This window comes from Ptychodera flava, chromosome 18 (assembly GCF_041260155.1).
Source record: "Ptychodera flava strain L36383 chromosome 18, AS_Pfla_20210202, whole genome shotgun sequence".
Taxonomy (NCBI): Eukaryota; Metazoa; Hemichordata; class Enteropneusta; family Ptychoderidae; genus Ptychodera; species Ptychodera flava.
The window spans coordinates 2,763,650-2,907,828 of NC_091945.1; the positions used below are offsets into that span (position 1 = coordinate 2,763,650).

At 37.8% G+C, this 144,179-nt stretch overlaps 3 protein-coding genes and 2 long non-coding RNA genes across 5 annotated transcripts; 2 read left to right on the forward strand and 3 right to left on the reverse strand.

Annotated features, from left to right (window-relative positions):
• Nucleotides 1-35,451: 35,451 nt before the first annotated feature.
• LOC139118006 (uncharacterized) lies at nt 35,452-48,566 on the reverse strand. The gene is made up of 4 exons (XR_011548612.1): nt 48,429-48,566; nt 39,662-39,778; nt 38,398-38,637; nt 35,452-35,918 (listed from the first exon to the last, which is right to left on the reverse strand). It is a non-coding gene; the product is annotated as an uncharacterized lncRNA (long non-coding RNA).
• Nucleotides 48,567-53,256: 4,690 nt separating this feature from the next.
• On the forward strand, nt 53,257-87,244 carry LOC139117881 (short transient receptor potential channel 4-like). The gene is made up of 10 exons (XM_070681115.1): nt 53,257-53,345; nt 53,629-53,809; nt 59,327-59,397; nt 61,009-61,138; nt 64,192-64,330; nt 76,422-76,603; nt 82,613-82,828; nt 83,193-83,956; nt 85,646-85,889; nt 87,197-87,244. The coding sequence occupies exons 1-10, from the start codon at nt 53,257-53,259 to the stop codon at nt 87,242-87,244; spliced, it is 2,064 nt and encodes a 687-aa protein (XP_070537216.1).
• A 7,836-nt stretch (nt 87,245-95,080) lies between these two features.
• On the reverse strand, nt 95,081-101,191 carry LOC139117882 (hepatocyte growth factor receptor-like). Its single transcript, XM_070681116.1, has 8 exons — nt 100,802-101,191; nt 99,659-99,893; nt 98,856-98,984; nt 97,366-97,455; nt 96,942-97,123; nt 96,101-96,210; nt 95,413-95,575; nt 95,081-95,221 (listed from the first exon to the last, which is right to left on the reverse strand). The coding sequence occupies exons 1-8, from the start codon at nt 101,189-101,191 to the stop codon at nt 95,081-95,083; spliced, it is 1,440 nt and encodes a 479-aa protein (XP_070537217.1).
• A 2,754-nt stretch (nt 101,192-103,945) lies between these two features.
• LOC139117767 (uncharacterized) lies at nt 103,946-111,290 on the reverse strand. The gene is made up of 3 exons (XR_011548570.1): nt 111,171-111,290; nt 110,552-110,703; nt 103,946-104,064 (listed from the first exon to the last, which is right to left on the reverse strand). It is a non-coding gene; the product is annotated as an uncharacterized lncRNA (long non-coding RNA).
• An 11,920-nt stretch (nt 111,291-123,210) lies between these two features.
• On the forward strand, nt 123,211-139,823 carry LOC139118007 (homeobox protein MOX-2-like). The gene is made up of 4 exons (XM_070681331.1): nt 123,211-124,354; nt 124,709-125,102; nt 133,810-133,988; nt 138,893-139,823. The coding sequence occupies exons 1-4, from the start codon at nt 124,256-124,258 to the stop codon at nt 139,172-139,174; spliced, it is 954 nt and encodes a 317-aa protein (XP_070537432.1). The 5' UTR covers nt 123,211-124,255; the 3' UTR covers nt 139,175-139,823.
• Nucleotides 139,824-144,179: the final 4,356 nt, after the last annotated feature.

Sequence of the window (144,179 nt, forward strand, 5' to 3'; positions counted from 1 at the left end):
ATCTGGTTCTCATAGGGTTGCCGCTCCCAAAAGCTGGCAACTTATAAGTATTGCCGACACAACGAGGCAAGACGTGAAATTTTGACGATCCATAATTTCAGGTTACGCCAAAAGAAATAAATTGTGCTGTTCCGATAACATGATTTTCAAAACTAGGGTAGGTAGGTCTGCAGGGATTTTTTTTCAAAATATTTTTATTTTTAAGTATGCATTTTTCAGGGGTTTAGGGCGATCAATGACTGGCCACAACATTTAAAAAAACGGTTCATACATACAAAAGAAATAAAAACATAAAAGGCATCCTCGTTCAAGGAAAAATCTAATGCCAGGCAACGAAAGCGTGATGTTACGGGTTTTTTCTTTCTTTTTTTACTTCCGTGTTTACGTAGCTTTAAAAAGTTTAGGGTCGACAGGTAAAAACTAGGGTAGGTCGGGTTATCAAAACAGCACAATTTTTTCTTGGCCTTAGTATGGAACACATATAGCAGCATATATCGAGTGTCACAATCTATAGAGTGAGTAACGACATGACCTGTAGTTATTGTCAAAAGTGACAAAAAGTCACGGTCAAGTTCGCTTGTCAGAGACCGCACGCCCATGTCGTTTGTTCATTTCAATTATCATCGGAGCAGACAATAATTTTGATCAGAATCTCAAGACTACATTTGGCAGCATAATCCGAGTCAGACGAGCCGTATCAGCGTGCCGTGTATTTGTAGTTGCTTTGCCAAATACCGAATGTTTTATTTGAGAAAGTTTTGCGCGTTTGAAAAGGCACCCGAAGCAGTGGATATATCTTTTGATAGGCCGTGGCGGTCCCGTATACATAAATGGTACGTTCCACTAGAGGCCTGAGTGATAGCGAATACCTGAATACTGCGACATACCCGTACATGATCAACATTCAAGGCCGAGACGGAAACAACATCGTGAAAAGGAAGAAAATGAAAAAAGGCTCTTAAAAGTCCCCAACGAACGACAAATGTAAAAGACAGCCTGCGAATGTCAGACAAAGGATCATACTACAACCGAAATGTAACGCCGATGCTCGATGATTTGTCGTCCGATGATGGCATTAGTAAAGATAAGCTTACCGATGAGACGAAATTTTTTGGGACGACCTTCGACGACGACAGCCGCTCAGGTGTCATGACCATCTTGTCTCTATGTTCAAGTTTTCTCTAATTCTCTCCCTTGAATTTGTTGCCGCTGACTGCCAATCGTTTCATGCCAGCCAAAATGACTCCAGAAACGGTTTTCACCACAGAAATGCAAAGTTGGAAAGAGTGAAGGCAAAGTATTCTCTATACAAAACGCTCGTATAGTTGAATGGTGTCAATCTGTTTTCAAGACGCGTGAAGTTCGAAAAAAATAGCAGCTCACTGAATCACATCAAGGAGGTCTTTTTACCACCATGATCAAAGACACTACCAATCTGTATCTACATACAAATGCATGTATTTTTGTTGTGTTGTTAACCAATGTTAACCGAGAATGACATTATTAGTATGCTTGATTTCCTCATTGACAACATATTTGTTGAATTTGGAGGACACATTTTCCAACAGTGTATAGGAATTCCCATGGGCACTAACTGTGCTCCCTTACTTGCCGACTTATTTCTGTTCTCATACGAGGCAGAATTTATCCAGAATCTTATCAAGCAGAAAAAGGTCTCTGTAGCTCGTACTTTCAACCTTACATTTAGATACATAGACGATGTTATTTCCATTGACAACTCTAAAGTCAGTTACTATCTAGCTATGATTTATCCTCCAGAATCGGAGATTAAAGAAACTACAGAAACGGCCTCTTCTGCTTCATATCTGGATATTTTACTTGAATTTGACTCTAATGGTCACCTTTCTACTAGGCTATATGACAAGACAGATGATTTCAACTTTAGTATAATCAATTTTCCACACCTCATCAGTAATATTCCACTCTCACCTGCTTATGGGGTATACATTTCCCAGCTTATTCGATATGCAAGAGCATGCAGTTCATATGGTGATTTTGTAGAGAGACATGGCCATCTCTCTTACAAACTGTTAAATCAAGGTTACACCAGAGCAAGACTTGTCTCTACATTCAAACGCTTTTTTGGCAGGTATCGCAAGCTGGTAGATAAATACAATATCTCTCTTCGACAAATGATCACTGATGGCATCGGTGACATGGGGCCTTAGTTAGTGACCACTACTTATCTGACTTACAGATTGATATATGGCGGGTGTCACATGTGGGGCAGGATGCGCTTACTATTTTCGAAACACCTGACATCACTTCTTGGTCTTTTGGCCAGAGGTCCATATATCTTTCTTTCATGAATTTGACTTTGTTTGTGTACCGTCTATTTACTGTCTGTTCTGTGCTGTTTTGTGTCTATGTTTACAACTATTGTCTTACAAATTTTGACCTAGTGTTATTTGATTATGGATTGGTATGATTGCGATTATTATATTCCCTATGTCACTCATTGATCGGCATCGCTTGATCAGAACCTTCTGCGGCTATGAACCCTTTCCGAGACCGAATTCGGACATAAAATTACATTACATTAATTACGCTTGTGAAGATGGAATCGAGATGTTGTAGCAGTCCCAACAGTTAGGTCAACAGTTAATACTCCGTCTAAATCTTACAGCTAATCTGTAATAATTATGCATACTCCCTTCCTGGGCACTCCTCAAGTTTATTTAGTCATCGGCCACTCTTTACATTATGCTCTGGAAAGAAAAATCACCTCCAAAATTCACCCTTTTTAGCCTTATTTCAACCATTGACACTGATTTCAATGGGTGATAATACTGTTTTCGTTGAATATTATATTGCACTATATTTTCTTTTTTGGTGTTTTATATGTCGAGTAAATTGTTAATGTCCATTCAAAAGGGAAAACCCGAACCAATTTACTAAAAACACGAGAGGAACTAATTTGGGATTATTGGATTTTCATATTTTGTTAATTTCTCAAAAGTGTTAGGTGCCATATAGCTTGATGTTGGTTGATATCGCAAATTACTCATAAAAACAAGTGTGTAATATAAAAAGAAAAGCAGATGAGATAAAATTTGTAGATTAAATCGACATTACTTCACCATCCAATTATCCCAAATTAGTTCCAATCGTTTTTAAATCGCCTTTTCTCAGTACGGCATTTTGTCATATTGGAGCACGCTAAGTGTTTAACTCGAGAACGCATGATCAGAAGTCCACCAGATTTTCACAGATGTTTTTTGAATAGGTTGTCTCTAAAACAATTTTTCAGTTTTTTTAATGTAGGTCTTTCGAGTCGTGTTATCGCTGCTTAATTAGATGGCATTGTGAGACTAAGCGGTTGATAAACTTTGATTCAGCACTGTGAAACAACTCAGGCTTTTTTAAAAATCTGAGACACGGTTTGTACTTCAATTTACCCAATTGCTTTACACTTTCACTAAACTCTTCATAAAAATTCATCGCCCATTAATTTTCTCGATCAAACAAAAAATACATAGCTTTCAGGTGATATATAATACTTGGGTAGAAATACACAACTTGACGGCAAAATTCACGTTTGAAAAGAAGTTGTCGCAAAGATGGAAAGCGACCTTAAATTTCTTTAATTCTGGTTCTAATTCAATTATTACCTAATACATATTTATATATAAGGCTTTGTCGACAAATTGTATATTGTGTGTTTCAGCAGGCAGTAGGGAGACAGCAAGAAACTATAGTTGATATATTGCACAGAATTATTGAAAAAATTATTAACAGTTGCAGCCTCTGCGCAGTAACTAGGCCAACGTTTGGGTTTTTTAATGAAAACTCATACAAGTTTAGATTCTTTTCGAGATAAAAGTCATGAAATGTGACATAATTGTTCTAGATTTTGTTTAATTATCACTAACATCAGAACAATTGGACGACATTTAAAGGAATAGTCCACCCAAAATGTAATCAGCTCTATACAGGTTTATATTTATGTCATAAAAGCATTTATCATTATTTTTGCACAGAAACAGCGATTTGTTGAAGTTATCTATGAAAATAAATATCAAAATCAGGCAATATGGAGACCTTTTTAGCCGACTGTGCGCGGCCATATTGTCTACTTCCTTCGCAAAGCATGCCGGGAGAAATGCCCGGATGATGACGTAAAGTTTTCGTGTTTTGGTGCATTGGCTAGGGGGTCTGATCTAGGGAGTCTCATAAACAGCTTATGCCTGCCTGTAAGTATTACGGATGTACCAATAATCGTGCACGAGATTTCGATAAGGCATTCTGCATGATTCGAAACCTGAAGTGAAAACACCGCCTCTAGAAATTGTTGCCGGTAAAGATTGGCACTGACATAAGTTTTCAAAATTATAAGTACAGTGCATGTTTTTACGTATGCGAATGCCGTTTCCAAGAGAAGGACTTCGTCGGCAGTTTGACGATCCATAATCAAATTGGGATTAGGAAAAGACTTCAAGATGATGCTGTACCACAAAATTACACCGGAAAGCAAATGCACTGGTGAAAAGGAGGGCATCAAGGGCGATTGTTGGAGAGACTCTCCATAAAGAAAAGAGGTTAATGGTTTAAATATTTATGATTTTTCTGAACCGCCGGAGAGTTTGTTGTGATCATCTTTCTTATAAAAAGTTTACTTATTATTCTTGTTATTTTGATGACATCGCATTGGCATTTAAAACATAATAAAGTTTGCGTGATCAGTTGAAATCAGAAAGTTTTATTTTTGCTCGGGCATGTTTAACCGCAACAACGCGTCCACGCGTCACGTCACCGGAAACGATCCGTATGTTGAAATGCGTTATCTGGAACCAAGAATCGGTGCAAAAGAGTTCGAGAAAGAAGTAGATGCGTAGATGACAACTTTGATTGATGTCGGAAAAATTTCAGACATGTCTTTTCTTCCTTTTAGAAAAAATAGGCACGTCAAAGTAAACTTTATTATCGGGCATCCGTGCTGTGAGTTGAATTTTTCTACGATACCACGGCAGCAAGTCATATTTTTGTGGCGTCGAAAAAATAATGAGCAATTTTGCCACTAAATTGTAAATAAAAACAAGAAGCAGTGAGTGAAGTTCGTTACTTCGTTGCTAGTGCGGAATTACAAGGGATTTTCCCGAAATAACTAATCACATGGATTTCAATAAATGGTCCAAAATGAACCAACGTTTTATATAAGCACGCTACACGACCGGTCGTACGACCATGTTGGATTGTAGTGAAAACGAGGCTCTCTGTTGTAGGGTTTCTAGAAATTTCCATGTAATTACGCAAAGATCAGAGTGCATCGTATCGTAATTCAAACACGCCACTCAACCTCAGCAGCACATATAATAACATCATTGAGCTAAAGCCTGAAAACTTTAAGTTCCAGAGTGGAAAAATGGAATCAGATACTCAATATATGTGATCGAAAATATTTAACGTTTCTCAGTCAGGCTATTCAGACACCGTTACTCTTGTAGCGTAGAGTAACCGTGATTCAGATTTATTTTTTTCTCAGAGCTGCTTTCTCTCCGTATTGCTATATAATAGTACATGACTTTTTAATTTTGCCATCTTCCTCTCTCGATCTGTCGAAAGGTAGTTTATATTATTCCTTTTTTTCTGTTATTTTTCTCTACGACCGGTCGTGAGGTCGTGGCTGTAATTTTAGTGTTGAATTTTTGTTGACATTTTTCTCCAAGACGGCCGCGAGGTAATGGCTTTCAGGTTTTAGACTGTTTTCAGTAATTTTTCTCCACGACCGTGAAGAAGTGGCTTTCAAGTTTATGACTGTTTTTTCTGTATTTTCTCTCCACGATCTGTCGCCAGGTTGTGGCTGTAAAATGTCATTGAATTTTTTACATGTTCTCTATGGAAGACTGCTCACGACCTGCGACATGCGACCTGCGTCTTTAAACAGTGATCTGCGGCCTAACCCTAACCCTAACCAAAACCCTACGCTAACAATAACATTAACCCCTAACCCTATCCCCTAACCCTAACCCTAACCCAAACCCTACCCTAACCCTAACCCCTAACCCTAACCCCTAACCCAAACCCTAACCCTAACCCTAACCCTACCTCTAACTCTAACCCTAACCGCAGATCGTAGTTTAAAAAACTCGCATGTCGCATGTCGTGACCGGTCTACCATAGTTCTCCAAGACCGGTTGTGAGGTCGTGATTTTCAGATTTAGACTTTTGTCAGTAATTTTTCTCCACGACGGGTCACCATGTCAAGGCTTTCAGCTTTTTTACTTTTTTTCTTTTTGTCTTTCCACGACCGGTCGACAGGTTGTGGCTGTAAAGTGTTGACTTTTTTCCGACATTTTTCTTCACGACCGGTCGTGAGGATGTGACTTTCAGCATTTTTACTTTGCTCTGTATTTTCTTTTCATGACCGGTCGCCAGGTCATGAATTTAAAGTGTTGAATTTTTCTGACTTTTTTCTCCACGACCGGTGGTGAGGTCGTGACTTTCACGTTTGTGATTTTTTTCGGTATTTTATCTCCACGACCTGTCACCCGGACGTTGCTGTAAAGTGTTGAATTTTTCCCGACATTTTTCCGAATGACTGGTCATGAGGTCGTGGCTTTCAGATTTTGACCATTCTCAATTATTTTTTTTTCCAAGACTGCACCTAGTTGACAGCAGAAAACGGCTACTCGGATTCGCGATCTCTTCCGACTTCCATGGCGGTTTCTAAGTATAGGATAATGCACGAGTGGAGTGTAATCGTTCAGATATTGAACGGCACTCGGGCCTACGGCCCTCGTGCCGTTCAATATCTGAACGATTGTACGACACGAGTGTATTATCCGGCTTACAACACGTCAACAACACCTGGTGCAAATATTAACCAATCGGGAACTACGTAGCGCTTGTGAGTAAACTAATTAATGACCTTAACATGCACACATGTATTCGGCTATTTTTATTGGTTGAGAGTTGTCACGTGCTAGCCATGAAGAGACACCTTGGAGATTTCTATACGCCACGTCATTCACTTCACGGCCTTCGAGGTTTCAACATCATGTCAGATAGCGACGACGTCGAGTTATTTATAACGCAAAAACATTCAAAATAGAACCTGACAAGCGGGAAGATGCAAGCGAGGATGACTGGCTTTTCAAGGACTTCGATGAACTTCTTGACGGGAAGAGCTTGCAAGAGTCTGCATTGGCAGAAACTGCAATTCCACCAGGTTTGCCAAAGTCCGCCCCGCTCGCTCATACCGAGCCGACACTGTCTGATGTATCTAATAGTGTTTCTGATACCTCTCGTTTAAATATAAAAAGTGATGCTGAAATACAATCAATGGCACTCGAAAGAATTCCCAAAAATACCCTGTATAAAAACAAATGGGATGTGAATACCTTTCGATTTTGGCAAAGTGAAAGAAATAAGCTGGCACAGAACCAGTCTTTAAATATAAGTGTAATCCAACCACAGTTAGAAGAAATGACCAAAGATGAGCTAATTTACGCGTTGTCGCGTTTTGTTTGTGAAATGAGAAAGAAGGATGGGAGTGATTATCCTGGCCAAACAATTTATGAATTAATAATGAGTCTGCAAAATCACTTATCTGTTGAAGGTAAATCCTACCGCTTTTTAAATGATTCGGCCTTTAAACAACTCCAGGATAGTTTAGACTCTGTTATGAAAACTAGAAGTAGCATGGGCGTTGGTATACAAAAACGTCAAGCCGAAGTCTTGACACTGGCTGACGAGGAAAATCTCTGGGAGCAGAAGTTGATCGGGGACAGTACACCCCAAACTTTATTGGATGCCCAAGTAGTCTTGTTTGGCATACATTTTGCCTTGCGAGGGGGGCAAGAACACAGAAATTTACGTCCCGGGCAAATAGTAAAAAAGTTTTGCAAATCTGTCGGAAAAATTATCTTGAGTACACAGAGGACGTGTCGAAAACAAACAGTGGCGGCTTGGCATGTAGGAAAGTGCAGCGAAAGATTACCACGGCATTTGAAAATACCGACAACAAAGAAAGATGCATCGTCCGTTTATACGATTTGTACAACAAACTTCGGTAAGTTCTTGTCCAATGTCATTTATATTCTCAAGTTCCTTAATCAAAAAAGTTAAAATGTAAGAAATTGGCGATTTGTTATCAAACATCGTCGGATTTTCTTGAAATTTGGTAAACATAATGAATTTGTCAATACAAAAAAATCAGCTATTTTTTCACATGACCAAAACCGGCATTTTCCCGCCAAATTGACATTTGAACATGAAATAAATATTCCAAACTCAAGCCATGATTTTGTCTTCATTTTTTGTGATTATTTATAATGTACGGTTTTGGCGGGAAAATGGAAGTTGTAGATAGAGTGACAATGCTATTTTCACATGTACCATAAAAGATCATCATTATGAACCAAGATGTACACGGTGGCGAAATTTCAAGCCATTTTACACATAACTCATTGAAAATTACTGCAGTTATTGTGTTAATTCATTTTTAATATCGAACAGATCTGGACCAGTGTATTAACTTTAACATGCGCAACTATTGCTGTTTTCGCCATGTAGTAAATAACTGTTTTGTGTAGTCCTCCAGATCGTCCACAAGACGTATACTACTTGCAGCCAGCCAGGAAGATACAGACAAATTGTTGGTATTCCACTACGCCAATTGGAAAAAATACACTTGCAAAAACAGTGGGGAGATCGTGCGAGAACGCTGGGATATCAGGTTTTTACAGCAACCACAGTTTGAGGGCAGCTGCCGCCACACGTCTTTACAGCGATGGAATAGACGAGCAGCTTATTGCTGAAAAAACTGGTCACCGGAGCGCTGCCATCAGGTCCTATAAGGTAAGCTGGTAGCTAGACAAAATTGAATACGAAATGTCAAAGCCAACATGGAGTCGATAAGCCCGTAAGGCTGATACTGCGCAAGAACCAGTAACATACGACTGCAAAATTAGAGTACAAGACAAACCTATAACTACTGCTAATTCAAATTGTATGCCAAACTATTATAATTTAATGTATTCAGTATCACTCAATAGAATCGAAAGGCTAAGTACTGTAATATTAGTATATTCCATTAAATGTCTATATTCTTTATACCATTACAGCGTACCAGCATTGAGCAGCAGTTTGAAGTTAGCAAGGTGCTTCAAGGAAACTCGAAAATACCGAAGACCTGTGACTTCAAACACAACAAGCAAACTATGAAGAATGAAGCGGTTGAAAGCGAGAGTGGAGAAAATGAAACCATCGACACGAAACACAAGTCTACAAAATACGTACACGTGGAAGCTGTTATCCCAGAAAATGGAAGCTTTTCTTTCAAAATGACTAAAAATGATCGTGTTTAACGAATAAATTACATGTAATAAAGTCGCATGTCATGCACCTGTTACAAAATATTTGTTTACGCGTGCTTTTTAGTGTTTACTCTGGTGCAGGGCAATATCTAGATAATGCCCCCGTCAGGAGCATTATCTAGATATTGCCCTCCCGGGGATAAAATTTGCATAAAATGGATGCTATATTACACAGAATGCCCCTCTTGAACAAAGACAGTTGACGTGTGTAGTGTTGTAATTACAGGTAACTTACGTTTAAAGGTCAATGTGAGTTGTGAGAACAGGAAAATTTTTGTTTTACGACTGTACGTTGAAAGGATAAATTGAAATTTCATTTTAGTGCCACTAGAACATGAATTGTTTGAAGTTTAATTAGTGCCCCGGAGAACATGAAAGTATGTATGTATAACTATTGTAGCTGAGGGACACTCCATTTGGAGTTGGACAGATGAGCGTTTCCGGTCGTCCGCTTTGTCTCTCCTCCTCCCCATGGGGAACGGTGCTTGGAATTATCTCGTCATTCGTTCATTCTTTTTCTATATGTAACTGAAAAACTAGCACTCTGAGTTGGCAATTTTCGATAACCGTTCTTTGTTATAAAAGATTTATCCGTATTTTAAAACCAACGTTGCAATGGCTAAATTGGCGGAGCAATGTCGTCATACAATTGGGCGTTTGAAATCCAACATCGTTTTTTTTTTTCAAGTGATAACAGCTAGCTTGTAATGCTGGTCAAAATGTTTTGCCCAAATATACAATCATTTGGATAATTTAGAGTTTTGTCACCAGGCAATATCGAAGATGTGTTTAGCCACGGTACGGGGACCGTGGTTCTGCTCCAAACACAGCCTCCCGTAACGTTATAATGAAGCTACCAAAAGAGTCATGCTTGTACAGCTTCCTCCGGTAAATGGTGGAGCCACGTGCCCTTTTTTACTTTTGAATTTATCGATATGTCCGTGTATTCGTCGGAAATACCAAGTTCCAAATCCTGGAGTTAGATATCGCTGATTTCCGGTTCAAAGTTACAAGGTTGAAGGCAAAGTGTATCCATGGGCAGTAGCTCAATGCATACGTACGGAAGATCAGACACCTAGCGATACCCCCTTTACTTCCTCAACCAAACACAAAAACTTTACGATAGGAGGCGCTTCCATATCGTTAACATGGCGTCATACACATCAGTTAATAAAACATTAATTTCTAGGAGAATGAACAATACATTTTTCATCTTTTGATCATAAATGTTACAAAAATAATCTTATTCAACTTTTAAAGGTAGGTTGATAATTGGTTTAAATGTTTAAATGTTTAAATGTTATTCACTTTTCATTGAATTACCTACAAAAACTTGGAATCGGAAAATGTTAAAAGTATAAGGAAACCCCCCCAAAAATTCAAGTCCCCAGTAGGTACAGCAAAACTTCCAACACCCCCCTCTTCTACCCCAAAAACTTTCGAATCCCCCCAAATCTCCCGCCCCCGCCCACCAATGTTTGAGAACGTAGCCTCAGCGCAATTGATATACCAAAGCACCGCTGTGTATTTACAGCCACGTTTTTGGGCAGTCAAAGATGGCGCTAACAAATGCAGATACAGATGCTGTGTCTCACCTGGGCTAATCAGTTCTTTACAGAAAACAGCCAAGCATAAATAAGAAAATAACTCTTTCAAAATAGACACTATCAAACACAAAATGTTACTAATACCTGAGATATGAACAATGTGTGGAGTTGCTTTCCTTACATTTCACAATACTTTACGAGTGAGTGAGACTAAAACTAGTGAGTAATGACTTCGTGTATACAATACGTTCATGCATACTACATCACACGTTCATTAGTGTAGCAAGCATGCCAAAACTCTAGATTGAGGATAATAACAATGCTTCAAATCAAAGCAGCAACCTTTTTCTATGAAATATTTACAAAAAAAATAAATTACACTAAGATAATATCATTAGCACGACGGAGTTATCTCTGCATGCGTGAGTACATTGTTTGCCTATGGAGGAGTCGGAGAATCAACAACGCGTGCATATCAGGACCCTGAATTCTGGTGCTGATTTAATTAAAATACCGACATTTAATGTATTGAGGCAGTTTTTATGCTTAATTTTGTCTAAATAAAGTGTCAGGATTGAAAAGTCGAACGTTTCAGGAAACCTCAAAGTGTACATGTGGCCGCATCAAATCAGGAAGTGACTCACCTGATCTAGCCTGGAGCTCTGCGTCGTTTGTGTTTGCAAGGCAGTACAAACTTTTATATTCGACGAGAAGTGTCTTTAACTTTTCAATATCATGCGACTAAAGTATTCTTCTGTTCGATTACTTAAAAATATCGGATATTTCCGAATACCTAATAATTATTGCATGTAAAACATAAATATGAATTCAGCTTTTCTTTTATATTTTTCAAAGGGGAAGACCAATTCTTAAGAGATTTATGTCAGCGGTAAGTTATGTGGTTTGTCAGAGAGACATCAGATAGATGACTCCCACCTATAATACAACATGCAATTTACTACCCAGTTCCTCAAGTGATATCTCCAAGAAGCTTGAGAAACTGCTTTCATGCAGGGGCTTCTCATCGACGTCACCGACGCTGCTACTTCTAACTCTCACCTGGGCAGCGAAAGCACAGTAACCATAAACATAAACAGAAATACTGTTGGATAGTAGACTAGCCCCGCTGTGGCCAGACCTTTACCATGCTGTTGTAGAAATCAATGATATTCTCCTCTCCATCCTCATTTTTCATAAGATATATTCTAGTTCTATTATTTGTGGGGTTTACGCAGCAGCTTCTTAAACTCTACACATTCCGTATGCCTCGTAAATAGGCTCTTTATAATCAGTGCTTTTGCAAAAACACCACACAAAGCCTAACTCTTTGGGTATACTCTTACACTGCGCAGAAAATAAAACCATTTGGATACCGCAATGAAAAATGATTTCACTGAATTGTCTTTTTTTCTGCCTATTGAATATTTTGAGCGCTTCCGTGTTGTCCGATTCCATTCCATGCTCTTTGATTATTCCTCCATATCTTCTTGCTTGGCGTGTAAAATAAAGTTAAAATTCCAGTGTCTTCATTAAAAGGCATGGCACGCTTGTCTACTGCTGCGTCGGATGCAGGCACTCAGACCATCACATCAGGCATTAAAACCCAGTTTTCACAAGCTGATCACTATGTCGTTTAAGGTTCTTTGAACTAGAACAGTCATCTAGTACAATTAACGGCTTGGTGCCTTGGGCAGCGTAGATAAACTTCTTATGGTATGTTCTCTTTTATTGTTTTGAAGGGTTGGACAGATGAAACTGATGTATTTGAACTTCTGAAAGTATGGCCTTGTCCACGGCAATCGCAGGAACTTTGTCTTCCCACAATTAGTTTGACTGGTATTATCATGATGAATGGCGACCTACATACTTATAATAGTCACGCGTAGCCATGTAGATTACACAGTGGTCGTTTGGTGTATTGATGTATTGATGTGGGAACTGGTAACTCGGGGTGAGATTCCTTACGGCTCCGTTGACAATTGGGATTTGTTGAGGTACATTGACACGGGAAAAAGATTAAACCAACCTCACTTTGCCCCCGACAAGGTGTAAGTAGTCTATTAATGCAAATTACAGTAGCTATGTTTATGTAATGCAAATGGTATGGATCGGAAATGCGGCTAAATAAGAAAAAACAGGTGTGAAAATTATGAAGAACTTTTGAAGTTTGGTACAATATTTGACGCCACTTCCGTCGTTTAATGAATGATAGTGGATTGAGGGGATGATGCTCTATGATTCCTTTCGATCAATTGATTTCTCTGTAGCAATTTCATAGCAATGGGTAAATCTTTCAGTTGTGCATGTCAAAAGAGAGCGCTGCCGCAACTTATAGTATGGCCAGTAACAGTCGTTTAGGTATACTTAACACGTATAAATAGTTATTTCCAACCGTTGTTGAAAATTTAATACCTCTAATGATTTACACTTTATACTTTTATAGAAGAAGAATATCATTCCAAAACGAATTAGAGATAATAATAATTTTCAAATCTTAAAGACTCGGTTCCCGTTCACATATCTCCTTCATAACATATCTCATACATATGTTTACATTGTAGGTACGGACTTATGCTTCAATGCTGGCATAGTGATCCAGACAACAGACCTGAATTCAAAACACTCGTTGAGGAACTCAAACAAATTCTGCAAATACCTTACCAAAGTAGTGACGTCAAACCAATGTATCTTGAAATAAGCGATCAACAGTTTTTCTACGAAAACATTCTGTAAGGACATATGTCCCCCTTTCGTTAGTTGTAATATTCTTTTACTTCACCTTGTAATGCACTTGCTAGTACATTATGTCAGTTAAGATTTAATTTTTACATTTATCTTGTGGTAACATACGCACTCAAAAGACAGCAATGCAAGACCATGTTCTGCGCATGTATGCCATGTCTATGTCATACCGATGCTATGGTCACCGCTGAAAATCCTCACGGATCCCAACGTACAAGTGCCCCAAGCGTGTGAGTTTGTTTCCGACTACTTTTCGATTTATTCTTGTCGAGTATAAGAGTATGACATTTATGCGTCCGTTGTCCGGATTTTTATTGTCGTTTGTCTATTAAAATAATGATTCCATGACGACTTTCGAGGCTAAGCCATAGACATGGCACAGTACTTGACCCATGTGGAAACTGTTTACAATTGCAGATCGAAAGTTATGGCTTTCGGGTTCAGGTACACCGAATAAAATTTTAAGCTGGGTATCGTGTTTAAGCAAAACACTGACTGTAGGGATACAGAATGTATAGAGTTTAAGAAGCTGCTTCTTAAACCCTATAAATAATGGAGCTAGAATATATCTGATGAGAAAAGAGGATGGAGAGGAGAATATTCTAGATTTCTACAACAGCATGGTAAACGTCTGGCCACAGAGGAGCTAATTGACTATCCAACAGTGCTCGTGTTTATGTTTACTGCGCTTTCGCTGCCCGGATGAGAGTTAGAAGTAGCATTGTAGGTGAAAGTGGAGTAGTCACCCTTGCACAAAACAGTTTCACAAGCTAAACTGGATAGCAAGTTTGTATTAAAGCCGGAAAACATGCTTTCGAATATGGGGGTGTTGTCAACATGACAAACTAGATACCGTATCGCTTACATAAACATTTTAACTGTGTTCTCCCAATTGAAAAAGGTAAAAACTGAATTCAATGTTTATGTTCAGGATACAATAATTATTAGGTACACGGAATATCCGATAGTTTTAAGCAATGCGCAAGAATAATACTTCAGTCGCGTGATATTGAAAAGTTAAAGATACTTCATACCAAATATTGAAGTTGTACGAACGCAAATGACGCGGTATTTTAGATTAGGCGACTCACTTCCTGATTTCGATATGGCGACATGTGCGCTTTGAGGTATCCCGAAACGCTCGAGTTCGGGCCACTCTCTCTACTCTTGTAATACTATAGAGCCGGCTTCGTCTCGCCATAAGCTTTTCCCACACAAACAAACACTATCGTACACATTACACACATCCTCAACGAAACAAACACTGTTGTAACACAGGACAATTAGATAGTAATGTGGGGATACTATTGCACTCATATCCGAAACGAAACATACACCAATGCAGCGAAAACTTTTGCAAGGTAGGGAGCCTCTTTCCCATTTCTATACAAATGAATTCGTGATGAATAGATTCAAATTCCTTTATATTGTAAGTTTAATGACTATGCACTACATTGATAGTGTCATTTGAAGAGAATTTTAATTTTGATGGTGGAAACGTTTGTCATGGAAAAATATGATCGTAAAATCGATTCAATATTTGCAATCACAAACATCAAATATTTTTATGCTGCAAGTTTTATAAAAATCCAAGTTCGTATTATCAAACATGAAAGAAAATGTAACTTTGAAGGCACAGACCGGTTGTCATGAAAACATACGTAAACAAACGGATAATTAATTTGCAATAAAAAACATTAGATACCTTTATGTTCTTAGTTTATGAACAGTAAGTTCCATTATCATGATTTTAAGAAAATTGCAATTTTGACAGCCAAACGGTTACCGTGGTATTATTTGCCCACAAAATGGATGGCATGTTTGATATGAGCACCCAGAATTATCCTTTTGCTGAAAGTGTCTTGAAATAGGACCCACTATTATTCACATTATTATTCAAACACGCTCAGTTTTGATGGAAATGAATGTCTACACTAACAACTTGATATCTAAGTTTACAGTAGAACTGACCGTGGATGTGGTTTTGTAGCCCTAAGGCTAACCTGTACACACGGAATGTGGTTTCACCACAGGTTACACCATACATGTTTATCCCGAGGATTAGAGGTGTCTTTTGTCACCAGTGGTTTCTTGTTACCATTGTTTATTTTTACTGTGATAGTCATTGTAAAAATTCGCACTAATAACATCGGATGCCTTGGTCCTAGAACTTCTTTTGTGAAGATTTCTTCTATTTATACTTTATTGTGTCATGTATTTGTCCTGTGATAGCTATAAGTAAGATTTTATTGCTATGCTGCTTCTATTATCTGATTGTGCGATGGACTAATGTGTTAACGCAAGCAAGGGTGAATTACTAATCAGTAGACGCTGTCACCGGACTTATACCGAATAACGTTGTCAAAGATAAATGCGAACCAGCAAGTACCAGCAACCACCAGAAAGTATATTACAGAAAAAAATTACGAAACTCAGAATGGTCGTGCCCAGAGGACATCTGTAAACACAGTGGACACTTTATAATCATGTATTCATAAATAACCAGAACAGAACTGAAAGGAAGCCTACCAGGAAATCATAGTTTGCAACTTAGTAACAGTATCGACGGCACGCTCAGTGGCCGGGAAAAATGGGTTTGGTCGACGTATAGAACACCGCACAGAACCAAAAGAGAGAGGACAGCGTGAGTGACTAATGTAACCTGTAAACCCTTTCATGATAATATTAAGTTTGGTAAGTGGCAATTTTTGATTTTGGAAGATTGATCGCCAAACGAACTGTACCCCTTCACACAGTATTGACACCAGACTGTGCTCGACTGAATATACCATAGCAATGACGACGTGAAAGCATCAGATGTAATGCTCTCGTGCCACGTAATGCTTCCTAGGTGAGGTGCCAATTATGTTTCCTATTGATTTAGTATCGGTGTGAAAAGTTGTTTCTGGAGGACCGAAATTTGAATTAAGACAATTAGAATATCCTTTCAACCATTGAAAGGCACTACCAATGATGCGCTTGATTGCCTAATGCGCCAAAGCAACCAAATATAAGTTACTAATTTGTGGACGATGTCGCCTGATTATCAAATCACGGAACTAACTCTGACAGATTAAACAGTGAACGCGCAGGCAAGTGTATAACAAAGGGGAGAAACTCAGAAAGGCCATGTCCAGAGAAATCTAATTTATCAAAAAGTCTTCCCTGAACGCCAGAATCTTGCTAACATGTTGACAGGGGGATAGCTTACTTAATGACCCTATGGCTTTGTAGGTTACTTCTTTGAGCCGCAAAACGCTGTTCAAAACAGAAGAGTCAATGTCCTGAGGACGTCCTCCAGAAGGAAAGCTGGAGCAAGAAGCCTTTGACTTTCAGAATGTTCAATTCAAGTTAACGTGATCTACACGGCTTTCACGAGCGTACAGTTTGTGTCATTCTCATTCCCAGTTTCAAGCGTCGTTTCTAGCTGACGCTGAAAGTGACGCTACTCAGAGTCGGCTTCAGCGTCATATTGAAAGAATGACGATGTGACTCTACCCGATCAGGGATAAATTACGAAATTCACCAAAATCAACGAGATTCTTTCAACTATATTCTTTCAGAAATTTCTTTTGGGTAAAATTGGTTCGCAAGTGTATTTTATCAGAAGAATATTCGATAAAGGCTCATTTTAGGCAGTGTCTATAATTTCCAGTACATGATCATTGCCAGTTTTTGCTGTTGCTTTGGTAACTCTTGCGTTAAAAAGTACGAAATGAGTAAAACTTACCACCAAGAGGATATTTAAGCACTAATTATATAGCGAACATGAGAAAATTTGCACCCGAATAATATAACGTTACGCTCATAAATTACCCCAGACGCTTTTGGTCATGGGTCAATTACAGTGCTCTTTATAAACATGAAAAATTCAGTGCTTTATACGATAGCCACTTAAAACGTTTAGGGAAAACCCAAGAACATCAACAAAGCCATCAGTTTTCCGTATGTTATAGCGTCCTTTCTATTTTATTACGATGCATTTTATGCGTTTCCAGACTTGCCTTTAAGAGATATCGTGTCATGTTATCGACAAAAATGTTTCTTCCGACCAGATTGTCATTAGAGCGGTCCACTTTGTGTACACTATTTGTACACACATTTTTAGATGTTATATTATTTTTATTTTAGGACGAAAATACATCATCTTACCAGACTTATTATAGTATAATAACATTCAAAACACTGTTATCCCTTTTCTGTTCTATGAAGGCACAAACTTGGCTGTATCGCGTTGATGTCAGTTTCGTGACGAAAATATAGCGTCCTACAAGGCTGAGATAAGATTATTAGTGTAATACAGTTGTTATGCTTTCATGTCATGTGTGATATAGAGTAAAATAAACGGACATCGCTTCCCTTTAACCTTTGGTCGAAAAATTAGATAATTCGTTTTCGAAAATTTACCTTCAGTAGAAGTAATAGAACGCCGGTCTATCGAGAATAAGACAAGGTGACATGCAGTCTAAAAGTTTTCGTGGCTGACAGAATACTGCGTAATCAAAACATAACGATGTTGCCAACAGATTGAAACCAGTCAGCTGAGGCAACAAAGCACTGCTTTTATAGATTTTGATCGGGTAAATGTTTACCTATTCCCCATTTTAAAAAAGTAACTTAGGGACTGGTCAGTTTCTCCTGCCTGGGGTGGGAGGCGGTTCGTTATTTTTTGCCGACATCAGTAAGTGGCTGACACCACCCCATGCCAACTTTCGGAAACAGGGTGACCACCTTATTCCAATGTTCAAAACCACAAAACAAGGGTGATCCCAAAATATTGTATGGAATATCGTATATATATATATATATATATAATTGGGTATATATATATATATATATATATATATATATATATATATATATATATATATATATATATATATATATATATATATATATATATGTAACCCCGGTTACGATTGTAAGTCATGTGATTAGATCTGCTGCGTGTTGTTTGAGTGTGATGACACATGTGTGGAATTTCATTGATAGCGTCTTCACCCACAATGCATTGCAATGCTCTACTGATTTTCACTGCTTGAAGACAGTACTTTGGTGTGGACGTACGTTTAGGAATTATTATCCGTTTTACTACCAAGAAAAATTCCAAGACAACGTGGTTGGTCTTTTACATGACTGTGCTTACAGGTATGTGTATTTGAACGCTTTGGTATTGAAAACAATGAACTTTTAAAAGTCTCAAAGTGTGAGACACACCCCTCAAGTTAAAACGTGGAAGGACCATGTGTTTCCCAATTACCGGTATATACCGTGGAAAAGTTTCTAAGTTGTTATTCTGTAGTTAGTTTGATTCTAGTAGTACTTTATGATAGTAGTGAAGTTTTATTTAACATGTTGAAATTTGGTTTCTGATTTTGAAGGAAATTTTCTGTGATTCTTAGTTCTTTGTTTCATGGTATTTTTGTACAGTGTATTTGCTATCATGTTGACTTAGTCTCATCTTGAATGAGATAGTGTAAACAGAAGGAAACGCTTACATAACTGCCATTGGTCTTTTACATGACTGTGATTACAGAGGAGATCCAGTTAATGAATTACTGGTAGACTGCGTGTGTTCCTGTGTGTTCCTATTGTGTGGCCCGAGTGAAGAGCCAAGGAGTGCCTGGAATTTGTTCGAGTCAATCATCAACTCGAGTATTGCTACCAGGGTTGGAATAACAAATCCCCAGGGAGGAGCGGCTGGAAGGACTCTGTGTGTGTAACGTAGTTTCCTATTGGATAGACTGTCATCGTCATAGCAACAGGACGGACATTGACCTACATGAGGCCATATGAACAATAGCTAAGTGAATGAACCCTAGACAACAGCCATTTTAGAATTATCTGGAATTTTATTATGGTGGATGAACTTTAGATTTTGTGCCTGGAAATTATTTTCCAGTAATACTGCTATAGTTTTAATCATTGTAGACCCTGTTTTTATTCTTTATTATTATTATCGTTAGTAGTAGAGATTTAGCTGTAGTGAAATAAACCTTAATATAAACTGCAACGCAAATTGTACGATAATCATTCTTTCCTGGTTTGTTTATTGTGTGATATGAACCTTGGTCGGGTTTAATTATCTGGCTAAATTTAATTGTCAGTTTAATTACCCGGTTACATATATATATATATATATATATATATATATATATATATATATATATATATATATATATATATATATATATATATATATATATAATTGGGTAAATTTAAATTTAAAACATTCAGTCATTCTGTGTTTTTAATAATGACATTGTTGATATGTCAGTTAATATCAAAGAGAGAAAAGCAGTAAATAAAAAACTTTGATTGGTGTTTGGACTTGCCAGCCATACAATAGCATCTCCTGAGAAGCCACAGGGAGCTATTTTTATAAGTTGTAGCCAACTCCGATATGCGCAGTGTCTGAGAGGATCTTTTGTTTTAACATTGAAACCAAAATGCACAGCTTATATAATGACAAAAATTGCCTTTCGTCAACTATTATTTTAGTCATGAAAAAAGCGCCTTGTTACAGAATGCCTGTGACACAAAATAGTTGCATCTATGAGAACGGAAAATAACTTCTAAAATGTCATTGTATCAAATATCAGGTTACCCTGTGTGTCATCGAACGGAATCTTTCGCGCTCGCGAAGGTCGTAAACTTTTGTGATATTTTGAAAAGCCATGGCATCTCTCAGAATGAGAATTACTTTTTCCATAGTGTCGTTGCATTAACTTCATAAATATATTTGTAAATATTCTAAATAACTCTGAATACTATAGCTATCCGTCGCTAGCAGGGTGAAAGCTACGTCCGCCGATGGCCGACTTGCCCTGGCGTCGGTACAGCGCAAGACAATGATTGACACGTTCACGTGACCTAATCCGTACGTCTTTTTGGTGGAGATAAAATTTCAGCTTGATGGGATTTATGAATGAAAGTATCTCCTGGGTAACGGGCCACTTTACTCTTTAAATGAAAGTAATCGGCGTAAGTAAAACACAAATCGCGACGAAATTCATGCAATTTGTTACGATAATTTTGATCCATCTACGTCAAAAGAAAAATAAGAAGACTGTTCATGTGATAAATATATAATCCCATGGTATTTGTCTCAGTTTGGCGTCATCGTATACGTAACTGAATGATGAAATTCATGGTTGGCCCGATGCATTTTAGGTAAGTATGAACTTATGTTGAAATTCAAAAAAGCACATATCTCCCTATTGGGCATTTCAAAAAATATGGGGACCCCCATTACGAAAGTCAAAAACAGGGTGAGACCCTGAATCCACCCCCAGGCCGAAGTAACTGACCAGTCCCTTATATTAACTTTTATATCTTATATAAACAGAGTCGGTTTATTGGGAAACATTCATACAAGTTGTAAGTCATTGTGCATTCACTTCGCCCATACCATTTTCATAGCCCGATGAAAGCAGGCGTGTTTTGCGCTTGATAACGCGATTTACTTTATATTTACACCCGACCATGCAGAACCAATGCTCCTTCATATCTGAATGCAAACAACCCAAAGATTAGTGCATCAATCATTCACTGTATCACTGTGTAAATAGAAGTTTCTTTTGCGAATCTAATGTCAAGTGCTATGCTTTTATTTATGTTTCTTAAACTCTATCACTCTTGCATAAAAATTCCCTTCTGACGATGTCATTGATGTGCATAAATTACATAGTTACGCTTTTGACATTATTAATAGTATACACATTATGTTAGTGTGTAAACATTCCGGAATCGAGCTGCAATAAATTACTAGCAGTCAGTTTCTGAAAGGAAGTTAAAGCATGTAAACTACTACATCAGATTACTAAAAAGAGCACAAAACTCGGCTGCCCGTCTCATCACAAAAACAAGGAAAAGGGATCACATTACGCCAATCCTGAAGGAACTTCACTGGCTCCCCGTGTCTTACAGAATTCAGTTCAAAATCCTACTTCTCACATATAAATCAATACACGGACTCGCTCCTTCATACCTGGCTGAACTCATTGAAGTCAACACCCCTAGCAGATCTCTCCGATCAAGTCTACAAACCACACTTAAAGTTCCACGAACTCGGTTAAAATCATACGGTGACAAATCCTTCTCCTATTCTTCATCAATTCTATGGAACAAACTGCCAGCTCCTATTCGATCAGCCCCGGACATTCGCACCTTCAGATCTATGCTTAAGACACATTTCTTCAAGAGAGCTTACCTGTGACCTAGTGTAAAGCGCCAGTGAACATTGCTGATGGATACTAGGCGCTATATAAATTATTTATCCTTATCCTTATCCTTACTAATATAGTTAGAGTATCACAACAAATGTTATCAGATCTGGAACCATTAGAGTGTCGCCACAGAGCATGCACCATAAACCAACATCGCGTCCTTTTAAAGGGAGGGGGTCGTCAGAACTTTGCTCAAAGGTTGCCAGGGACACCTACGACTAATGTTAACACTGTATCGTGGACACACTGCAAGATCCGAGGTGCAAAACTTTTTATAGACTACCCCATCGCTACGTATTTAAGTGTTGCGAGTGTAGCGAAGGCTAGGAAAAGAAGTCTAATTACAGAGAAATATATCAATGCGCAGCCTGTTTAAGATGGGACTATTTTCACATAGGGTGTCTTGTATGGAACAGTTCGATCTTCCCATCGATTTACATATCGTGAATAATTATTCCTTTCATAAGAGAAAGAAAGTTTAGAGTAGTAAAAGAGAGAGGGTCACCGGAACTTTGTTTAAAGGACCAGAAAACCCTACGAATAATATAAAAACTATACTAGGGTACGTTGGCGATGGATGAAAGCTTAAACATGATAAGTTTCAAGATATGTTGAGGTGATGTATGTAGATATTCAGTATGGAATACAGCAGTAAAGTTGTAAAAGAGCAGTCGCGTCATTACTCGCCAGAAAGATACCAATTTTGTAGCGTAGTTAAGAAAACGTAGCGAGGTGTAACCAAGTCTAGGAGTAAAATTTTGTGAAAATTGGAGAAGGGGGTGTAGCGAGCGTAACGAAGTGTAGCGAGGTGGTCACTTTTTACTCGCCAGAGAGACACCAATCTTGTAGCGTAGTTAAGAACATGTAGCGAGGTGTAACCAAGTCTAGGAGTAAAATTTTGTGAAAATTGGAGAAGGGGGTGTAGCGAGCGTAACGAAGTGTAGCGAGGTGTAAGGGGCTGTAAGATGGTCACTTTTTACTCGCCAGAGAGACACCAATCTTGTAGCGTAGTTAAGAACACGTAGCGAGGTGTAACCAAGTCTAGGAGTAAAATTTTGTGAAAATTGGAGAAGGGGGTGTAGCGAGCGTAACGAAGTGTAGCGAGGTGTAAGGGGCTAGATGTTCACTTTTTACTCGCCAGAGAGACACCAATCTTGTAGCGTAGTTAAGAACATGTAGCGAGGTGTAACCAAGTTTAGGAGTAAAATTTTGTGAAAATTGGAGAAGGGGGTGTAGCGAGCGTAACGAAGTGTAGCGAGGTGGTCACTTTTTACTCGCCAGAGAGACACCAATCTTGTAGCGTAGTTAAGAACACGTAGCGAGGTGTAACCAAGTCTAGGAGTAAAATTTTGTGAAAATTGGAGAAGGGGGTGTAGCGAACGTAACGAAGTGTAGCGAGGTGTAAGGGGCTGTAAGATGGTCACTTTTTATTCGCCAGAGAGACACCAATCTTGTAGCGTAGTTAAGAACATGTAGCGAGGTGTAACCAAGTCTAGGAGTAAATTTTGTGAAAATTGGAGAAGGGGTGTGTAGCGAGCGGTAACGAAGTGTAGCGAGGTGTAAGGGGCTGTAAGATGGTCACTTTTACTCGCCAGAGAGACACCAATCTTGTAGCGTAGTTAAGAACAGTAGCGAGGTGTAACCAAGTCTAGGAGTAAAATTTGTGAAAATTGGAGAAGGGGGTTGTAGCGAACGTAACGAAGTGTAGCGAGGTGTAAGGGGCTGTAAGATGGTCACTTTTTACTCGCCAGAGAGACACCAATCTGTAGCGTAGTTAAGAACATGTAGCGAGGTGTAACCAAGTCTAGGAGTAAAATTTTGTGAAAATTGGAGAAGGGGTGTAGCGAGCGTAACGAAGTGTAGCGAGGTGTAAGGGGCTGTAAGATGGTCACTTTTACTCGCCAGAGAGACACCAATCTTGTAGCGTAGTTAAGAACATGTAGCGAGGTGTAACCAAGTCTAGGAGTAAAATTTGTGAAAATTGGAGAAGGGGGTGTAGCGAGCGTAACGAAGTGTAGCGAGGTGTAAGGGCCTAAGTGGTCACTTTTTACTCGCCAGAGAGACACCAATCTTGTAGCGTAGTTAAGAACATGTAGCGAGGTGTAACCAAGTCTAGGAGTAAAATTTTGTGAAAATTGGAGAAGGGGGTGTAGCGAACGTAACGAAGTGTAGCGAGGTGTAAGGGGCTGTAAGATGGTCACTTTTTAGCAAAGTTTAACCAAGTGTGGAGAATTTAATTTTCTTGAAAATTGGAGGGAGAGGGGGTTTAAGAATGTAGCTGCGTTTGCATGATGTTAATTCAAGTAATACAACAAAAAGTTACAGAGTGTTGTTAAAAATGTTTACAAAATTACTCGAACATATTTAATTTGAAAAATTGTCACTTGTATAGTGCCCTGTAGCCTCTATATAGAACCTTTTTTAGATTATTCAAATAACAGAAAATCCCCAAAACGTCATTCTTTCTTCTTCGATCAAAACCCTCGATCCTAGGTAAATTCTGTAACCTTCGTACGGAGCTATTTAACCTCGCGAAGGCATGGCACTGTGAAGCTCACCGAGCACTCGCACATGCGTAATATTAACAAAAACACTTCATATAGTACGCAAATACAAACACAGCAACTAACTTATACATCGGTAAATTGTGAAACAGATAGCCTTCCGACAGTAAGTGCATAAATTGGTTCTTAAGTATCGATGCCCTTATATTATCAGGAAGAGCATTTTCAATAAGGCATATTTTTGTCAGAAAACACTGATAGTTTCATCAAAATTTGTGACATAGAGCAGCTTTTGAAAAGGATATTATTGTATTATTGCTCTGTGACAGTGATTAACTTGAAGAGGATAAAATCATCAAAGTAAACCGCGTATTTAAAGAAATGGCATCTTTATCAAGAACAACAAGTGGAACTGAATTAAAGCGCAGTGGTCGTCGCACTGCGCATGCTCCTGAGGGGTTCCCCCCCCCCCCCCCCCCCCCCCCCCCCCCCCCCCCCCCCCCCCCCCCCCCCCCCCCCCCCCCCCCCCCCCCCCCCCCCCCCCCCCCCCCCCCCCCCCCCCCCCGTTGACAACATATCCGAGAATGCCGCATGAGGTTACGGGTTGATTGGTATGTTTGCGATATTGTCGATAATATGGCGGCTGATTTGTCACAAGCATACCACCTTTCCAAATCTAACACGCAATAAAAGGTCAATTAATCTAAGTTAAATATCTTCTGAATATTGAACAGTAATTACACGCTGGATTGAGATCACATTTGATCATGATTTCCTTGAATCAGTTGAATGGGCCTCGCTCGAGCCATGGAGCTGAGTAAACGTCAACGCGGTGACCTTCTCCATTATCGAAGCAACAACACACCTCCCTTGTGCTGCTCTGGCTTGCCGATCATGGTCTTGAGTGTAATTTTTGTGTTTAGGCATTGTGCTTGTTCTGGTCTTCATATATATACAGTGTTGATCATTTTAGTGATGTATTTTACCGTGCTGTACATAGCATTGTGTACAACCAGCGTGACCGCGTGATCAAACCCATTTGTTCACTGTGACTGCGTGCAGTAAACTCGGCGACATAATGTGCAGAGTCTCTCAATGTTCGTAGCCTTACATGAGTTTATAGATAGAAATACACCACTGAAGTTCGTTTCCGATCTTAATATTTTACTAGTGCATGATGTTGAGTCTTACAAAGGCGTTAACAAAGTGAGGGACCGCCCCATCTCACTCCAATTGAAGTTGGCAAGACTTATGTTTACAAACATTTATGTTTATCAACAAAAAAATCGCGCACGGGCAGCGCGACGACCACTGCGCTTTAAATTTCCTAAATACCACTCATACGTCATGAATCGGCTCTCCAATATATATTTCATTTGCAATTTACTCAAACAATGACAATGAGAATGCAACATCGACGATGGACAGAGAGACAGACACTGAACAAATTAGGAAAATACATGTACAGCTGTTTTGCAGTAAAACAACGAAAACATCAAGAAGCCTCAGATCAGAGTGCGTGCACCAAAAGATGAAACTTCTCTATAAAATCATAAACATTGCGGAAGGTGGTACACGGATCGGTATTAGCTGTTCAGTGTTTCCTTACCTGCTCAGTGTCTGTTTTCTCTGAAACAACAGCACTCAATAGCTTGAAATTTAATTTAAAGTGTACATGCAGGTTTGGTCTATGACAGTTTTTCTGAGATATTAATGTTATGGCTCAAGAAATATGAAATTGAGTTCGAACAAGAAAAGAATTAATAAAAAAAAGCCACAAGATTTGTTTACATTTTCCCAAAATATAGCCTTACTGGGTGGCAAACCTAAGTTGTTTAAGGAAAAGCCAAGTTGATCAATTGGTATACAAATAAACGTAGGGAGTGATCGCTCTATGACTTTAAAATTTTGTCATTTGTTTTATGTTGTTGTTGTGCTAGTTGCTGAACCAAGTTGATGACATAACTAATAGGCAATTGTACAAACATAATCCTAATAGTAATAAAAAATTCTAAAATAAGAAAGTATTTTCGCTGTAGTCTTAATGTCGTATGAGCAAACTGTCGTTGCAAACAGCATTTTCATCTTTTGGTGTCCAAAAAATTTAGTTTGATCCTGAAAGGGGCTGAAAACATACTCAATTCCGTACAACTTGAAATTATAAAGGTGGGTTGACCATGTCAAATGAGGGAATGGAAGGGATAGGAACAGGAATACCCGTGGTGTGCCGAATATGACTCCGTTCTACGACTAGGGCGATGTTCGGCCTCTGAAATAAACCATTTCATAAACAGATTGAAATATATGTGAGATGACAGCTTTCACACCTCGGGTAGCATTCATTGATTAACCGATCGACCGGTAAGTTATATGGTTGACCAGCTTCTTTGATAATGAGTCATGCTGTCGAGCGTCTGCAATGTCGCATTTGTCGTAGAAAAGGCGATATAATCTATACAAATAGAAATTAGAAATTAGGCTAATCATCAATTTTCAAACGTTTCTTCACGTTGATGAAGCGCGCTTTGGCCCTTTTCGAAATGAACAAGTTTTCAACGCCGGTGAAACTTTGAGAAATTGGTAAAAACTCTTGTGAAGATGGTACTTTGCGGACAGTCAGTATTTTTCAATATGTCATTGTAAATGATAGTTATCTTAGAAAAGTGCCTATTTTCATTGATGTTAGATAACTTTGTGTGATGCCGATCACCTTTCAAAACTGCAGGTGGTCTATGCTAAGCAGAGGCGGAGCACGAGACGAGTTATCATGACAACTAGATTGATGTCTAAGCATTCCCGCGAATATTACGATTAAGCTAATCACAATTTCATGAATGTTTCACTGTACATTCCTGGCTCTTCGACACCTAATTATGAATCAGCCTATTCCCGACAGTGTACATATTTGGAAGTATATCCGATATAAATGAAAGGATTGACATGATTGAATTGTTCATTTTCGCCACCGGTATGCTCATGCAACTTCTCCGGTGCAAAATTAATATATGAAGTTGATCAACGGGCCGCGGTCTATCATTTCGTTAAAATACTAGCGCTCCTTTCGTACCTTATTACTGTGATGAGGGAACTAATAAATTGTACATATTTTAGAAATATATTTTTTCACTATAACCCAAATGGTATTCGAACCCCACACACTCACGGCAACATCGCCTAGCTGCTAGACCTCACACAAAACCAGTCGGCTACCGTTTCCAAGAACATTAATTTAAATAATTTTATTCAGCCACAGGAAGTTTTCCTATCTTGAAATGCCATGACGGTCAAGATATTTAACATCGGGACTGTAAAGATGTTCACCTTGACTGAGTTCCTGCTGCTCCTCCCGGTTTACGTTGAACCGTTGGCTGTCGAAATTGAGATGCCAACACTCCGCTGTTATCATCTACTGAGCGGTAATATCCACCAAAAAATCAAGTCTGCGAAAGTTGAAACATTAATTGACTTGCGGGAGGTCAGACTTGTAGTCAAAACGGATGACACCACACTAGATCCAAGCACACCTGATAGCCACCACACTGGTTGATATTATTAGTGATATATGTCAACGTCACTGTTTGGTTCAATCTGATTGGCTGTTTCGAGGTGTCCATTATTTACGTTCCGGAGGGAATTCCCAATAGACCACGCCTAAACTCTAATAGAAATTAGGATATGGTTGACTTTTGGAAAGTAAGAAAATAATCAGGTGTTAGCTAAGCAGCATTTTGAAAAAGATATGATTTTCAAATATTGAATGAAGTTTCCAAGCAAAATTCTGATTTGCCGCAATGTACCATCCTCCCTATTTCTCACACTTTAACTTGTGGCAAAATTTAATATATTTAGAAAAAGGCTGAAATGCTCTTCATCTGCTCGCCTAAAATATTTTAAATTAAATTTTGATAATTACCCTTCATTTTATTATTTTAATTGAATAGCTACATTAGAAAATGAACTGACTGCAAAGTTCCACGGATTCGATACTCGGCGCGCTTGCCCTTTTTCTTTCTTTCGTTTAACACAATACACAGTAAACCGGCCGTTACAATTTCCATTTGCACTTTTAAATGGTTTTCAAACCTATACACTCAGAGTCTAGTCTTGCGTTTAGCCGAGCGTCGTCAGTGGGTTAGAAAAACGAAGTATGGTCTCCGTTCTTTCGAGTTGACAAGCAACCTTGCTATTTTAGTTGTACAATAAAACGGCTTTTGTTCCGTTTTTTCATGTAAGATTTACACCCTCAGATACGCATCGTGTGTAAGGGATAAGGCGAATATAATATTTCGTTTCTTGCGTTATTCAAGTTGGAGGATATAGCCCCAATGTTTTCGCCCATAAAAGCGTCAATGTTTCTGTAACGTTGGCTCAAGCAACGAGTTTTCATTCATCTGTTCAACTGTCAGGACTCAATGGGTTTATTTATAGAATGAAATGCGTCTATTTCCTTTCATGGAACCTCACTTGAGATTATTCTTGTTACAGAAGAGGAATAGGAGAAAGATGGAATAATGGAACTTTTAATTTCCTACTGTACTTACTTATTGTTGTACTATTACAGTATGGGAAATAAACGACTGTTATACAAACTTGAGAAGAGAGCTGGGAGGGTTATATTGGTAGTACATGTTACGGTTTCTTCTCGCTTCCTTCTTTCACGTCAATGGGCTATGTATGGATTTACTGATTATTTTGTCGCTGTTCAGACATTTAAAATAATGAATGATTTTTCACGTGATTATTTACAGTTTCCACGTTTTTAGATGTATCACTTCAATACTCGGAGTTCTGGCAACGCTGATTTGTACATTCCAACTTTTCAGACAGCAGCTAGATATGTAGTTTGTATAACGTACTTCTACAATCGGATATAGTATTCCTTCATCTATATAGGAATACCGAAAGTTTGCCACAGTTCAAAGCGCAGTTACGTAGTTTTGTAAATGATAAGTTTAAGAAAAAAGGCTTCGATTAGATTTCATTTGTTATTGTTAACTTTCGTATTTTATATTAAATAAAGTCAAATTTTGTATTTTCCTTATCTTTGCACTCGGAAGTCTCTGATGTAAATTATGATTTCAAATGGCAGAAAATGTAAAATATGTAAACTATTTACAACCTTGATACACATAAACATCGATCTCGTCATCCCTGAGAGAGAGAGAGAGAGAGAGAGAGAGAGAGAGAGAGAGAGAGAGAGAGAGAGAATCGAAAAACCTATGGAATATACTTCTTGGAGACCAAACCTGCTAAAATCACCTTCAGCTTTGCTATTTCAATACCAAATACAGTTTTAAATTACCATAGAAAATGCTTACTAAATAACCACATTGTATACTCTATGTTCCTGAAGGTATAAAATAAGAACAAGTTTTTCACAGTATTTATTAATTTTATTCACGTCATCACAATCTGAATATATAATGGTACTGCACTCAATGGAACTTTCATGCCAAATTTCAACCAGCATCGGAAGTGATTGTTGTAGGGATATTTTTACCAAGATCGACAAAGAAAAATAATAAAAATATCAGAATTTTATCTCATTCTAACATGCAATGTAGGGATTTGCAAACCTAATTTCCAATCAATACAACGAACTATTTCTGTATTTTTTCCCGTCAAAAATTCCGAAAAAAAACTTCACAAAAACACAAAATTGAAGATATTTCTCTGAAGCTAGAGCCTCTTATGTTATATAGAGAACTTTTTGTGACATATGTGTTGATGAGGAGGACATCTTTGACAACCATTGCAGGCTAGCCTGACCTAAAATAGCAAAAATAGCTGCAAAAATACTTGATTACATATGTCATCATAATTTTGACATATTAAATTAAGATCATCCATGGGAATATGTCTACTGAATATCAAAGTTATCAGACGAGTACTTTTGAGAAACAATTATTTAAACCAAAAATGACAAAAATTTTCCCCAAAATACAAAATTGTGGATATCATCAGACTTTCAATACATCACATTTCGATTAAGCTTATGAACCATTATACCAAATATCAAAGCTATCATATGAGTAGTTTTTTGACCAAAATTTGGAGAAAATGCCCGAATATTACCAACAAGAGAATTTCACTACAATTTTGATAAACTTGACTATAGTCATCCCATGGAACATGGATACCAACTTTCAAAGCAATCGGACAAGCCGTCTCAGGGAAAATTTTTTGACTAAACACTGAAAAAAAACAAGTCATTGACAATGACATAGTCCCCACTTGTAAAAGGAGTATTAGTCTTGATGGGGCAGGGGAATGGGGTCATTAAGAAGTATCACTGTGGTGTATATGCTGAGATCTAGTGGCACATAGGTCTATGTCGTTGTTCCAATTTGAAACACATGAGGCATGTCTAAGTTGTGGTTCTAAATCGGGAAAAAAGATAAGACCTCTAGCTGTATTGGCCAGCCAAGAAATACATATGTGCATAATAAATGAGGTACAAGATGTGACAGGTCTGACAGGTCTGTGTGAAGGTCTAACATCCTATCAAAATTGGAGGGTATAGAACTTGCAGTTACTGAGTTATGCATATATATATATATATATATATATATATATATATATATATATATATATTTATATGTGTGTGTGTGTGTGTGTATGTATAACCAAGGTCAAAGGTCATCGAGGTCACGTGACATTTTCAAAAAAAATTGTATTGCTAATTAATCCCTACATAACAAAAATCAGACCTCTAGCTCTATTCGCTTGCCCAAAATTAGATATGTGCATAATTAATGAGGTACAGTATGTGCCGTCATAAGGTCTCCCATCATACCAAATATGAAGGGTGTACCACTTGTGGTTACTGAGTTATGGACAAATATGTATATTTGAGGTCAAAGGTCATCCAGGTCACGTGACATTTTGTCAAAAAATTGTTTTGCTAAGTTATCCCTACATACCAAAAATCAGACCTCTAGCTCTATTGGCTCGCTCAAAATTAGATATGTGCATAATTAATGAGGTACAATATGTGGCGTCATAAGCTGTCCCATCATACCATACATGAAGGGTGTAGCACTCGTGGTTACTGAGTTATGGACAAATATGTATATTTGAGGTCAAAGGTCACCCAGGTCACGTGACATTTTGTCAAAAAAATGTATTGCTAAGTTATCCCTATATACCAAAAATCAGACCTCTAGCTCTATTGGCTCGCTCAAAATTAGATATGCACATAATTAATGAGGTACAATATGTGGCGTCATAAGGTGTCCCATCATACCATACATGAAGGCTGTAGCACTTGTGGTTACTGAGTTATGGACAAATATGTATATTTGAGATCAAAGGTCATCAAGGTCACATGACATTTTGTCAAAATATCCGAGATATATGCGTGAACGGATGGACTTACGGATGGACGAACAGACAGACATGACCCAATCTATAAGCTCACTGGACTTCATCTGTGGGGACTAAAAATTGTGTCACTGCATCCTTTTTGCAATATGAATACGATGAGAAACTAAATTTTTATTTTTCGTGGCCTTATACATGGGAGTCTATGGAGATCTGCCTTATACATGGGAGTCTATGGAGTGTAAACTAAAAATATGCAAATTTCACCACGATTTGCCCAATTTGGGAAAGGTCACTCCTATGCACTTCCATACCAAGTTTCAAATCAATCGGACTTGTGGTTTCAGAGCAGGAGATTTTTTGACCAAAAATGGGAGAAAATTACAAAAAAATTCATGAAAATAGCAAGTCCAAGATACTGACCAAAGATGTGCACAATCATTTCATGTCAGCCCAAAGTACTTACATGCTAATTTTTCATGTAATCTGCTCAGTGGTTATTGAGTTTTTTCAATTTTGACTGTTTTTACATTTTTTCACTTAATTTGCATATTTTTGGCAATGACAACTTCATTTGAACAAAATCTCATCTACAGCCCATCATCCATGTACACACCAAATATCAAGGTGAAATGTACAGCGGTTTTGGAGTTTTTGATGTTGACGGACAGACATACAGACATACAGACATACAGACATACAGACATACAGACTACAGACATACAGACATTTCCCTAGCCTATAAGAATAGCTTCCATTGCCATAATACATATGGCTACGGGAGCTAAAAATTGGTTTCTCAAAATCATATTTTTCATCTACACAACAAATATCAAATCAGTAAGTATGGTGGTTCTCAAGATATTTGAGAGGACGGACGCCTCACAATTAGACATACATATACATACATACATACCGTACATACATACATACATACAGACGGACGCCAGACGGATACCCATCCCAATAGCTTCTATAGACTATAGTAGCTAAAAATAAGCTCATTCACACTAACTGCAGAGCTAAAATAGAATTTAACCATTTGATTCCATGTCTGTTCTTTTTAAAGTTATATTCCTTGGAATACAAGTAAACAAGTAATGATAACATATATACTTGTAAATCTCTATTTTTCATAAGCTTGTCAGACTGCTAAAGGTGTGCTTGTGATTTTCTGATAACATGAATTTTAACTTATTACAAGCAATAATTTTGATCTCCAAAGCAAGCTTCAGATGTAGTTTTCAGCTTTTGCTCTTGATAATGGAATGGGACTTCATGTACTGTATTCACGAGTTAGTCCAATTTGCAATAATCTGCAACATAAATCTCTGTACCCTGTCCACAAGTTGACATTGCCTGAAATCCATATCGCACAAGCTTGAAGATATATCTCCTTGGAAGCCATCATTGTTTACAGCTGGGGGGGGGGGGGGGGTCAGAGGAATATGAAGGGGGTCACTCAAAATATTGAAAGCTATAGGGGGGGGTTACTCAAAATGTTGAGAGAAAGAAGGCGGTTACTCAATTTTTGGTGCAAAATGTATTGAAACGTTGGTGCAAAATGTATTGAAACACGTACCTCTCAGATTGCACCACTTCACACATCAATTTCTAAAAATTTTTACACAGTAAAATTACACATTGAAAACACCTCTGAGATTACGCCAAACTGTACCAATGCACACTACAATTTCTCAAATTTTTCCATGCAAGGGAGATGAGCAAGCCCGTCGGACACTTTCCCCATCAGCCTTCCGCATGTTCTTCAATCAGTACTTTCAAAGTCTACCCTATCAGATATCCCAGTGAGGACCCTGTTATGATACCCATCCATATTAAACAATACTGTATGTGGTTGTATACTGGTTATAGTGTGACCTTTGACATCTTATGTTTGTTGTGACTTTGAATTTCATTTTGTTGGTTTCACCTTTTTCAACCGTCATGAGATAACCAATGATTATCTAGCAGGGTACACTAGGATTTGAATGGTCTTTACTATTGCTGTATTTATGTAAATTATATAAAATACATGTATTGAAATTTAAGTTTTCAAAAGTGAGGGGGAGGGGGTCAGTCAAAATTTCCATGTAAGAGAGGGGGGTTACTCAAGTTCATCATGGTTTTTTTTTTTGGGGGGGGGGGGGGTACTTGAAATTTTAGAGTTTCCGACAAAATTCCTCCAACATCCCCCCCCCCACCCCCCTTAGGCTGTAAATAATGACAGCTTCCAATGAAATTTGGGCTGCAGTGTAGCTGTATCTTTTTGATGAATTTTTCACAAATTTTATAATATCAACTCTAGTTTCTTGTTCTTCTTCTGAAAGCTTACTGGGAAACAAAGTACCTATATATATCATACATGTGCACATTGCAATGTTATTGACCAGTATATGTAAATCTGGGTCCTGATTGACATGTACACCTCTGGAGCAGAAAAAGTGATAATGGAATGTTTATAAACAATCATCACAAGTGACAATTACCTACAGGTTTGTTATTATACTACAGAGATCACCATGATACTGAGGGGAGGCATGAAATAATAATTGTGTTTTCTCAGTGCTCTGAAAGTTGAATTTTCCTCTCTTTGAGCTGGACTACCTTAAACAGTTCTGTGTACTAGCTGTAATATGATGATGCTTAGTATTGCGGGTTATATCTGTTAAGTTGCCCACTGTTTGTCTGTGGTAGGTGTAGTGGTTTAGGAGTTTTTGATCCCAACATACATGTACATACAATCTGTGTGCTGAGCAGTGTAAGGGTTCACGTCTGTCCACCATACTGACTAATAGGAAATCCTCTACCAAATGGAGATGCAATCCCACTGTCTTCATCTTGAGACAACTGTCCCTGGTAGTTGGTTCCTTTCTTTGCGTGGTAAATGCTGCCTTGAAGTCGGTTTTGGATTTATCTTGCTTCCTCTTCTGCATGGATATACACACCTGTTCCCTAACATAGAAATAATAATAAACTCATGGAAGACATCATGGACCAATCATGGAAGATAATAATTTCTCTTCACAAAAAGTTAGTTTATTTGTGTGTTACATATCAAAGAATTCTTGTGTACAATGTTATGTAGGTCATTTCCCCCAACTCATCATGACCTGAGTTCAATTAGTCTAGAAACATTCCCAAGGTCACTGCCCTTGATGACCTCACAACCTTGAATTCAATTAGTCATGTTTGGAATGTTCTGGAAAGTTGATTAGCTGTGTAAGGGAGATAATTTTAGAACAGTAATTAGCATGTCAATAAAAGTTCTAGATTGTTCTTACATGCCTTTATAAAAGGGACGTGCACAGCTTCCAGTCAGACTTTTGGGATCGTGTCTCTTGTGTGTTACTAACTCCAGCAGTAGTCATTCTCAAGACTTTTCAAGACCTTCACTGTCAACGCTGGATTTATACTGTGGTCTTTGTGCAGCTTCCAGCCTGCAAGCCGAAGGACTGTTCATTCATCCGACTGACTGTTACAACTCTGAGACTGGAGCTTTGCCGTCCCAGCTGAGATAAGTAATCTGTACACTTTTAAAGCTTGTACTCTATCCCTGACTTAGCAATTAGTTTTATTTTTGTAATAAATTTTGTTTAAACGTTAACTGCTGAGTTCACCCTTTTGTTCGTTTTCTCTGCACGTAACAACAAAGAACAAATAAATTTATTTTTGTCTCCGCTATATGCATGTTTCTCTAACCTAGACATCTCAACACACTTTTTCCTTCTTGCTCATGTCATATGTAATAGATTGGCTATAACCAATGTCCTGCACAGTTTAAGAATGAGGATTGCTATCACATGCATGTTGTGTATAATTCTGGATGGATTAGTGTTAAGCTGATGCACCTGCATAGTTGCTGCTGGCAATGTCAATTAAAATACAGCAATGTATCACTTATGTTTTTGTGAACCTGTGTTTCTAATTAGTATTCTTGTAATTGTAAAGATGCTATACATGTGTAGCTATATAAAGACAACTAACATAAAACACTTTGTGCAAGTTACAAGATACCACTTCCAGCACATCTTTGCAACAGTCACTTGTGTACATATACTTGGGTGCAAGGACTGAAATGGAAGAAATTTACCTGTTGTTTGATCATTTCCATTCATCTTTCGTTATAATGTCATGGTCCAAGTCCAATTCAAAGCCCTCCACTTTGTCTTTAACGCTCTTTGTCAAGGTCAATGATATTTCTCATCCGTGATATTGCAGCATTCACTGCTGATCCTGAATTGTAAACAGATAGACTCATGATTACTTATAACTCTTTATTTGACAATGATAACCGGAATGATTAAAATACATTTGATGATGGGATGTATTGCTGGGATGAATTGTAAACACTCTGTATGTCCTTAACCCTAATGATGATAAGCATTACACACATGTAAACGTTATAAATCACGTGTGCATACCAGATGTATTCTCTCATTGGAATATATTTCATCATAACAGTTTTATGGATCCTACGAATGAAGCTACATGTATTGAATGTCTAGTCATGTGCATTTATCATATCATCTGCATTTCACTAGGCAATTCATAGAGTGCCAAGTCTAAAGAAAATTTTTTAGCAAATTCAGCTAAAAAAGAGAAAATAACTTCACCAAAAATGTGTAAGCCATGATTATCACAACAAAATTACTGATGAAATACTAGTAGAGGTGTAATACATTTGATCTACTCAAGAGGGTATTTTAAAAAGAACTACAACTGTGTATGACAACAGCAGGTTTCCGCTGCCACTCGCAAGAGCGTGAAATGGGAAATGAAATGTCTGCAGATTGGGAAATATTTTTCAACTATCCTTCGCAAAACTGGTTAGTGCTATTTTCAGGGGGCTGATCGAGAGTGTAGTTAAAAGGCAGAGATATTTTTCAACATCCCTGGGTGGTCATTCTTTCCTCGCTTTAGTGTGCAGTCTCAGAAAACTATTATAATCAGTAACAAGTGATATGCCATGCTTTCAGATGGCTGCATGCAATGACCTTGTTATTTTATGATGACAAGTGCTTTGTAAACAATGCTTCTAACATAGTCAGGAAACACTGATTGCAGTGTATTTTCAAAAACTAAGCAGACAGCAGCAGCCAATGACAGCAAGGGTGGTGAACAGAATGAAACCAGTGTTTCAAAAACCGGCACCTTAGAACACTTCTGTGGCAACCTCAGAGGCAGCTATAAATGAGTGCAGCATGGTAAACTGTCAATTGGATGACGTCCTGAGCCTAACTTCATGTAAATGTTATAACCTATGCAAATACAATGACCTAGGCCTATCCACAAAACAATTATTCAGCATCGCAGGTGACCCTGGGCTAGCCAGAATACACATACAGGTACCTGCTATGGAAAATGACCCAGGCCTATCCTGAATACAATAACGGTACATATTTTATTGAAAATGACCCACGCCTATCCTGAATACGATACAGGTACAGACTGTTTGTATTGATGATAGGCCTTGGTCATCTCCCATTTTGTATTCTACATAGGCCTGAGTCATCTTACATGTACATACTGTGTGCATGTAGTGTATTGTGGATTGGCCTAGGTCATCTTCCATTGCATTTTATATATTATGTGTATTGTGGATATGTCTGTGCCATCTTCCATACCATGTGAATGCATTTGGATTGAGGATAGGCCCGGGTTATCTTCCATACCGTGTACATGTATTTGTGGATATAGGCAGGGGTCACTTTCTGCCATGATGTGTAAAAGTACTGAATATAAAACTGTATTGTGGATAGGCATAGGTCATAAATTTGCATGAAGATATAACTAGGATGTTGTCCAGTTGAATGTTTACAATGCTGAACAACAAGCAGCACACTGTGACATGCTAAGTCGTGTTCGAGTACAAGTAAGCAAAAAAGATAATTGCACAGGCTGTCCGCAGAGTTGCAGGGTAGGAGTAGTTACAAAAAAAAGAAAGTGTGCCAGGAATAGTTCGTTGAATTTCCATGGCTAGTGTTTGAATAAGAGAAGAGTCAGCTTTTTTTTCTGTAAGACATGTGGCCAGACAGGACATTTTAACATATACACCCAGTTTGATTTTGAAACTAAAGCATTCACTGTTTGGACTACCAATAGAAAGAGGCGACTGTTTACACCTAGTGTACAAAATGTAATTACCAGTACACCTTCTTAAAGTGAACAGTTGGTGTAAAAATTAGACTCTGTGATTGGAGAACTGAAAGCACTTGATGACTGAGGCAGAAGCTATGGATCTTTCAAAGGAAACATCTTGAAGTTACCCTGTCAATGATGTAATACTTGTGATACATCTTGATACATTTACAAAAGTGCAAGTCACATAAGTGTTTGGCACACAGGAAATAAAATTTGTTGTGAATGTTATTAAGAAAGCAGTTTGTTCCATAAAAAATAGTTATTTATTTACATTGCCACTGATTATCAGTCGTTCAGGATGGTCCTACTTAAATTTTTAAATCACAAATGGACCTGGTAATGTATTACCTTGAATGTAAATGATTATTGGACTAGTTTAATGTCATCTTGCCATTGTAGCAACTGATAGGACCCACCTGAGTATACAACTGTCAGTTGGATAAAAATCATAAATGCAATTACATGTAATTTTGATGGCTATAGTTCTGGCTAATCAATTTTGGTCTCAATTAGCCATAATGGCTTAGGGGAAATTTAGCCAGTGGAAACACTGAACAGTGTAAGTACAAACCTGTGCCACAGCAAGGACCCATTGTCTTAGGAAAGTAAATATATTGATGAAAGACTCCCTCAATTCCACAGGTTTTTGCTCTGCATTGATGTCAACACCACGATCTCTGTTCAGTTTTGGCTGTTTGCATAGCCACACACTGTGTATATGCTTTGCAATGGAGGATGGTATAGTCACTATGTTGCTTTTCACCTGGTTGTCATTGCCCAGTATGCACTGTCTCAGCAAGGGATCTTGAATCTGATTAGGTGAAAAGAAAACATTAACTTGAAGCATGCAATGTAAATATTATCTCCTGCAAGTTGCTGACATTAGTTTACATCAGTTCATTCTAAATATGGCTTTTTATATGCAAGATAAGACAACTTGATTGTTTATGACTTCTGTAATTTTAATTAAACTATAACTTTGCCCCAAACCCATTGTATTCACTGGTGATTGTGGACCTTTTTAAAGGAAACAGGTACATAATGTAGGTCAAGACGTGTATTCAAGCAAGTAGCAATATATTTATTTATATATTTATTTCAAAGGAAGACCAACAGGAACAAGTCACATTAACAGGCTCCATAAAATATACATAAAAATATAAATGCATAAGGTACAATAAAACAATAAACAACACAACAAACTATATGAAACCATTAAAAATATGTACATATTTAAGCATGACATTCTGACCAGGCATCTGAAACTTTGACAAGATAAAGTGATGTCAATGGCAGGGCTGGAAATGCACAATTCATTTAGAGTAGCCATATATCTTTGAAGAGCCAAGTACCTAAATACATTGAGTTTTATACTGCGAGTCTAAAAAACAATGCGGGTTCTAGTACATGTAGTTTACTGAGGAACATCAAAATTAATATGAAACATGACTGGGGACAATCATACACATTATTCTTATATTTCTAAAAAAATATAAATAATTTCCAATGATAAAGAGGCCAAAGGTTCAAACGCTTGCAGAATTCTTCATAATTATTTCGGCTGTAAGGATGCTATGTTTGAAACAAAGGAACTTCATGAATTTCATTTGCACTTGCTTTATTTTGTCCTGTTGTTTTTTTTTGCCAAGGAGACCACACTAAAGACGCATATAAAATACTTACATGTATTACATAAGTTATGTACAAAGCAATTGATGTTGAAGAAAGTATCCGCCAAATAAAACAGAGCATGCGAAAAGCTTAACTGATAATGAATGAGACATGTGCAGGAAATTAAAAAAAAAAAATAATTAAAAATTTAAAACAAATCTTACCTGATGAAGGATTTTATTAAAGATCAGTTATCCATCTTTTGCTTCTTGTTCCTTCTAAGTTTCACATACATGTACCTCTGAGGCTTTACGAGCAGGGTACGTGAGGTATACTTACAGCTGTAGGCAAATATCAATGAATACAATTAGAATCTTGCAGATAATCCTATTCCTCACTGTCTGTACAATGGATACTCAACTTTATAATCATGAATATATGGGTCAAATGATTAGTAAAATCATTCACTCATTCATTATGTATTACCATGCTATATACATCTCATTTAATTGGTCGAGCTGAACCATGTGACTGACCACAAATACACAGCAATGGTTTGTTTTTATGTCCGTGAAAATGAATAATAATGCTAACATTGTAACTTTTCAGCAAACATGTAAATTGTCAATTGTACAAAGATCAAAATAGTGACAACATCACTGTTCGCTCCCATATAAGTTATCAAAACAAGTCAACAATTGTATGAAACATGGACATACATACAGACAGACTGACATACACAGACTGGCACAGAGTGATGACATTGACCCCAAGTGTGCCTTGGCCCATGGAGAGTGATAAAGATATAACAAACAGCTGAATGTAATGATAAAATAGTTAAGTATAGGCCTATACAGGCACTGAGAGTGAATACGTTACAGCATTTGATTAGTTTCTTTTCCTTTTCAACTTCTGTGATAATCTTTAGACAATCAATCTGCAAGGCAGTTTATGTATTGACAAATATGCTATCTTTTACAAGCACACAGCAAACTGTTCTTGATTTTTCATTTACAATATTTGACATAGACTGAAATACATAACATGCAACCAATGTTTACACTTTGCCCATACACCAGATACATGGAGAAATTTCAACATACAATCATCAACTCAGAAACCCTACAGGAAAAGTAAACATTGTTTTCTTCCAGAACAGCTGGTGCATCCACATATGGAACAACTTACAAACTTAACCAATTACACAAGGATGATGACACAAGAGATAAAGTTAAACTGTGGTGAACTTGACTATTCCTTTCAAATCCTTAATTAACTTGACATCTTAAACTAAAATACACTGCATGGTTAATTGTGTGCAAAAATACATCGGGGTGGACCATTTGATAAGGGATGGTGTCTGAAAGATCGATGAGGTACATTATCTTTTTTATCCGATCCATTGTACATTCTGTTTTCCCCACCTTCCCACCTTTTCTTTTTGTCAAACCTTCTCTGGCTGAATTTTTTATTGGCATTTGTTTGGAATTTTTTCAAAATCTGCCAGGATTTTTTTACTGCATTTCAACACCAAATACAGTTTACCATATCAAAAGCTTACTAAATAACCACATTATATTCTCTTAGTTCCAGTAGGTATAAATTACCAAAAAAATCTTAAAAATACAAAATGAAAGATATCCCAGTAAAACTGAGAGTTTCACAAAGTTGCCCCAAAAATTCAAAATTCCGGATTTCAACTTAATTTCAATATATCTTATTAACAAAAACCCTAAGAACCGGTTACTAAATATCAAAGCAATCAGACTGGTAAATTTTGAGAAACAAATTTTTTGACCAAAAATGAGAAAAATTGCCCCCAAAATACAAAATTGCAGATTTCATCCTAATTTTAAATATATCTAATTAACGTAAACCCTAGTAACCTGTACACTAGATATCAAAGCTACCAGATCAGAAGTTTTAGGAGAAAAAATTTTGACCAAAAAAGGCAAAAATTGCCCCCAAAATAAAAAAAAATTGCCAGTTTCAACATACCTTCAATACATTATATTGAGATTAATCTTAGATACCTGTATACCAAATATCAAAGCTATCAAATCAGTAGTTTTTGGATAAAAAAAAAATTATCAAAAATTGGGAAAATTGCCCCAACATTGCAAATATGACAATATCAATACAATTTGTACAAGCGTGACTGAGTTCATCCTGAGGAACATGAATATCAAGTTTCATAGCAATCAGACGAGTGATTTCAGAGAACAAGATTTTTTTACTAAAAACGGAAAAAATACCCTAAAAATACAAACATGCAAATTTCATCCCAATTTTTGCACACATAATTTAAATTACCTAAAGAAATCTGCATACCAAGTTTCAACCAAATCTGACCAATGCTTACTGAGTTTTAGCCATTTGCAGGATTTTCCTTTTTTTCCCCTCATTTGCATATTTTTGGCACTGACATGTTCATTTGAACAAATTCACATCTCCACCCCTAGGTGCACCTGTACACCAAATACTAAGACAGCAGGTGCTACGGTTTTGGAGTTTTTGACGTGGACGGACATACATACATACATACATACATACATACATACATACATACATACATACATACATACATACATACATACGTACATACATACATACATACAGACGAAATTTTTCCACCATACAAGAATACCTCCCATTTGCATATATACATATGCATATATGGGAGCTAATAATCAATTACAAAAACAAAATGAAGCACTTGTGGGCCAAATTATACTTTTTAAAAAAATCTCCAGATTTGCCAATTTTAGGGTGGGCATGACCGTGCATTGCCTATTACATGCCTTGATGTGAGTGCAAATCAGTGAATTGATTTGAAAAGGAATATCTGGGTAGTTAGTGGGTCGGTTAACGATGTACTGACTGGTTTCCATGGTGACCCAGGCCAGTGAAGCACTTCAATGTTTTCTACATCTAAGTAGACGCTTAATGATAGATGTAAAATATACATGCACACACTTTTTTTTACTTTCGTTAAAATCCGTTTGATGTTGGTCGATAATGGTAAAATTGTTTGAAAATGTCCTGCATATAACTACATTGTAAATGTCATATAGCATTTGTAACCATGAAGAGGCATGTAATAAAAATATTGTTGCCTGAATACATGGGTTTATGTGCCCTCGCAGCAGGAGACAATTTGCCCTCCTGGCGTCAGGCATATTGTCACCTGTTCTCGGGCACATAAACCCATATATTTAGGCAATAATATATATTATATCAAACCAGTATATTGATGGTGTAAATACAGCGATCCGATTGGTCGAGACGCGAAAAGAACAGTGGTATATTGGCGATATACCACGGCTGGCACACGCTCGAGCTCTCAGCTTGAGCAAAAATCCATTTTTGACGTTCCACGCCACAATTTCAATATACTGTTATGATATAATAGCAATAAATCACACCTAGCAATGGTATACCACGAGATTTTGACCAGTTCACTCCATATATACACTCGCTATCACTCGTGCATATATGTCGTGAACTGGTCAAAATCTTGTGGTATACCATTGCTAGGTGTGCTTTATTTTCACATGGGAAATTTTTGTAAATCTTGATGGTTTTCTAGGGTTTGTTGATAATATCATGAAAATACAAGACTCTGCCTCGACCATTAACATTTATCTATACGCTTGGGCAAGACTGAAAGCCAAAATAAGCATGCTCGCCAAGCCTTGTTATTCTTGACTTTCCGCTTGCCCTTGGCCATAAATGAATAATAATGGTCAGGGCATCACCCATTATTTCTAAATATTAATTACATTAATCATTAATTAATATGGTTAACATAAGTGTGATAAGGGCATTTATGTACAAGAAATTAAATTTGGAATTTCCCCAAATGCACTCCATGTATACAAGGCTGCCAATAGAACAAGGAACAATTTTTTCCAATACAAAACTGACTACATTTTTGCACTCTGTAGACTTGCTCCAAGTCTGTGGGCATGTAAATATCAAAAATTAATAAATTGAAGGAATAAACTTCTGCAGACTGCAAGGCTAGGTGGTGGGCTGGTGCTCAGATAGTGGGGTGAATGCTTTTCCCCACAGACTTGTAAACCTTGCAGGGTTTCAGTAGCGATAAATAATTCATATGACGTCAGGTAATAAATATGCATGACATATAATCTCAATCTTACTCAAGCATAATTTTCCAACTAATTTAAAAATGGGGATAGAGAGGAATGGTGTTATAAACATGTTTTCAGAATTTTACAACAGTCTGTGAATCTGTCTAAACATGGGGGATATTTTTGCCTTCCCCGGGGAATCACAGCGGTACAATTATCATAATGAATCATGAGAATCTCCAGTCCTGTGTAGCATCAGTAAATTTCAAAATTACAATAGCAGCTTGTCACCTCCCTGATGTTTGTAAACACAGCCTCCAGATCCCACCACAGCACTGCAAAAATTGCATACAAGCTCTGCGTATGTGTGAATAGGTTGTCAAACTTTGAGGCGTCACCGTTCTCCTAAGGCTATGATGATCTGCGGGTACGGGTATTGATGTCATTTGACTAGAAAATTCACTTCCTGAATAGAATCATGAAAAAAAATCTTTCATTGTCTAGATATAAATAAAAATATCCTTCACAAAAAAAATCTTCATTCATGCATGGGCTACCAGACCTTGTCACTGGGCTACCAACTTCAGAAAATGGTAGCCCAATGCAATGGGACTACAAGAGAAAAAAGTTAATTTCGAGCCCTGGGGTGTGTTACCGGCGTTATACGGCCGTAAAAGGCCGGCAACACATACAGCGCCCTGCCACGCAGAGCTATAGATATAGCCATGCTGTGATTATTAAACCTCTGCGTGCAGAACTTTCGTTTCTCGGCGGTTCAGCAATAAAGTGGTCTTCTCTGCAGGCGTCTACTGACAATATAGTATACGTTTGTACGTTTCGTGTGACTGTATGTTGTAACAACACATGATGATTGACAAAACACCGAAACCAGTGCGATCTCACTGCAATATCAATACAGCAACTCTGCGTGGCATGCTGTACGTGTTGAGGCTGACCAGCTGCAGTATCAGTACAGCAGCTCGCGCTTTAGGTTTTGCCTGGGTATTTGGGTCGGACGGCAAAACCTCGAGCCACTGTGCAGTTTTACACACACTGCTACAGCAGTGCCACGCACAGCTGCAGTACAGAAGCTCGAGGTTTTGCCTGGGTATCTGGGTTGGACGAAAACCAGATTTGCCGTCCGACCCAAATACCCAGGCAAAACCTCGAACTTACTGTACTGCAGCTATGCCCCGGGACACAGGCTCTAGAGTCATGCAGGCGAACCGCTAGCCGCCACTGATACAATAAAAATCAAAAGGTGTGTAACAGCGGCAGCCATGCACGGAGCCCGAGTAAATTTCAACAGACGGTTTCGCCCTCTTTTATCTCAAATACAACTTGCTTATTGGGGTCGATCGATGCTCCAGTTCATCAACTTCATGAAAAATCACACCAATATCCAAAATCTCTCTGTTAAGTCCATGAAAAAGCTGTGTTTTCGGAGCAGTGTCAGCTAGGAAACGCTGTTATCATACATGACCCACATTGACTGGGGTCAATGGTCATGACCCACAAGGGGAAGCTTGTGATTGGATGACGGTTTTACGAACGTAATTTCAAAATATCGGTTAACTTTCACTTGTCCGCACCACAAGCTTCGCTATGGCAGCGTATTCATACTGGTAAGTAAGATTTACAGTTTTCCTCATTAATGTTTTCACTTCTTATCTTACTTTGAATGAAATTTTCTTTAATATTCCTGACTTGTTGCCATACCTAACAGGGGGTTTGCACCTAGTGCAAGTCGGAGTGGAAGCATATATTGTACAGGCTACTGCTATAGTATTTTGTTTTCGTTTTGATCATGTGTAGTACAATGTGAAACAAGCGAAATTCGTGCAAGCTCTAAGAAACATTATTTTCTCTACGCGAGGACTACTTTAGTTCGTCGTACCCTCGAATTAAACTTGCCGATTCTCTTATTAGATAAAATTATTTACATGGTTTACAGAAATCTTTGTGACGGCGTCAGATATAATGTGGAATACTACATTTCGTTCGTATCAGGAACTCATAGCAAGAACTTCTTGTACTGTTGCAAATACGAAGTATTCTTAGGTCAAACAAAAAATATTGTGCTGTTCCGATAACCCGACCTACTCTATTTTTTATCTGCCGACCCTAATTTTTTTGGAGCTACGTAAACAAGGAACTAAAAAGAAAACAAAGAAAAATCCGTAAAATCACACGTTCGATACTTGGCATTTGATTTTTGCTTGAAAGAGGGTGTCTTATGTTTTTCCTTTATATACCTATATGGTACATTGTGATCTGGAAATGTTATGGCCAGTGTTTGAGCGCCCTGAACCCCTGAACAATGCATATTTAAAAATAAAAATATTTTGTAAAAAGAAAAAAAAATCCTGCCGACGTACCTACCTTATTTTTGAAAACCATGTTATCTGAACAGAACAGCACAATTTATTTTCTTTTTTTGGCCTCAAAGATAATTGCCAATTTACAGTGATACTCTACGAGGTTGCTTGTCAAAATTCGCGGAAATCATTAGAAAATCTATAAAAAAAATACTATTAGTAATTATGACCACGTGTAAAAGTGTCATTCGACGTTACAAACTACTGCTCCACACGCACGCAACGTCTGGTTATCACATGACAACAGCGTGCGGAATTCACGCTAACCCGATGGTCGGAGACCAGCAGTTTCCATGCCGGACGTACCAGTAACTCTTGAAATATGTCCTGCTGTTCCTAAAGACGGGCCAGTAGCTTTTCCTATTGTACAGAAGTTTACCAGAATGTTTTGCTAAGCTAAATACCTGACAAAATTATTCAAAGATACGGTACTGCATCAAAGCGAAAGACGTTACATGTGTTAGGGTGGAGATCTCGTCGTGATCATAAAAGAATAATTAGCGTATCGATCGAGTTGCATGTGTCGAGGTAAACTGGGTTTCGATGACACTTCAACATTATATGATATCGGATATTTGCAGCTACTGGGCATCACAATATCGAAATTAGAATTGTTTGGTCAGATCATAGACCCTTGACTAAAACTAAGGTCAGATTTATAAGATGGTGAAACCTCCATATATATTGGATATTTACCCACCTTTTAGACAAGTCTAGTATGATCGTATAATTAAAGTCGGACTATCGAAGTCGGGCCTGGCTAGACCGCTGGGCCAAATCTGTAAGGTTTTGATCTCCCAGATATACATCGATTATTTACCCCGATTTGACAAGTATAGTATCGAATCGAGTTGATGCCGCAATGATGAAGTCGGGCTTGGCAAGATCTGTGAGGTGGCAATGCAAATCTCCAACATATATATCGGACGTTTGTCCCGAAATCGCCGATAAACATCGGTGATTTTAAACAGACCACACGTGCCCGAGACACGAGATGAGTCATTCTGGTGACGATATTGGGGTCCCAATCGCCGATAAATATCGAGTAAACATCTTTGATTTCACAGTCATTCCAGAATTGCCTAGCTATAAAGAGTCCTAAAATCGCCGATATGTATCAGCCTGGGGTAAAATATAGGCAATTTCTCAAACCCGTCGTGCAGCGACAAGAGGCAAGTCATTCTTGTATTGTCTAGTATCGATTTTAGACCAGATATATAGATCGTTACGATGACGGATACATGTCGGACGTCAAACGCCGATAGTAAAAAGTAAATGTCCGATATTTAAACATTGTGCATGGTACCGTCTTCATTGACCTTGATGGCCATTTGCCTCAAGTTGGTCACTGTAAAGATTACGCTTACATTTTAAATTTGTGATTTGTCTTTTAACGTGGGTTTGGACATTTCAGTATTATTTCTCTTTATCAGTTGACCTAATTTTTTGTATTCCCTTCATTGACTTTAATGATGAGTCCTCAAAAGGGAGAAGTCAGAATCGTGAGTCAAGTGTTGTATTGACTCCATTTGTGTGTGATCCGGCGTTTGTGCTGCCAAAACTTACCCATCCCTGATCGGAGTTCTGGATGCTTAGCATTTCTGTGTTGGGACGTGTTTCAAGCCCACGCTTGTGTTCTTTTTCTCAATGTTAGAAATATTTGTTGTGAGAGGCTATTTTAGGAAATGAAAACGTTTATGTGTAGTGCTTAACCTTTTACTGATTTCATGTTTTTCAACACTGAGATCAGTTGCCCCAACTTTCGGTTTTGATAGTCATCTTCATTTGAAGAATTAAAAAAGAATAAAAGAATTAAAAGGCATAAAAAAAACAGTTTGATGTTAGGATTTTGAAGTGGTGTCTTTATTTATTTTTCAATCCCATCATATTCTTGGCCCCTAGACTGAGCGCAGGTATATATCTCCACTATATTTGGATTTGACCTGATGATCGGACCAGTTGATTTCCTTCAGGGCCAGTGATTTTTTAAAGTTACTGGCCCGCTGGGCCAGTAGAGATTTTGCATGAGTTTCGCACACTGCATGACAAAGACGTTACGGATACTGATCGAACGTAATTACGTGTAACTAAATCTCTCGAGTGTAGCACCCCTGAAACGGATGACGTATCCCTTAAAAGTAACAACCAATCAGAACATTTCGTGATAGGTCAATGTGGGTCATGTATGATAACAGCGTTTCCTAGCTGACACTGCTCCGAAAACACAGCTTTTTCATGGACTTAACAGAGAGATTTTGGATATTGGTGTGATTTTTCATGAAGTTGATGAACTGGAGCATCGATCGACCCCAATAAGCAAGTTGTATTTGAGATAAAAGAGGGCGAAACCGTCTGTTGAAATTTACTCGGGCTCCGTGCATGGCTGCCGCTGTTACACACCTTTTGATTTTATTGTATCAGTGGCGGCTAGCGGTTCGCCTGCATTGACTCTAGAGCCTGTGCCCCGGGAGCTATGCCAGGCAGAGAGCTATATTAAGCGGCAGCATACTGTTACTTACGTGGAAGAAAGGACTTCGCCAGTCGAGGAAAATACGTGATCATCAGCTGCTACCCTACAATGGTGAGACTTGCAGTACGATGTAACAAAACGCAACTCATACGCGATCGACCGCGGGGCCGCATAATGAAGTGAATTCGGCGAGTTCCGCCTGGGCATTCCTCGTACAGTCTTCGGGTCACGGGGTCACCGAGCGTTTGTGACAGTAGGTCCGCTTTACACAGGCATATCCTTCCATGACAAACAATCAAGTACGCCACTCTTGGCTTTATTTTGACAATACATCAGAGAAACTGAATGTACAAATTTTACAGAATGCTTTATAAAATATAACCAACACTCCTAACACATTAAGTTTTCAAGTATAGTGTTAATTTAGCGTCGCTACCTTCGTTACACTTGTTCTCATTTGCATAGAACTTTACACCTCCGAAATTGCACTAGATGCTGTATCGTGGGCACACTGGCGATTGATGAAAGTTAAAACATGTTTGCTAACAGTGAAAATGGTAAACTTTAAATGTTGCAGGTATGTTGACGTGATGCATCTAGATATCATACATGAAATACATTGTCAGTATAATGTTTCTTTAAGACAAGTAGTCAATGTTTTTCAACGTTTTGAGCTCTCGATCTGTCATGGACGACGAATCTTATCAGAATGACAAAAAAAAAAGAAATATTTATTGTTGACCACTAGATGGCGGTGTGATCAACTGTTTGATATTTCAAGTCTCTCATCTCTGTTGACGTCTAATATCAATGGCTTCTCGGCTCTTCCTTGGTAAGTCAAACTGTGCTAAATCGATGATAGTAGTGGAATTCCAATCGCTATCGTGATGTAATCGCTGCACATATTGGGATAATGTTGATGAAATTGTCTAAACTCTAACGGATTTACCATCCTGCCAGAGGATATGAAAACGCCAATTATATAGAGAACAGGACTAATTATGTACCTGAAAAATAAAACTTTACACTCATAAATAAAATACCGAAGACACTTTTGGTTTCGTTGGTCATGCGTCAATAAAAGCGCTCTTTATAAACATGAAACATGATTGCCGCTTAGGGTTTGGGGAAGCCCAAGAACTTCAACAAAACCATCAGTTTTCCCTATGGTATGGTGTCCTTTCTATTTTATTATGGCGCATTTTATGCTTTACCAGACTTTCCTTTCAGCGGATATCGTTTTGTGTTATTGACAAAAATGTTTTTTCCGACCAGGTTGTCAATAGATTATTATTAGCAGCAGGGAGGTTGAATGGACCAAGGGATTTGGCAAACGGGGGCTCTCAGCCCCATCAAAAATGGTTTTTAGCCCCTTGAGTGCGTTGTAACCGTGTTTTGAAGTCCCCAGCCACGGGAAATCGCCCCTACACATAAGAGTGCCCGAGGGAAGGCACTTTTGCAACTGCACATTGGGAGCCGGGCGAATGAGTTTTAATATAAAGTGACTGCTCATAAACACGGCTTCCAATGACTAACCTGACCTTCTGATCTCACAGTAAAAATAAGGTCAGTCTCCAACTGCCTGGCTCGCCGCCTGAAACACACACACACACACACAGCTGCATTGATGATTAAATTACAAGAATGGGTTTGCGAGTGGCATTTAACGATCAATCATCTGTGACAACCATTGTGTTAAAGGTATACTGTCACCTGTTCCAATTTTGCCACAGTTACCATGGAAAGATAAAATCTAACCAATCAAAGATTTTAAGCGGGTGGCCGCTTTTTTAAAACAGCGCCCTCACATGGGCATTTTGAATACCAAGGAATGCTCTCTTGACCATATATGGGCATATTTAGATTACAGGTGACTGTATACCTTTAATCACTGGGGCATATGACTTTGAACATAATGGTGTTTCACACTGTTCTGACAGCAGACTGTAAACAACCCTTCCGTGTTTGAGTAAATGCCTACACAAACAGCTCAGAAATACTGTCAGAAAACTTGTACAGTGTCAGATAAAACTGGTGTCAGACCGGAAGTTATGTCACGGAAGTAGAATGAAATATAAATGAAATGGCTCCGCACGTTGAAGTCCCCAGGCCCTGGTCATCTGGGATGAGGTCTGTACTGTGTTCCTGCAGATTCTGGAGACCTTCTAGGACTGGCTCAACCACAGGATTGTCCAAGTTATCTGCTGTGGCGACCAGGGGCAGCCGCCGCTGATAGCTGGTGAGATGCCACATAAGTAGCTGCATCGTAAGGCTGACTACTACAAGGAGGTGAAGGTCGACCATCGAGCCAAAGACTTGGCCCTCAGGGCCCTCAAATGGAGTGTCTGCCTCCAGCCTGACAAAGTCCAGTGCCAAGAGATGCAAAAGGCACTGACCTGCTGCCAAGGGTTGGATCGGTCTGTTGAGGCCTGGTGACCTTATCTTGACCTCGAAACAGAAAGTTCACAAACGAGCGCAACAGCTGCTATTCCAGCACCACAAGGACTGCTTTCAAGACTCCCCTAGGCCCCTCCTGTACCATCCGAAGGACAGACTGCAGCAAAACATAATAGTCACCATCCCAGGCACTGACCGCAGTGAAGAGCTGGTTCTGAATAACATCGTGAATGCCAGCGTAGGGGCAGTGGTAGCAGCCATCCAAAATGGCAACTTGCGACTCAGTTACGCTCTTACAGTCCACTTCAGCCAGGGCCTCACCATTCATGAACCCCAAAAATGTCTGGATTGTCGACAATTATCTCAAGTGGTCAAACATTGTCTACCTGGCCATGTCCCGGGTGGAGCACCTGCACCAGTTTGAATGGGTAGTCTGTCCCCCGGAGGAGGATTCCAAGGTCAGACCCCCAACTGAGCAGCAGCTCTGCAAGGCTATCTCAAAGAAGCTCATGGCCTACCTGTGCCAGGACCAAGCCACAGGGAGAAGGTTTTACCTGAAGGTTGATCACGCCCTGCATCGCAAGGAGGCCTGAATTAGCCGTTTTGTTTCCTGCAACATTGAGCTCCTCTGAGTTTACCAGCCCAAGGATACCAAGCAGTTTGGTGTCGACCGGTTAGACATGACCGGGGCACAAGAGTGACAACATACAGTTGACCTGTCTTGACTGTAACAGGAACAGGGAGCAGCAGCCCTCATTGCCTGAGGACCCCATCCAGCGGCAGTTGGGTGTCCGGGTGCACTACCAGGGGTTCCTCGTGGACAAACCCCCTTGGCGGCCCATCATGTTAAAAGTAAAGCACAGGCGAGTCAGGCTTGATCACCGAGCGCCCAAGCCAGTGAATGGTCAAGGACCAGACTGGATCTGTCGCTCGGCGACTACCGCCCTCCAGCTCACCAGGCAGATACAGATAATGGATGCCAACCTCTGAAGGGAGCTTTTGCTTGTGAAGGACAAGGGGATGATGTCAGATATGGCGTCAGAAGGCTTTTCGCTGGTCAACCAAATGGCTTCCGAGTTCAGGGCCACAACAACAGCTGGCAGCTGGGCTACTGGTGTCCGAAGAGCTGCTCAGCCAAGATTCGATTGAATCGTTCTACAATCCCTTGGTTCTGGTCGACGTTCATGTGCCCACGCCTGACTGAAACATCTTGCTTTGAAAGCAGCTGAGAAACTGGGCCCATAAACTCATGCCCTGGATCTACCTGACGCAGTTTGGGCCAATGCAATGGGAAGCCGCATCTACAGATGTGAGAGATGGCCAAGGCGACCTCTTTGGCCTCTTTGGTGGTCAGGGGCTGACCGGAGTTGAAGTGGGAAGCAAAATCAACGGCAGTAACAGCGTACTTGTAGGTGCACTTGCCCACCTTATCGTGTTGCAGAAAGAGGTGGTCAGTCAGCATTGTGGACCTCGTTTGGCGCGCCAACATCGAATTTTGGCCGTGGAATGTGCTGTGGAGTTGACAAATAGGTCTGCCAGATGGCTTGCCAAAGTAAACACGCAGGACCACATCTTCAGGGACCTTAGCAGCTTAAGCCAGTTTCTTGATGGCTGCGAACCCTTTCAAGTAGCCATGGGGGCTGTAGCAACTTTGCTGTCTGCTTACTGTCTGCCATTTTGACACTTACTTGCACGACATTCAAGCAGTTATACTTGCTGTCAAGCGCCCCCCCAAAAATGGCTTGACAGTCTCACACAACTGTCTGCAAGGGTCTTGTGCTTGAGAGACATAGAGAAATATGGCAAGTCCAGCAGCAAGTACTTCGTCTCACATACAACAGACTGCGAGTTTCTTGCTCTTGAGAGACAGAGAAATATGGCAAGTCAAACAGTAAGTCAGCGGCAAGTCCAGCAGCAAGTGGCTTGTCCCAATCAAAGGAGAAATACCACGAGGCTGCCGACAAGGCCTGCCGCGACATAGATCAATTCACATTTTTCTGTCCAGTGCTCAGCCTGTAGTATTCTTGAAACTTGGGTTCATCAGCCATAAGAGGGGCCACACCCCAATCTTTTGCATAAAGAGATGCAAGTCCTCACCCGTCAAAGATAGCTCTCTCTCTTGGCCTCTAGTTCTTGGCTCTGTGTCTGTCTTTTTCAGTTTTCAATCCGCTTCATCCACTGCAATTATTTGCGCTCAAAGAGTGAGATCTTTCAGAATAATCGTTTTCTGCTCAAGCATGTCTTTCGTGCAACAGCCACTGCCACAGCTCCCCACAGTATGAGGACTTTGTTTAAGATGGGTTTACCAGGGTTGCCGATCTCTGTCATCAGTAATTTTTCTGCGCCAATAGAGTAGACAACGGACGACCCTGCCAGCAAAGCCCCTTTGTACAAACTGGTGTCCATTGCGCCATAAATATGTAAATCTAAAATATGAAGGGTCGCATCTATAAATTATTCCACTTTGTAAAGTGAATGCCATGCGACAGGAGCAAGAGGAGAAGAAGGAGGAGGAGGGCCCCTGTGGCCCGCTGCCTGTGTCACGGCCGGCAGATGGGGCAGATGACAGGTGTGCTTACATTTTGATGTAGTACAAGCCTAGGGTTGTCAAAGCAACCCCGGCTATCCCTAAATGAATGTTACAAACATTGTACCAAGTATGAGAGCGTGTGGCCTGTGGTACCTCAGGACCACTCTCCGTTGGAAACACAGCAACCCTGTGGGTCGCTTTCTTTGCTTTCTCTTGCTTTTTCTGCCAACTGATCTAGGCCAACTTCTTCCCCATTCCATTCGACAAGGGCTCTTCTCTTTCTTCAGAAGTGTAAAATTCTTCATTTTTGCTGTGTCTGCAGGCTCCGCTGCTGGTGTTTCTGCACTGCAGAAGGATCAGTGGCCTCCACTGATTCCGTTCTCCCAGGCAAAGCCATCTCCGTCTATGTAGGTACCCCAATTCTTTTGGCCCTCTTTTTTGATGTCGACGTATTTGGCCGTGATCAGCCCTACACTGACCACAGCGAGAACATGCCACCAAGTGTAAGCCAAGCTCCCCCCCTCCCAGCTTATTCATCTCACTTCTGACAAGGAAATCAGTGTTCAGATCTTCGGAAAGCCCCCCTCCATGCTGTCGATCGGCAATAAGCAGCCCAGACCCTTACTAGTCAAAGAAACGAGGTTCTTTATGATGTTCTCACACACACGGGTGTTGATTGCTGTCTGGTAGATGGTGTAGTGTTTTATCGTGCGCCCGAGCTTCACTTTCTAGATGGCCTTTAGAGTGAAAGGCTTGCCAAGCACATCATTGCTCTGGTCGGTATGGGTCCTCCTCCTTTTCTCCTTTCAGAGGGGGAGGCCACTGGGAAGCTTACTTCCCCCAACACGTCCTGCACGTTTTCGACCATCGCTTCTATTCTTTGCACAAATATTATTATTCATTTATATAGCAACCATGACCTAAGGTCTTCAAAATTTGCAAATAAAATTGCGTGCGGTCACATGACTTTGGCCGCAATATTGGATTTTCGAAAAATACCAATTTAATCTTCAAAAATCTTCTCCAGAACCGATACACCGATAAAGCTGAAATTTTACTCATGTCATCCTTAGAGTAATCTCTTTCAAGTTTGCAAAAGACATTAGGATCGGTCACGTGATTTAGCCACCATATTGGATTTTCGAAAAATACAATGTATTCTTTAAAAATCTTATTCTACAGAACTAATACACAAATTGAGCTGAAATTTACTCATGTCATCCTTAGAATGATCGTTTCCAAGTTTGCAAAAGACATTTGGATCGGTCATGTGAGTTGGCAGCCATATTGGATTTTCGAAAAATACCAATCTGCTCCAGAACTAACGCACAGATTCAGCTGAAATTTACTCATGTCATCCTTAGAGAGATCTCTTTCAAGTTTGCAAAAGGTATTTGGATCGGTCACGTGATTTGGCAGCCATATTGAATAATGCAAAAACCTTAATTTTATCTTAAAAAGTCTTCTCCAGAACTAAAACAAATTGAGCTGGAATGTTACTCATGTCATGTCAAGTTTGCAAAATGGATTTGAATTGGTCACGTGATTCGGCTGCAATATTGAATAATCGCAATCATAACAATCCATACTCCAAAGACATTAGGTCAGAATTCGCAAGACAATAGTTGTAAACATAGACACAAAACAGCACAAAACAGACAGTAAATAGACGGTACATAAACAAAGTCATATTCATGAAAGAAAGATATATGGACCTCTGGCCAGAAGACCAAGGAGTGATGTCAGGTGTTTCGAAAATAGTAAGCGCATTCTGCCCCACATGTGGCACCCGCCATATATCAATCTGTAAGTCAGATAGGTAGTGGTCACTAACTAAGGCCCAACGTCAACGATGCCATCAGCAATCATTTGTCGAAGAGAGATATCGTATTTATCTACCAGCTTGCGATACCTGCAAAAAAAGCGTTTGAATGTAGAGACAAGTCTTGCTCTGGTGTAACCTTGATTTAACAGTTTGTAAGAGAGATGGCCACGTCTCTCTACAAAATCACCATATGAACTGCATGCTCGTGCATATCGAATAAGCTGGGAAATGTATACCCCATAAGCTGGTGAGAGTGGAATACTACTTATGAGGTGTGGAAAATTGATTATACTAAAGTTGAAATCATCTCTCTTGTCATATAGCCTAGTAGAAAGGTGACCATTAGAGTCAAATTCAAGTAAAATGTCCAGATATGAAGCAGAAGAGGCCGTTTCTGTAGTTTCTTTAATCTCCAATTCTGGAGGATAAATCATAGCGAGATATTTACTGAATTCAGAGTTATTCATTGAAATAACATCGTCTATGTATCTATATGTTAGGTTGAAAGTTCTAGCTACAGAGACCTTTTTCTGTCTGACAAGGTTCTTGATAAATTCTGCCTCGTATGAGAACAGAAATAAGTCGGCAAGCAAGGGAGCACAGTTAGTGCCCATAGGAATTCCTATACACTGTTGGAAAATGTGTCCTCCAAATTCTACAAATATGTTGTCAATGAGGAAATCAAGCATACTGATAATGTCTTTCTCGGTATAAAACACTTTAGCGTTAGTAACATTTTAAACAAAATATGTAGAATTATACCCTAATACTACATATTTGTAACGGCGTGAGCCGTTTTTGTAGAAAAATGCTTGGTTGATGATGTTTTTCAAGCGTTCTTTCAATTTATCATGTGGTATTGTGGTATACAATGTGGAAAAATCGAAAGTTTTAATAGATGTTATTTTTGAAACAGATCTTGATTTCAAATTTTCCAAGAGTTCCTTCGAATTTTTTAATATCCACATTTGATTTATACCACTCCGAGAAAAGACAACATCAGAGTATGTTTGAAGTCCCCGTTTAACAGTACAAAGAACAGAAGTCAGTATCTTCGATAACTCTGTTGTTGAACATTTTGAAGATCCTGCGATAAACCTAGCTTTGTAAGGTGTTTTGTGGAGCTTTGGTATCCAGTATAAGCTAGGCAACTTATTATGGTCATCCTTTGTTGTAATATTAAAATTATCCATGAATGACTTATGGTTTGCCAAAATTTCAGATTTGTTGATTATTGATTGTCTGTAAGTGGAGTTGGTGGAGGTCTTAGTTACACCAAGTTCGTCTATAAGACATTCAAAATAATACTTCTTACAGACAAATACAATGTTATTGGCAGCTTTATCAGCAGAGACGACAACATATTTGTCATGGATATCATTCAAACACTTAACAGCATCAGGATCTTTAAATACAGAATAGGGTCTTCTGCAAACATGTGATTTTAGTCGACCATTACGGCCACGCACTATTTTCCTCACAGATTTGACCCATTCTGACAGTGTGTCCAACTCTACATCCTCCCTTTTAGCCCATTTCCTGGCATATTCTTCAACAGAGTCCATAATGATCTTAAAATTATGGTTCCAGTTGATCCTGCGAGGTTCTCTGAACTTGGGTCCACAAGATAATATCTTACGAAGGTGGTGATGTTCAATCAAGTTCAGATCACCAGTGATGACATGGCCAACTGGAGTATATTTGAAGGGAGATGTAGAGCAGTCACAAGATGCTGGCGTTTGAAGGAATTCATCAATATTTAAGTTCCGCAATGCCTTATTGTAATTGAATATTTTATTGGAGATTGTCTTGGTGTACTGATATGACAGAATAGGTACAGACTGGTTCTTAAAGTATACAGGTATAGTTGATGTAACCTTTTTGTTGTGAAGTATATTGCTGATATTAATGGCATCAATTCCTTTGTTAGTGAATGGAAGATGTATGAAATGACGATGATCATCAGTCATAGGTTCAGCACGAACACGCTTGTATAGTCTGTATAGTGCACAATCAGCAATAATACTGTAATATTTTACAAATATCGCAATTTAATCTTTAAAAATCTTCTTCTCCAGAACCAACGCACCCATTGAACTGAAATTTTACCCGTATCATCCTTAGTGTTAGTATTTTCAAGTATGCTAAAATCATTTCGATCGGTCACGTGATTTGGCGGCCATATTGGATTTTCGAAAAATATCATTTTAATCTTTAAAACTTCTACACCACAACCGTCGCGCCGATTGAACTGAAATTTTACTAGTATCATCCTTAGTTAGTGTTGGTAGTTTCAAGTTTGCTAAAATCGATTTGATCGGTCACGTGGTTATTCTAAAAAAAATACCAATTTAATGTTTAAAAATCTTCTTCTCCAGAATAAATTCACCGATTGTACTGAAATTTATCTCGTATCATCGTTAGTGTAGGTGTTTTCAAGTTTGCTAATATGATTTGGATCTGTCATGTGGTTTGGCAGCCATATCGGCTTTTGCCAAAAAGTCCATTTTAATCTTTAAAAATTGAAACTTTTAAATCCATTCATTTGCATAAAAATTCATCAATCAAAGTTTTGTTTACAATATTTGTAGACTATATGGCAAGGTTCTTTCATGCCACATTTCAAGGCCAGAAGCATGTTACTTTTTAGAAGAGGATTTTTAAAGCATTATTTTTCACATTTTTCAATAACCTTTGACTTGCCCTATACCTCTTCAGCAAAATATGGCCTTATGAATCTGGCCTATACAAGAGTCCGAGAGGAGTAGTGTAAATTGAACAATGTAAGGTATGCGACCAAGGAATAATTATGGTTGTAATTGTATTTGACAAAATGTCATGTGACCTTGGTGACTTCTGACCTCACATATGCCAGTGTGTCAGTATCTTTGTTGTACGCCAGTTTGTAAGATTACCCATCGTTCCTTTTCTTCTTCAGTCTCGGACTTTAGATCTATTTTGTACTTACGACTATTGCATACGAGCTTTAAACATTTCCCATAATTCATTGTACGTCTAGAATATAACAGCTTTCGGGTCTTTAAAATCACCTAGTTCTTGGTTTTTGCCATCAGTTCCTTCGTTACTCATGAATTTAATGTTTTCTTCACTACTTGAGTATCGTGAAAATACACGAATTTCATAACAAACAGGGCCTCGTCTGACCATATACTGATTCCATCACATCTGGCTTTTCATTTTCCACCTCAGTTCTTACCTTGGTACATTTGGGAAATGAGTGCCCATTAACAACTCAGGGATCCGGCATGTTTGAACACGGCAAGCACGATGCAGTGCCGGTATATGAAAGTCCTTTGACTGTGGGTCACTGGCATGTTTCAACCAATGAGCTTATTGAAAACACTTATCCGTAATACATGTTTTTGTTTGTCTGCATATAAATGGCTTTCACTGAGTGCGGGCTTTTGTAGCCCTTTTGAACAAGATTTTGTTTGTTCGCATATCAAAATCTTTCACTAAGTGCAGACAGTCACTTAGAGGCTAGGCACTGTAATGGGGTTAAAGCTGTAAGTTATCCGCATTTGATCTCAAAATAACGATTTTCTGGACAACTATGCAAATTCTTGCATAAATGATACATTTTTGGCACTGCTTACAGATTAGCATTGCTGCCACGTAAAATACACTTACTATCTGTTCTTAGATCAGCTTTGGTCAGTTTTCATAATCATTCTTCAGCTTGCTGACGTCTTGTTAGTATCGGCCTTTCCGGTGTGCACGCCATCGTTGTGGAATATGTTGCCTGTAGAGATTCGTACTGCAAGAAATATTGAGTCTTTTAAACGCGGTTTGAAAACCTATGCGTTTAACCTGTATTGTCAGTGATTTGTTTATGCTTTGCGGTACATTTTCTTCACCGCAGGACTGCTCGCGTGCTGCTGACCCTTGCATCAAGTATTTTGAAAATTTGCATGTTCTTTTCTGTGTTCTGTACAGCGCACTGTCACGTATGTGTAGTGCGTTGTTTTAAAGATATTTTAACAATAATAGTAATAATAATGTATATTATATTCAAAATCTATCACCTCGACCAAGATGTACAGTTACAGAGTACTATTTTAAATTCCAGAGAAGAAAACACAAATTTGGTGCAGTGAATCAAAGAATAATTCTCTGAGAGAACACAGGTTAATGATTCATGTATGGATATTTAGCAAAATGTATAAATGTACAGTTACGGCAATATTTGTTTTCAACAGATATTCCAAATACTACTTCCATGGAGTTCACAGGAACATCAATGCCGTAAGTATATATTAACAGCAATATGATTCAGAGTACGAAGTTGTCTCCATCATCAATTTAGCTAGTAACAAACCATCTTTCTCACTAGCACTGATGATACAAAGTCGCATGAATCCAACATAGGAAGTAAGTGAACGTGAATAGTAAAACATTGATCAAAGCTTATAACTCTTTACAATTTATGGCAGAGTCACAAAACTCAACAGAAAATTTGTCGCGTCAGATCAAAGCTTTCATCAGATTTCATGTTTTATAGGAAAAAGGTATTTGCAAGGGGAATCATAAGGACAATGGAAACTTCGTTGGGCTTTTATGAATGATGTGTGATTCAGTTGTACAAATTTACACCTTAAATATTTAGATTTAACAGATCTTTACAGTTTAGTTAATGATTAATCTTATTGATCGGCAGCAAGATATTTATCTCTTTTACCTACATACCAAATTTAGTTCATAGATCCCCTGTAATGACTACTTTCTTATTTTGTTTGATTTTTTAAATGGATATTATATTTTTAGTCTCGTAAATTTTAGTGCAGATTTTGTTATTTTAGTGAACACATCAATATAACATATGTTTCAGATATTTTCACGATTAGAGGTATCGATAAGAGATTCCTTACACTGATTATATCCCGGATGGCATCACTGACTCGTATCGTTGCATTCCGTACTCCCTGTCTTGAATCATCACAACAATATCGCGTTAGCTATAAAAGTACATCTGACATCAATATGGTACAGATAAACAAAAACGACTCGTCTTCATATACTTTCTGTATACCACACCAGATTTCGAATGAGGTGACAAATCAAAGGTAGCTGACTTCGTCAAATATCTCTCCCACCATTAGTCTCTAAACCTTTTTAGAAATCAGCTTATATCCACCAATACTTTATAGAATTAAAGCATGGCCTTATGAAAGATCGACCCACTCAATCAATTTTAGTAAGTTATGTTGATTTTATTACAGATTTTATTGATAAGAATTAAATATTTATAGCATATATACAGATTTTAGTAAAGCTGTCGACACTTTGTCACATACTTTACAGTCACATAGACTGAGCGCATATTACCGGCAATGTTATCTCCTGCCTTAAAGGTATACAGTTACCTGTAATCTAAATATGCCCATATATGGTCAAAAGGGCGTTACTCGGTATTCAAAATGCCAATGTGAGTGCGCGTTTTTAAAAAGCGGCCACCCGCTTAAAATCTGTGATTGGTTAGATTTTTTCTTTCCATGGTAACTGTGGCAAAATTAGAAAAGGTGACAGTGTACCTTTAATTGTACCTCCGAAATAGATCACAATTAGTAGTGTTAATGGTCACATGTCATCACCATGTGATGTCATGTCAGGTGTGCTTCAGGGCTTACTAATTTGGCTACTTTTGTTTAACCAATACGTAAATGACTTCTTAGATATTGTAATAAATAACTCCTTTCGTTATATTATTTGATGGGATGCCATTTTTTATGATATGTCCTTTGTCCCTCCCTGTGTATAACATTGAATTAGATAAACAAAGCACAAGTCAGTTTGTCATTGTCAAAAAGATTACAAAATTACAAACATTGTGGTTATTATTGCTCTCAAATATGGCAGTCCATTGGTGCAACTCGGGAAGAAAACAGAAAATTATGAACAAGTTACGCCTGAAGAGGATGAAAGATTTCTGACTCTCGTTCAAAACAGTGACTATGCAGAGGTTGAGAAAATGCTGTCCATGTCATGCGTAAGTAGTGTTATAATGTAGTCATTTCAATCTTCATGGTCAAAATAACACATACATTAGAAACCGATTACATCAAAATCTCATAAATCTCAAGGTAGTTTCTCCAAACAAAATCATGATGAAATAAAATGGCAAATTACAACGTTTTTTGCACCAAAGGTACAGAATTACGGACATTAAATCCTGAATCAGGCAAATAGCGAAGATTAGTCATTGGATGTGGTTTACACAGTACGAAGAATTGAACTAATGTGGCTTGCTACATAAGAAAGATGATTCAAAAGATAGGCGATCCACATTTTGAGAATGAACAATGGTTACAGCTTTTTCTAAATGTTGAACAGCTTATATCAGAGCACTCAACTATTCACTAAAAATATGGGAGGAGATAAACAAGAAAAAAAACTGTTTCTGCTTGATATGTCATGACGTATTTGCCAACTGGATTTTGTTATGCAGTCATAGCTGGGTTACAGCTGAGTTGACCACGCTCAACGGTGCATGTCGAGGTTAACTTCGAGCACACCGAAACTGGTCTTAGGGAGCCGTCATTATTTACGGCCTGGGGGGTCGAAAGAATTTCATCCAAAACTCTGAAATTTCGAGTAACCCCCTTGCCAACCATGATGAATTTGAGTAATCCCTCTCTCTAACTCAGAAATGTTGACTGACCCCCTCCCCAACTTAGAAAACTTAAATACCAATACATGTATTTGTAAATTGACCTTTTAAACCCTGATGTACCCTGCTAGGTTATCGTCGGATATCTCATGATGGTTGAAAAAGGTGAAACCAACAAAATGAAATTCAAAGTAACAACGAAATACAGATAAAAAGCTCACGATATAGTCAGTATCCAACCATATAGTATTGTTTAATTTGGATAGGTATCATGACAGGTTTTTCACTAAGATATCTGACTGCATGGGCAGGATTTGAAAGTACATGGGGAGAAAAAAAGCGGTTGGGGAAAACGACAGAGTCAGAGGGGGCTGTCCTCTTTTGCATGGGAAATTTTGAGAAATTTATGTGTGCCATGGTGCAGTCTGGTGCAAACTGAGAGGTATTTTTAATTTTTTATTGAGTAAAATTGTTAGAACACCCTAGGGGAAGAGCAAGAGAGGGGTTCCCCTCTCGTATCGAAAATTTTGATAAATTGATGTGTGTAAAGGTGCCACCTGAGACGTGTTTCAATTGTTTGAAAGTTACATTGAACACTGATATTTTTACTACAACGTTTGCAGTATCAGTGTTTGAGTCACAATATTGAAAAGCGAGACAATGACTATACATTTTGTTAAAAAACAGTTCTCAGTTTGTCAGAGACTGAAGACCAAAGAATATGCAGGAATGGAAAATCTGTGACCTTCTTGTGTCATATCTCCAGCTGCCAGCTTCTAATGAAAAGCCTAAATACGGTACAGTTAAATGTCAAAATGGTTATTAAACTGAAGTCAATGAAAATATATGTTTCTTTGATAGTAAAGGATAAATTCACAACAGTTAAGTTTTGTCCTAGATCCTGTGAAAAATTTGAGAAATTGATGTAGGCAATGGTGCAGTCTGGTGCAAACGGAGATGTGTTTTTGATTTGTCATTTACTAGTTAAACTGTTAGAATACCTCAAAGGGGACCCCCCTCTCGCATCGAACGTTTTGAGAAATTAATGTGTCGAATGGTGCAATCGGTCATCAGAGAGGTGTTTCAATTTATTTCGCATTAAAAATTGAGTACCCCTTCTTCCTCTCCACATTTTGATTACCACCTTTAATTTTTTCACTTTTTGAGTGACCCCCTCACATTCCTTCGACCCCCAGGGCGTAAATAATGACAGCTCCCTAATGGATAATAGCATTTCTCGTTCGGATGTTTCAGTGCGAATCAAGTGGAAACCAGGGATATTTTAGACAGGGTATTTAGTTGGTACGTATTATAACATCAATTTGAGTGAAAAGCAGTATATCAAATGACTGGACGTGCAAGTGAGACGTCGCGACATATTACACTAAGCCACGGCTACCACGCAGAAAGGGTTGTTATTTTGTCAATACGGTTAGTTTTCAATCGGGTTCGAACCCACAATATACGGCATCAGTCGCCTAATATTCGAACAACATTTTAAAAATTCTGCTCTGCAAATTTTGTTTGAAATTTTCTAAATTATCATTCAATATCTTTTACGAATTTATCAATTGTAGGTTTAACATTTTAAGATTAAAATGATCTTGTTTAACTAATTGAAGAACGGTGTTCGGCACTAGTTATGAAATCGACTATAAGAGCCACGGATATCTTGAAGCTCAGACGAAGGATTTTCAACAACAAGGTACCATTCAGAAAACGTGATGGGTGAAAAAAAAATGCATTTCTCCTGATACGTATGAGTCCGGAGAAGTATCGTCGCTGCTGTCAGAAATAATAAACGTTCGTTGATTCCGCAGCTCAACTTCTTTATTGCCACGGCAGCGTCTATCATGATGTGCTTGCAACCCCCTAATGTTGTTGCTTCAGAAAACATCCCTGCTACTACAGCAGTCACTGAATCTTGTCTTGGGTTATCGTCTATGCTTATCATGTTGCTGGTGTACATCGAAAGAGCCTTTTTGGATGGGATAGACAAAGAATACAATTGTCTAGTTCGACGAGGAAGAAGCACACGTCAACTAAATATGGTAATAGCAAAAAGGTCCGACTCGACACTATTTGTACCAAAAGTTTTTTTACCAAAACCTACCCCGACGCCTACCACAACGCGCTCACTCCATACAAAGATTACTCCTCTCTCTAAAAAATAATTAAACGCACTCACTCCACACGAAAAAGAAGAAATTACCTCCAAAATCTGCCAGAAGCAAGCAGAAATCGTTCATCTTGATTCATCGTGGTCAAATAAGCTTTCATTATAAGGATTAATGCCAAACAGTTCTAGGCATGGGAATCTACACATGCCCTGATGTTTGACAAGATATTTGAAGCATATCTGTACCTATTGTTTGCGCTGATTCATATGAAATAGAATAGTATTTGCTTCTTATTGTGTCCTTTTCTTACAGGTAGACATTAATTTAAAAGGCAGACTTGATGGAATTGAAACCACAGCTCTTGATACTGCCAGTGTAAATAATGACTTTTATATGGTGAAATTGCTTCTGGATCATGGTGCGGAGGCATTGGAAGATAAACCACCAAAAGGTACATTTTGAACTTCCGAAAGTAATAGAAACCGATCACTGATATATATGTGGCTTAGCCTTTCGTGCATCCATGATATCTCATTCTTTGAAATGATACCACAATAGGGCTGAGCCAATGGCCTCTTGAAGCTGCGCAAAGGACCTGTGTCATTTGAATTGAATGTGACAGTTCACTGTTAAGTTTCAAGTAGATAGGTTTTCGCCAAAATAGGTTTAAGCAAGTCAGTCTTCTTCCTTACAGATGTTCTCAACCTCGCTTACCATAAGTCAGGTAGCTGCCTTAGCCCTGCTACCGAATATACTGTGCGCTACGACAGTGACTCTTGACAGAAGTCATGACAGCTGCTATCGGAATTTTGTCTTATTGTATTTAAGCGATGCATGTTTATCCATGAGCAGCTTGCGGCGACATTTGGCGACAACCTGTGTGTGCTATTAAATACAAGTACTTTCCAACACCCACAAAAGTTAGCACACATCAAATGAAACAACCAGCTGCAGCCACTTTGTTTAATAATAGTAAAATGAACATAATCATCTAGATTAAAGTCAGACCTATTCTCTTGTGCTGAATATTTTGGAATTATGATTGAAGCCTACATACAATCATTTGCATTATTATAGATCTACCATCGAGAACAATAGAATTTTTCGAGCGCTAAAAAAGCCGTACGGAACGTCTGTACCGACGCCCCATCCCCTGTAGCTGTATCTGCGCGTTCACTGTTGAACGGTTTCAAGGGACCCATTGGACGAGTGCCAGAACAAGTCTCGTGCGCGTTCTGTACGTACGTGTGTAGTGCTTGATCAGGTTGAAGTTGACTTCAGCACCTTTTTTCGGTTAATTTTGCAAGCTAGGTAAAACTATGTTTTTGGGGGTTTTTTGACAATGCGTTTCAGTTTTTTAGGTCCGCGGTCAGCGACGCGGAGCTTATCAAATTGGCTTATTTTCCGTCGTCGTCCGTCGTCGTCGTCGTCGTCGTCGTCGTCGTCCGTCCGTCCGTCCGTCCGTCCGTCCATCGTCCGTCATCCGTCAACACTTGCCTTCTTCTCTGAAAGCGCAAGTCCGATTGCTCTAAAATTTGATATGCTGTTCACTTGGGGTGACCTAACCTAAGACTAAGTTTGTTCAAATCGTGGTGAAATTTGCATATTTGTATTTTGGGGTATTTTTTGCTGTTTTTGGTAAAAAATCTTCTTATCTGAAACCGCAAGTCTGATTACTTTAAAATTTGATATTCAGTTTACTTAGGGTAACTTCAATCAGATTTGTTCAAATCGTGGTGAAATTTGCATTTTTGTATTTTTAATGCAATTTTTGTCATGTTTGGTCAAAAATCTTTAAAAATCTTCTTCTTCAAAAGTACAGGTCAGATAGCTTAGATATTTGGTACATAGGTCTCTAGGGATGATCTATTTCAGATTTCTTCAAATTGTGCATAAATATGAAAATTTGCATTATTAAGGCATTTTGGTCATTTTTGGTCAAAAATTTGTTTCATCTAAACCGCTTCTCCCATAGCTTTGATATTTGGTATATAGGTTTATAGGTATGAGCAAAATGTGATATATTGTTATTATGATGAAATCTACAAGTTTGTATTTTGGGGGAAATTTTTGCCATTTTTGGTCAAAAAAAACTACTTGTCAGATGTCAGAGACGAACTTAATGTGATATGTTCAAATTATAATGAAATCTTTCATTGTGTATTTTTGCAGCTATTTGTGCCATTTTTTGTCCGGCCACTGAAATGAGCTATCAAAGATTTCCACCTTCTTCATCTACACATGTGTCCAAAATAATTGTTCTTTACATAACACAGCGGAGGCTATATCGGCCGCTAGGTCGCTTGTTTTCAGTACAAATTACTTATTCTGTAAAAGTGGCAAACAGATGTTGAAGTAACTTTTTTTCTTCTCCGTTCTCGTGTACTACTTTTAAAAAGAAACAAGTGTCTTTATCAACACGTAAGAACATTTAAGATGTAAACGAGTTTGACGTTGTTAACATGCTTACAGAAATGCCAATGAAGTCTTCGATAGAAAAAAAACAAAACAAAATAAAACCAAAAAAAACTTACATAACATTTACCGTTATCGGAAATTCAAAATGGCCGCCATCTTTAGTTAACTGTATGGGTAAAGTAAAATGTTAGATTTTTGACAAACTAAAAACAATAAATAAATAATAAGGTAATTACGAAAAAACGGCAAAGGATGCACTCGCCCTCCGCGATACGCTGCGCCAATGTCCTCGTGTATCCTTTGCGGTATTTTCGCAATAACCTCATGTTATTCTCCAGCACAGAATCAAAAGCAAAGATTGCTTCACTTGATATTGGAAGGCAACTGGTCATGACAATATTAATGTTAGATTTGTAAAAGATGCCATGAACGAAATTTCATTGCCGTTATGTCATATCATAAATTTGTCTTTCTCGCGGGGACAGTTTCCTGACGAGTTAAAAATAGCTAAGGTTTTGCCTATTTACAAAAAGGGTCATGTGGAAGATTTGGGAAATTACAGACCTATTTCAATTCTTCCAGTTTTTAGTAAAGTTTTAGAAAAATCGTTAATAAACAGATTCTGTATTTTCTTGATAAACATAACATAATATATGATCACCAGTATGGTTTCCGTACACGTTATAGTACTAAACTTTCACTAATCAGCCTATCCCAGTATCTCCTTGATGAAATTGACAAAGGAAATCCCACCTTAGGTTTATTTATAGACTTCTCAAAAGCCTTGACACTATAAATCACAATATTTTGCTCTCCAAATTAGAGTATTTCGGTGTCAGAGGTTTACCTCGTCAATGGATTCAAAGTTATTTGTCTTCCAGGAGTCAGTTTGTTAGCATCAACGGTGTACAGTCTCATAATATGAATATAAATTGCGGTGTTCCCCAAGGTTCGATTTTAGGGCCAACTCTTTTTCTCATTTACATAAATGATATCCCCAAGTCGTCTGACAATTTTGATTTCAGACTGTATGCAGACGATTCAAATCTCTTCCACACAATTAGACACAAGTCCAATCTCATTAATTTAACCGATGTTAATGGAAATTTAGCAAATGTGACTAACTGGTGTGATGCTAACAAACTGACCATAAACTCCACAAAAACGAACTTCACAATTATAAAAAGTAGAAGAAAAAACCTGTCATGTAATGGGTCCCTCGTTTTGAAGGATCAAATAATCGATAAAGTTGATTGTGCGTCATTTGTAGGGGTAATTGTGGACAGTAATCTCTCTTGGAAACACCATATTACACATGTACGAACGAAAATTAGCAAACTGACAGGTGTGTTTTTGAAACTACGCCATACTGTGCCACAGTCTACCCTTGTACTATTATATAATGCCTTTGTCCTTCCTCACATTATGTATGGTCTAGAGGTATGGGGAAACACATGTCCCACATACTTGAATGACATTTTTTTAATTCAAAAGAAGCTAGTCCGCATCATGACCTTTAGTACTTGGACAGCACACTCTGCACCACTTTTCAAGAAACTAGGTATACTTGACATTTTCAAACAACATAAATTACAACTCGCACTTTTCGTACACGATGCTTTGAATTTTAGGCTACCAGATACCTTTTTAGACTTTTTTACCCCTATCACACATGTGTACAGTACAAGGCAAAATGTTCGGAAAGACTTAGCCATACCAAAAGTCAGACACAAAGCAGGTCAATTTACAGTTAAGTATGCTGCAACGAAGTTGTGGAACAGCATCCCTTGCAGTATAAGAGACATAAAAAATAGACATCAATTTAAACGGCAATATAAAATGTATCTCCAGTCATCAAATTAGCCAGTCATGCATTGTTTTCATGTTCATTCTAAGTTAACTTTATCTTCGGTGATAGTTTTTTCTTTTTCTCTCGAAAATTGTGATGTTATTTCCAGGTTATTTTTCTTTCTCTTCTGTTACCAATTGATATCTTTATTTGTAACGATCATACCTGAAGCAGAAATCTTTTGGTAAGTTTTATATTAATATAATTTGATTTATTTGTAACGATTACGTTTCTGTATTACATTTAATTTAATGTATTGAGTATAGTGAACAGTTTTGCCCAGAATATTATTAAGAATATATTTGTTTTCTTTTGTATAAGGAGATGGACTTGACTAGTTGCTAGACAACTATTTTTCTTTCTCCTTTTCCCCCTTTTCTCAATGTTTTGTCACAAAGTGTTTGTTTGTATTTGTTTTGCTTTTGATTCTGGGAATAAATATAAGCATAGATCTTTGTCAATTTGATAGTCCAAAGAGTACCATTTGCTACAGATAGACCATGTTGGATCCGTCTTGTACACGTCCACAATGGACGACAATTTAAGGGGCTGTACATCATAAAAGCTGAGATGCACTAAAAACAAAATTCCTTGATAAAGGAAGGATGGGCTATACTCCAACTCTTGTAGCTAAATACTTTGTACTGCACGATAACGCATTGGCGTTCTTGGATGTTGAGACGATCAGGCGCGCAGATGGCCAGATAAATAACCAAGGTATTTAGGAAATCAACACACACTGACCAATATTTACATTTCACCTCAAATCACCCTCTGGTTCATAAAATGGGGGTAGTCAGAACCCTCAATCACCGAGCAGATCTCATCTTCAGCGATCCCAATGATAGGTTGGAGGAAAAAACCCATATCAACAATGCCCTTCATCACTGTGGTTATCCATCCTGGGCAATTAAGCAGGCAACCCGTACCATAAAGAAGGCCCACCCTAACTCAGTACAGGGGAATGGAAATCAAAAGAAGGTGCATGTAACTGCTCCATACATCAAAAACCTAACAGAAATATTGCAGCACACTTTCAGAATATATGGTGTGCAGTTACACGCTAAGCCCTTTAACATCATCAGACAACTACTTATATCTCCGAAGGATCCCACACCATCGAAAGACGTATGTGGTCCTATTTATCACATCCGATGTGAGGGTTGTGGAGATAATGAATGCAAAATGGACTATATCGGAGAAACAGAACGATCCTTGCAAGCCTGAGTGAAAGAACATCGGCGTCCAAGCTGCGTCACTTCAGAGGTTTCTAAACATATTCACAATAATTCCCCGGGTCATAATTTCATGGTAGAAAATGTGAAAATCTCGGATCGGGAGCCAGATTGGTTTAAGAGAGGTATTAAGGAAGCGATATACATAAGAACACATAAACAAATGCTGAATCGGGATGGCGGACGGTATCAACTTCCTCGAATCTGGGATTATATTTTAAGATCACGCATGTGCAGTGGTGCTAATCAACACCATTTATAAAGACGGCTGGATAGTTGTCGAAAGCTCTGGATAGAGAAATAATTCTCCCGTGCAGTACAAAGTATTTAGCTACAAGAGTATAGTATGTCTGCACAGATGAGTCTGCATCATTGTATACTCCAACTGTTTTGCATGCGTCAAAATTGCAATCTGGATTTTTCAGTAACAAAAAATCAAAAACCTCAAAACCACGAAGCCACAAACGAATATGATACCTTAATTGTACCTCGTGAAATGGCTGCAACTGATGACCCCAGTAATGACATAACCTATTGCAAAATAAGGGAAAGTACCTCTATTAACACTGTATGATACATTTGTTTAAAATATATCAGGATGGATTGACATTTTTAGAACCATCTCCACATGGTTTGCGCATTCTGTGTCCGGCAATGAATAAAATAACATCTACCAGTTGGTTTTCTTTATAATAATAGACAAGACTGTATTCCTAAGTTTAGTTCTTAAGGGAGGAGGACTTGCACCAAACCTAGTAGTCCAGTCAAAATATGAAATGACCCACCACAAATTGCAACAGAATTTATTTTTTCACTACTCACCTCAGAAAAATCCATAGAAAAACATATCAAAAGTCTTCCAAAATCCAAGGAGTGGAAAAGTGCCTAATTTGCATAAATCCAAAATGGCCGCCCCGGTATTATAGGTTCAATGCTTTTGGCCACTTACTGCCCAATATTGGTCCGATTTTGGTAATTTTTTTTTATTTCCATGTACCTTGTACATTGTCATCATATTTTAGAGATGTTTACAAAAATTCCATTGTTTTTATTTACAAAATAGGAACATAATTGTAAAACAATGGTATTCTCACACACTATGTCTTCTAATCAATACTTGTTTCATGATTTTATAAGGTGCAAACGTCTGTAATGTTAAATAAATAAATAAATAATAAGTAAATAAGTAAATAAATAAATAAATAAACAAGGAGTGGAACAATGCCTAATTTGCATAAATCCAAAATGGCCACCCCGGTATAATGGAATCAACACTTATGACCACATATTGCGCGATATCAGTCCGATTTGGACAATATTTTTTTTATTTTCTTATAAATTGTACATTCTCTTCTAATTTCCAACATTTTTAGGGCATTTCCAATTGTAGTTCTTAATAAAATAGGCACACAAGTCTGAAGTTCAGGGTTTAACAATGGTACACAAACACAGTTCAACTTATAATCAATACTGGTCTAATTTTGCAAGATGCTAACATATATGGTGTGAAATATATTGAAAGCAATCTCAGTATAACTAATACAGAATATGTATCCATTTTGTTTTTGGCTGTTAATTTGCCAATATCCTATTCCCTATTTCACATGAAAAGCCACCGGCTGAACTTACGCATTGTTTAGAACATTCGTCCTATAAAAAGTTGGCGGTTTATTTATATCAAACACAGTCAACCTTGTTTGAAGTCTAGTTATATCTAGTGTGTTGATATTGTGTTACCAGGGTACACTGGTTGTCACCATAGTTGTGAAACTCAACATGAGGTTCAATACTAGCTGGTAATTGTAAAATTACCAGTTTCCCAAATGCTGTTTATTTCACCCAAATTGTAGATAAACAGCCGCGCCTGAATTGACAAAGTGTGCCAGCGGGGGAGAGTCGAGCAAAGGGAGAGGGGGTTTTAAGTCTCCTGGAAGGTGTACAGATCACATGGGAATTAAATTGTATTGGTAGTAAAGGGAAAGCAACTCCACACATCGTTCACATTTGGGTTATTTGCGTTTTGTGAATGATATTGTGTATAATATAAGTGTATATCATGTTTGGCTTTTTTATGTAAAATGTTGCTTAGCCATGGCGAGACGTACCCCTAATCTACGTGTCTTGTGTTAATCCGCACTGGCGCGGAGAGATTGCTGTGACACTACGATCCTTTGGCGCTACGTTTCGAAAATACAGTTTTCTTCATCAGCCACTTAAAATTCATTTTTGATTGGTGAGCACAATTGATTTATTGTTAGATTTTTTAATTTGGTAATATTTTGTTCCACTTACGTTTGTTGTTCACAAGTAGGGGAGCTAGAATGTCTACAGTTTGATCTCGTTGTGTTTGTCTAGGTTCGTGTGACCCAAAGTTTGAGCTATTGTAGTTTTTGTGAAGTCTGGCGCTTATAAGTGTGTCACCTATATTTCTGTTCCTTCTAATAAATATATGCGATTATAGGTTGGTTTTGGAACAGTTTTTTTTAGTGTTTCGTCTTTTCAAGTTCACTCCAGTTTTCTGTCAGGGCTTGCTTGATTTTTGTCGTTTCTATGAACGGGCTATATGTTGGTATTGTTGGTGGCGTTATTTCTTTCTTTTTGTTGTTCAATCAGTCTTTTTCTGTTTTATGATCTGTCTCTCTGATAATTTTTTCTATTTCATTTTTTTGTATTGTCGGTCTTGTAATTTTTCACTAACTTGTGTGACTTTTTGTGTAAAATCGATTTCGTTCTTACATGTTCTGATGTATCGTAATGATTCACCATTGATCAGACCTTTGAATGTTGCTGCCGGATGGCATAAGTTTCTTTGTATGAATTGAAATGTATCTATTGGCTTTGTGTATGTGTTGATGTCAAGAATATTCTCTTTGTTGTATCGACGACCTTTGTAGATAGGTCTAAATATGTTTCATTTCTTGTGAGGAGCTTTCAACCGAAAATTGAAAGTAGGATGCATTTTGTTGATGTTTGATATTAATTCATTGAGTTCGTGTTGTGTTCCGATGAAAATCAGAAAAACATCGTCCCTGAACCTCAGCCAGGTCGATATTTGTTGTTTGTGTTTCTGTATTATTCTCGTTTCTGTCTCATGAAATGTAATATCTGCTATTTTTGGAGAAGACGGGGACCCCATCGAGCATCCCCATATTTACCAGTAGAATTCATCGTTGAATTCGAATGTGTTGTTTTTTTTAAGATTACTTCTAGCAGAGCTATCATGTGTTTCGTTGGTGGTTGCTTGATTATGTAACTGTTTGATGATCTTTCCTGATTTAATGCTCTGCCGATTGATTCAATTACCTCATCATGTGGTGTATTCGTGTACATTGAAATTACATCCAGTGTTACTGGTGTCGCTTTGGCCGGAACTTTGATTGTCTCGATTTTCCGTATAAAGTCTGTTGTCTTTGATGTATGTTGGTTCTTTCTTGACGATTTGTTTGAGAAAATGGTCAATGAATTCTGATATGTGAAATGTTGGACTGGAGCATCCACTTATGATTTGCCGTACTACGAACATAGTACGGCGGCACTTTGTGTATTTTCGGTAGAAGGTACCAAAGCGTTCTTATATTTCTATCGACTGGATTCAAATATTCATATGTGTGATGGTCAATGTGTTTTTCATTGTACATTACTGTTATGAGATTGTGTACCGGTATGATTCTATTGTATTTTTTGTGTCATCTGTTGCCAACTTTGTGTAGTATTGTTGATCGTTAAGTTGACATTCTCTTATGTAATCATCAGTGTTTAAAATTGCTGACCCCCGTCCTTTATCAAACGGTTTGATGGTTATCTTCTTGTTTTTGACAGTGTTTTGAACACTATTTGTTCTGCACGTGTCAGGTTGTTTTTTTGTGTGTGTTTCGAATAGGTGTGTTAACAATAGCCAATTTTGTTGCTTCCAAATTATTTTCTAGTTTTGTGTTCTCGGTTGTATGTGGGATCCATTTCGAGCTCATTTTGACTGGATGTTGTACGGTCTGTGTCTCATGATATATCGGAGTCTCATTTTCGGAATGTATATTTTATGTCCCCTAACAGGTGGATTTTGTTAGGACGATTTGTTGTGGGAATGAATTTTAAGCCTTTGCTAAGTACGTTGATTTCAATGTTGGTGAGTTTGTGTGTTGAATCTGAGTTGTTTGATGCATTGCTCAATTTTGTTCTATTGTGACATTTCGTTATTTTTGTCATTCTATGATTCTTGTTTATGTGTTTCCTTTTTTTATCTTTTAACTTGGTCATACTAAGACACAATACACAACTCTCTCCGGCCATTCTGTCTCTCTCTAATCCGAACCTATCTCCAAGTGTGTACCCAAGAAAACTCTGTTTTCGAAACGTAGCGCCAAAGTATCGTAGTGTCACAGCAATCTCTCCGCTCCAGTGCGGATAAACACAAGACACGTAGATTACGGGTACGTCTCGCCATGGCTGAGCAACATTTTACACAAAACAGCCAAACATGATATACACTTATATACACAATATCACACACAAAACGCAAACAACCTAAATATGAAGTGGAGTTGCTTTCCCTTTACTAGCAAAGACGAACAACAACTGATCAATAATTTTGTCTTTCTTGTCTTTCTTTCTTTCTTATTGATTGATTGATTGATTGATTGATTGATTGATTGATTGATTGATTGATTTATTTCACATTACAGACATTTGTATCGTATAAAATAAAACAAGTATTGATTACAAGACATAGTGTGTGAGAATACTATTGTTTTACAGTAAAATTCGGACTCATGTTCCTGTTTTGTAAATATTGGCGATGGAATTATTGTAAAAATGTCTAAAATATGAAGGGAATGTACAAGGTATATGGAAATAAAAAAAAATTATTAAAATCGGACCAATATTGGGCAGTAAGTGGCCAAAAGCGTTGAAACTATAATACAGTGGCGGCCATTTTGGATTTATGCAAATTAGGCGGTTTTCCACTCCTCGGATTTTGGAAGACTTTTGATATGTTTTTATATGGGTTTTTCTGAGTTGAATGGTGAAAAAATAAATTCTGTTGCAATTTGTGGTGGGTTACCCCCTTTTTTGGCCTAAAATGACTGGACTATAGGCAATAAGGTCTCTTGTGCCACAGTTTATGATCGATGACCCCTTAACTTTACGTGAAACAGTATGCACAAATTGGCTTGCTCTGAAGTATCAATCGAATATACATTACACTTTGTGCCAGGGTCACCAGAAGCATTTCTCTGATATGGTCTCAAAAATAAATGACTTTATGAGACCAATAGTGAGAGACCACATGCAATCAAGGTATTGTCATTTTTAATTCCATTTCTTTCATTTTCAAAAAGCGTTTGCGCTTTCCTCTTTCTGCCTGCAGTTCTTGTTTATGTTTTTCTTTTTTCTTCCTACAGTTCTTGTTCACACTTTTTTTCTTTCTGCCGTTTTTCTCTCTCTTGCTCGTGATCCTGTTTGCGCTTTCCTTTTCCGCGTTTAAATGTAATCGTTCAAATTCTGAACGCTGCACATGATTTGCCTGTTTTTATCCATACAACTACCATTTTCTGTTTGGTGCAAGAGACTTACCTCTTTTAATTCCCTTCACTTGAACCACCCACCGCGTCATAATCATCATTAGGCTCTCGCTTTATTTCCGGTGCATTTTTTACTTCTTGTTCCATACTGCGAAAATTTACGTCACTGTCACCGTCAGACATGTGATCAGTCATCCGATAGCACTCTCGCACACGGCTTTGTAGTAAATGATATATACTCACTGGTTTATACTATCTCCAATAGAATGTAATAGTATCAACGACCTGTTTCGTGGACTGCACTCAAACTAGCAGTGAATGAAAAAAATGATAACAGCTGATTTCTCAATCAAATGCGAGTATTCCCCAAGGCTTCTTTGACTTTGTGGTAGCCGAAAATTCAAAGATACACAATCGAACAATTACAGAAATTCAAAAGGAATGCAAATTTCCAGTTGTACGGTTGACAAAGATTCTTAATCAAGAGGTGTTCACTCAAGAAAAAAAGCTATCTTTGAATATTTGAGGCTTTGTTCGAACCAATGTTTAGAATACTTACAATATTCCTCTGCAGCAACAGGATGTATCTTCTCGTGCATACTGAAAGATTAATTAACACTGACACCAAAAGGATTGTGAAAATTTTCCGCTCACAGAAAACTTTTCAGACATTCAAGAGTAATATAAAGTCACTGAGTACTTAACTTTGCTTTAATCGTATAGCAGGCGTATTTTCTGAGAACACTGATCATTGACAATCCGGTCTCACCATTTCCCTGGCGAACTCCTTCATCTGTACTGGGTGTGTTTGTCATTCTTCATCTATTTTCGTCGTAAAATCATTAAGGCTGATTGTACTACATCAGAGGCAATGTATATGTTAGCTGTTGGTGGTAACCAAATTTTTTCCACCTGCTTATTATATCTGTCCATGATTTGGGCAATTGTATATCTGCCAAATCATGTACGTAAATACTTATAGGGGCGTTTACCATTATGGGCTCACCAGTCCTGCTTTCTCTCCAGATGCATGACTATATATTTTTAATAGATCGCGTTTGCAATACTTATATGGCAATTTGGAGGTTATGTCCCCGTGTATGTATAACACGATTGGAACTAATTTGGGATAATTGGATGGTGAAGTTATGTCTGTTTGATTTGCAAATGTAAGCTCATCTGCTTTTCTTTTTAAGTTACACAATTGCTTTTATGAGTAATTTGTAATATTGCAACAATCAGCTAAAAAGCACCTTACACTTCTGAGAAATTTGAAAAATATGGAAATCCAATTATCCAAAATTAGTTCCAATCGTGTTGTATGTATGTATGTATGTATGTATGTATGTATGTATGTATGTATGTATGTATGTATGTATGTATGTATGTATGTATGTATGTATGTATGTATGTATGTAGGTTTTACTTATTTATAATTTTCTTTTTCTTTCTTTCTTTCTTTATTTGTTTTCCTCTTTCTTTAATTCTTTATTTATCATTGACTTATTTTTGTGTAAACAGATAATGAAGAGAGAACGAAGGTCCAGCATTACTCTGCCTTGTCCAGTCCTGCATACATATCTTTGTCCTATTTAAGAGATAAGCGCAATGGGGAAAACAAGAAAAATTGTTTGGAAGTTGCATTTGAATTGGAACATAAATTGTCTATCATTGTCAACGAGGAATCTTCACCAACATTGAAGGTGCTGTAAATTATCTTCATCAAATTTAATTCATGATAATTTTTAGTTTCGTTACTGCAATATCATTATACATTCTTTATAAACATTTAAAAGATATGATTAGGTAAAAAGTTAAAACAATCGCAAGTATGAAGGTAACTCGTCGATATCGAAAGGAAGTTCCCGTGGGATACCCTAATGTAATTTAGGTTAGTGGACCGCCCTTGCAATGAAAGTCTCGCCACCTATCCCTCAGAATGGTTTACTTCCCATTTACCTCAATTCATGATACTTTTACGAATGTATTTTATTCAATGCATGGAAATTCACTATGGATGCATTGACTTTGAGTAATAATGTAACAAAGTTACAAATTACATTCACTCAAATAATTTTTGCTTTCTTTATTCAAAGTACACATCATCTCGCGATACAAATAACTGCTGACTCCAAATACTTTTACATTATTGCTCTTGCAAAATTACATTCATTGACCAGATTTTCATGCCTACCTAGGGTCTTTGTGACACATTGTAAAATGTCAACCGAGAAAAATATTTGCTGAAATAGGTCATACCACACGTGAGCGTAGCGATGTCTGTCTGTCTATCCGTGTGTGTGTGTGTGTGTGTGTGTGAGTTTTTGTGTCTGTCTGTCTGTCTGTTTACACGATAACTCAAAAACGCCTGAACGGATTCAAGTCAGATTCGGTAGACAGTTACGATACGCTAATGGCAGGAACTGATTTGATTTTTGTTAATGTGGCCTGCATATCAACGAAGTTGTGAAAATATCATTTTTTTCATACAATGGTTTCCTATGGAGACAGTAATGACAGTGTCAAGATATATCAAGAAATACTGCACAAAATTTCATTAAACTTTTCACAGATGACAATCTCAGCACAGTATGATGTTACTGTGAATGCCATGTCAAATATCTGCTCATTTTCTTATTTAATGAACTTTTGTCGAAATTCTTACACCAAATTTGATGATACCTGCTACAGATATTGATCTGATAGATATCTAATCGTACTGAGAAGTATTTGGCAGTGTCAAGTTAACAAATAGCTCAGTTTTGTAATTAGTCATATAACTCCGAAATAACTGCTTCAAATTTGATGAAATCTGCTGCAGAAACTGATCAGACAGATATCTGACTGTGTTGAGAAGCATTCAGTTGTGTGAAGTAAATTGAGGGTTCATTTGCATATTAAATGAACTTTGTAATTAATGATATAACCTTGAAGTTATTGCACCAAATTTGGTGCCATGTCCACAGTTAGCCGTCTCTACGACTAGACTGGAGCACTAGCCGCAACGTCATCCCATTCTCTTTTTTTGAATGGCTACTAAAGATTCAGCGACTCGAAATTTCGTGGACATGCACTCCATGTTTCCATGTTTGCATTCATTGCATCACCTTTTCTGAAAATTATCATGACAGCAGGGCATCGAACGCGACAAATTGGTCTGCGAAGGAAAAAGTTAGGTTCATGAATAGAACATGGGTAATTCAGATTTATTATCCGTCCTGCGATTCGGGCCAGTTCATGTGACAAATGTACATGTATCTATGCATATCCACAGCAAGACTTTAGAATAGCTGCCCGGGTCCAACTGATTTTGGGTTACTAAAGTAATATCATAGGTGATATACATGTGCCGTTCTTCAAATGACCATGTAAATGACCATATAAAAATTCAAATCAGGTAGAAAAAAGATGAAAATGATCACAAATCAAGAAATCAGGAACTACTCATTTGATCATTGTCATGCTTGGTTTTGAGGTACCACGCATGTTCAGCCGTATTGACTTGGTGCCAATATTGGCTGTGTTCTATTTTTAATGAATTTTTCCTCTATGTTGGTATTTTTTTCAAAAAATTTTCTTCTTTGAAACCAATGGTCCGATTCTGTTAAAGTTTGGTTACAGGTTCCGGGGGCTGACCAAAATAGGATTCATAGAAATTATTGTGAAATTTGCTTAATATTTTTAGTTCGGGGGCATTTTTTTCTTTTTTTCGTCAAAAATCTTCTTAGAAATCGTATATCCCATCACTTTCAATTGTATATGTCATTATGAGGTGAAGCATTTCATATCTACCGGTGAATAAGATTGGTTTGCATTAGGATTCTCTTAGTAGCCATTCTGTAGGAAATTGTGCCTTCTATTGGAAGTGAAAAACAAAACTTTAATTCAAATTGAAGAAAACTTGACTTGCTGTGCATCATCGACATGTACAAAATCATATGAGCACATTAGTATACGTAGTTGTAAGTATAGTGCCTTCTATCATCGTATGCTTTTCTTGATTCCTCATACTTTCTTATGAGTCAGCGACAACAAAGAAACAACAATGGCGGCGTCTTTCCCATCGATCGAACGCCAAGACAAGATACATGTAGTATCGCCGCAGAGACTTATAGAAATGACGTATTCAGAAATGTTTTGACCAAAAACTACAGGGAAACGTGTTATCTGAGAGAATTATAAATTCGCTTAGCATTTCTTTGCATTGATAGTTTTTTTTTTCGCAGCTGCGTCAGTGACGCATCAATAATGCTTGTAATTTCAATAAGTTAGGTGGGTTTGTCCTGCTTCATGACGCGTCAAATCAGCTTAGCGGGCACAATGGATGTCATGTAATATGTATACTAGTACTGAGTATTTCTGTAAAATGAGAGCACAGTGTCTTTGAACAATTTATAAAAATAATAATTAATATAAGTATTATATAGAAATAATAACGCGAATAATAATAGGTTCAATTTCCGTGAAAATTTCACCATAAGGGTATTTTTGGTCGAAAAGACCAAATATGATATCGATTTCACTGCCCCATGTTTCCATGGTAACCATTTTAGGGGTTGAAAATTTCAATTTTTCTAATATCCCATGAAAAGTTACTTTGATTGATATGAAATTATCAAGTGGGGGTGTTCGGGTTAGAGAACACAAAAACCAGACTTATTTTTAAATGTTTCAAGTTGCCATGGTAACTATTTTGTCATTGAAATAGAATTTTTCCCTAATTCCTATTAAAAATGTACTTGGACATAAATCCCGGTATTTTGGGAATAACCTCATTATTATACACTTTTTAAATCCAATTTTACCTCGAAAAAATCAACATTAAAGCTTTTTTGGGGATGCCCGTCCCGCACTGCACTGAGCGATCGTGAGCAAACTGAGAATGCGTTAAGAGCGTCCGCTAAGCGCACAGAACGAAATTTCAAACCCGCGCAGCGCAGTGTGTGAGAAATTTGTAGGTTGGCAGCATAATTTCACCCGAATTCACAGGCTTTTGATTCACCACTACCAACGTTGTGAAGTACCGCACCGAATGTTTAGAAGTATTCCCGCATAAACGTAATGGTGTTTTGAGGTCAAAGGTCAAATAGCGTCCAATAACACCAAAAAGTTGCTGTACTCCGTGTCAAAGTTATTGGACTCTGCGTCCTCTGATACCGAAATTTACTGTACAAAGAAAAACGCCATAGATTGCAGGCGCAGGTGAATAATAATAAAGATAATGTATATTGGGGCCATTCTGGTCAAAATTATGTTTTCCGTTAATTTTAGAGTGTTAGAATTAATTTTATATAGACCAGAAATAATTTTTCAAGCAGTTTTAATTTTGTTTCATGCAGTCATCTCAAATAAGTGTTATATAGTATATTACTAACTTTTTATGTATTCACTGAATTAAGTTTATGCCTTCAAATTAATTTTATGTGATAAAATTAATTCTACTAGTATCTCAAATTAATTTTATGAACCCTATTCCCCTTAACACCCGTGTACCATTATTTATCACAAGCAGTAACAGTAGCGCACAGTTTTTTTTATTTAACACATGATTCACTGGTACTTATTTATTTTATGGATTTACAATTAATGATTTTTTTCCCTCATTCCAGGAAGAATAATGAAGACAAATTATTTCTGATTGTTTAACTATAGTAAAATTATGACCATGTAGTGGTGCATTATTTTAGTGTGACCTGGCGTGACCCCATAAATTCTATGATTAGCTAGATCCCTAAAGTTCCATGGTAGCAACAGCTAAATTTGCACACGGTGCCTGTATACCTTTAAACACTTTATTAAATCCAGCAGGCCAAGACAAGGGGGAAATATTAAAAGATAAATGTTTCACATTTAATACTGCCCTACTTGTATAGGGCTCTCACTTGTGCGAACGTCGTAGGAAACACTTATTGCAACAATTTACCGTAAATATAAAAAAAAATCGGCTGTCAATTAAACTGCGGTTGCTAACCAACAGGAGGTAAACAGTGAGACCAAACGTGCCCAGAAATACGAACGCAATAGACTAATCGTTTTGGCGTGTGCCAACTCACAATTATAGAAAACCGCAAAGACTAGTCGTTTTGGCGTGTGCCGGCTAATCGGCTAACAAAAAACAGGAAACCACAAAACCACAAAAAGTGATAAAGAAATGTAAATAGCTATGGAATAGTTTCTATAAAAATCTCTACACATGTATATCAACCTGGGGAATAAGATTTTGACCTGTAGCACAATATGCTCAATGGAATAGCCAGTATTATTGTAAAAGGCGATAGTCATATCAAACTATTGACATGCGACAAAAATAATTAATCTTTCCACCTTTCAGCTTGGTGAAAAACGCATTTATTGATTCGCCAAAGGCCTGTGGATTCGCTTATTTTTGCACAAGTGCTGTGTACATGGACATAGGAAAAAGTTCGACTCACCCTCTGGATTGTTGAGAATATAACTGACTGTTTCAGTGTATCCGCCATGATGAGAGTTCGCGAATCCAAAACTGTTAGCATTCCAAAGTCTGTCACCCTGTTTTTTTCAAAGTGTGGAGAAGGGTGGCATTTCCATCTGAATGATTGAACGATGTGAAACACAAAATTCCATCGCATATTATCCTGCAATATCATATGTACAGTAGAAATACGCTGCCTTTACGTAAGCTTATAAGCTTTATACTCCACAAAATGGCCACAGGCGGCGTGAACTTTCTGAAAGGATTTCCTAAACGTCCTACTTGGTACCTTAGACACTCACATGTGATATCCTGAAAAGTGTTCTCTGCAGTAATTCCAGTTTCTGTCAACATTCAACTGTTCAACGACACGATAGCACGAGCATAACTGACACGCGCACATAGACTCAATTGCGCATGCTCTCTGAAGGGCGTGCGCGTGAATTGCGCGTGTTCCAACAGTAAAGAACGCAAATCGCAGGTCTCTGCCAGACTACCGTCACTGGCAGGGCGAAACATGCGAGATGTAAAAAAATGTTTATTCTTCAATGCCAATATGACGCTTAAGAGGTTCGGTGGTCGCCAAAAAGAAATTTCGGAGAGAGAGAGAGAGAGAGAGAGAGAGAGAGAGAGAGAGAGAGAGAGAGATTGTTAATTTATGTTGGAAATCTTTTTCATAGTCGTGAGTTTTGATGGAAGAAAACTAAAAACAAAATTAAATTGAACTGATTGAACGTGTATCCATAAAGTTCGCACAAAAGTAAAAAGTCTAGGCCTGCTGGTATCGCTTAAACTGCTTAATGTCACTTTTCCGACAAGCATTACCTCTTGGGTTAATGATATCCCCTCTCTCCGAACAGTATGATGCATAATTCTGCGCTGCACGTACAACAATTGGAAGTCACCCCATTGACAAAATTAAAATAAACAACACATCTTTTTCAGAATTCCAACACAGCTTCAATGAACTATTATTAGATTTCTATATATACTTATAGCCCCTAAACTTGTAATAATAATAATAATAATAATAATAATAATAATAATAATAATAATAATAATAATAATAATAATAATTATTATTATTATTATTATTATTATTATTATTATTATTATTATTATTATTATTATTATTATTATTATTGTTGTTGTTGTTGTTGTTGTTGTTGTTGTTGTTGCTGTTGTTGCTGTTGTTGTTGTTGTTGTTGTTGTTGTTGTTCTCGTTGGTTTCACTAATGATAAGGTAATTGCTTACAAACAGGAAGAGTATCAAAAACTTCAACAGCAATTGCAAGCATTCACGCTCGAACTACTGAACTGCTGTCGTGATGAAAAAGAAATACCATTACTGCTGCGAGGCCACAATAACACTGAGGAAAAGCAGAAGTGTAGATTGGATTTTTTATCGAATTTTACTTACGACTACAATTCAGAGTTGACTGTTGCAAAATTGGCCATTGGAACAAAACAGAAAGAGGTACGTGCCTTGTCAAACTATGCTTACAATAATATCTGACATAGTGATGCATTAGGAACCGATGATTTCCACACTTGAAAATCGGGAATCACACGATGGTATATGTTGACCGATCTATCTAGTCAATTGTAAATAATAGTTACATTGCTATGTAGATAATTCTAACATTACTCTCGAAACGTTTATGAACAAAGCAATTTGCCCCAATAACTAGGACAAAAGGGGTTTGCGTAAAGTGTTATATATATTCTAAGAATGCAATGCACGTGTAAGATTTAATCCATTTCAACCCAATGGTGCTAACCTATTCATACCTTAAGCGATGTAAAATGTTGTCTCAATAACGATAAATGTTTTCTTACAGTTCATTACACACAACAAATGTCAGGCCTTTCTCAACGATGAATGGTTAAGTGGGCAACCAGCGTGGACGAATAGGAAGAGGAGAAGATGGGCATTCCTTTATGCAATGTTTTCATTTTTTGCTTATGGCATTTTACCCATAATTATCCCAATTCACCTGTTTCTTTCTGTAAAAAACACCACCAAGAAATGTCTGTACCACAGTCCTATATCGTCCTATTTGAGTTACTATTTCACCTATTTCTTTTTTCTTGCTTTCATGTTCATCTATGAGATAGAGGTGGATGTGACTGTGGAGGGTTCTGCTGCTACTCTGATTTCAGATTACAATTACTTGCCAATACTTTGCATGTCGATAATCTTCTTTGCTACTCTGTCTATGATAGAATTGAGTCAGATGCTATCTCAAGGCTGGACTCGTTATTCCCAGAATCACTGGAATAAGTTAGATCTATATATTCTTCTGTCATTTTTCCTAAGTACAATTTTCGTATACCCTGTGATAACAGGACAGCAATACGATTTTCCGCATGTATCTGTTTTGTTTAGTAAACTCACAACCATCACTTTCGTATTAGCAATACTACGTTTTGCTGAGCCGCTTTACCTTACCCGCTATTTAGGCCCTATGTTGATTGTGGTTGCAAAAGTGGTAAACAGCGTTATTCGGTTTCTTTTGATTTTTTGGCTCGTTGTTGTTGCATATGCCCTTGCACTCTACCATTTGTACGCAGACGTTGGTACATCACATGAGGGATTATCAGAGTAAGTATGACCTTCTTGACCCAAAACTTCCTTCCAATACAATTGTCCATCGTGCATCTCTTAATAAAAAACATCTATCACTTGAAGGATTGAGCCAAACGCATTTGAATGAAGTTGCAGGAACTACAATATTCAAGCAAGGTGATAATTTTATTTTTACAGGACATCTACAGCTATTCATATGAAACTTTATGAATTTCCTACAAACAGTTAGTTGACAATTCAACCATTCCTTGAACGCATGATACGTTAACAATTTTACCCAAAAGCACACAGTTCACGCTCACCTTCCTCAAAATTACCAAAAATATTATTTGCGTCTTAATGGTCCATTGGCGGTTGATTTCTCTTTTGATTATGTAATCTTTCATGACTATGGCGCACCACGATGATGTACTTCATAAAAAATTATAAATCCTTTTCATATTTTAAAGTAAGTAATATAAGAGACCGATGGTCGTAATTACATTGCCTCTTTTCAGAATACAACTTGTCAACCGTATTCGATCGATAAGTTGCCATCTTGTCCTATGCATCGCATCTTTTAGAGAACGGGCATAATTAACCGCACGGGGCGAAACGGAGCATAAGGGCACAAAATCAACACTAAGTGTTCAAGGGGCTTTTAAAATTCAAGAGTACCATGAGGGGGCCCTTACTCAATATGAGTCTGATAAATCACTCTTAACGGGCCTGAAAAATCCATTTCATAAACCAGTTTTCCGAGGTATTCTAACGAAACAGGTGTGTGTCTATGACTGATCATCATAAACAGTTTGTGTTTGTGAACACTTTGATGCCGACCGTCAAAGAGTTGATATCAGAATGACAGCAACAGTTGACCATCAAGGAAGACTTAAAAGGCAGACAGTGGGCAGGGAAAAAGAAGTTCAGGCAAATTAATCAATTTAACCATTGATCCTCGAGAAAGTTTATCGACGATGATTTAACAGATATAGTTAGGTTTATATTGAATGGTTTACATGCTTACTAGTAGTTTGCCAGGTATACTCATATATACGATACATTGCTATCTTTTGATGAAATTTAACATCATATTTGTTGAATACCTAAGCACTTCTAGTCACCTAATTCTATGGAATTAAACTTACGTCAATTATCAAACGTATACGTATACAAATGCACTATTAAGGGAGACAAACTGTTCATAGTCTGTGCCATAGTCTACAATGTAAATTGAAAATGACACTTCAAGTTAAAATTCCAAACTCTAATTTTTGTATGTAAATGCCCTTCTAATCACCATCAGCTTGTGAAGTATTCTAATTCATACCTTGAGCCATGGACAACCATGTATAGTGAAATAGCGCGTTCTTTTACACAAATACATTGCTAAGCAACATATTTTAGTTAAGCTTACATTCATATCAATTGCCAAACATACATAGATGCACATATATATCTAGTTTTGAACGGGGAAAAGGTTGTTCATAGTTTGCGTCCAAGGCTCATTTTATATCAGAGTATATAGTCTTATTAGATTCTGAAAATTAAGTCTAATGTTGAGGGAAAGGGGACTGCAAAGTAAAATAATTAGGCCTAATGGAATCTTTCCTCTTCTACCCCTTGCTGTTAACTGTGCCCGTTTCCTTATATTACTCAACAGAAAATGGAAATGCCAAATCAACATGTTGAATCGTAATCCCTCATACTCTTTCTCCCATAAAGGCTTTTGACATCAATATGGGTATTATTAATAACCATATTCGGTGGAGACGGTTCTGAACTCCTGTACACGGATGACTGGATGTCGATGAATGTGACTGGTATCCAAAGCAGCTACACAAGCTTTACTTCACCCTATTACAGTTTTGTTGCCTATGTTTTGTACTCGTTGTTCGGGATCTTAGTGCTCATTATATTGCTGAACCTATGCATTGCAATGATGTCATACGATTACGAAAAAGTTCGGGTACGTTATCAGAACAATTTCCATTAGCTCATGTATTCTATCACGTGAGCTCCTGTAGCTGTCGCACCGATGTCTGTGTGCCTCTCTGTGTGGCTGTCTGTTGCCATGATTGATTGTTGATTATAAAAGCGTACATGAAGATTCAAATTCGTGGCTGTGATGTCATAGAAAAGTGTAAATTTACTGACCACTGCAACATATACTGAAAGACGGTATCATTTTCAGGTCATACATGGTTGATTCAGCTAATTGGCAACAAAGTCCACTTTTCGCCTCAACCTTGCTTTAGAGTTTTAGGTTTTCCTTTAAAGGTGGAGCCTCCCTTTAAAAGGGCGCGAAGCTAAGGCGGCGTTCATTGTGTAAGTGGACACCAAACAGGCACACGCAGGCACACGCTCCAGAAAATGCCACTTTTAGCTTTTTCCGGCCGCAAAAACGCAGACAGACTGCCAAACGGTCAGCGCAAAGCTGCTGCCGATCGAACTCTGTGGTTATATTCAAATTCTAACGTGACTGGAAGACGATTTTTCAGAAAATTCGAGCGTTGGTGGTCGAAAATCAAAGACCTTTGACGATTTGAACCGACCGTCAATCAAACGATTGTATAGACTCTGTTTGCAGGATTAGCAAAAGTGACAAAAGGTTGAGATCAGTTTAAGTAATTAATGTTGTAGAAATCAAAACATCGTACTGGCCAAGCGTTTGACTGGGAGGAGAACTCCACTAATGCGAGAACCTGGGATTGAAAATGGCGGCTTTAAGTGGCTTTTGTTTCTCAAGATAATCAGTTTGAAAAGTATAGTTACTGGTTCTCTTTCAGTATTTTGACAATTTTAGATAATTAGCATAAAACAAAATCGCCGCAGAGGAAGCAATACAAATAATCCTACTATGCAACTATGTAGGTTATACTATATTCTGTATTTCTTAAAAAGAGTATTTACAGTGAAATAGGTGGGATTTTAATTTTTCAAATATTAAAGATAATATCTCGCGCATATAGTTCTCCAGCATAACACGTTTTGGATTAGAATTGCTGGTTATCGGCACACATACCAACATATCTTTGCTCAGTAATCGACAAGGTGCTGGATCTTTCAATAGCTGCGCGCAAGATATCTAAATTTACTTCATTCTGTTCGATACTTATATTTTCACGGAAATTAACTACATTTCACAAATGAAAGAACATGTGGGAGGCGTCAGTAGATCTGACCTCGATTTATAGGATAAAGCCTTGCACAGTTTCACAATGAAGGTAGTTTTCATGCTTGTACACACAAGTTTTCCTTTTCGTAATTTGGCAGGACAAGATGGAATTAGAATGGAAATTTATCGGTCAAAAGTATGGATAGAGTACATCAATCCAAAACCTGTGAATGTGAATTGTTGTCCCTGGCGGTAGACATCGTTATGAATACGACGATTCGCTTAGCTGGTCGGAAAGCCGGTGTAAAAGTAAGTTGAAAATTATTTTCAATATTGTTAACTTGTAAAATAAGGATCTTCTAAATCAGTCACTGCCAATATTACTTTGTATTGTTATTTTGCTTGCTGTTATGCATTATTTTGTCATCAACCGTGATAGCGAAACATTTGCTTTACACAGGCACATCCTTCCATGGCACGCATTCAATGACGCCATACCTGGGTTCATTTTGAAAATACGTCAAAGAAACTGAATGTACAAAAATTTCTTACAAAAAGTTCTTCCTTTTATAGTTCTAAGTAGTAATTTATTAGACCAGTTCCCGTTTCTCCATCTTCAAAACAGTTCTAAAAATACTAAATACAACACAAATTAAGTGTGTAATTCTTATGCCTATGTCTTTCATCTGCAGAACGGAACACAGACTACTAACAGACTACTAAGGGAACACAGTCTACTAACAAGTTTGAACTTGAAGTGTGTCGCGATTTAGATAAATCATAAGAATTTTGACTATCCTAACTCAGTGATCTGTTATGGGAAATTTTAAACGGTAGATATTTTTACCTAACAGTAGAACTTCACAAAACAATATGCAACAATTTCCTGTGAATTTATCCCAACGCTCTAGCATTGTGTTTTAGCTCTTTCAAAGAAAAACGAAAGCCAAATTATGTTTTTTAACAGATAAGTTAAACTTACAGTTGTAAATGAGCCTGATTTATCTGAAGCTTGTTGCATGATGATAGTGATGAGAGATTTTTCTATAAACAGGTACAAAACGGCAAATCCATACAAGAAGAACAACCGTCTGATAGCGGACAGGTCGGTGTTAATATCTGTGAAGGTAGAAATCATGATTCTAAAACAGATATTGCACAAAATGAAGATGCGCAAGGAAATGGAGATCGGAAGGACATAGGCAATACAGTAAAGGTAAAATAAAGTGAATGAGCCAAATATCTCTCTTCGCAATTAATGTTAATTGCCAACTTTACTCCCATTCCCGTACCACGTCTATGAAGTCAATAGTGCTTATGAAGGGTAATAGTTTCCTGATACTTCAATGTTTCATAATAAATATTGACGGTCCTGAAGAGTTTGTTTTTCCATAGCAAATGCAACATTCTTCCTTTGAATTGTCTGTCCGTCGGCATTTTGTCCGTATCAGATTTTGTCAACAGCTACCCAGCCAGTGCACAGAGTTATGCGACTTGGCTGCTACATGGAATAATTAGATATTGTATCATTCAGGTATGATATTTGAGCTGAAAAGTAAATCAAAACTCAATTGATATATTTTCTCTTTATGTCATACGCAGACTGAAGATTTAAGCTTTCATGAGGTACGTACTGAGAACAAGCAACGGTCTCAGATTGACGGTTATTTTAAAAATGAATAAGTAGTTGATGCATAGTCTTTGAAAGTGAATACCAGTTTAAATTGAAGTAAGTTTCAAAAAAATTTCGATAAATATGAACGTATGTTAAGATCATTGATGATGCAATCTACTTATAGACCAAATTAATTTTTGCTCGACCTATGACATTGTGTGTCAATCTGTGTCATGATCCCACATAAGCAAACTGTGTGGCTTGAATTTGCTGAACATTTTATAATTTGCTGGCCTCTACTTTGATATGATTCGTAATGACCGTGTCACCACGAGTCGAAGACGAGTGATGACACTGTCCAGTAGAACATGTTGTCTGAGTCACACCGGTGACTCGAACAGAGAATCCCATAATTGTGATTCCAAAGTCAACAGACAAACAAACAAAACAATGTAAAAGAGGAAAATGGCGTTAAATAATTATTCATTGACATTTATTTTACTAAATTTCATCCATTATTTCCTTAAATGAGCCTAATGGTTACTAACTGCGTTTGTCAAACTAATTCTTTGCACAGTCTACGTGATATCAAATTTTTTGCTTGGAAACCTTATGTGAGAATATGAAATTGTCCTTAGTCGATACGAGATTATGCAATAACAATAATTAATAATAATAATAATAATAATAATAATAATAATTATAATATGCTTTTGTAGATACGTTATGTCACTGAAGTAAACACAACGGAAAATTACTGCTAGAGGTTATTCTATCACAAGAAAAAACTGTTCCTTTCGAGAACGTATAACATGTGTCACTAATATCGTTACAACAAAGCATTATAATGGTTTCTTACTGATTCACGTTTTCAGCTTTTAGAAGTCTTGTTAAAGAGATACACTGACAAACATGCAAGGCGGCTTACTGCTGAGAAAACCTGAAAGTAAGAAGCAAGGGTAATACGGACCAAGATTTGAAGACATCACAAGACAATAGAAACTTTAAAACACGCGAATAAACCTCAATGAAATGAATGGAAAGCATATCACTGACAATTTTGAATTATGAGCATAACATCAAGTACATGTTTAAGTGCAGAACCGACTTATCGACCGGGCTCCTTCTGTTTGACAGAAGCAGACTCCAATGGTATTCGCGTGTATCATCATGCGCAAAATTGACCAAATTTCCCTTAAACGGCTAAAGCTCATCAGATCCACTTATGGCCTAAGGTTTGAAAAAGGTTACAAGTTGTTGATTCATCGTCACAGTTATTTATGTGTGCGATTTTTGTCGTTAACTTCACGTCACAGTATCTTTATTTCCTTACTTGTTACTATTCTGTCAGAGTCTGATATCATTTTGATTAAGTACTTATTCGTTTTACATAGCCTACGTTTAATGAGGTTGTTTTTTTCTTTGATTGAAGTTAAACTCGTTTGTAAGAAATGAGCAGACGAGGGGGGACTAGATACTGTTTATAGTTTCTGAAGTTTCCCAGAGAAAACTATTGTGAGTACATTGTTAACGTGTTATGACATCTATTCACACTGCAATTATATTCACATTAATTTTATTTTATACTGCAATTTTATTCACACAAACAAAAATGTAATTTGTTGCTTAAATTATGCTCGTTCAATCCTTGTCTAACCCTGTGTTACTGTCCGAAATGTTCTCTTAGTCAACCTTCTGCAAAGAAACAAAGGCGTTCCTCAGATGATAATCAGTGATAGCCATTATTGAAAAAGGTTTTACACCATATAAACAATAAAAGTATAAGGATAATCATGATACTAATTATCAACATTATACACTACGAGTTATTTTTGTATACTAATTGCCTGCCTAGTTTCTAGGACTAAAATTTAGTGTTTGTGATTATATAAATTACTGTTTCATAGACTATAATCAACTGTAAGAGATCACTACATTCATCGTATATCGAATGTTGCGCACTCCGTAGGATTCAATGGTAACACCTCGATGACATCGCTTGCCCTTAAGTCATCACTTGACTATAAGAGAACAGGATCTACTTTCAGCTTGATAACTTTGGGATTAAAAAAATAATCAAATTACATGTTTCACATAGAAAATCCCATTTTTTCAAAATTTATGCATGAAAAATTGATAAAACGCACAACATTAATTTAAGTATATCAATGTCCCATTCGACGATGAAAATCGTTCTATTTTAACGAATTTATGTCTAACAAGAAAATACAGCAGATGATTGTCATTTGCAAATAATCCAAAATATTTGGAGATAAAACTAGGTAACAGAGGCATGTAATAAAAAATAGCCCAAACAAGTGACTATGTACCCTCGAGGCAGGAGACAATTTGCCCTCCTGACGTCACAAGTCCCTTGTTACGGCCATAATATATTGTTACATGACGTTTATTGCATATTTAGAGTTTCCTGAGTCACTAAAGCTGAGCAATTTTTCAAACGATTAATTGTTCGATTGGCGATATTATCGATCGTTACAATATTATGAGATTATCTTCACATTATATTTGTGTATCAGTCTGAGTTTTTCACATTTTAATGACATTTATCACCACCAGCTTTTATGTATGTATTCTTTAAAATATACCATATTGACATTCTCTATTATATAATAAGCTGTGTACAACAATGTAAACTGCACTTTCATTTAAGACTTTGCTTGCAGGTTAACTAAAGTTGTCCTTACTAAAAACTGTTGTGTATTTAATATTTGTAATAAAGCGAAAGCGGCTTCACATAACGTCCTTCTTTTCTTAGGTGTGGTTCAAAGTGTGTTGTGTCTATATAGTGGTTCTATACAGTGGTTTGGCTGTTAGTGTAAATAAGCCATGGCGAGACGTGGACGTAGTCGAGCGTGTCTGAGACAACAGTGACTCTTTGATCCCTCGTTTCAAAATCAGTGAGCGGTTTCTTCCTCAGTCGCTTATATAAGAGATATAAATAGATATGTCTTTCTTATTTTAAATTGTGTTGTTGATCTCTTGTTCTTCTGGCAGGCAAGCTAGAATGCTTATATTTGGATCGTTTTGTGTTTGTTTATTGCCTTGTTCCTAATGCAGTGAACTTCAGCATTTATCAATTTTTCGTTGATGTTTGGATTTCTTTTGTATGCGATGATCGGTTTTGGTGGAATTAATTCCTGAATGTTTCGTCCTTTCTATCTGTTCCCAGTTTTCACACAGTGCTTGTTTTATAACTTGTGTTTTTATATATGTATTTTATTAAGAACACCAGTGTGTTCTTTGCTGGTGTTCTAGTTGCGATCTTCCTGTACCAAATTTTGTTTCCGATATGATTTTAGATATTTTCTGTTGTTTATAGCCACGTTCGATTAATCTTGCTTTAAGTGTATTTACTCTATGGATAAAGTCATTTTCATTGTGGCAAGTTCTGATGTATCTTAGTGTTTCGCTTTGATCAGGCCTTTAAAGGTATGTTTCGGATGGCATGATCTTCTATGTAGGAACTGAAATGTGTCGGTGGCATTCGTGTGGTCTTATTTTCTGTATTTTTCCGCTGGTGCACCCTTTACCTTTATACCACTAGGTCAAGGTATGTTATTTCATGTGTCCAGCTTCCAAACGAAAATTTGAAAGTAGGGTGCGTTTGGTTAATTCTTTATAGGAATTCGTTCAGTTCGTGTTTTGTTCCAATAAATATCACTAAATTGTCGTTTCTGAATCTAAGTGAGAGTAATATTTTCGATGTGTGTTGACGTATAATATTCATTTCCGTTCATGGAATGTAATGTCGGCAATTTCTGATGAGGTGGGAGATCCCATGCTGTAACCACAAATATGTCTATAGAATTCGTTGTTGAATTCGAACGTGTTGTTTTTTAGAATAAGTGTTAGCATGGCTAACACGACTTGTGGTAGGAAATGGTCGACGAATTCGCATGTGGGGAATGTTGGGCTTGAGCATCCACTTGTGATAGGGAGACCTGCAAACCGTTAAGGTAACATTGTACACTACAAATCACGGTACTTCTATGCTTTGTTCCAACCACTGTCGGATTGTTCGTCACAAGTATGTGCGAGAAAAGATTCATGAAATTTTAAACGACAAAGGTTAAAGTTGTGTTTCTCGTCACTGATATTATCATAGAAATTGTGACGTTCACAAAACGCGATCGGAACTAATTTGGGAGAATTGGATCTTATAATAGTTAGAATTTATCAAAATCCTTAGGTGCCTTGTAGCTTAAAGTTGCAATATTACAAATTATCCATAAAAATAAGTGTATTACAAAAAAGGAGATGACCTTATATTTGCTGATTTAAACCGACATTAATACGCTATCCAATTATCCCAAATTAGTTCCAATCGTGTTACAAACAAACCTTGCATCTCTGGTAATAACAAGTTTGAGGTACAATAGGCCTTTGCGAATGCTTTCGATAATAATAAACTTTCTACCTTATTGTATTGTCATCTTCCGTACGAGAATTCTTTTTAAGGTTTATCTCATATTCTATACTTTCAAGTCAATTAGAAGAATAAAACTGAACTTGACGGCGAATTTACCTGCACTCGTGTCTTGTTCAATACGTTACGTTTGAACAAATGGCGAAGTCAGCGATTTTCTTGAAAATAAAATTTATTACAAAAACACTGAAACTAAGTCAAGGGATAAAGTACAAACTGTTAAAGTTTACAGGCTACTTATCTCAGCTGGGACGGCACAAAACTCCAGATTTGAGTCAGACACTGAGATAGACTGATGAGTGAGCAGTCCTTGGCTTGCTGGACTTAGGTTGGTCCGTGCAAAGTCTACAGTATAAATCCAGCGTTTGGGTGTGAAGGTCTTGAAAAGTCTTGAAATCAAAACTTCTTGAGATTGATACTAAAGTCTTGAAGTAACATGTCAGTGACACGATCCCAAATGTCTGACAAAAAAACTGTGCCGTCTCCTACTTATACTCAATAATTCAATCTACAGAGTATGAGAACAATCTAGAACTTCTATTGATATGCTAATTACTGTTAAAAATAGCTCCACTTGTAGTGACTAATTGACTAATTGAATTTCCAAAGTTCTAAACATGACAGATGGACTTCAAAGTCATTGAGGCGAATGACCTTAAGAATGTTCTGTTGTAATTTAACTTAGAAATGACCTACATAACAAATAAAAGACTTAACTAATGGATTCGGAAGTGTTAATATCAAGTAATGTAATATGTCTTTATTAAAAGTGGTAAACTGTTTCTGTGAAGGCAACATTACAAGCAAACTCTAAAACCCATTACATCATTTAACAGTTGTAATTTTCTCTCTTGAACCTAACATATAGTTTTATTTACATTGAACGGCCTGATTATTGGACATATTTCAAAGTAATATTGCTTCATGGTTATATAGACAGAAGAAATATACGATTGGAACTAATTTGGGATAATTGGATGGTGAAGTAAGGTCGTTTTAATCTGCAATTCGTTTTAAGTTACACACTTGCTTTTATAAGTAATTTGTAATATTGCAACATTCAGCTACATGGAACCTAACACTTTTGAGAAATTTGAAAAATATGAAAATCCAATATCCCAAATTAGTTCCAATCGTGTTTATTGCAAACCAATAAAATTTAATACCTATCTTAGCATCACGATACAAGTAAAAGTGGAAGATTTATTGATTTAATATAACTCGTTGCATTTCGGGTGAGCTATAAGATATAAGCCTTTACACACAAAGAATAGAATGTGTCGTTACAGGGTGTTTTTGTATAAAAACTTAGCCGATTATTTCAAGATACAGTGGTTTGACGTCACTACTTTGGTAAGGTATTTGCAGAATCTGTTTGAGTTCCTCAACGAGTGTTTTGAAGTCAGGTCTGTTGTCCGGATCACTGCGTCATCATTGAAGCATAAGTCCGTACCTAGGATATGCAAACATTGATATGTGAAATGTTATCATGGATATATGTGAAATGGGAACATAGTCTTATGGACTGGCAAACCGTTTATATCTCTAATACTTTAACGGTTTTCGAATTCGAATTCTATTCATCTATATCAGTATTTTTAAAAGTTAACAAGCTTAGTCACCACAAGAGATGAACTTTCAGTGACCATTTGAACTAAATGATAATATGCGTTCAGTATTCCTGTACTTCTGCCATTGACGATATTATAAATTGAGGCAGCGCCCTCTTTAGACATGCACTGCTGAAAGATTTACCCATTGCCATGAACTAGTTACAGGGAAATCAGTTGATCAACAAGAGTCATACAGCATCATCCCTCAATTTACCATATCATTCATTAAATGAAGAGAAAGGTAATATTGTAATCAAATTTCAAACTTCTAAAAGTGACCAAAATTCTCATATCTGTATTTCTCAGATGAAGTCCAATTTAGGCGCATTTCCGATCAAAAGCATTAGCATTAAATAGATATAGCTACTTACACCTCGTCAGGGGTAAAGTGAGGTTGGTTTAATCTTTTTCCCGTGTCAATGTATCTCAACAAATCCCAATTATCAACGGAACCGTAAGGAACTTCACCCCGAGTTACTAGTTCCCACACCAATACACCAAACGACCACTGCGTAATGAAAATACATATGATAAACAATACCAGCATAAATTCAATGTGATAGCATTGTTTGTGTGTTGTTTTGCTATTGACTACATTATTTTCAAACCAGTTTGAATATAAAAGCTTTTATACTAACCATAATTTAAACAATGAAGAACACGAAGCATCCATACATAAAGTAACATTTTCTTACTTACAACATCTGTTTTTGTAGTGAAGATCTGCCTACGGAAGCTTTCAGGTGCCATCCATTTCACAGGCAATTTTACGGTTTTGTCTTTCGTTGAATAATATTCCCTCTCGTATATGTCTCTGGACAAGCCAAAGTCCGATACTTTCACTACATTTCTTTCATCTACCCTGGGTAAGGCATCAGAGAAATATATATTATTAGTTCAAATGCTGTTTCAGCTGTTCAGGTTTGTAGTAGTATCGTTTTCGAAAATCTACCTCGAAAGTGAAAGATCCAAACTCTTGATCAAAGTTTCCTCTATAAAACTTTCAACCATCTTTTACCAGCTCAAGAATAGAAATCAGGGGTAACATGTAAAGTTTTGTTCTAGAGAAACAAATTACCTAGTAATTTCCTAATAATAGAAATTCAAAATGGCCGCATTCCCTACGCTAACTAAATGGGGGAAATAAAATTTTCGATTTTCTGAACACAAAGATGGTGAAAATATTTCTTACTCCAGGAGTTTCAAAATCAGCCCCAACAAGAGATTAACCAGAAAAGTATTGAAAACATTTGAGAGTACAAAATAATAAATGTCCCCAATGGTTACTCTGCCTTGAATAATTTTTAAGGTAGATCACAAATCCCTGTTATATTAATGAAATATACAACGAATCTTCCTATGGATAGGCAAATGATAATGTACTAACATGCAATTCCTGCTAGCCAGATCTCTGTGTACAAATTTTCTCTCGCTGAGATATGCCATTCCTTCTGCTACGTTCAAGGCAAAGGTAAGTAAGTCCTTCAACGTGAATTCCTTCAACGAATAAGAAAGACGAATCAGAGTATGAATTCGGATTTAAGAGGCTAACACTAATATGATAGTAACATAGTCATGATTTTGATTGACGTTATAGATGTTAGTAGAAGTATTTCTCTTAAATGCAAGTTCAATTCAGGAACAAAATGAGAAAGTAAATTGCATTAAAAGTTCATCTCGATAAATTCGATTCATGTAATCTGTCATCTACTTATTATTTAAGCAATAAAGCACACCCAGCGATGGTATACCACGAGATTTTGACCAGTTCACGACATATATGCACGAGCGATAGCGAGTGCATATATGGAGAGAACTGGGATGATATAAGTAATATTATATCATACCAGTATATTGATGGCGCAAATGCAGCGATCTGATTGGTCGAGACGCGAAAAGAACCGTGGTATATTAGCGATATATCACGGCTGGCATGCGCGCCAGCTCTCACGTTCAGAAAAATCCGCTTATGACGTTCCAAGCCAGAATTAAAATATACTGTTATGATATAATAGCAATAAATCACACCCAGCGACGGTATACCACTCGATTTTGACCATTTCACTTCATATATGCACTCGCTATCGCTCGTGCATATATGTCGTGAACTGGTCAAAATCTCGTGGTATACCGTCGCTGGGTGTGCTTTATTGCTTAAATATCATATTATCTAAGGATAAAGAAGAGAGATCAAGCATTCAGCAATCAAACTAATATAGCACACTAACTCTTGACTGGGTTGTGATAAATGACTTCAGATCACCGTTCTTCATGTACGGCAATACGATCAAAGGCAATCCATTCCCTTGTATGCACACACCGATCAGAGATAAAACATTGGGATGATCGAAGTCTTTCATAAGAACGCCTTCTAGAAGAAACCTGCGGAGATCATCTAGCGCCACGTCACCTTGTAAACAGAACATCCAAAAAAAGGTAAAAATATGAATTAAATTTAAACTGCTTAATTGAAATTGTTCAGTGTTCAAGTGTAATAATATCTTCATGCATTCCACAATTTCAAATGAAAAATTGACCCTAAGCCACCACGTGGCTGACAGAGTAAATATATCAACCGTTTACTTTCTTAAGAGAATACAGAAAATGATAATCATGACACAGAAATGATAATGAACACTGTGTATATATTACCTCGAAGCATTTTCACTGCCACTTCCTGTGGTGAACGCCTGGTTTTAAAATTATGATGAATAGTTCCTTTGACAACTATGCCTTTATGACCTGTCATTGTTGAACAAAAATCGTCATCATGAAGGGTATAAACACATGTAATTGCATTTACTGCATACATTGACAAGGGTTTAAATGACAGATTTTTCTCACAGACACATGTACAAGTTATCCAACTTGGATTTGTAATTCAGCATTTTAATCCCTAGTGATTTGCTCTTCAGTTTATGATATACAGTCATGTTGTAATTTTATCGAAATAGTTTATCTATGTACTTTTAATGTGAACCAATATCACTTCTTGGTCTTCTGGCCAGAGGTCCATATATCTTTCTTTCATGAATATGACTTTGTTTGTGTACCGTCTATTTACTGTCTGTTCTGTGCTGTTTTGTGTCTATGTTTACAACTATTGTCTTACGATTCTGCCCTACTGTCATTGGATTATGGATTGGTATGATTGCGATTATGTAATACAGAAATTATTGAAAGGCAACATTAGCCTGACTATATCTCCCAATCGTTTGCATTGACGCAGCCATATGCGAATGAAGTAGTTGACAACTTACAAAGACTTTACGGGTCTCTTTAACTGCCATTTAAACCAAGGCCAATAGATCGATGCACCACGAGATTGTTATTGGTCACATTCGGCATGACTGAGGACGGGCAAGTACATGAAGTGAACTGGTGAAATCGAGTAACAACGCTGTATTGGTCAAAACCGACTTATACCAGTATATATAAAGTTTAGCATGAAACGATTTAAATGTGTTTATTTTTGACTGTTTTTTCCTTTATGATAAAGTGTATTCATTGGATATCGAAATTTGACTTTTCATCTTGTATTTCTAGAGCAATAAGGCAACCGCTTATCGGTGACTCGCCGTTGCCGACGAAATCACAATTACCTCAAACTTTGTACTTGGCATTGTGAATACTGATTACAGTTAAAGGGCTATTGTTACTGTTCATAGATGCATTCAGTTGATGAATCCGCATTTCCCTTCCAAAATAACCTCCTTTACAATTGTTATCCCTATATCGTTTTGTATTTATTGTCACTTGGAAAGGTTGCAACTTTTGTATATCGTCAATATTGTTTTGCTACCTTCGCTTTTCTGCCAATCACAGTGTTGTATTTCCTCGACCAATATACTGGATTAAGTTGACATCGCAAACCATATCTGAAGATGGCATTGTTTGTCGTGATAAATCCCTCAGGCACTTAATAAGGTATCGTGGGGAAGGTTGGGGGTTCTGATGATGATGAATTAATTTAATAATCGGTAAGTTTTGTGGAAACATTATTTTATCACAGATGCTTTTCAATATCGGGTGAACGTACAAAAAAGCTGCAATATTGCTCGGTAATTTAGATTACTCTTAGAGCAGAGATTGCATGATACATCTACTGTCATGATGCGGCGATGACAGATTTTTACAGTTACCTTGTCCGAGGATTTCCTTTTCGTGGATTTTTAAGTCCTTTCTGTCGATTTTTACTGTTTCAATGTCATGTTTCATGTCTTTGTCCAAATAGCTGTAAGGATCATGTCGCCAGTCATCTCCTATAAACACTTCAGACAGAAGAAACATGAATTTAATATGTGCAATACACTGTTGACATGATAAGTATTTCTCCATGAAACTACAAGCTACCTAAAATATTCTCAGCTAAGTTGCGCAGTTATATTTCTTACATTGCGGCTGGTGATATTGAGTGTTATTTATATTGTTATATTCAGAACAATTCATCAAACTACAGAGAACCGATATTGCTGTTTCTAGATAAAATGAAAGACTAGAAAATCAGAGAGACAATATAACCTTTTGTAAACATTTTAAGTTAGAACGCGCCTTTGGGACAGATATTCGGACTATCAATTTTCTACAATTCTTTTCTGATCTACCACTTGGAGGGGGCTCATTTTGAAGCTCTTCGAGAAATAAAAACTTTCATCGTCTTAGTTTTTCGAAAATCCAAAATTTCATTTTTCCCCATAGAGTTATCACAGGAATGGCGGCCATTTTGAATTTTAAATATCGCAAAATGTTGGTTAATTTGTTTCGCTAGTTCCAAACTTTGTACGGTGTCCCCTGATTTTTATTGTTAATTTGGTAAGAGAATGATTGAAAGTTTCATTCAGGAAAGTTTGAGCAAAAGTGTGTCTTTCAATTTCGAGGTGCATACTATCTTAACAACAACTATTCACTGCACATCACTATGTTGAACAAAAAGAAAGATACTCACGTGACGTATACACGTGATCAATCTCAACAGTCTCGATGACTCGACGTTTTACATGTTCTTTATTACGCCAACGTAGAAACAAGAAAATGATGACAGCGATCAATATGATGAGAATCAAAAGGAATATCAGCACAATGATGACGACTATCCATGGATCCAGAAATGGGTCTTCATTTTCAACGTACTGCAGATATCCAATAAAATAGGAGTTCTTTTCAAAGGTCCCAAACTGAACCTGCAGAGAAAGAAAATCAAACTTTTATGTTTCGAAGAGATATGTGGCAAGTGGATTTCATTTGATATTCTAAAAATGTGTTAAATAGGTTGTAATTTTACTTGCAATAGCACTAACATCGTATACGATCAGTTTATGGAACCAACATCAGAAAGCGTAAGGAAAGTACTCACTTGAAGAATTATAAAAACAGATTTTGGAATTAAGGTTTCTTGAAGATATACAGATAAATACATTAGTGACAGTATTCATGATCTCGGAATTCAAAAAATCATTTTGCTGCTGTGTTATGTTTCTAAATTGCTTCATCTGGCTACACACTAAGAACTGAGACATTCCGCTTACCAAAACCTGTGGGTGTCGTGGACCCTGCGATATTCATTTCTCACGGGTGGTTTGTGTTCAGGAGGTATACATGCCATTTCATTGGAGTACAGTGATATCACTCGGCAGAAATCCGTTCCTATTTGAACTTCCACGTCTGTCTTCTGGGCCCCACAGTCCATTCCTTTTCCCTTTCATTAAAATAAGTTGAGTGACGGATTATGAATGGGGCAAGGAACAATCAAACAACATGTGACCTTTGTGACGAAGCTAAAAGTTTGTAAAGTACGAAGTTGTAGAACATTCCAGCAGTGCACGCGATGACATTTTCAAAAATTTTAACAACTCACAACAAGAGGGAATAACTATACATTTCAAGGTCGGAAAGCGGTTGAACTCATTTTTTCTAATTTTTGTATTTTTGTCTCAACATACCGTGTTCTCGTAGTCCCATTCAAATGGAATTCTGCACTTGCAGTTGATTTTTTCTCTTGAACGGCTACCGGTCGCGTAAGTTTAACAATGCACATTGTGTCTGTTCATTGGTGCTATCTGATCATCATTCAAAATGGAAATACTTGTACCTTAATAACCAAGTAGGCCGACTCCTCTGGGTCAAAGATCAATATATCACTGGCACTAGAAGAAGGGTATTGTGGGTCTGAGAAGTTGTAAACGATTGGATTCCAAATCACATCTATGTGGGTGTATTTTGAAGAAAGATGACGAACGATGTTTTCAGGAAGCCATCTCGAGTCGCCATCTAAGACAAAGCCAACGAGGAAGAGTGCATCTTCTCCTGTTATTGGATCAGAAGTGAGATAAGGACACGAATCTTCATCCTCTTCGCTGCGTCGTCTCCTGCTGATGGTGTTGTTGCTGTTGTTGTTGTTGTTGTTGTTGTTGTTGTTTTGTTCTGCTGTTGTGTTGGAGTAAATTGTCAGTTCTGGTGTGGGGCATGACATGGTTGTCATGGTGACTTCAATACATATCTGCAAAATATCATAACAGATAAAATTGCTGAGGATCTTTTCCAAATACCAATTCGTACAATATTCCATAGTTTGTGGATTGACCATGGGAATTCAAACAGTTCCTTATGTGAAAATAACTGTACACGACGATCTTTGACAAATAAAAAGGCATCGATTGATTCGACATATATACTTAATGGTGAGCAGATTTATGAGTTACGATATCGAGGTCTTGTCAAAATCACATTGTTGGGAAAACTTACTACTACCGAATAAAAGTTCTGTATTGAGGAATTTGTTACAACGGATACAACGAAGAGAGGGCGTGCTATTACGTTCAGATTCGTCCCCGTGACCATCTGCATAATACCTCCTCTGAAAAAAATACAAATTTAATTTGCTTTATTCATAAATATGACGAGACAAATTGTTGTTCAATTTGAACTGCTGTCGAAAGGAGAAATTTGTATTTACATCGATGTAAATTACACTACACTATCTTTGGTATAATAATCAGAGTACTGTTGTCTCGATTTCAAATCTGTTATCTGTTTAGGCAACTATAGACGGAAGTGAAAACACTGAAATTGAGATCCAACGTAGACAAATACTCTTGCAGTGTGTAAACATCTATAATGTTTGAAGTAATTTAACATACCTCCATATGTAGGATAGTCAGGCCTAAAATCGTTAATCTAATGGTCATGTAGAATTGACTGATCTTAAAACAGAGTCAAATCTATAACTTTCCTGAAAGACAGTGTGTCTCTTCCATGTTGGATAAATCAAGTAATACCACATAGTGTTAAGGTAGTATGCGCCTCGAAAGTGAAAGACTTAAATTTTTGCCCAAACTTTCCTAAATGAAACTTTCAACCATTCTCTTACCAAATCAAAAATAAAAATCAGGGGTGACCGTGCAAAGTTTGGAATTAGCGATACAAATTACTCAGTATTTTGCGACATTTCATTTTCAAAATGGCCGCCATCCCTGTGTTAATTCTATGAGGTAAAATTAAAATTTCACGATTTTCAAAAACTAAGACGGTGAAAGTTTTTCTCTCTCCAAGAGCATTAAAATGAACCCCCACAAGAGGTAGATCAGAAAAGAATTGTTGAAATTTGAGAGTCCAAATATTTGTCCCCGAGGCGCGTTCTACCTTAATTCATCGACAATTTTAACTACTTCTAATTACCCGATGAATGTGATAAGAGGGGAAATTGTTTCAATTGTGGGATCTTCCTGATAAAAGTAATTTCTGACACTTTGTCTTGTGTATCTTCCATCAAAGATGACGCTGATAAGTGATTCGGAAGGCTCAGTTACAGGCGATGTGAGACATGACAGGTACGTTTCAGCTCTCCTGTAATGTTGAGATTGAATGGCAATGTTATTACTTGTATTGATTTTGAAACCTTTCATATGATAACTGTAAAATGTACAAAACAAAACAGTGTAAGAAAACATTCTTGGCATGACATACAGCAGACGTTAGTTTCTTAAATAACCTGCAATCACAAATGTACGTGTACACATACATGGTAAACCATGTTTACATATTAGCTTCAGTAGCATGCACTGTATATTTTGTCACGTGATCATCGAGTGAACTGTTTATATTGATACAGGTAAATCGATTCTTTGTTATTCATCGTTCGCTGATGAATTCTATACTTATATAGTTTTTCTTAGTTAGGTCATTGTAATACCGACGGAAGAAGGTTTAAGAAAGTCATTTTTGGTAATCATTACGTCAAAATACAATTGCTTACCAATTAATTTCACAAGGCTGTCCACCAATGATCACATCGACATTCCTGGTTATGTTCAAATGCTGTCCATAGATGCTCAATGTCGTACCACCAGCACGTGGTCCCTTAGATGGCTCAAAGTCATCGATTTCTGGATCCTTTTGTGGAAAAAAAGAAATCAATCCCCATTGTAATTTATTTTTATTTGAAATTATCTAGGTGCTGGAGCTTCTTTACCTTTGAAATTTAATTTGCCGTACTGCTGACATGACATGCATGACCGGTCATCTTGGTATTTCATCGATGTCAAATAACCATATTACAGTAAAACTGAAGCATCCAATTAAATGAGATGATTTTGCACAGAAATTCCTGTATCACCAATTTTTAAGAAATTGAAAATATTTAATTTCAAATATCATTTATCTTCATAAATGTAAGCATGTACGGTCATGCAGCGATTCTGAAGATGATCACAACATATGGTAAACCTACACACCTACTCCTGTAGATGTGCTAAGGTCATATTGGAATGGAATCTACACGAAGGAGTTGGGATACTTATTTACTGTGCAGTTAAATATAGGGAACCGACCTTTGCTTATTAGTATGTAGAAAACTAATACAATGAACTGTCAAAAGATATTTCTTAATAAAATTGACAAAGGTGATTTAATCTATGTACACCGATGGCAGTTAATATAGAACTAAACTTAGAAATTGTGGTAATGGTGAAAGTTTTTTATTCCCTTTTTCAAATAAAAAGGGTTCAGTTTGTTAGCGTATGTTATCATTAGGCATGAATCAGTTGGACGGAGATATTTAGAAAGTCCTGTTAGACTCCGTTAGCGGCTGGCATTAGTTCCCAAAATCCATATAACAGTACCATCATCGATACGCAGTCTGGGATCAATGGCATTTAGCGATGAAAAGGTGTAATCTGCGATGTATTTAACATGCTTATTTCTACCATAGACACTCGCGGGTCTATGTTTGTACTCACGACATAAGTAAAGTTGCTGTCAGATGTTAGAGCAAGTGTTGATAGTCCAACGATAATGTTAATAGTCACTGGTCCATTTGAAACAACTGATTGTTGTGTTGTACAGTTGAGATCATGACTGAAAGACAGAAGAGTGAGAAGGGAGTAACGATCTCATATCATGATGAGAAAGAAAAAGTTTGGGACAAGGTTTTATAACGCAGTGTGTTAAGCGATTCGAAAAACACATTTCCTGAGTACAACAACTTGACTTTCATCTTCTTTATTGTGTAACTTTGAATTTCAGCGTTGGTATGTTAGTCAAAAGGAGGGCTCAAAATTACAGATATCTACACTATTATCTATTGTTATGTAGGTCATTCCCCCCACACTCATCATGACCTGAGTTCAATTAGTCTAGAACATTCTCAAGGTCACTGCCCTTAATGACCTCACAACCTTGAATTCAATTAGTCATGTTTGGAATGTTCTAGAAATTTATTTAGTTGTGTAAGAGAGATAATTTTAGAACAGTAATTAGCATATCAATAAAAGTTCTAGATTGTTCTTATATGCATGTGTATATAAAAGGGACATGCACAGCTTCCAGTCAGACTTTTGGGATCGTGTCTCTTGTGTGTTACTAAACTCCAGCAGTAGTCATTCTCAAGACTTTTCAAGACCTTCCCTGCCAACGCTGGATTTATACTGTGGACTTTGTGCAGCTTCAAGCCTGCAAGCCAAAGGACAGTTCATTCATCCGACTGACTGTTACATCTCTGAGACTGGAGCTTTGCCGTCCCAGCTGAGATAAGTAGTCTGTACACTTTTAAAGTTTGTACTCTATCCCTGACTTAGTAATTAGTTTTATTTTTGTAATAAATTTTGTTTAAACGTTAACTGCTGAGTTCACCCTTTTGTTCGTTTTCTCTGCACGTAACAAAATTGGGGGCTCGTCCGGGATACGAATATTTTGAGCCGTTTGACAACATTTTGACAGCCTTTTCAAAATACTACTACACTGTGAACTCAGCGAAATTTAATCATGGTGGAATTCAAGCCAGACGAATTTATGGATGACCTTGATCAGGACACATTTGATTCCCTCAAAAAAGACAACCTCATTGCACTGGCCGATTTCCTTAAAGTAGAAGTCAAAAGATCTATGCGCAAGAAGGAAATTCAGTTCAATATTGTCAAATATTTAGTCAGTGTAGGCAAATTTGAGGAATCCGTCTTGCATGATTATGAGCCTGAGTCTTCCTTTGAACTTAGAAAATTAGAATTGGAAATACAGGCAGATTTCGAGCTAAAAAAATTGGCATTAGAAAAAGAAAAAGAATTACAAATGAAAGAAAAAGAATTGCAAATGGAAAAAGAAAGACAGGCATTAGAAAAGGAAAAATTACAAACGGAAGAAAGGGAAAGGCAGGAAAGATTGCAAATGGAAGAAAGACAGAGAGAAAAAGAATTGCGATTAGAAGAACAGCGATTACAGGTAGAAATAAAACGTTTAGAGCTTGGACAGTCAGGAAAATTCTTCCCTTCAGACAAGTTTGACATCACTAAGCATTTCAGGTTAGTTCCCCCTTTCCAAGAAAAGGATGTTGATAAATATTTCCTTCATTTTGAGAAAATTGCTCAGAGTCTGAATTGGCCTAAGGAGTCCTGGTCTATGCTTTTGCAGAGTGCTTTGGTGGGTAAAGCCAGAGAAATTTACATTCAGTTGTCAGTAGAGCAGGCTTCAAATTATGATTCTGTGAAGGAATTAATTCTCAAGGGCTACGAGTTGGTGCCTGAAGCTTACCGTCAGAAATTTAGGGATTGTGAGAAGGTGAAGGATCAAACTTATGTTGAATTTGCTCTGATTTGCTCGAACAAAAGAACAACTGTTTGATCGTTGGTGTTCTTCTGAAAAGGTCAGTCAGAATTATGACAAATTACGACAGCTTGTTTTGATTGAGGAATTTAAAAGGTGCATCCGGAGTGACATCAAGGCGTTTATCAATGAACAAAAGGCAGATACATTGGAGGTTGCTGCACGTTTGGCCGATGATTATTCATTGACCCACAAATCTTCATTTCTCAGCAAACCATCCCAGTCCTTTTCCTACAGAAACAATGCAGGTAAATTTAACTCCTCCTTTTCATCAAGAATTTTTCAAAGGACAGTAGAAAATCAAATGACAACAGTTCACAGAGTTCAAGTAACACTCCCACATCATCAGATCCCAAGTCTCAATCTCCTTCTGACAAACAGTTCGGTACACTTTCTTGTAATTATTGTAAGAAAGACGGCCATTTAATGTCAGATTGTTTCAAATTGAAAAGAAAACGTGAAGGTCAAAGTGGTCAAAGTGGATCTAAGCCCACCGGCTTTATTTCTTCATCAACTCAATTAGAGTCTAATAATGTGTGCAACACATTTTCTGAGGTTAAACCCCTCTCATCCCCAATTATTGAGGTCAAGGTCAATTCTTCTCAAGATAGCATTATGGGTATTTTCGAACCATTTATTCATGATGGTTTTATATCACTTTCTAGTGATTTTTCTTCCTGCTACCCCTGTCAAAATTTTAAGAGATACCGGGGCTTCCCAGTCTCTTTTGTTGGCAGATACCCTGCCGTTTTCTGAAAAGTCATTTTCAGGTTCTAAAGTTCTTACTAAGGGGGTAGATTGTAATGACTACATTCCGTTCCTCTCCATAATGTCTATTTGTCTTCGGACTTTGTTTCTGGACCTGTGACTTTAGGTATTAGACCTTTTTTGCCTTTTGAAGGGATTCACCTTCTTCTTGGAAACGACCTTGCTGGGGACAAGGTCATTACTAATCCACTTGTGACTGATAATCCTAGTTTAGATCAGGATCCAGAGCCAATTGAACAAGAGATACCCGATTTATTTCCTTCATGTGCCATTACTCGAGCCATGTCAAAGAAAACTTCCGAGAATCAAAATACTCTCAAAATAATGTCACAGATGTTGACTTAAATGACACCTTTCTCAGTCAGGTGTTTGACACGGATCATTCCGTTATCCCTCGTGGATTTGAAACTTCCAGTAAAACTTCTGCTGACCAAAGTCAGACATTTTCTAGATCATATCTCATTGCAGAACAACATAAAGACCCAGATATTTTGTCTTTGTTTGACAGGGTAGATGATGAAGGTAAAACTTCAGATAGCTCTGTTTCCTATTATACAAAATCTGGTATTCTCATGCGTAAATGGAGACTCCAGATGTCTTGGTTGATGACGATGGGCTATAAAACATCAAATTGTGGTTCCAAAGCCCTATCGTGCTGAAATATTGCGCCTGGCCCATGAAACGCCCTGGGCTGGTCACTTAGGAGTCAGGAAAACTTATCATAAAATTCTCAGTCACTTTTATTGGCCTAATCTCAGGCAGGATGTAACACATTTCTGTAAAACTTGTCACACATGTCAGATGGTAGGAAAGCCGAATCAGACCATTCCAAAGGCCCCTTTACAGCCAATTCCTGCATTTCAAGAACCATTTAGTAGGATTCTAATAGACTGTGTTGGGCCCCTACCAAAAACAAGATCAGGAAATGAGTACATGCTGACAATAATGTGTACATCAACTCGGTTCCCGAAGCCATACCACTGAGAAACATAAAGACAAAGACTATAGTGAAAGCTTTAGTCAAATTTTTCACTTTATTCGGCCTCCCTAAATGTGTCCAGTCCGATCAAGGCTCCAACTTTATGTCTGGTATTTTTCAACAAGTAATGGATCAGCTAGGCATTAAACAGTATAGGTCATCCGCCTATCATCCAGAAAGTCAGGGTGCTCTTGAGCGATTTCATCAAACTTTGAAAAACATGATTAGGACCTACTTTTTGATACAGAGAAGCAGTGGGATGAAGGAATTCATTTTCTGCTCTTTGCTGTTAGAGAGTCAATTCAAGAGTCTCTTGGTTTTAGCCCATTTGAGCTTGTATTTGGACATACAGTCCGTGGCCCACTTAGGCTAGTTAAAGAGAAATTCCTATCAGACGATGATGATTGTCTGAATATTTTGCAATATGTGTCAGATTTTCGTACAAAACTCTCTAAAGCATGTGAATTAGCCAGAGAAAATCTTGAGTCATCTCAGCAGTCAATGAAAATCAAATATGATAAAAACACCTCAAAACGGAAGTTTGAACCAGGTCAAAAAGTTCTTGTTCTACTTCCGGTTCCTGGCAAACCACTCCATGCTCGTTACTTTGGGCCATACCTAATTGATAAGAAATTGAGTGATTTAAATTACATCATAATAACACCTGACAGGCGAAAACAAAAACAGTTGTCACATAAATATGCTTAAGCCATATTTAGATAGGGATAATCCTACTAAGACTCAGCCTGTCAGTGCAGTCAGTTCAAACCATTATAAAGATAGTGATACTGAAATTGACTTGAGTGAAAATACTCTAAACTCAAAGCTGGGCTCGGTCAAGCTTCAGAACTCAGAAATCCTGGAGAAGCTGGAGTCTACAAAGTTGGCACACCTCCAAGCCAGAACAACAACAACAGGTGAAAGAACTGCTCCACGAATATAAACACCTGTTTCAAGATGTTCCAACGAGGACAAACGTCATCTATCACGACGTTGATGTTGGGGACAGTAAGCCTGTAAAACAACATCCATACAGACTGAATTCAACAAAAGCAAAATATCTCCAGGAAGAAGTCAAATACCTGCTGGACAATGACTTTATTGAACCCAGTAAAAGTAACTGGAGTTCGCCGTGCATACTTGTTCCCAAATCAGATCACAGTTATCGTATGTGCACGGACTTTAGGAAGGTCAACACTTTAACAAAGACAGACACTTTCCCAATCCCGAGGATTGATGACTGCATCGACCGAGTGGGAAAAGCCAAGTATGTGACAAATTTGACCTACTGAAGGGATTTTGGCAAGTCCCTCTGACGGATCGTGCTCGTGAAATATCCGCCTTTGTTACACCAGACGGATTGTTCCAGTACAAGGTGATGCCATTCGAATGAAGAACTCTCCGGCAACGTTCCAACGGATGATCAACGACGTCATATCCGGGCTAGACGGGTGTGCAGCTTATGTTGACGACGTCATCCTGTATAGTGACACCTGGGAGGAACACATCAAGCTCATGCGGAAGTTCTTTGAGAGACTGAGTAAAGCAATGTTGACTGTCAACCTTGCCAAATCTGAGTTTGGTTGGGCGAGGGTGACTTACCTCGGACATACTGTAGGACAGGGTGAGGTAAAACCTGTTGATGCCAAAATCAGTGCCATTTCAAGTTTTCCCATACCAAACTGTAAACGACAACTGATGTGCTTTCTCGGTATGGCTGGATTACTACAGAAAATTCTGTCCAAATTTCTCCACAATTACTGAGCCTTTGACTAACTTACTTAAAAAGAAAGTAAAGTTTGTTTGGTCAGAGCAATGCCAACAGGCATTTGATACACTTAAAGCCATACTGCAAAGTGCTCCAGTGTTGTCTGCACCAGATTTCACTTTGCCATTCAAATTAGCTGTGGATGCTAGTGATACGGCTGCTGGTGCTGTTTTATTGCAAGAGGATAGTCATGGTATAGATCATCCTGTTTGCTATTTTTCACGCAAATTTAACAAATCCCAGAGAAACTACTCTACAATTGAAAAAGAGTGTTTATCTTTGATATTAGCTTTACAGCATTTTGAAGTTTATGCTACTTCTTCAAATCAGCCAATAGTGGTTTATATTGATCACAACCCTCTTGTATTTCTACAGAAATTTAAAGGCAAAAATCAGAGATTGCTAAGATGGAGTTTAATGTTACAGGAGTTTAATCTTGACATTAGACATATCAAGGCAGAGACAATTTAATTGCAGACTGTCTCTCTCGTATTTAGAGTTTATTGTTGTTCACACTTTTAAGATTACATTTGTAAAAGAAAGATTTTTCTTTGAAAAATTTTCTTTTTTTGAAGAGGGGGTGTGTTATGTAGGTCATTCCCGCCACACTCATCATGACCTGAGTTCAATTAGTCTAGAACATTCTCAAGGTCACTGCCTTAATGACCTCACAACCTTGAATTCAATTAGTCATGTTTGGAATGTTCAGAAATTTAATTAGTTGTGTAAGAGAGATAATTTTAGAACAGTAATTAGCATGTCAATAAAAGTTCTAGATTGTTCTTATATGCATGTGTATATAAAAGGGACATGCACAGCTTCCGGTCAGACTTTTGGGATCGTGTCTCTTGTGTGTTACTAAACTCTAGCAGTAGTCATTCTCAAGACTTTGAAGACCTTCCCTGCCAACGCTGGATTTATACTGTGGACTTTGTGCAGCTTCAAGCCTGCAAGCCAAAGGACAGTTCATTCATCCGACTGACTGTTACATCTCTGAGACTGGAGCTTTGCCGTCCCAGCTGAGATAAGTAGTCTGTACACTTTTAAAGTTTGTACTCTATCCCTGACTTAGTAATTAGTTTTATTTTTGTAATAAATTTTGTTTAAACGTTAACTGCTGAGTTCACCCTTTTGTTCGTTTTCTCTGCACGTAACAATAGGAACTTATTTATTTCCATATAATAACCGTTCGCCGTATATTTATTGATTGTGAATGAAAAAAAACAACTTACGCTGTTGACGTTGAGTTCCCAAGCAGGTTAAACTGACCACACGGAACGCCGGCGATATGAATGCTTGCCAAATCCAGCGACACTATTTTATCAGTCCTCAACGTAAGATCCACGTCCGTGTCACCATCTATGATACCAACATCAGGTTCAAACTGTAACAAGTAATAACATCACGTATTACCTTTAGAGTTAATTTTAAACAGTAGACTTCAACACGCACTTCAAAACATATGAATATTGCTACGAGTACATTTGGGAAACATAAATTGGCAAGTAATTTTCTGAGAATACGCATCTGTTGAATGCCAGAAATCTTTAAAAGAACCTGCATTGTACTTCTGGTAATTTAGTAAGGTGTAGAGATGAGCTTATTTAAATACCTAGACACGTCGTTAATACACTATAGCGGCTGAACGATCTGTTCAGCGTTTGTCTATATTGTCAGCGAGTATATTTGTGTTTTCATAAGTTGACAGGTCTTATAGGTTGACCAATTTTACCTACAATGCATTGTGCGATAAACGCTGACAATGAAGAGTTACTGTAACGGTTAAACACAAACTGCATGCGGCAATTTTCTGGCCATAAAAGGATAAAAAAATTATGCTGAGCAGCATACCTCTATGGTGTAGTCACCAAGTAGATCTATAATTCCGCACTGGTTGTTGAGTCGTGTCTGAGGAGTGTCACCATTTTTCAACCAATTCTCAACTGCACAAGTTTCATCAGAAAGGCATCTGTGGTATATCAGATTGATAAATTGATTCAGACTTTATGCATTAAGTTAATTGTTCTTTTTTTTTGTCTTCTGCCAATGTACACAAAATTTCGTGTAACTATTACATGACAAATAAAAGAATGAATGAATGAATAAACTATTGTCAAAGCAGAAACAGATTGTCACAGGCTGAACTTTTTAACAACTTTGATGATTCTACAGTGTTAAAGCAACAAATTGTTGTAGATGGACAACAATTAATCAGTTGCTGATTCATTCTGAACCAATTTGTCTTTCAAGTGAAAGCAATTTGATAAGCGTAACAAATGTGAGCTTATTAAATCCAGTAGTTGTGATGTTTGTTTTAAATTCCCAAACCTTTGAAATCCTGAATTGTGTCGCAAAGAACGTATATCTCGAACAGATCATACAATTGGATTAGTCTGTGATGTAATCCAATCACGCAATGTCATCAGTCGATCCAAACATCCATCCGTCCATCCATCCGTCCATGCATAAATTCAACCACTGCATCAACCACTGCATCCATCCAGCCTGCCGACCATCAATTCGTCCCACCATACTTCCATCCACATGTACCAACCATCTATACATTCGTCTATCAATCGCCACATTAATCTACTAAAATAGCCATCAGCGCATCCATCAATACATCCAGCAATTCATCTATATAATCTACCAAGCTGTCCTTGTCCGTCTGTCCATTCATCGTCCTAAGCAAAATTAAGGTAGTACGCGCCTCGAAAGTGAAAGACTTAAACTTTTGCTCAAACTACTCTCAGTGAAACTTTCAACTATTCTCTTAGGTCACGTGGTTGCAGCTAACCATGTTGTAGTGCCGTTCACTTCGTCTCCAAAAGCTCAAGAAATTTGACGCAAAGGAAACCTCCAACACGGTCCGAAACCGCTGCTATTTAACAGATAAGTTATTTTCTAACCACTGTGGAACTTTCATATACATTCCCAATGCCGAAACGGTCAGAAACACCATAAAAAAATCGACAACTAGCAAAGGCAGGAGTGGTAAGAAAGCATCGGGCATGGCACGTTACGTAATACGCACGAGTCCAGTTCACAGTCAATCTGACGGAGAAGACTCTAACGAAGGTGACAAAACTACAGAGGACATTGGTGTACCCACTGACTTTCAGGTATTCATGCGAAACGCAATTTCCCGACTGGAGAAAAAAATTGATAAAATGCACACCGACCAACAATCACTTTTTGGCCGCGTGCAGTGTGCGGAAGAAAAATGTGGAGATTTAGAAAAATCAAGCCAATTCCTCCATTGTGAAGTAGAAGACCTAAAATCAGAGGCAACCTGCAGTAAAAAGAAAATAGAGGCACTAGAAGAAACGCTAAAAAAGAACACAGCCACACTTTCGAGTTTGAGAGAAGAAAATATAAAACTGCAGCGGTACAGTAGGTCTTTCAATGTTCGTTTTGGCGGTATTGCTGAACAAGAGGGTGAAGATTGTTTTGAAATTATAAAATCCATCATGAAACAATCATTTGGTCTGGAAAACCCTTTACTAGAGAATGCTCATCGTACAGGATTGAAGAAAACTGGAAAACACCGTCATATCCTTGTAAAGTTGCTATGTCGACCACAAAGACAACTGATATTCTCTAAAGCCCGCACAGCCTTGAAGTCAACCGGAATTTTCGTCACCCAAGACCTCTGTCAAGCCGACCTTGAGTATAAGCGGAAACTCCAACCTGTGATGCAAGCAGCGTACGAAGATAAGAAAAAAGTATTGTTCAAAAATGGATGTTTATATATAGACGGAAAAAGGTATCCCCAAAATCAGTAGAATTGGTAAATTGTAAAGAATCTTTTTTCTTTTTTTTGAAATTGAATTTGACTTGTTGGAGAGTTCCCGTTGCACCGATTTTTCTAAATAATTACATTGCAGTAAGACCTTTTGGATGACTTTGTTTCTTCTTTTTTTGTTGTCAACTGAAGGCACGCTTTTCCCAACGCTTTAGGGATTGTTTTTTTTTTTTTTCGTTTTGTTTAATTTTGTATGTCGTTGAAATTTGTCTCCTTAAATGTGCGAGGTATTAGAAACCGAACGAAAAGAAAAAGCATTTATCGTTACGTAAGATGGCAGAAAGGGCATGTTGCCTTTTTGCAAGAAACCACTGCAGTACGTAAAACTGTAAATTATGAGCATCATGCTGAACGAGGCCCAGGGTTTTGGAATGAAACAAAATGGGCCGTACTTTTGCATTGTGAGTTGTAATTAGTCTTTTTTTTCTAACATTTTATGATAATCTGTACTGACCTCGCTTGTTGTTGTTTTGTCTTTTTGTATTGTATTGTTTTGTGTAGTTCTTTCAATAAAAAATATTTTAAAAAAAAACAAACAAAAAAAACAAAACAAACCATTCTCTTACCAATTCAACAATAAAAATGGGGGCCATCGCGCAAAGTTTGCAACTAGCCAAACAAATTACCCAACATTTTGTGATATTTGAAATTCAAAATGGTCATCCATGTGTTAACTCTACGGCGGAAAGTAAATTTTGGATTTTCGTAAAAATAAGCCTGTGAAAGTTTTTCTTTCTTCAAGAGCTTCTGTCCCCGAGACGCGTTCTGCCTTAATATAAATGATAGCCTTTTGTTTTCAAGTGATAAGTTAGTGAGAGCCCAAATGTTACTAGTAATTCATTATCACCAATGCTCTATGTGACAGAATGAAGCATTATATTTGCAAGGGTTCCAACATTTGGAAACGGATTTCATTTGATAAACTGAAGTCCGTAATGTAAGGAATCCCTTGAATATCTGAATATATCCTACCTAGTTTCAGAGACACACCATCCACAATACAAAGAACCAACACAAGAAAGGCAAGTGTTGAACTCGGAGCAACTGGAATTTCCCTCTGTTGACAGTGAATAAAACAAACAAAATGGTGAACGGTTTAGTAAATCACTTCATTCGTAACAGGATTTTACGAGAAATTTGTCTCCTTTTTGGGAGAAAATATTACACGTTTTGTAAAATTGTTTTGAAGTCAGAATATGAAGACAGGTAAATATGAATTCATCGCATCGGGTTTTCATGAAATCTCCGACTGTAAGAAAAACAGGGCTGATGTTTCCAAGGTATCGTCTTGGAAGGATGATCAGGCAGCGTTTCATACTACACGTTGGGTATTATATCAGTGTGCAATGGAGGTATGATAAAAACATCAGCTTAATGAAGAACTAGATCTTGCCTGGCATTTGATGTAATATCAAATGGTTCTTCTGAAGGATGATCTTTAAGATATACATTTCACAAAAAGGAGAGAAGTACAATTAGCAGAAATATATCCATTCGTAGTAATGACCGTATCGCCGTGAAATGAGGCTATACATTGGTACTTAATTCATTACATTTGAGAAAAACTACTTTTAAAATCATTAATTTTCAAAAGATCATATGGCATATCTATACCTGTTCCTGTTTCAAAAGTAGTTATAAGCCGTGGTTGTGTTACCATTTGCCTAGTTGTGGTGCTCATTGCCACTCTCTGTAGGTTTGTTGGCGTAGTGTGAAGTGCAGCGGTCTCAGTAGCTATTGTTGGTGGGTTCTCAGTCGAAGCTGCTGTAAACACAGCAACTTTCGTTTGAGTTACGGCAGTCGTCTGAGTAGTTTGCTGTGTCATGGACGGTGAGGGCGTTGTTGTCGGTCCTGTGCTTGATTCCGCCGTTCCCATTTCTGTGCTTAATTCCACCGTTCCTATGTCTGTGTTTGATTCTTCTGTTTGCATTTCTTCTGTTGACTCATATTGATGAAAGGTAGTCAGGTCAAAGGTAGCCGGGTCAAAGGTCGACGGTTCAAAGGTCGACGGTTCAATAGTTGAGTACATCGTTGTCGCAGTGTCAACTGTTGTCACCGTTTGTTCATTAGTATAGGGCATATCTGTGGCCGTTGATACATCTACCATAAGAATCAATGCGAAATGGATGTGTAAGCTAAATAAAAATAACCGTAGTATCACCTTGCTGGGACCAAAGTATAGTTACGCATGGTGTCACTTTATGAATGCAATGACATGTATATGTATTTACCTTCATTCACTTTTTGAAGTAGTATACAAATTATGCCAACTTTTACACAAATGTTAATGGCAAAGTATCTGTCTCTATGTACATTTTTCTTTAGCAAGATATCATGCAATTTTACCTTAGTTGCTCCAAAATACAACTATAGGCAAATACAAGTTTTGTCAGTGTTGAAATGTACATCAAACACTGACCTATGAGTCAAATGAAAACACGACGGTCACACGTTACTTCAACAAGTATAAAACCATGCAGATACTCATTTCACGATTACTATAATAACATGTTATAACATTAAGTTTGAGATGAAATCCTGAAAACATATTGAAAAGTCGTAGATACTAGAGCTTGACGGAATCTGACAGCAATCTCACCTTAAAGGATACAGGTTTTGCAATGTCGGCAGTTTGGGTCAGGAAAAAACAATATCAACACACTTGAAACTTAATTCTACAAATGATGAAAACTAATCCATAATCCTGCCTCATACACACTGTGGTCTTTCTCTTCCTCTGAGCTAGGTTTAATTCCCCAGGTTATAGTACACAAGGCCATTATGATTTTCCAAAGAAATGGGCCTTCAATCTTTGGTTGTAAGATTATACTTCCATATATCACAACTGCATTCTAAACAGGCTAACATAAGATAAAGTCTTATCGCTATTCGGAGACCACTATTACCACTAACAAATACAAACATATATGACAAATAAATTGTTGTAATAAATTTGTTACAAAGAAAACTATTAAACTTACACTTAGGAAAGGCACATTATACAGACGGGTGAGTGAACAAAGGCATGGATTGTGAGATAGATTTTAATTGCAAACCGGCAACCAGGCAAGCAAGGAACCAAGCTAGATAGATAGATAGATAGATAGATAGATAGATAGATAGATAGATAGATAGATAGATAGATAGATAGATAGATAGATAGATAGATAGATAGATAGATAGATAGATAGATAGATAGATAGATAGATAGATAGATAGATAGACAGACAGACGTGCTTACCGAGAGACTGAAAGATATGCAGACATGCTGGCAGGCAGATAAACCTTAGTCCTTAGAAAATGACAGGAAACGACAGGAAGACGTGCAGATTGTAAACGGACAGAGTTTTGTACCTGTTTGAAAATTCTCAGTAACACTTGCACTTGGCGTCATCTCCTCCGTTGTATGCTCTGTATATGCAGAAATTTGCGTTTGAACTGCGACAATGAAAATATAAAATTTCATTATTATAAGACTTTTTTGTCTGATTCAGTGTATGCATTGCAAAATGATTGAACATTTTTATTCAATAGGGTCTGTAGTATAATTCATGTGAGCTGTTGAGGACCACAGGATTACAATCTTGTATTTGATTGCCTTATTCATAGTTGACTTATAAAAATACATATGGAAATAGCACTATCCGGATTTTGCATTTATATATCACAGAATTTGTCACAGATCAAGCCATGCGTCATTTGTCCAAATGAACTATCGCCAGCTATTTGAAAGACAATGAAACGATATGTATCTATATTTCAGGGCACTTACCAAAACTTAGGAGGCCAATGACAATAACAAGAACGCCGAGGAACATTTGGCAACACATTCTGTTGACTTCGGAGGTATCGTGTAACAACCGTGCGCTGTAAAATGATTACTACTATATTGTAAAATGGACGAAGATGTTCAGTTTCCGTATTTCGTGCCACTTATTATCGTAGTGATGGTCTCTGGGTGTGAGAGCAACGCCGAGTCGTCGATTGTTGTTTCATTGACCGGGAGAATGCATGGCGTGAAAAGACAGTTATAAAGGGGTGCAGTCCACGTCGTTTAATGCCACAAAGGCGTTTTGTTAATGAGATAATATAAACTTGGGCGTAGCTGCGCAGCTGAATGAATGCTGCACAAAGCCTGAAATTAACTGTATGTTCTAGATTTAGAGGCTGAAGCACATCAGATTCGCCAATATCAATGTAGACCAGCTGTAACCTCCACAAATGTAATAATCTCCACAAATGTAATATCAACCACAATTGTATAAAATCAACCACAAATGTAATAAAATAGTCAACCATAAATGTAACAACCCGCAACCACAAATGTAATAAACAAATTAACCATAAATGTAATAAAACTCAACCATAAATGTAATAAACTTGAACTTGCATATGTGATCATTTGTTTATCAATGCCTGAGTAAATAATAACTTTAATAAGACTGGTGTAATGTTATTGCATACTTTCCTGAAACTAGGTTTCCTTTCCGAAACACAGAATAGAATACTTTGAGAACGCTATCAGAAAACGGCGAGGTACTGATCAAACCGTTAGATAATGGAAGTGGAACAGCAGTTCTAGACACTGATAATTACATGATAAGGAAGCGTCAAAATAACTCGTCAACCAGTGATACCACACAAAGTTTATGACAGATGACTCAGAACAAATAACAGAAAAATACAAAACCTTATAATAGAAACTTACGACACATAACATGTTGACGAGAACATATATTTCAATCTAGTAAAAAACAATACGAACACTACCTTGAACACAGTAGAACAAAATTAGACATCCTGGCATCCCTAGTGAAGGAACAAACTTCAAGTGGGACAACATAGGAATACAGACAATCTATCGATTATTGCACACAATTTATCCACTGAAGACGAATTTGAGACAATTGATTAAAAAAGTACGGCAATTTTCGAAAAAACGGCGTTAAAGGATCGTAGTGTTATACAGTCTTCCCCACTCTGGAGTAGAGACTGCACTGACATTCAGATTACAGCTGTGTCTAGCCATGGCCAATCAGTTCTGTACACAAAACAGGGAAACGTAAAATATACTTTCAAATATGCAAAACACACTAAACGCAAACAATAAGAAATGAATAATGTGTGGAGTTGCTTTCCTTATTACATAGATCAATATTTAAGGGCTAATTCCTCAATTTCAACGACAAATAGATTTATTACATTTATGGTTGATAAGTATTACTTTATGGGTATTTTTTATTACATTTATGGTTACCATTTATTACATTTGTGGTTGGTGTTTTTATTACATTTATGGTTGATTTTTGTTACATTTGTGGGTGATAATACATTTATGGGTGCATTTTATTACAATTGTGGTTGATATTACATTTGTGGAGATTATTACATTTGTGGAGGTTACACCAGCCACTGCATAGAGTAATCTGTCCGATAAGCCTACAAGTCGACGGTCACTAGGCCTGCCCCTCTCTCTCTCTCTCTCTCTCTCTCTCTCTCTCTCTCTCTCTCTCTCTCTCTCTCTCTCTCTCTCTCTCTCTCTCTCTCTCTCTCTGGCCAGTCACCATCAAGCCTATTTCACTTAATCAAAATCTGCACACACACACACTAAAAGTCAAAATAAGAAAAAGTCTCTGACTGTCGGAGTTTACATATCCATATCCGCATTGTATCAATCAGTGTGTGGCAATGCCTTTCTTCGCGTGCTTCTTCAGGATATAATCACGACGTTAACGACGCATCGAGGATAATTATACTCTTAGGTCTTAATTTTGTCCAGTTATCATGACCACAATACTTGTTCGCATTTTTGCCTTTGCCGGGGCAGTGAATGTCCTTTGAACAGGCGTGAATAGCATTCCTCTCCAGACAAGGTCAAACAACGCTTCACGGAATGTTCTTAAAGTATCGCGCCCTCAACCAGATGAATGTTCAACTCTTTTTTCTGCTGTGAATTCGTGAAACTCATTTATTACCCGTCCTAAAGAGGGTATGTGTCTGACCTTCATACCCTGCTTGTTCATTCTTTTGACGTCAAGAGCACACAGAGCTCTTATAAATGTCGTACTTATCCAATTTAGTCAAAGGGCTCTTCAAACAAGCCACCGATCACTTCATATTGATTTGTTCGTTAATAAAATCATGTGGACCGTGTGTTGGCGAGTTACTTGCCGGTCAGTGAACACATTGCGTTGCTATATGTCGTTGTTTTAGGGGGCTGTGTGTGTGGTTTTTGTTTGTTTGTTTGTTTGTGGGTTTTGTTTTTGTTTTTTTCTTTTATAGGGAGATTTTACCGGCAACAGTACTGAAAGCCAGTGTGCATACTCAGAATCCCTTGAAATAAAAAAACATTAAGTATATAATTGTGATGCCGCTAGCTCAAGTTTTATGTGGAACGACGACAGAAGTAGAATGATCTCTGTAATATGTTACCGCCGTTATAAAAGCTTTTATTTATCCTTCAAGTAGTTTTCAGCTAATGCCATGATGCATTTTTACATCCAGCTTTCTCTCAGAGTACATTTCCCCTTGCCGAACACCGCAAGTATCCTATGTACGGAGTAAGTACTCGATGCAAAATTTATCCAATTTTAAATATCCATCCATCCATCCATCCATCTATCTATCTATCTATCTATCTATCTATCTATCTATCTATCTATCTATCTATCTATCTATCTATCTATCTATCTATCTGTCTATCTGTCTGTCTGTCTGTCTGTCTGTCTGTCTGTCTGTCTGTCTGTCTGTCTGTCTGTCTCTACTTACTTATGTGTACACATGCATGTGTACACATATATTACATTATAACCTATATCATATCATAAATATTATATTATATTACATTATATTATATTATATTGTATTATATTATATTATATTGTATTATATTATATTATATTATATTATATTATATTATATTATATTACGTTATCTTATATTATATTACGTTTATGTTATGTTACGTTATCTTATATTATGTTACCTTATGTTATGTTACATACATAAATACATACATACATACATACATACATACATACATACATACATACATACATACATACATACATACATACATACATACATACATACATACATACATACATACATACACACACACATACATGTTATATGATATATTTTATGTGTTGATGGCTTGGTAGAGACGGGTCAGATATATAGGGAGTTGCACATCGATATATGAACTGACAGCTTGGTATACAGGCGGAATAACTACTGCCCTCGCGATCCAACGTGAGCCAGCGTATTCCACCAATGATATGCTGGGCTTATCTTCAACTACAGTTTTTGAATAATTCAAGGATCCTCTGGGAACTCTAAAAGTAAGTTTTGGTCTGGTTCAGTAAAATGTGTACGTTTTGTGCGGAAATACCGTCTTCAATGCCAACGCAATAAACACCACTTACCGATCGCTGAGTGTATAACCTTGCTGGCACAAGTCTTATCAACGTCTGTCGCTTTGCGGCAAGATGAGTAATTGACCAGATTCACTATTTCGACGTGAAGCTTTCATGTTGGCAGACCGACTCCTGTACTAGCTGCCAAACTGTGTGAACGATAGCTATCTGACGCTTCCAAACATCGGTGCTATTTTTAGCGACAAACAGAAAAATGCTTTCAAGCTACGTGAAGAAAGAAACCGAGAATAGGTCCGGCTAAGCAGCTGTTACTTTGCTAAATTATTGATCCCTGCATGTCTGATTTTAATAGAGTACTATAAGAGGCGTGTGTCTTCCCCATTCACTCCCGCGTTCTTGACCGAGGCTGGTGTGGCTCGCTTTACGCACAGGATCCACGGCACCACCTTCCCCGGGATGGTTTATCTCAATTCTTAAAACCATTACGACACATACAAGACATCCTGTGCAAGTATGGAGAGAATTTTTTCAGTGGTATAAATCACATTACTCTTCGGGATATATTAAGCGCTATGTCATATGGTATGTGAAATTAGTAGGACAAATTTTGCGACTATTTCAAGTGTCGAATATTTCATCGTGCATGCGTAGTCGCTTCGTATCACTATCAACAGTATAATACTTCAGACAATATTTCAACTTTGTAATAATGATCAAATTACAACAAAGAGTAACAGAAGACAGACAATTGGCTTCACTCATTATAGAAACGTTGCTTGACCAGCCTTTAAATCCAAGTCCACTTGACTATCCAAGTCCACTTGACTAAAAGCAATTATATAGTAACTCAAAAAATGTCGTTCACTGAAATCGAACAAGAGTAACCATAGCAAAACAAACTCTAACAACGTAAATAAACTAATTTTAAGGAGAATTCAAGATTTCGCCGATAACCGGAAGTTTGGTGCACTCGAAGCAACTTGATCTGCATTATTGAAGAGTGTGTTAACAAAATACTTCAGTTAAAAACTATCTACTGTTGATTGACCAATCAGAGTGCTCAATTCAGGGTGTTTTATTTACTCGTAAAGCCTTGGTCACCAATTTCCAGAAACGAATGACAGCGCCGTAGTAAAGTACTGTCCAATCAAAAGTGAACATGTCATATTCTGTAGACATCTGGTACGTTTTAATATTCAAATTTGGTAACACAGCGGAAACCAGCTGCAACACAAAATCTGCTGTGCCCTAGGGCATTTATATAATGTGCCCTAAGGCATTTATAGGATGTTCCATTACATTGGAAGGCTATTTCACAAATAAAAGTTTTAATTCATATCCTAAACATGTTACATTGACAAAGGGGACGGTTGACGTAAACACATTGAAAACGAAAATATATCAGTTAGGGGCGATAGTTTTTAAGTCGGATAAAACCCTCGTACTCGGGCTCTTCTGATATATAAAGTCCAACCCTACGATAAAATGTCTCGGCCTGCGGCCTCGACATTTTATCGTTGGGTTGGACTTTATATACCAGAAGAGCCCTATCCTATACTTATTTCAAGGGCTACAAACTCTCTCTCTCTCTCTCTCTCTCTCTCTCTCTCTCTCTCTCGTCTCTCTCTCTCTCTCTCTCTCTCTCTCTCTCTCTCTCTCTCTCTCTCTCTCTCTCTCTCTCTCTCTCTCTCCTCTCTCTCTCTCTCTCTCTCTCTCTCTCTCTCTCTATATATATATATATATATATATATATATATATCCTAGTATACACATGTCCTCATGGTAATTACAAATTACAAAATTACAGTGCTCGATGCCAAAGCCTAGCGTGACAAAAAATAACATAAATTACTTAACACTAAAATAATAACCATGGTTACAAACTTGAGAACTGTCACAACCTAAGTGCGTGTTCTCAATTATCGGTAAATATGGCATCACATCATTTTCATGCACGTCATATAAGATGACAAATGATAGAGGAACTTACATTAACAAACATCAACGAACATTAATGTGCTGTCGCTACGATCACTCTTTTGACATAACATGCTGTGTTGGTATACGTTCGATGTCAGCGTCTCGACAAGTTCAGGTTTTCGAAAGACAATGCACTCTCACATGTGAAGGTAACTATTTATCATTATTATTATTATTATTATTATTATTAATCAGAGCTTAAACACTCACATTATGCGCTGTATATATTTTACTTGACGTTTGTTTTCGAAAATGAGAAGAAACAACGTATATATGAGATCAAGAAAATGCTGCGTGTTTTAATGCTATACCCTCTGTAAATTCTGAATGCGATTAGATATAGTTGTTATTCACTTACATTTTTGCTCCAAATATTCAAAACATTTTATATATGATGAACACATGTTTTATTTTGATATGTACAGTTCCAAAGTGAGGCTGAAAACAGGAATTTAAATGCACGCATATTTCTCAGTTCTGATTTCGTCACAATGGAAGACCAATAACAATTTGGCTTCTGTCAGACAAATTACGAAGCCTTGTTGTCAGTTGCACTGCTCACTCCAATGGCAACGGTCTCTCGGCCACGGAAACGTTTACATAGTCTCGCAATTTTAAATAAACTCAGGCCGGTAAATCCACTACTAAATTATGCTGCTGTCACATTTATTCGGGTATGTGTCATCCCTTAATGACTGATGTATGATTGACAATAAAAGATAAACAGAAACACGAGCTTAGCTTAGGACGACGCCCTGCCTCTTTTTAATCACGGGTTGTAGAGTTCTTGTAATCGATATACTCCGGTTGCTCAAGTTGAAGATTATTTCCGCGTGAGTCGTAAAAACTACGGCGCCCAAGTGCACGTATGGTCCCAACCCCTGTGATGCGTGGCTCCTAAAGTTTACGACTCGTGCGTTGCTCCGGCAACGGATGTTCTTCTCACGAAGCTGACCATCGGAGTACGTGGGATGTACACTAGGACTGTGCCATGTATCAAAGATGCTTAGACAACGAACATGACTAAAGCTGTTTATTCAAGTGTCTTAGAACTCCGAAGCATATGTTTCACTGGATGTCTCTTTACGCCCGTGTCACGTACTTCAGCGATGCGGACACGCACAGGATCGTAGACCGGGACCGAATACAACACTGGCCGTTGTAATTAGGTGACAATATTGACTTATAAATCATTTAGATTGATGGGTAACCATTATCGCCATCCACCACATGTAAACAACCTCTGAAATCCGGGGAATGGACGCACAGCCTTTCCCATGACTAATCCAGATATTCGGATCCAGACATCCCCCCTTACGTTGTCCAGACCCGGGGTGCAAGGAAGTCACGAGGGGTTACCGTAGACATCAAGTCATCGTGACGTTTCAACAGGGCGACTCCGTTGATGGGAGTTTGAGTCGACTCTGTAAATGCTAGGTCCAAGTGGAGTAAATAATTTAACGATGCATCAAGCCAGTTTCACATGTGGTTCTGATAAAATCACGTGGTCTGGACGTCTTGGCCTGCGGCGGGTAGAGTTTCCTCACATCACAAGTTGGCGCACTGTTCATTTGACTATAGAACCCACCAACCGCAGCCATCCATCGTACACTACGTCAGACAACGAGATCGCTTGAGCCAGCAATCCTTCTTATCTTGTCGTCAGAGGAATCCTCGTTCATTCAGAAACATTTGTAGCTCATCAGTAGTTTTTTTATTTATCTCTTAAACCGAACTTTTTGAGTCAGTGATAATAACGCCTGGACGACATCATGGAGCACTCGATATACAGCGTCGGCAGTGCGCCTGTCTTACAGCATTTCCCACCGTCGATCACGTCAAATGTATCGGCCCGTCATGTTCCCTACCAGGTGAGAATAACTCTTCATACATCGCCTTGAGACATGTGTCGGGTCTCCTAGACCTACTGTGAAAACGTTAGTTATTCAGGAAGTATTGGGAAACGCAACTACCAACTCAAGCTTCAGTCGCCTTGTAAATGGATCTTGGATTGGTTTGTTATTGTATTTTGCAAGGTTCGATCGACTTCCCTTGTACCATATCGACATCCAACAAATTTGTTAAGTGGTACTCATAGATATTTTATGGTGTTCGCTTTCAGTGAAAGGTCTTTCATTGAACTGCATGAATTTCTGCTTTCAAAAACCCCCGTCACATACGGCAGAATCGCCGACTTCATTTGCTTTCTTACTTTAATTTTGTAGAGAAATATACCAAGTTATCATATCCAGAGTATTTCGTCGCCGTTGTATGCTACCTCACAAGCCCAGGCTCGTTCACAGTATCAGCCAGAATGGAACATACACAACGTGCCCAGAAACACTCTCTCCTCACAGACCAGTGCATCTCTGTACAGCCCCAGCTGCAGCATCGCATCGTGTAACGCCACCATTTCGGACTATCATCAGCCGTCGGTGGCGAGCGTGGCCGAGTCGCCGGCTAGACCGATCGCTATCTCCGTCAACATGGGCAACAGCAGTAACGCCAATAACAGTATGGACAGCAACTGCTGCCGATCCACGAAAGGAGCCTCTCTATCGACGCAGCAGACGAGCAATCAGAGCAATAACAACAAGGCCAGTAACAGCGCCACTGAAGGTAAACCCATGTTCAAAAAAATCTCCGACTCTTGTTGTGCATAGGTTTGGTTTCCACTTTCGTGACTTATCAGTTTTGTTCAGAAGGTGCTAAAGACTTAATCAAATAAAGCACTTTTGGTGGTCTAATTATGGACGTGGAGCGTAAGGACGAATTAGTAAATACCTCAGGCGACGACGGCTTGACTTTCATTCATAACCCCAGTACAGCTTTCCTTCCAGTGTGACCGTCATCCATGAGCTGTCGAAACATAAAACGTTTGTCAAAATTCCTTCACCAGTCCGTTCTCCTTACAGCCACTACTTCACTACTTAACTCGCTGTTGTGAGAGTTCCTCAGATGACGAACCCAATAGTGCATCTTTTAAACCACACAAGACACAAAAAGAAACTACATTTCCGTGTTAATTATTAGGTACACATCCGGTTGAAAGATATGATATTACTCAAAACTGTTACTTTTACTTTAAGGACTTCACAACATACTTTGTGGAGTAATACAATAGCTGATCTTTTGAACACGAGTGGTCAGAATATCGATGGTAAATACCGAATCTGCGTTTAAAGAGGTTCTAAACGAGTGATTTAGGAGGTTGAGGGGCACAGTTTATGGGTGTAAATACCATACATTTATTAATTTCTCCAGTTTATGGAAGATACGGCACCGTAGTAATTTTTAAATACCTGTCGGACAGGGTTGGTTTACAATGTCGGGCTATGGCAGCTTCCAATGATGAACGGAGCTGCCAAGTCATAAAACCTATTTTAACTTTCCGTATTATTGCTATTTGTCTGTAAGTACTGCTTTTGTTATGGCCAAAGTGGGGTCTGTTTTTCTGTAAGGCGGAATATATGTCAAACTTCATTAGTTTTGATGAATCAAGCAGGTATTCTGGCTGAAAAATTAACGCGAGACATTGAGAAGAGCCATGAAGTCGCCAATGACTGGCTCCCAATGATATCTCATCGATCTCTCAGGAGACACTAAAGTGCTAGCAACAGAATTTTTTACCGGACATTCTTTTTTCCCCCTTTAAATGCCGATCCACGTCTATCAATCAGTTCACTTTATGCTGGACCGGCTGCGCTTTCCTGTCTATGGCCATGTCCATCGGCTGTCTGGCATACAGATGTGGTGGTCAGTGGTCACTTTGCTTGTAAATAAGCCATTTCTACACCGTGGCAGAACGGTCAGTTGTCCAATGTGGGGAGGGCGTACGCTGAACTTCCTAACAATACTTTTCAGTAGCTTTGCTCAATTTTTTCAGAGACCCCCCTCTTACTTTGCCCCGTATTGCAGACAAATTTGCTAACCTGTACTGTAGGTTCTGTTTTTTCATACCAGTAACTCCAAAGTTATGCACTGGTTTAAATATTTAAACTTTAAAAATTATAGTTAAGGCACTTATGTATTACCGTCTGAGAAAAATAAACTTGTAAGTTATAAGTCATCAGCCGCTCTGTTTTAACAATAATTGGCAAATCATAATGAAATAAACATATCTTGTAGAGATTATTTGGATATAGAATTAAATTTCTCCTTCGGGACAGATTTGCTGATGAAACAATCATAGTGTAACTTGATTATGATCCCTTCTAAGGCACCTCCATGCCAAGAGATGATATTGCCAATGCTCGTGTACATTATCCGTCTTCTAGTTTTTATCTTAATCACAGGCTAACTTTAAACTCATCATAGTTAACGTCTCTCATTACTTGGGGGTTTCTGTTGCTCAAAAACGAAAAAAGATCGAGAAACGGAAAGCGATTTTATCCACAACCCACGTGCTTAGAGTTCCAACGTCACAAAATGGTTCGTTTTCTCCTCACTTTGGCAGAGGAATCGCAAATAGATCTCTTTGCCGACACATGTCAGCGGTCATTCCCTGAAAAAATATTGCTTAGCACCCATTTTAACCGTTAAAGATGTAAAGCTCGGAATAATCTATACCAACAGCATCCATTGTTTATTATTGTGCTCGTGTACAAATTAAATCCAATCTCGGTCAATTGGACAAACCAATTTCACTTCTTACTGCGCCGATTCCCGCTCGCGGGAAAAACAATAAAGTCTGATTGAATTACAAACCAGGAGCAGAGATAAGGTAGCAAGCATAAGAGAGAATCAGTGACACTGATCCACTTCTCAATACAGCGCAAAAATCATCCAGTGTTATTTTGTGAACACACTGAGGCCAAAGTCGTGTATATTGGGAAATTTACGCGCTCTTAACGTGCGCTTTGAGCGTGGGAGAGTTTAAAATCGAATGAGAAGGATCTCCCCTGAAATGAGATGACGAGTCCGATGTTGAATAGATTTTGCATAAAGCAATTACGTTCTTAAGGAGAAATTTTGGGAAAATTTTTAAGATTCGGGTATATGTTTCAAGACTTGCTTTTTTCCATTAGAGTTGCCAGATCTCCATTTCATTGCAATATTCTGCTCTGTTGTAACCCTGATCTGGATATGTTATCGTAAGGAATGGCGCGACCCGAACGACAACGTTCAGCTTATAATACACAATTTTCTAAAATCGGCCGACTAACTTTCCTAACTAAAATCTAATGATATACCGGAACAGGTGTAGATCACACAAAGACAATTTAAAAACTGAAAGCCGTGTGACCTTACAATCGAACAACCAGAGTTTCGCTGTTTAATACAGAGAAAATCGAGTTGCTCAAAGCCTGGACACGAGGTTGTATTCACGCACAGCTGAACCACGTCCAATCAGTTGTAAGGGTAAGCACGTCCACTCTTAGACCACAATCCAAAAGTCTTATGTTCTCACAAAGAATGGTTCCCACCAAACCATATTGTGAAGACTTGAAATCTGTTTTGTTGTTTTCACATGTAACCCTCTACGCAATATCGGCATTGGGCGGCTGTCCTAGAGACACAATCAGCGAGTGTCTTTAAATGTACATTCTACACTCGACCTTCATTTTCTCTTTCGCTACAATATCACTACACATCCTCACTTCTTTAAATTTTCGACACCGTTGCATTCACCGTTCAAAAAAATAACCCGGACACACTTCGTCAATAATTTCTGATACACATCCTGGTATGAGCAAGATTATGTGGTGTCATCATCCTAGTATTAAACGGAAATCTTTGTGTACTGTTTTTCTTGTCGTTCTACCCATGATATGTTTTCTTACAAAAACCATGGTCATTAAAATTAAGGCGACTGCAGAAGGGTGAAGAGACTGTCGCGTGCCTGGTTAACATCAAGCCGCCAACTTATGTTGGCACATCCGTCTTGTAGCCGTCGTCCGACGAGTTTCCCCTCCTCGAGATAATGTAATCCGGAGGTGCTATCCTGGTATTCGTGATGTTGTGTCGAAATACTGAGGAAGCGACTCCTCGGTTAGACCAGACGTGATTCACAATAGGCCCAGGGCTTCCTATTAAAAAATGAAACCCTGATAAAAATATGATCAGATAAATTCGGAAGATAAGGTAAAAACTCGATCAGCATCGGTTACTGCCCCTTGCTGCTTGTTGTCATGGTGATTCAGATCGGTATCCGTTGAAAGTATCCTGATTAAATCAAAGTCTGTAAACATAATAGTGGAAGATGTTAGTCTCTTCCAAGTTCACTGATAAAGAAAAGACTTAACTCTCAAGTTCAACCCCCAACCATTTGTGTTTTTCCCTCTCAAAGAGGTTTCATTGTACTATAATTTTTAAACAACTGACGCCTGTTCTGTATTTGACAGTATAAAATGTTGTTTTTCGTCTTTTCAGATGCCCACATTTTCAGGCATCTGATAAAGATAAAAATTGAAATATACATAAGCATCAGTTCTTCTTTACGTGATTGAAAATCCTAGGGAGTGTAGGATGATCGGGAGGATGAAAGATAGATTTGACTAATTGTAAGTCTTCTTAGTAAGGTACACACACGTACGAAAAATATATTGTGTACCGCATATACGTATGGAAAGTTTACAGTCCAGTTTATAAGGAATATTAGTGTACATCTGGACGAAATTTATTTAGGATGAACTGGTCATATCGAAGCATATTAGACTGTATCAGATATATTTATTGAAATCGGCATGGGTTGGGCGAGCTGTGTACATTTCATCAGCAGCAACGCTTTGTTACCCTATCCCTGAGAAGTATATGATCCAAATATATCGTACACACATGTTCATTTCTGTGTGTGCTGTGATGTATCAGTGTAAATTCGACATGAAGTGTGGCGATTACAATCACGTCTCACACAGTGTGATCTCGCATGCAGGACAACGATACCCTTTCATTTTAATTAAAATTAATTGCACATGGATGTCGCCGAACACACTGAGAACGTATTAACTGATATCATAGTTAATATCACGGGTTAATCAAAGCAGGTACGGCGGGAAGCGAGTCCGATTCGCATAGAATGGAGGGAGTGGCTGCCAAGCTTACATCCGGAACGAATTGTAGTCTTGATGTTTCCCATGGGGGAGATGCCATGTTTACTTGTAAGCTGCGGCGTTCTCTCGACAACTTAAATTGAGATGTGGTGATCCAAGCGAAAATATTATTGACTCTGAAGCACTTTACGCCACTTGGTGTAAACACTTCTCCTTTCTACACCATGTTTGATTTTCTCTTTTTATTGGTTTCAGAAACTCCATTGAGTAATTTTAAGATAAGAAGTTTTCCTAAAATGTTTTTTCGGACCATCATCAAATTAACCTCATCAAATAAAGCCGTTTTACTTACTTAGGAGAGAAAAGTGATAGTGATAACAGATTGACATAAGGTGTACGGATATAGCACCGCTGTACTTGGTACTGTTATTGTTTATGGCAACTTCAAAGAGAGAATATTTCCGTTCCTTTGATGAAAGTCCTTGCTTTGAAAACAGGTTACCTATCCTCCCTCGTCGTGTACTGCATTTAGGTTCCGATGACACATTGTGAATAATTTATCAAAGGCATTGTAGCTTTAGAATCACAGAGGTTTTACTGTTGTGGTTAGCTTGTAGTGTCTTGGCTAGACTATTTCGTCATTAATAACACATTAATAACACATGCTTTTCGAGCGAACAATCGGCAAAGAAAATGATGAGTTACGGTCAGAACTATACAAGTAAATATTTTGCTGTGAGGAAGAACTTCATCAAAGTTGTATTTACCCGACTCCGGAAAAGAAAATTTTTTAAACCTTAACAGACGGAATAAACTGAAATGCATTGTGTGAAAATTACCAAACATTTCAAAGATAATCCCAGTGGAAAGAAACATCTGGGAGAGCTGAAACGCTAGATCATATCGACTTCTTTGTCCACCGTAACCAAGGTTGACCTTTGCCCGACAACTTATCATTCATCATATCATTGTGAGTCCGACAGGCTCACCCTAATTATGAGTATAACGTTTCTAATTTTGTTTTCATTACTGAACGAGGTCAAAGTTTATGGGACCTAGTTATCGACGAAAAATAAATAGAGTTATCGATCGAGTGTTGAAGAAGGGAAATCATTTCAAAGCATGCCGTCTGTCCTAGGGTATATTGCTAGTAACACCGATCCCAGAAAGTCTTTCCTTAATATCAACTTTATAACAATTTTCTTCAGAATTAGTGGTTCGTTCAGATCACAGATAGTACTATTGCAAGTAACACGATTAGGATAATTGGATCTTCATATTTTTCAAATTTCTCAAAAGTGTTAGGTGCCCTACAGCTGAATGTTGCAATATTACTCATAAAAGCAAGTGTATAACCTAAAAATAAAAGTAGATGAGCTTACATTTGTAGATTAAACAGACATAACTTCACCATCCAATTATCCCAAATTAGTTCCAATCGTGTTGAGTGTAAATAGTCAACAAAAGCCTCTTTTCTATTTAACTTTATCAATATTTTCACAATTTGAAAACAAACACGGATCAGCGTTCAAAACAATAGAGATTTCTCAGGATGCTTACTGTGATGTGCAAACACTGTCTTACCAGTGAATGTCTAGTTCTACTTGAACTCTGTCTGTGAATGTTTTCCTTATAACTCACAAAATACAATCTTGGAATCCTCGCAATTTTCAACCTTTCATACCGACCACGTACCTTTCAGAACTCTTTTTACATCGTTCATACGTGTGATTACAAAATGAAAACTGCTCAAATCGAACACGCATGGATTTCGTCACCTCTGTCCCTCCGATGATGTATACAGTTCTCTTGTAATACAGCATTGCCGTCCATTCATGGAAAGATGAGCGTAATACATGAAGTTTAAGATTAAGATTTAGTTTAATATTCTATTACTTAGTACAGTACAGTATAGTATGTATGTATAGTATATATATATATATATATATATATATATATATATATATATATATATATATATACATATATATATATATATATATATATATATATAATATATATATGTGTGTGTGTGTGTGTGTGTGTATGTATATATGGATGCATGTAAGGAATAGAATGAGAACAATTAAAACTAGACAGCAGAGTAGATTTAAGCGTGAAAAATTAAAACTCTTCTTATCTCTCAGTTGACAGATCAGTTTGGAGAAGTTACTGACAGAATATAAATGTTCCTGTAAAGAGAAACTGGTGTTCCGATTCGTTTTACCAATGATCATCTCGTTACACTCTCTACCTCAATGGTAAAAAAGTATGACGGCTAACTACAACGAAGAACAAAACATATATATATAGTCAACAAAGCAAACTTGAAAAGATGTGTTTCAATTATAGGCATAAAGCTTGCATGGGAGACAAAAGGGGCTTCCGTCCAGATAATCGGGCTGTAAATTGTGAATCACACAGTGAAAATAACGCTTTTCAAAAGTCATTTTGTGTGTGATCGCGTTACCTTGTTAGATAGTACAGCGTACAAATTATTGTCGGATCTGAACATTGAGGCAGCACATTGCAATGAGCGGCAGATGCACAGGATCCATGCAACTGATGCAAGTTAAACTTGAACTCAAGTCTGGTGAATACGATCCCCAGTAAACCAGACAATCTGCGCAACGGCAGTAATACACAAAGGAACACTATTGCAAGTCGTTGTTATAGCAACTATGTTCTTGATAGATGTATGTTGATTTTTCGAGGATAACTCGAACTTACAAATTGAAGTTTTCGATTGTATATCGCATTGGATCATCATGTCTGATGTACGCCTGACAACAAAGCTTGATCAGAATGAACGAAACATCTTGAAACCTGTCTCTTCACGGCGGAAAACGTTATTGACATCGCGACACCTTGTTTACAAACTATAACAACTCGAAAATCTTAAGGTGACTACAATAGCCAAGTACAGATTTTACCGATGGTTCAGCCGTTAATTGTAGATGAGCCACATGAAAGACACTTTTTGGGTCCTTGCAGTTTCTCTAATTTCAATTTTCTGTACTCATCCAGTGACGTGCACTTTTTATTTGAAAGATTTAGTCACTATAAATATCAATTCAAATAAGACACCTTATTTCATGAAATTTATTCGTTCAGTCGGTATTTTCACGATATTGATTATTGCGCTAGAATTCATAACTGTATTACTTCTCTTGTCGGCAAAGTTGCACTAGGTCTGTTGATGTTGGTGAGGTGTACATTTAGCGTATATGCTTGGAAGAGAATTTTCCAGTATGCATAGGTTGACAGCAGTACTGCAATTGTTGTCAACCACGTGCATGCTATCTTTATCCTGCAAGCGATTCCGTTATTCCGTGGATCAGAAACACGGCCATCTTTATTCGCTGATAAACTTCATTTCATCCGACATTAAGCCATTTTTATCGGCATCAGTGTCAATTCCTACGGCCTTCTGCTTCAATTTTAGCTTGAAATCAGTATATGTGAATTTATTCAACAACAATGACTGGATTTATTCAAGAACAATGACTCACATTATTTCGTTTTGAATTCGGAGAAGTTCATTTCCCGAGTTTTCCCGAGTGTACCTTTGATATGAAATGGTGATGGAGTGATCAACCAAGTGAGCCGAGTGGGTTTTTTCAGCTAAATGACAAATGTTTCCCTTAACAAGACGTCCTCAGACACAAAACCTTCTGGCAGACAGTCTTACAGTATAAGTATACTCGGTGTACAATAGAATCGTTTCATGATCCAATGATAGTAATGTATCATAACTTGAAGGAAAGAAGCTTGAACTGACGACGAGTGCTGATGTATAACTGGAAGTTATTTATTGCATGAACATTTCCTTACAATTTGATAAATGAATCGAAGTGTTATGAAAATATCAACAAGCTGCAACAACTAACAATCACACCATCGTCGAAATAATATTGGTGTGCTGCCTTTGTGATTTTCTGCACTTTTCTTGATCAAGAAATTCGCAAATACTTGATTATAGTAATAAGTTCATTGTGACGATTAACATCCAGTTCAGGGCAAATCATGATTGGTGACATTTGTAAGACAATGACTTAACGTCTTGTTAACTGTGCTGAACGTCGACCAGAGGAGTGCAAAACTGTAACTGTCAACAAACCTAATGTGCGATTCAACCCTGAGGCCAAACCAGTCATGACTGTGGAAGAACTCAGGAACCATGTGTGAACAAAGTGTCCATCATGCAATCCGAGTCATAACACCAAAGCTGTAAATACGACCGAAACGTTTGTTTTGCAAGTTAAAATGGCATTATTGCACGTTTTCGACTTTGTGTACTCCTCAATAAAGTTTACTTTCTATATTTCTTGAAGGCGATGAAAATAACGAGGACGGGTACAAACTTGATCTGAATGGAAAACCAAGAAAGGAACGGACCGCTTTCACCAAGGAACAGATACGTGAGCTTGAGAAGGAATTCTCGGTGCACAACTATCTAACAAGGCTCCGTCGATACGAGATCGCGGTCACTTTAAATCTGACAGAGAGACAGGTAAGGGAGATGTCGGATTTTGGCGCCATGGCGTCTGGCTCGATTTTATGCAAATATCTGTCCTGTAGTGTTGGGTTACTCGTCTAGTTTTACACCTTTCAGGCTATCAGCGGGGGTTTCTCCATGCAACTCAGGCAACTCCCACAAATGCTTGTTTATTTTCTTCTCGTTTCTCTCTGATCTCGGTTGCCACCCATCTAGTATACCGACTACCCCTTACATCGATTCTGCTCGGGAAGATGTATGAAAAACGAGGCCAGGTCGGATAAATTGAGTGAACTCGCGCATGATTTTGAGAAATGTACATGGCAAGGTAGAATTTAAAGAATGAGTGAATTCACAGTAAGCGACTCGTCATCAACCTCTAAGATTAACGACTGGCATAAGCTATAGGCTTGAATCCATTATAGACGGAATTACATCCCTGGAATACGAATCTACCTTACAGAGTAGCCGTTTTGTTGTATCTTTCTGTGCCATGAAATGTCTTCTCGAAATTAACCATGAATGCAATCAATGATAGCAAATATGTTATGAACGTAAAAAGAATTTCAGTAGTGCTCTATGTTGAGCTTTGTTGTGTGAATCTATATAAAATTATCACTTATGAGTAAGAATTTTCAGTTGATACAAGAGACTATGTTGTTTTTATTCTGTTTGTCAGTATGCGGTATTGTGGGTCTTCTCTGTCTTCTCAAATAGTATACGGACTGAATAAAATCCTAAGAGACCCGCTTTTACTTTTGATGTACTTTCCGATAGTTTTGAACTGTGGCTAAAATGCATCATTTTGTTCTAACCCAAAAATCACCGTCGAAATGCTAAGTGTCAAAGCTGTCAGCAAAGCCTGGTATTATGTTCAGTGCTATTGTTGACAACCTAATTCTTCTCCGTACTAAAATTCATTTGTCAATAACAACATCGCACATTGTACACTATACGTAGTGTTTGCTGGATCAATACTTTGATTTAAACACATTTGGCTGAGAGAAATGAAAGTAACACGATTGGAACTAATTTGGGATAATTGAATGGTGAAGTAATGTCTGTTTAATCTGCAAATGTAAGTTCATCTACTTTTCCTTTTAAGTTACACAATTGTTTATATGAATAATTTGTAATATTGCAACTATCAGCTAGAGAGCACCTATCATTTTTGAGAAATTTAAAAATATGGAAATCCAATTATCCCAAATTAGTTCCAATCTTGTTAAATGCACTCGTTTTGTAAAACGTAAGTAACGAAAATCAATGCGCTCAAAGTTACACCTTATTTCCCGTTTAAGCGAAATAAAAACATTGAGCGGCAAATCTGCTTTTCCGCACGCCAAGTCCGCTTCTCATGCACATAGGCTGTATTTTTCGATATTTTGACTAAAAAATATACTAATCAATACCTAATTCAACCGTTTAAAATCCACTCAAAGTCTGTTTTGCCGCCTTCAAATACGAATACATTGCGCGTAATTTTGAAAGCTGACCCGATCGCATGCTAGATCTGATACTATCGAACAGAAAAAGGTTGAATGGCGGTCTGATACCATCGAACAGAAGAGGGCCGAATGGCGGTCTCGCAAGTTTGCGTAGAATTTTCCCATTTCTTCACATTTCTTTGTAATAATAATAATAATAATAATAATAATAATAATGATAACATGTTGATTATTTTGCGTAAAACCGGGGAGTAAAATTTCAAAATCAATGATATGACATCTCCGGACTCCTGTCCATTTTATGTTTAGCTGTTATTCATTAGGAAAACTTCTTTTTTTTTCGTCGTGGCGTCTGTTCGTCTGTCTGAAGTCAATCTGTCACTTTGTGCGTATTCTGGTCTCTGTCATCAGTGACATTACCACACCATCATAAATTACTTCCTTTCCTTCTGTCACAAAAATTGTCATGTCAATGTAGACAAACTTTAGGACATCCAACAAGCGGTGTACATTATGTACTATGTAAATCCAACGCGTTGTTCTATGGCCGTTCAAATATAGGTATCTGTTATTTCTAAAATTTGTAATTTTGTCGATCTCTGGCTACCATGTGCTCGGTTTAGGTCCTATCGCTTGCTGTTTTCGTTTTATTCATGAAGAGACAGATAACAAAACGCATGTGCAATGTATAAACAATCGCAGATGCTTCAGCATTTATAAACGGTGAATTTTCAACGCACTGAAATTTCGTCTTTACCGAGGCCTGGGTCTGGTGATGAACTGCACTCGACGTCAGCAGCCGTAGCGTAGGTGTGCGACTACGCATAGCACAGGCCAGGATAGAATAGAATCAACTTTGACTGAACTAATAATAAGTAGAGGACCCGCAGAAGAGGCCTGCAAGCGTCCAAGTAGAAATATAAATAAGACTTACTGGTTTCCACTTGAAGTTAAAATAGATCTTGTTTGCATTGTGCGAATAAATAAACTGGAGAAACTCAATCCTGTCACTTCGAGAGTAACCACTCTTCTAATCCTGATTTTAGAGCGTTACACCCGAGTTTTTTCGTTTTTCTCTTTGGATGTCAACAATCAAATGAGAAATCGAGAAAATCGGAAAGAATTATTAAAGATGGTATTTCTTATGAACAATTTGAACACTGCAGTATGACTTTTGCAACGCAAAGCACTGGCCAAAACTCTATTTTCTATTTGGCCACTCCAGTCGTGATTTTTGCAATTTCTTCTGTATGCCTGCCTTCGTCTTGACTGATTTCATCCATTCTTTGAGACACATACACAGGCAATGCTAAAGAATCATTTCCTTTCCCAAGTCAAGCTGAGTTTTGTCCGCTTCAAAAACACCGTTTTTTTACTCCCTGCAAAATCTGTAAGCTAACAACATGGTACGTCGAATCATGTACGGACGACTGCAAAGTTCTGAAATATCGATGAACAATTGAAAATTTTACTTTCAAGATCTTTCCAATAGGCTATTTTCGATGGACTATTTTCAACGATTCATTTGCGATATTTAGCCGATATCTCTCTCCGTGCATTCCTGTTGATAAAAATTGTTTTTATCGTGATTCCTGCACCATTTCGGTAAAAAAATAATCTGACAATATTTCGCTCGCAAGTCAGAATCGCTTCAGACTACGCAATATTATCAACACGATTGTCACCTTTCCTCGTTTCTTTAATAGTGAACGAAATGAAATTACTGAAGTAGCGACGGTTAACACCCTAACAAAATTAAGGAAAGAGATCGGAAACTCTCAAAAATACTAGATGCTTATGTCTTCTTCGGATACAAGCTAGGCAGCATTTGCCATATTAAGAAGTGTTCAGTGTGGTTCCACTTACGCATCGCATACTTTGGAAACTCGACTTCTTTCCATAAACGCATACTTCTTTGAAACTTGTCTGGAAAAAAACACCAATATTTTACACGGGAATGTCTTGAATTTTATTTCCCACCCGTCCATATGTCTATTGGTGCCTGGCGCACAGACTGTGGTCGTCGGCGTGGCATACTCGGCTGATCATCAAAAGCAAACGACACTCGTACGATAATTTTATGCGTATAACTTAACATATTTTTTACGACAGTAACGGCCGTCAAGACGGATTATCGATGTCCATAAGATGAGACTGAACATACAATTTTGGATCGTAAATCGTGTAAAGTAATATGTACCAAGGATGACTATGGTACTGCGTAAATTTAACCATTTACCACTTCATCCGTGGACAACTTCTTGAGGAAACGGAAAAGTATGCCAGTTTTTTTTTTACAAGCTATTTGGTTCTCGCAACGCCGCACATTGCTCGTAAAAAGGGTTTTTTTTTTTTCCTTTTTACTTAAAAAATTTGTATTAAGTACTAGCTAAAATCATCGAAAGTATATTTTTAGATTTTTCAAATGTCAAAGTGGTGTTTTTACGTCCGTTTGGGTGTAATACGTGCATTTATCTATATTTTCAAACACAACTTTAGTTTTAGAGACATGACTGACTGCCTTTGCGTTGTTCTGCGGTCTTTAGTTGCGTAGTCAAATCCGCATCTTCGTTCTGTACGTCGTATTGTCCCATGATTCAGTGAAACTTTTCAATCAAGCTCACCATGCGTCTCACAACATGATTTTCACAATAACAGACAATTCACTGTGACAAATGTAAACAAGAATAATGAGATATAGTAAATTTCACACGGGCGATTGTTGTCAAAAACAAGAAAGCTGTTTTTAGTATCTATACAAACTATATGCCGCGCAGCCACATGTACTTTGAGAGTAACACACCATATGTTTGTTTCACAGTTCGCTCCATAAAATCACCACGTCTGCCCAACAGATAATGCAACATCATTTTTGTCTTCTGTCGGACAATCAAAGTCATAAATTCGCAATGGTATTTTTTCGTCTTTATATAACAAAATACAAAACCTTTCATTTGACCAACCTTGTGAGATCTTGAAAATTTACCAAATTCTATGGCAAACGAAAGTTACTGTTTTTCTTCGTCAAGAAATGCTCCAATACCAGTCTATGCAATGATACTGTTGAACTTACTCGAAGCTTTCCAAGCTTTGGTCAAATTTGTCCGCATTGGAGTTGATTTTTCGTGTATATTTGAAGACGCTTCTGTTTAAATCCTGGGTTATTTGCAGGTTCAACCGCTACAGAAGACAATGTCAAATATAGATCATCTGTATCGAAGCTTGAATGTGACCGCTACTGCATGTATTCACAGAAAAATGTAATTAATTTTGACAAAAACAAATTTAAAAACCCAACTTTGTGTTGTAGAAAATGTATGTGGCACAAGACTTGCTTGAAATATTTTCTGTCTAGGAAATTTGAGTTAAAGTAAGACTGGCGATATTTTCTGAAATTCTAGAAACTTTTCATGGAGAATTTTCCAACTTTTGCAAGCTTTATTATTTTTGGTATTTCTGTATTTATTCTAGGTGAAAGTTTGGTTTCAAAATCGTCGTATGAAGTGGAAGAGAGTAAAAGGAGCTAGGGATAAGGAAATGGCGGCCCGCAGACTACATGAAGTTGAAGCCAAATATGGCGGCGCCAGTTCCCTTCTGGAACCCACCAGTTCGTTGCTCGGACTCGATCGATCTCCAGTACCATCACCGAGCGCCAGATCCAAAAATTCCACATCTGTGTCCTCGGCGGTCATAAGGGCACCTGGCTCACCGCGCGAGCAAACTGATTTCGCAAACTTGAACGTGCGGATGTAGACGACATGGCCGAGTCAAAGTGTTCGGACAGACGCACGGCTTTTGATGTTTGCCATCTGAACGTGAATTGAAAGTTCTTGAGATGATTCGGGCAAACTAGTCTGTTTATCTGTAGAAAAGACGGTCTTACGATCTCACTGATTCGATGGACAATCAAAGTCAAGATTATCACCAAGGATTGAGAGTACTTGTGTTTTATACGGCGCCAGTGATATTCGGCTTACCTCTCTGATCAGCTGACTCGAAGTTCCGAAGATTTCACCCAGTATAATGAGTGAAAATTTGACAGATACTTTTATAACTTTTTTCTACTCAGACGTATTTTGCACTTTTTCTATCAACAAGGTCATTTTTAGCATTATTTGTGAATATTTCAACGATTTTTCTGCGAACTATGAACTGTTTACATGTTTTAAATTTTTAAGTTTTGTAGTATATAGAAAAGTTGATGGGATGAAAGAGTCAACATCGTACGGTTGGGAGGCTGTAACAGGTCGCCTGAATCGCCGCTGTATTTGTGCCTACTTGTCTATGACGACAAATAATTCTAATAATCGGTACAGCATTATATTGTAGGTTATTTGGTATTTCTTTGAAATTTACGGGCGGGATGTTATTTCAATAAAAAAGTGTCAATTTTTATCCAGAACAAATCCCTTTTTCTGTGTACAGTTTCAAGTCGCACACTGGAATAACATTCTGTCGCGAAAATCGCTTCAACATTGTCCAATGCGTTGTACTGGCCGTACTATCTCACATCTGGATTACGCTGGTAAGACTAAATAATATCACATCATTTATTTCATGCTTATCGAAAGATTTGCCGTGAAAGTTCATTTATGTACGTGTATCAATTCGTAGATCTAGACTTTGCAACAAAGCGGTGTAGCGTAATCTATCAGCCCCTACACTGCCCTAACTTTGCCGCTGTACGACCATTGCGAATACACTACAACCATATCCTCATGAAACTTAAACCACCTGGTGCAAATCATCACTCGATGTTTTTATTTTGACAATTCGCTGATTGACGATTGTATCACTTGCCGCAAGTTTTCGAACTGTCTATCCCCACAAAGTTTCAGATTCTCGCAAAGTCAAATATTTTTCATTTCTCTTATGTTATATCATCAATCTTTTTTTTCCTTCGGAAGTCCTGTAATATTGAGAAATTTTGTTTCTTCAACCTTCAAAATTGTCAGGTCGATACATTTCGCATCTTATGTTAATTTAACCGCGGCGACATTACAACTATCTTTTTTCATTGAAGGCGACAAAGTTTATTTAAAGTCAAACCCCTTTACCCAGAGGTGAGTTCTTCAAAGGACGTGTACCAGGATAAATATTTGGAAAACCAGTCTCAAATATTTGGTCCAGTTTTACACATAGCACTCGCAGCCCTTTTCTGCAGTTATTTCCGGTTTGAACGCTGTTTTTATTGCCAAATCTGTACTCGTTTTATATTTAACACGTGGATTTCCGTCGTACTGTGGTCGGACAAACACTATTCGTCATCAATATGCCAGTATCGGTGTACCAATACATGGTCTCTCGCTCGGCTAGCGTCTGACAAAAAGCCAGCTTATTCATTGTAGGAGTTTTACTTCGCTTTCGTCGAGTTTGCTGACCCTCTAAATATAGAAAAGTCTCCTAATTTTCCTTTTCTCATTGTTATTGATGACAGACATTAACATGATCTGTGTCACATCGGCCAAGGGTCAGTAGCCGTTTTCGCTTTCTCTTTTTTCGTTCTATGTTCACACGATTTGTCAAGTCAAGAAATTGCATGGAGATAACCAAGGACTACTTCTCAGCAGTACAACAATAGTAAATAGCATCGTGAAAGACACGTAAACCATACCTAGCGATGGGATACGCGGCATAAAATCTTCGTGTATATATGCATGCTGTACGCATGAATCATTCTGTCGAAATTGTTTTGTTGTATTAGAGTTATTTTGATATCCATGCTCTTCAATCCTGCATGTGCACGAAGTTCACCTGGTTTGTACGTCCGGGTCCGATTTACTTACAATTATTTCAAGCAATCCAAAATATCTCCTTACTCCCATCAGCCCCCTTGCATTTATACTTGCAGTTTACAGTACTTCACAACATAGAAAATACACTTCGATGTCGTCAGTTTCACGTAGCACTGTACCAATTATCCAGACGGACTTACTGAAGAAAGGATCAACATCTTTGAATGCAAGTAGGGTTAGGGATTTCAAAACGTGTCTTCGCAAGTTTCATATGGAAGATCGATTTCGGTCTCAGTTGATGGCTTCAGGAACAATCAAGATAACACAAGATGAAGCTGTAACTTTGTTCTTGTCAAGTTATCTGATAAACTGGAAATGGCTTCCCGTGGGATAATTTATTGTAAGGGTGGTTTTAGTGTCGTAAAGTTGACGATAGGGCAGTCAGTCACCCCAAGATCATATGTATCTGATCTCCCAGTGTGATAATAGCCTTGACGTCTCACACAAATTTAGAACGACCGCAGTGACAGTTTTGATGAAAATCACCGTTTACTGAGTAAAGGGATTGAACTGCTTGTGCTATATTGTACGCCATTTGTAGAATAGTTCGTTTGGTTTGTGTATGTGATCGTCGTATCTCGCAAATTCTTGAAAGAAAAGATTGTCAACAGATGTTATATTTTCTCGACTATGTAACAGTTTTTAACGCCCGAATTTTGCAATTGTCGACGTTATTTGTGCAAATTTAACCCACAAACTACAAGACAGACTTCTACATATTCAACTGCTCATTTAGTTATATGTCCTTATAATTATGACACAGCCATTATGACGATCGATGCTATACCACTGCTATATCCAGCTTATCCTGACCTGTGTTTATCGCTGACACTTGGTTACCATGTAAAAGTTTTCGACAGTTCTCTCAGAAATGCTTTCCAAGTAACCACAAAATGGGAGTGTGTGAAAAAACCCAACGCAAAACAAACCGAAAATCACACAAACTACAATATAAGCTTACGGGAGGAGACAAAATAGACTTGGAGGGCTTGACTTGAATTTCACATCTTAGCTACATTTGTGATCATTCCCAAAATCAAAATGTCGTAAAGGACATCAACAAGTGAACTCTATCAGCATCGTTAAATTGTAATCATCGTTAAAATATGCTACAAATTACCGGGGCCATACTCTATGGTGGCTCTCGTCGCGCGACCTCTAACCTTTTGAGGGGTCAAATATACACCATGCCCCAATATGTGTCATAAATGACGGAAAGGAATTCTTGGTCACGTCGGGCAAATACTGGTCTGTCCTGTGCGACTAAAAACATGCCAGAAATCTCCAAACTTCTAGGGTATTCATATTCGGTCACGTACGGTTGAAGCTTAATTATGTGTGTATCATCCATAACGTATCTTTATTTTCCGATAGCTGCGAAGAAATACGATAAGGAGGATTATTTTCCGGAATGTGGTGTTTAGCAGTCAATTTGTAATCCCTATGGTCATTTACACCTCACAGTCTGATAAAGTCGTTAACAGTGTTATGTGCAGGAAGTAACCAATGCTTGTAACCCAGTGTTTCCGTCGTAAAAAGCACAACGACTGGCTGAAGTCGACGGCATTTGTCTCCCTCATATTTACCAGCCAGTGTGTGGAATTTGCCATAGACGTTTTGTGTGCCCGGACCTCTCGTTAGCACCATCCACCAATATCCATTAAGTTTTTATGATGAGGCATATTATAACAACAACAGACACTGATACATTTGACTATCAAAATGTGTCGCGGTGCATGGCGGGATACATGGTCGTTTCTAAACTTCACTTTCATATTCGATCTGTGCAGCATTTATTCGCTTCTTTCACCAAAAACTTACCGTTCAGTCTGTCTGTCTGTCTGTCTCCCTGTCTCCCTGTCTCTCTGTACACCCCTCTTCTCCCCTTCTCTGTTTTTTTCTTATTTTCTCCTTTCTCGGCTTCGTCATCTTCCTTACGTAATATAATTGGTTTTCTTAAGTTCCATGGCTACCTCTCTCCTCACTTTATTTCTTTCATCATCATCATCATCATCATCATCATCATCATCATCATCATTATCATCATCATCATCATCATCATCATCATCATTGCCATCGTCCGCGTTTTAGTTTGCTGACAATATCATCTGATAACCAAGGCTTCATACAGTAATCAGTGAGAATGCCTTGGTCGCTGATGGAGTTATCTTTCTTCAAGGACAATAAAATTCCCTGAATGTTTAAACAAATTGTTTAACCTCTGACATGAAGTCAGTGAATGTAAAGCCAAGGAGATCAAGTTCAAGTTATAAACTAAGCAATCCATAATACATGAACTACTAAACAACAGACGAAGACAATTGTGACTTCATATTGAATCGTCCTCATTATACTGCATTTAATTTCGTGATTTCCTGAATAACAGTGGAAAATAATTCCACAAAGACAGAATAATCATTAACTATTCGAAACTGCGCCACCAGGATCATAAGAAATATATAAACATCTTTTAAACGGGATATTTTGTTTACTCTGGTTTTGCCTTTTCGTGTACGTTGTTCTCTTTTAATCCTTCTTAGCTATAATTAGATGTCTGTCCGTAAGTCAGTCCGACTGTGTGTCTGTCTGTGTGTCTGTCTGTGTGTCTGTCTGTCTGTCTGTCTGTCTGTCTGTCTGTCTGTCTGTCTGTATGTATGTATGTATGTATGTATGTATGTATGTATGTATGTATGTATGTATGTATGTATGTATGTACAAGCAAGCATGCATGCATGCATGCATGCATGTTTAGTATCAATGTCTAGTAGGCATGTCTCTCCCTTCGTTGGCACGTACTATTCCGATGATATCTTCCTGGGATACTTGACAATGCCCGACTTGGAACCTTGACTCACATTCTGTACTGAACGAGTCCAAACAGGTGTGAAGCTGTTTTTACCTTTGAAAGAAGCCTCATTATTCTACTGTGTATAAAATCCCCGGACACGGCGCTACTTCTAGTC

Bases quoted from the DNA above. Each gene is read 5' to 3' on its own strand.
- LOC139117881 (XM_070681115.1), top strand. From the start codon at position 53,257: ATGCGACAGGAGCAAGAGGAGAAGAAGGAGGAGGAGGGCCCCTGTGGC. The intron at 64,331-76,421 runs GTACATTTTGAA...TTGTGTAAACAG, and splicing joins GGAAGATAAACCACCAAAAG to ATAATGAAGAGAGAACGAAG. The intron at 76,604-82,612 runs GTGCTGTAAATT...GCTTACAAACAG, and splicing joins AATCTTCACCAACATTGAAG to GAAGAGTATCAAAAACTTCA.
- LOC139117882 (XM_070681116.1), bottom strand. From the start codon at position 101,191: ATGACAACCATGTCATGCCCCACACCAGAACTGACAATTTACTCCAAC. The intron at 97,456-98,855 runs GTAACTGTAAAA...CAACAATGACAG, and splicing joins AAAGGAAATCCTCGGACAAG to GTCATAAAGGCATAGTTGTC. The intron at 97,124-97,365 runs GTAATATATACA...TCTGTTTACAAG, and splicing joins GGCAGTGAAAATGCTTCGAG to GTGACGTGGCGCTAGATGAT.
- LOC139118007 (XM_070681331.1), top strand. From the start codon at position 124,256: ATGGAGCACTCGATATACAGCGTCGGCAGTGCGCCTGTCTTACAGCAT. The intron at 124,355-124,708 runs GTGAGAATAACT...TTAATTTTGTAG, and splicing joins CCCGTCATGTTCCCTACCAG to AGAAATATACCAAGTTATCA. The intron at 133,989-138,892 runs GTAAGGGAGATG...TATTTATTCTAG, and splicing joins TAAATCTGACAGAGAGACAG to GTGAAAGTTTGGTTTCAAAA.